This window comes from Phalangium opilio, unplaced genomic scaffold (assembly GCF_054372755.1).
Source record: "Phalangium opilio isolate 3A_F unplaced genomic scaffold, DU_Popi_V2 ptg000209l_1, whole genome shotgun sequence".
Taxonomy (NCBI): domain Eukaryota; kingdom Metazoa; phylum Arthropoda; class Arachnida; order Opiliones; family Phalangiidae; genus Phalangium; species Phalangium opilio.
The window spans coordinates 5,237,738-5,377,692 of NW_028324217.1; the positions used below are offsets into that span (position 1 = coordinate 5,237,738).

At 39.0% G+C, this 139,955-nt stretch overlaps 13 protein-coding genes and 4 long non-coding RNA genes across 23 annotated transcripts in view; 12 read left to right on the forward strand and 5 right to left on the reverse strand.

The window, feature by feature from the left end:
* The first annotated feature begins 1,628 nt into the window (after window positions 1-1,628).
* LOC149618611 (fatty acid synthase-like) lies at window positions 1,629-20,167 on the forward strand. 3 transcript variants are annotated; one of them, XM_089854879.1, is made up of 13 exons: window positions 1,629-3,177; window positions 3,245-3,397; window positions 3,531-4,028; window positions 5,244-5,474; window positions 6,252-7,650; window positions 7,717-9,759; window positions 9,837-10,201; window positions 10,262-10,717; window positions 16,158-17,369; window positions 17,491-17,936; window positions 18,007-18,276; window positions 18,462-18,716; window positions 19,376-20,167. In XM_089854879.1, the coding sequence occupies exons 1-13, from the start codon at window positions 2,952-2,954 to the stop codon at window positions 19,484-19,486; spliced, it is 7,665 nt and encodes a 2,554-aa protein (XP_089711005.1). In that variant the 5' UTR covers window positions 1,629-2,951; the 3' UTR covers window positions 19,487-20,167. The 3 variants fall into 3 exon arrangements, with proteins under 3 accessions (XP_089711005.1, XP_089711006.1, XP_089711007.1); XM_089854880.1 differs by lacking the exons at window positions 1,629-3,177; window positions 3,245-3,397; window positions 3,531-4,028 and adding an exon at window positions 4,156-4,298; XM_089854881.1 differs by lacking the exons at window positions 1,629-3,177; window positions 3,245-3,397; window positions 3,531-4,028 and adding an exon at window positions 4,601-5,147.
* Window positions 20,168-20,826: 659 nt separating this feature from the next.
* Window positions 20,827-22,016, reverse strand: LOC149618612 (uncharacterized). Its single transcript, XR_016375338.1, has 2 exons — window positions 21,688-22,016; window positions 20,827-21,234 (listed from the first exon to the last, which is right to left on the reverse strand). It is a non-coding gene; the product is annotated as an uncharacterized LOC149618612 (long non-coding RNA).
* A 1-nt stretch (window position 22,017) lies between these two features.
* Window positions 22,018-34,337, forward strand: LOC149618613 (fatty acid synthase-like). Of its 2 annotated transcripts, XM_089854877.1 has the most exons (13): window positions 22,020-22,416; window positions 22,485-22,637; window positions 22,759-23,256; window positions 23,578-23,808; window positions 25,442-26,843; window positions 26,906-28,948; window positions 29,034-29,398; window positions 29,479-29,934; window positions 30,047-31,258; window positions 31,381-31,826; window positions 32,111-32,380; window positions 33,379-33,630; window positions 33,690-34,337. In XM_089854877.1, exons 1-13 carry the CDS (start codon window positions 22,182-22,184, stop codon window positions 33,807-33,809), a joined length of 7,683 nt encoding a protein of 2,560 aa, XP_089711003.1. In that variant the 5' UTR covers window positions 22,020-22,181; the 3' UTR covers window positions 33,810-34,337. The 2 variants fall into 2 exon arrangements, with proteins under 2 accessions (XP_089711004.1, XP_089711003.1); XM_089854878.1 differs by lacking the exons at window positions 33,379-33,630; window positions 33,690-34,337 and having other exon boundaries at window positions 22,018-22,416; window positions 31,381-31,830; window positions 32,111-32,227.
* A 4,602-nt stretch (window positions 34,338-38,939) lies between these two features.
* Window positions 38,940-45,228, forward strand: LOC149618614 (fatty acid synthase-like). The gene is made up of 5 exons (XM_089854883.1): window positions 38,940-39,307; window positions 39,375-39,527; window positions 40,381-40,872; window positions 43,992-44,222; window positions 44,678-45,228. Exons 1-5 carry the CDS (start codon window positions 39,082-39,084, stop codon window positions 45,226-45,228), a joined length of 1,653 nt encoding a protein of 550 aa, XP_089711009.1. The 5' UTR covers window positions 38,940-39,081.
* Window positions 45,229-47,623: 2,395 nt separating this feature from the next.
* LOC149618615 (fatty acid synthase-like) lies at window positions 47,624-58,831 on the forward strand. The gene is made up of 9 exons (XM_089854882.1): window positions 47,624-48,595; window positions 48,662-50,704; window positions 50,787-51,151; window positions 51,220-51,675; window positions 55,339-56,550; window positions 56,642-57,087; window positions 57,440-57,709; window positions 58,005-58,256; window positions 58,394-58,831. The coding sequence occupies exons 1-9, from the start codon at window positions 47,706-47,708 to the stop codon at window positions 58,511-58,513; spliced, it is 6,054 nt and encodes a 2,017-aa protein (XP_089711008.1). The 5' UTR covers window positions 47,624-47,705; the 3' UTR covers window positions 58,514-58,831.
* LOC149618616 (uncharacterized) lies at window positions 48,462-55,581 on the reverse strand. 2 transcript variants are annotated; one of them, XR_016375337.1, is made up of 5 exons: window positions 52,863-55,581; window positions 51,579-52,326; window positions 48,879-51,517; window positions 48,705-48,813; window positions 48,462-48,624 (listed from the first exon to the last, which is right to left on the reverse strand). It is a non-coding gene; the product is annotated as an uncharacterized LOC149618616 (long non-coding RNA). The 2 variants fall into 2 exon arrangements; XR_016375336.1 differs by lacking the exons at window positions 48,462-48,624; window positions 48,705-48,813 and having other exon boundaries at window positions 49,266-49,400; window positions 49,494-51,517.
* A 3,043-nt stretch (window positions 58,832-61,874) lies between the features above and the next one.
* Window positions 61,875-75,163, forward strand: LOC149618617 (fatty acid synthase-like). The gene is made up of 13 exons (XM_089854512.1): window positions 61,875-62,389; window positions 62,454-62,606; window positions 62,778-63,275; window positions 64,127-64,357; window positions 66,558-67,959; window positions 68,026-70,068; window positions 70,148-70,512; window positions 70,581-71,036; window positions 71,150-72,361; window positions 72,466-72,911; window positions 73,376-73,645; window positions 73,943-74,194; window positions 74,722-75,163. Exons 1-13 carry the CDS (start codon window positions 62,164-62,166, stop codon window positions 74,839-74,841), a joined length of 7,674 nt encoding a protein of 2,557 aa, XP_089710638.1. The 5' UTR covers window positions 61,875-62,163; the 3' UTR covers window positions 74,842-75,163.
* Window positions 75,164-76,573: 1,410 nt separating this feature from the next.
* Window positions 76,574-80,790, forward strand: LOC149618618 (fatty acid synthase-like). Its single transcript, XM_089854513.1, has 6 exons — window positions 76,574-76,580; window positions 77,185-77,247; window positions 78,161-78,391; window positions 78,456-78,608; window positions 79,481-79,972; window positions 80,516-80,790. Exons 1-6 carry the CDS (start codon window positions 76,574-76,576, stop codon window positions 80,788-80,790), a joined length of 1,221 nt encoding a protein of 406 aa, XP_089710639.1.
* Window positions 80,791-89,768: 8,978 nt separating this feature from the next.
* On the forward strand, window positions 89,769-94,078 carry LOC149618619 (fatty acid synthase-like). Its single transcript, XM_089854514.1, has 6 exons — window positions 89,769-90,306; window positions 90,721-91,932; window positions 92,055-92,500; window positions 92,616-92,885; window positions 93,199-93,450; window positions 93,865-94,078. Exons 1-6 carry the CDS (start codon window positions 89,928-89,930, stop codon window positions 93,982-93,984), a joined length of 2,679 nt encoding a protein of 892 aa, XP_089710640.1. The 5' UTR covers window positions 89,769-89,927; the 3' UTR covers window positions 93,985-94,078.
* A 5,729-nt stretch (window positions 94,079-99,807) lies between these two features.
* On the forward strand, window positions 99,808-101,691 carry LOC149618620 (fatty acid synthase-like). Its single transcript, XM_089854086.1, has 4 exons — window positions 99,808-100,171; window positions 100,446-100,675; window positions 100,729-100,881; window positions 101,048-101,691. Exons 2-4 carry the CDS (start codon window positions 100,450-100,452, stop codon window positions 101,581-101,583), a joined length of 915 nt encoding a protein of 304 aa, XP_089710212.1. The 5' UTR covers window positions 99,808-100,171; window positions 100,446-100,449; the 3' UTR covers window positions 101,584-101,691.
* Window positions 101,692-101,844: 153 nt separating this feature from the next.
* On the forward strand, window positions 101,845-110,939 carry LOC149618621 (fatty acid synthase-like). Its single transcript, XM_089854515.1, has 10 exons — window positions 101,845-101,921; window positions 102,267-103,668; window positions 103,735-105,777; window positions 105,850-106,214; window positions 106,274-106,741; window positions 107,175-108,386; window positions 108,507-108,952; window positions 109,048-109,317; window positions 109,685-109,936; window positions 110,636-110,939. Exons 1-10 carry the CDS (start codon window positions 101,897-101,899, stop codon window positions 110,753-110,755), a joined length of 6,603 nt encoding a protein of 2,200 aa, XP_089710641.1. The 5' UTR covers window positions 101,845-101,896; the 3' UTR covers window positions 110,756-110,939.
* Window positions 110,940-112,444: 1,505 nt separating this feature from the next.
* LOC149618622 (uncharacterized) lies at window positions 112,445-112,886 on the forward strand. Its single transcript, XR_016375171.1, has 2 exons — window positions 112,445-112,505; window positions 112,580-112,886. It is a non-coding gene; the product is annotated as an uncharacterized LOC149618622 (long non-coding RNA).
* A 1,497-nt stretch (window positions 112,887-114,383) lies between these two features.
* On the reverse strand, window positions 114,384-119,081 carry LOC149618623 (phytanoyl-CoA dioxygenase domain-containing protein 1 homolog). The gene is made up of 10 exons (XM_089854218.1): window positions 118,880-119,081; window positions 118,465-118,678; window positions 118,342-118,389; window positions 117,868-117,923; window positions 117,742-117,804; window positions 117,235-117,256; window positions 116,781-116,906; window positions 116,513-116,641; window positions 114,732-114,858; window positions 114,384-114,661 (listed from the first exon to the last, which is right to left on the reverse strand). The coding sequence occupies exons 1-10, from the start codon at window positions 118,904-118,906 to the stop codon at window positions 114,607-114,609; spliced, it is 867 nt and encodes a 288-aa protein (XP_089710344.1). The 5' UTR covers window positions 118,907-119,081; the 3' UTR covers window positions 114,384-114,606.
* Window positions 119,082-119,935: 854 nt separating this feature from the next.
* Window positions 119,936-123,548, reverse strand: LOC149618624 (phytanoyl-CoA dioxygenase domain-containing protein 1-like). The gene is made up of 11 exons (XM_089854090.1): window positions 123,026-123,548; window positions 122,447-122,584; window positions 122,309-122,384; window positions 122,200-122,247; window positions 122,080-122,135; window positions 121,945-122,007; window positions 121,855-121,876; window positions 121,661-121,786; window positions 120,613-120,741; window positions 120,395-120,521; window positions 119,936-120,183 (listed from the first exon to the last, which is right to left on the reverse strand). Exons 1-11 carry the CDS (start codon window positions 123,182-123,184, stop codon window positions 120,129-120,131), a joined length of 999 nt encoding a protein of 332 aa, XP_089710216.1. The 5' UTR covers window positions 123,185-123,548; the 3' UTR covers window positions 119,936-120,128.
* A 787-nt stretch (window positions 123,549-124,335) lies between these two features.
* On the reverse strand, window positions 124,336-132,771 carry LOC149618625 (uncharacterized). The gene is made up of 4 exons (XM_089854516.1): window positions 132,747-132,771; window positions 126,572-132,319; window positions 125,834-126,181; window positions 124,336-125,344 (listed from the first exon to the last, which is right to left on the reverse strand). The coding sequence occupies exons 1-4, from the start codon at window positions 132,769-132,771 to the stop codon at window positions 124,608-124,610; spliced, it is 6,858 nt and encodes a 2,285-aa protein (XP_089710642.1). The 3' UTR covers window positions 124,336-124,607.
* A 3,849-nt stretch (window positions 132,772-136,620) lies between these two features.
* On the forward strand, window positions 136,621-138,665 carry LOC149618626 (uncharacterized). The gene is made up of 3 exons (XR_016375330.1): window positions 136,621-136,727; window positions 136,812-137,236; window positions 138,592-138,665. It is a non-coding gene; the product is annotated as an uncharacterized LOC149618626 (long non-coding RNA).
* Window positions 138,666-138,797: 132 nt separating this feature from the next.
* Window positions 138,798-139,955, forward strand: part of LOC149618627 (uncharacterized) — a 6,938-nt gene continuing 5,780 nt past the window's right edge. For all 3 annotated transcript variants that reach the window (XR_016375329.1, XM_089854859.1, XM_089854860.1), the window contains exon 1: window positions 138,798-139,062. Coding sequence is in view for 2 of the 3 variants with exons in the window: in XM_089854859.1 (XP_089710985.1) it covers window positions 138,946-139,062 (117 nt within the window). In the remaining variant the exon portion in view is untranslated. The remainder of the gene's footprint in view (window positions 139,063-139,955) is intronic.

Here is a 139,955-nt window from a genome sequence, read left to right on the forward strand (position 1 = left end):
ATTTTCAAAAATTTCGCCAATTTCCTAGTCTAAATCTTATTGGCTTTTGCTCACCCTCTGTTGGTCAATAATATAACTTTAACAAGTTGGGAAAACCAAAATATTACCTCTCCGTGTCAAGAGGTCTACTACTACAAACGTATTTACCTAGATATGGAATTATTTCACTTTTTTGAAGTAAAAATTTACGAAATATTGAAGCAGTATTCCAAACATAGCGAATGTACAGTAAAGCAGACGACATTTTACATCCAATAAGCATAAATCTTGGACACATGGAAATCAGTCAATAGGGAAAAGAACAGGAAATGAAGTCTACGCTTCAGCTGTTTACCCTTTATTCTGAAAGCTACATTCACAACTGGTTTGCAGTGTAAACACTATCGTCTCGTCTCACCTCAATAATATTCTTAGTTTGCCAACATGAATGTTAACGTTAAATAACACCAAAGCTAAATTGTAGCTAGACGCACTAATAGTCAATGCGCACCATAAAGAGAATAATAAGTCTGTAGTTACTAGCCGTTTACCATTAGCCCTTTTACTAACCTTATTATTATTATTTAAGAGTGTATTTATCTTTCGGCTCACTCTGAACCGTTGATGTCTGTTCATTTCAGACACGATAATCAAAGCCAAAAGTTTACTTCACCTCAGGCCTCAATTATTTACTCTTTGTTTCACTAAGCCTATTGCGGATAATACTTGTTTTACGCGCCTGAGTCTAGGTCTTAGTTTTCTTCATGAAATTATTAAACCAAGGATTATTCTATATACAGATGTAGTATAGCTTACGCAATATATAAACAGCCATTTCAAATAACAATATTAAAATAAATCTTTGGAATATCAAAATGAAACAGAGCTTTAAAGCTACAAAAGTACTAAATGCATCATAATTACGAAAAATACTTCCACATATTCACTTTATATTATGGAAAAAGGGAATATTAAGGTTCTGTATGATTTCTTAACACATCAACACAAGGCTAACTGCTAACGCGACGCACTAGTGTAACAATGGACGGACACACACAAACAAAAACATAGACTGCTTTTTAAATCTTTCCGTATTAATTTTGAGTTGAGAAACAAGATTATCTTTAATATTTAAATAAATATAATTATTTTTAATTATTTTAATCTTCAATTATTAACATTAATAATAGTTAAATCGTTTAAAATAAAGTTATACCTATTATCTTCTCAAACTTTTCTAATATTGACGTTTAAAGTGAAGGGTACCCCTCTTGCCCGCTTTCTTCAAATTTTGGGGTATATATACGATTCGTTTCCATTATAATAGTAAGGAAAAAGCGCAATTGCGAAAACCTTTGGTGGCCGATCCCACCTTAGGGAGGCTAGACGTTTCTCGTAACCCTAGCTGATCGCCGCGTATATCCTAAAACCAAACGATGATAATAGAGTAGAAGCCAATGATACAGATTAGTGTCTATGTGGAATAGACGGAAGACCAGTGGATGGTGGTGTTAGAAGCCAATGATACAGATTGGTGTCTATATGGAATAGACGGAAGTCCAGTGGATGGTGGTGTTAGAAGCCATTGTAAGTGCGGACTGGTGTCAATGTGGGATTGACAAAGAATAGAAGATGGTGGTGGTGGAAGCAAGAAAAGTACCAGACTGGTGTTCATATGGGATGGACGAAGACCAAACATGGTGGTGTGAGAACTCAAGTATAGAGTAGCCAACGGAGAGAAATACAATTTTCCAAATTTCTGTGAACTGTCAATGCGGTCCGGAAATTGGGAACACGTTTGCTCCGATACGCAAACTGCGAACGCGGTCACGTGGGTGTAACAACGGACAGACAGACACACACACAGACAGACAGACACACACACAGACAGACAGACAGACACGGCCGTTACAGAACCTCTCCTGGACTACGTCACACGGAGAGGTAAAAAGAGTGAGATGATCCAGAAAACGAAATTTAAGGGAACGTTTCTAGCAGCAGACTACGTGTAAAACGAGCTATCTTACTGGCGGAGTGTATGAGCCAATCATCGTTTGGACTAACACGATACGCAACATACAGAGAAGCTTCATTACAGGGGTCAATGGCGGCGCCCATATAAGTTAATTAATGGTATTTCATTGAAAAGCTGGAATCGTTATTAAAAAATAAAACCCGGATCTTTGCACTTACGCTACTTATAAATATATCAAGGAGAAAAAAAGTAGACTTGTCTATTCCTTTAACGTTTTAGATCCAATTTTTCATTTTAATTTAGCGGGAAAAAAACTCATTTGGTCTTAGGTGAAATTAATTTATCAATGCAATCTGAATTCATTTTGATTTTTAAAATTAATATGAGGTATTTCACGTTAGCAAAAGGTCTCGTAACACTGCCTTTAATACAGTAAGACAAGACACGTTTAACCGCAGGAAAGTTAAGACTTTAATGGTGTTGAAATGTTCTTGATTTAAATATTTAAATATGATCTGAACTAATATCGTATATTTTCCTTTTAATAAACTTAAATTTAAATAATATTTACTTATATAAATGTACATATATATTGAAGGTGAACATTCAGCAGGACTTAGTCGAGGGTTAGAACTGTCGTGTCTCATAGCCCTGGACTTAAAGTTTACGATAGAGTTCTTAACCATCAGATAGGAAATTTTCTTACTTCAAGTTAAATCTAACACCTCAATCTCTAAAGAGTTATTGAGAATAGTTCGACATAAGTTGGTCAAAGTTTGATTTACATCGATTATTAAAAATCAGGTAGGATGACTTAATTTATTTTATCTCTCCTGAAGCGTCTATTTATGGGCACGATATTTACCGGGAGTATTTAGACTTTTAGTGAAATTGGCTTGACGTTTGTATACAACCAATGCACTACAGACAAAGAGCCAAGGGCTTTCAGATCTCTGTTAAAATCTAATTTGTGAATTAATACTATCTTAAAGGAACCATGTGGGAGAATAGTGATTTCAAACCGGAAACTGTCCTTGAGACAGACCATGATGACAAGAACACGAGAACTAGCTCCAAGATGCCAAAGTGGGAAGTCAAAGACGACATAGTCATTTCCGGAATATCCGGACGCTTCCCGAAAAGTGACGACATGGAAGAATTTGAAAGAAACTTGTTAAACAAGGTGGACCTCGTATCTGAAGATGGCTGCCGATGGAAATCGGGTAACAAGAAGGTTCATAACCCCGATTATATGCTAACTTTTAATTTTTATTTTAACTTTATCGATAGGTATATTTGGGATTCCAACTCGACAGGGAAGACTGAAAGATATAACCAAGTTTGATGCCGATTATTTCGGTCTTGATGAAAAACTGGTCGAAAATATGGATTGCCAACAACGAATCCTTTTGGAGGTAGTTTACGAGGCCATTGTCGATGCTGGTATGGATTGTTATAATTATTAAAGATTCCAATATGTACCTTATCGAGTTATATGAATATGAGTCCCATTATGATAAGTAACATCTTTATCTGTATATTCACACTCACTAATTGGTACACCTATTGCTCCTAGGGTATAGTGCTGAATCTTTACGAGGCAAAAACATTGGAGTGTTTCTTGGCCAGTGCATCAACGAGACTGACGAAGCTTTTACTGCCGATGTTGATAAGATTTGCGGAATAATTCCTTTGAGTAGTACCCGGTCTATAGCGTCTAAAAGAATCTCATTTGAGTACGACTTCAGAGGTCCGAGTTTAGCCATAGACACAGCGTGCTCTTCCACTTTATACGCTTTCCATCAAGCCGTCCTCTCAATGCGTAGCAACCAGTGTGAAGCCGCCATTGTTTGCGGTACTACAGTCATATTGAAAGCTGCCGCGTCTCTACAATTCCACTCCCTGGGTATGTTGGCCAAAGACGGAAAATCCAAGACTTTCGACAACAGCGCAAATGGTTACGTACGGTCTGAATCCATCTCGGCGGTACTTCTACAGAAATCCAAAGATGCTCGTAGAGTCTACGCCACTGTTGTGCACACCAAAATCAACGCTGATGGCATGAAAAATGAAGGTATGTAACTGCAATCAGTTCCGTTTCAAAAAATTTAAAAATATAATGAGAGATAAATCGTAATCAGTATAACAAAAATTAAATATAGTCTGGTTTTGTTATAACAAAGTACTGCAAGATATTAACACACAGCGTTACCTCTGACCTTTCCCCGTACTATATAAGCATCGTCTGCTTATGACATTAAGTCAGTCATTCTCCACTACTAGAATGTAGTAGTATGCTCGAGCATAGGGCGTCTTGCCCTGGTATTGGACTTCATCGTTATTAGTAATTATTATTATTATTATTTCTTTAATTGTATTAATGCAAGTCGGCATTATTTATTGTTTAATTAGTTAGTTAATAAAGTATGATTGAATCTAAGGAACCAGTATAGTTTATTCTTAGTTATAGCCAAGTCTTTAATGGCCACGTGCGAATGGGGCGAGTTTATAAATCTCGCAAGCGTGGTTACAATATAGCTCTGCAAATAGAATTAGACACGAAAACTACACTAAGCCTTGGCTAGATATCAGCGGCTGAGGCCCATTTCGAGCCGCCGGCGCCCGGGCTTGCCGTAACGGCGAGAACAGAGAAATACCTCGTTTAAAATACAGATGCACGGCGTCTTAAATAGTCCAAGCAAAAGCTACCCAGATTGATAAAAACTAAATATTATAAGATTTTCTTTAAATTTCAACATAAATATAGCTCTGCGAATAGAATTAGACACGAAAACTACACTAAGCCTTGGCTAAATATCAGCGGCTGAGGCCGAGCGGCCCATTTCGAGCCGCCGGCGGCCGGGCTTGCCGTAACGGCGAGAACAGAAAAATACCTCGTTAAAAAACAGATGTACGGCGTCTTAAATAGTCCAAGCAAAAGCTACCCAGATTGATAACTTTTAACGCATTACTCCCAAATAATCTTTGGTATTGTGAAGAGTTTTATCTTAAAAATATTTTAGAAACCCTACTCTGTCTATAGTAGTTCTCGAATTTATGTACCTGGTAAATCGGTTCTTAAGGCGGAAGGATGGCAAGGATCCGAACGAGCCGCGTTACTGAACTATTTCCCTCCGCGTAAGGGGAGGTTCTTTCCTAGGAGCTTAGAGAATATCGTGTAGCTCCCCCAGGCGTATGTTACGTACTTCATGTGTAAAGCCTAATCGGCTTCTGATATTATACACATATTTAGTTTTAAATGTTTTATCTAATGCTATCCTTTTTGTAGGAATTACCTTTCCATCTTCACAAATGCAGGCACGTTTGTTACGAGCTGTATTGGGCGAAGCGAATTTGGACGGAAATGATTATTCGTACCTCGAAGCTCATGGCACTGGTACCAAAGTTGGAGACCCAACTGAAGCAGCGGCAATTTCAAATGCAATACTTCGCAACAGAAACGAACCTTTACTAGTTGGATCAATTAAATCGAACATGGGACACTCTGAAGGAGGCTCCGGTAGGCCTATGTTGTTATTTCTCATGATGAGCAATTTTTCTACGTAAATCTCATATCCATGAAATATATTGAAAAATCACTTATAAGCACCCCCTCCCCGAATCTGCTAATTTTTTTAAGGGAGATGAGAACCCATTTTTTGATTCTTGTTATTCTTTCATGCATACATTTTTCCAGACAAATAACCGACGATTATAGAATGTATTGTTAACCTATACAGTTTATTATACAGTGTGTTTCTGATAAGTATGTCATAAATTCAAGGGTGTGTTCTTTAGGTCAGACTAAGTGATAAGTGTCAAAGAACATGGGGTCTAAAACATTTAATTTCGGAAGTATAAGTCCCCAGACATTAGCCCCTAAAAGAGGTAAATTGGCAAACGTTTACACTATTTCAATAACCTCCATTTCTAAGAATGTTAATGAATCTTTATCTAGCATAAAAGTACTTTTAAAGGAAAAAATGTGTCTAATCTGGTTTAGTTAGAGTAACTAAAAGTGTAGTAGTTAAAACTAAACATTTGCTACTTAAGTGAATAGATTTTTTACACTTGCCTTTAGCAAAGAAAAGTTTGCTTCGATTTTCTAACTGCAAATGCGGTGACAGACACACACCGACACATCCAGTGTAATACCTCTCCGTGACGTCATCGTCACTTGGAGAGGTCAAAATATAGAACGAATCATTTAAGATAGCATCAACAAGCATTGCATATAGATCATTATTTATTTTATATGCTATTATCAAAAATAATAACACATATATTTCTCTCCCAGGACTTACATCCATAGCAAAAGTACTAATTGCCATGGAGACCGGACTCATTCCGCCCAATCTGCATTACAATAATCCCAATACTAATATTCCGACCTTATTGGATGGACGTTTGAAGGTGGTAAGCGAAGCAACACCTTTGAAAGCCGGTGCTGTAGTGGGAATCAACAGTTTTGGATTTGGAGGGGCGAATGCTCACGTTATCTTGAAAGGCAACCCCGAAAGAAACAATCAACGATCTTCCTCGAGAACCTTTCCACGATTGGCTTTATGCTGCGGACGAACCAAAGAAGCTGTAGAGAACGTTTTTGACGAAATTCGTAAGCAAAGATTCTCGGACGAAGCTTTGACACTACTAGAAGAGACTTCCAAAGCCCCAACCAGTGGAATGCCGTACAGAGGATTCATGCTGATTAAAAATTACGAAGAAAAACTCATTAAACATATCGATCTAGCGTCATCGACCATTCGACCCGTATGGTTTGTGTTTTCTGGACTGGATTCTGAGTGGCCGACGGCGGCTAAAGAAATGATGCAATTGAAGCCTTTTGCAAATTCAATAAGGCGATCAGCAGAAATATTACAACCATTAGACTTCGACCTGCTTGATCTCGTTAACGAAGGTCTAAAAGAGAATTGCAACCTCCTAACTTCCTTCATCTCGATGGTAGTCACTCAGATCGCCTTAGTGGATGTGTTGAGAGATCTAGATATCTTTCCAGAAGGTATAGTTGGTCACTCGGTGGGTGAATTTGCTTGCGCTTATGCGGATGACCATTTCACTGCAAAAGAAACTATTCTGGCCGCTTACTGGACTGCCAGGTGTTGCGAACGTGCACAAATACCAGTAGGAGAAATGGCTGTTGTCGGAATATCGTGGCGTGAGGCAAACTATCTTTGTCCGGAAGGCGTATTTCCAGTCTGTAATAATTCCATGGATTGCGTTACAATAGCTGGGCCTCCTCATAGCCTTAGAGAATTTCTCGGCAAAATGCGGGCTCAAGGAGTTTTTGTTAAGGAAGTTGAATGTTTTCAACTGCCGTTCCATAGTCCCTATATCAACCCACTCGGAAAAGAATTGTCAAACACTTTGAATAAAGTTATTTCTAAAGGTCAACAACGAAATAGCCGTTGGATTACTTCATCTATACTTGAAAAAGCTTGGAATAATCCGTTGGTTGAGTTCTGCTCTCCAGAATATTTCGCCAACAATATAACATCGCCAGTCTTTTTTCACGAAGCCATGAAGCATGTCCCGAAGAATGCGATTGTCGTAGAGATAGCCTGTCAAGGCATTCTGGAATCCATGGTCAAAGAAGCGCTCGGTTCGGAGTGTGAATACATTTCGTTGATGAATAAAGACTCTGAAGATTTAACATTTTTCTTATCATCAATTGGAAAGTGAGTTATATTTAATCGAGTAACTTCGCCTTCGTCAAATTTCTAATTTAACCTATTTCATATTAGGTTATACAACTTGGGTCTAAACCCAGCTGCAAAGAAGTTGTACTCTCCAATATCTTATCCAGTCCCTCGTGGAACTCCTAGACTCTCAACTCTTGTGAAATGGAACCACTCTAAATCTCATAGAGTTCCCACGATGAATAACTTTGAGGACACTAAACCGACCTTGGTAAATTCATTTTACGCAAACTCATCCAGTTCTTCCGAGGACGACTATTACATTGTGGGTCATAAAATTGATGGACGTGTATTGTACCCGGCGACTGGCTACCTCATGTTGGCTTGGAAAACCCTGGCCAAACAGGAGATGAGTAATTTCGAAATCTTACCCGTAGTTTTTGAAGATGTCATTCTTCATCGTGCAACTATCATGCCGGATACAGGTTATGTTAAATTCCAAGTAGCCCTTTACAAAAACAGAGAATTCAAAATTTGCGAAGGAAGTTCTGTGGTTGTCAGCGGTAAAATCTATGTACCAGAAGACCCGTCCTTGAATTTGGAGAAAGAAATCAAGAAGTCACCCCTGAGAAAGGACATGGTTACGGATTTCATAATAAATAAGAAAGAATTTTACAAGGAACTGCTTCTGAGAGGATACGAGTACGGACCCACTTTCCAGGGAGTTATTGAAGTAGAGTCAAACAGCTTGAATGGCAAGTTACGATGGGATGGCAATTGGGTGACATTCATGGATGCTATGCTTCAATTTCCAATCCTCGGACAGAAACACAGAGGGCTTTATCTACCGACAAAATTGCAACGGGTTAAAATAGACCCTAGGAAGCAACCGATTGCTTCTCAAGTCTCAGAATTAGAAATATTTTTTGATCCTTACATCAACGCGTGTTCTTCTGGAGCAGTAGAAATGGAGGGACTTGGCGTTAGCGCAACAGCACGTCGTCAAGGCTCTCATTGTTCCCCGATTCTTGAGGAATATCAATTCGTTCCTAACAACGACTCCAACGTATTGACAGACGATGAGAAAAAGGTTATGGTTGAATATAAAAATGTTAGTTCTACAATTTGTAGAAATATCTTGAAAGCCAGCGGCATGAATGAAGCCCAAAGACTGGAATTTTTACGTGGCTCTGAAGAAGCTTCTGACGATTTGGTCAGTTCGTACTTCGACAAAAATGCCGACGAACACAGCATGATGAAAACTTTGAAAGAGATCCTCGATGACTTGTTGTCACCTAGAGAAATCCATGACTTGAAAGGGACCATAGATAAGGTAGTTGAAAATAACAAGACATCACTCGCAAAAGACATGTTCTCCACATCCTTGTTAAATGAGAAATGTTTAAGGGCATCATTGGATTTGGTAGTAGAAAATACGCCAACCATGCTGAAACTGAATATATTGGAGTTAGCTGTTGAAACCACGATTGCACCACACTTGCTTAACTACATCAGCAAATACCACTTGATCACGCGAGCCAATTACACTATCGGTGAAGTGGTTAAAGATTCTAGCTTGGACTATTCCAGTCTTGGTGACAATGTCAACGTAATTTCCTGGGATTTGTATTCGAAGGAGGGACCTTCTGACGCCTATGATTTGGTTGTCGCTAAGGATCTCCGTGCAGCTGGCCGTCGAGAAATATGTCTTAAAACTGCAATGCAATCAATTGCTCTGGCAACTAAATGCAATGGTTTCGTGTTACTGATCGAAAGAACGAGTTTAACACCAGCGGAGATACTTCTTTCTCACGGTTATGATAAAATCTTATCGGAAGACAACATTGTTGCTGTTAGTAAGAGCGTTGGGCTGACCATGATCGCCAAGAAATCGGACAGCCTATCTTCAAGTCTTTATATAATGAGGAAACAAAAGGCTTCGTTAGATGCGATTCCGAAACAGACAGTGTTAGAGATAGATAGCCGTAACTACGATTCTTGGGTCGAGCCTTTGAAAGAAGCAGTGAAAAATCTGGATGGTTCTACTGAAGGTGAAAATTTGTGGTTATTTGCAAATAACACTGATACCGGAATTATCGGCCTGGTCAACTGTCTTCGACAAGAAACTGGTGGTGGACAGAAAATACGGTATGTTTTAGACTTGTACGACTTGTGATAAGGCTAATCAAAGTGGTACTGTACATTAAAATTGTTTCAAAATTTAGATGCGTCTTCAATGCAAACTACGATAAGCCTCTACCAAAGTTTGATATAGCTGTCCCATTTTATGCCGAAGTAGTAGAGAAGAATCTTTTGTTCAATGTGAGGGGAAATGGTCAATGGGGTACCTTTCGTCATTTTGGACTTCCTCCTCCAAACGAGAGTTCTACTGTCTTGACTCAACACGCCTACGTCGATGTTCTAACTCGTGGTGACTTGTCTACTTTAAGATGGATTATGTCTCCTCTTTGCTTTCACAACAAAAAAAACTGTCAACCTAAAACAAAACTTTGTCAAATTTATTACTCGTCATTAAACTTTCGAGACATCATGATAACCACCGGAAAACTTCCAGCAAACGCTCTTCCCGGTAAGATTAATTTAAAATTTTCTTGTAAGACAAATGACTGTATCTCCTTGTTTTCGTTAGGTAATTTATCACCCAATGAATGCATTTTGGGCTTTGAATTTTCTGGTCGAGAAGACACTCAAGAAGGTAGACGCGTAATGGGAATGGCAACTAGCAAAGCACTAGCAACAGAAGTGCTAGCAGACACTGGCCTCCTTTGGGAGGTGCCCAACCACTGGACATTAGCAGAAGCGAGTACGGTTCCAGTCGCGTACTGTACGGCGTACTATGCTTTAATTATTCGAGGTAAAATGAAGCCGGGCGAAAGTGTTCTAATTCATTCCGGAAGTGGTGGTGTTGGACAAGCGGCCATTGCAGTCTGTTTAAGTATGGGTTGTCGAGTTTACACCACCGTGGGTTCGAAGGAAAAGCGAGAGTACCTTAAGAAGCGGTTCCCACAATTGAAAGACAACCATATTAGCAACTCCCGAGACGTTTCGTTCGAGTTTGACATTAAAAATGAAACCAAAGGAAGAGGTTAGTATACATGCGTTATGTAATTTAGACGAAGGCAACCACACTTTTCAGCTTTCAAATTGTCTATCAAAACCTATGAGAACGGCAATTCCTGAAACTAAAACAGTCCACATTTTTCAATATAAGCCAAATAATTTGCTCAGCATTTTGTGTGTCCCCATTAACCAAGCTATATATATTTAAATCTTCCATCTATTAGTAAAATCAGTAGAAATTTCTCTTATTTTTCATATTATTTCATCATGCTTTTCACAAATTCTATAACTAAATCGCAGAACCACATATGTGAGTTTCTTAGTTAATAGTGTTACGTATGTGTGCACGAGTAAATAACGACTAAGGTTAGTTCTAGTAAAGCTTGTTTATTCGGCAAGGTCTAGCACTGTAATGTCTATTTTAGAGCATACTAGTTTACAGAACAACTATGTTTATTGCTAGTCACGCCGCCTAGCGGTGTGACGTCATCTTATGTAACATGTTTCTTTTTTATTTTTTTTTTTTTTTAGTTATAAATGCCTCCTGAACAAAATTCTGCTTAAATGGTAATTTACACAAAACTAGGTTAATTAAAATTCTGCCTAAACAGTAATTACATAAAACTAGGTGAATTTTAAGAATTTTGATAACGCTTCGGTGTGATTATTTGCCGCCCACTTCTAGAACTTTTGCCAGTTTCTTGTAGTTGAGCTTGAGGCATTTGAGGCCCTGGCAACTTTTCTTGAGCCGTTAGTAGTGGTCTCTCGGGTATCCTTGTTATTCCAATAGAGGTTGTTGTCCTTCTTCTCTGATTTTCTTGCTCTTTACCAATTCGCCAGGAAATTTGACATCTACTAATTTCTCCCTCTGTACGCTTCGGAATCATCGCTTTCGCCGTGATTGGCTTTGGGGTCATTGTATTTGTCATCGATGTATTGGTCATAATTTCGTGGTGTAGATTTTCATACGTTGGTCTCAGGTGTATTCTATTTCTTCTATATTGTGCTCCGTTCGGTGTCGTGATTATATAGGAATCGGGTTCATTTGCGATGCCAGTGATTGTTGCTTTTTGCCAGCTACGAGGGCCAACACTGAAGAGAATATTTTCGCCAATATTGAAAGAATTCATATGGGTATTGGGACGTGAATCATGTTTTGCCATTCGCGCTCTTCGAGCTTCTAGTGCTTGCCATGTGCGTTGTAATGGGAAGTGAGGCTTCAAGATGGCGGAAGTTGTTGTTGCTGGTGTCCGAATCACACGACCCATTAACATTTCTGACGGAGCCGGAAGGTCTTGGAGAGGTGTGGCTCGATATTCAAGTAAAATGTAGTGTGGATCTACTCCAGTCTGAGCGGCTTTGTTGAGAAGATTTTTTACCGTTTGAATGTGCCTTTCTACCATCCCGTTGGATTGTGGGAAATGAGGACTTGATGTCCGGTGTTCTACTCCCCACTGCAATAGGAAGTGCGCAAACTCGGAAGAGTTGAAAGGTGGTCCATTGTCAGTAACTATCCTTTGTGGCGTCCCGTACCGTGCAAAATGAGGTTTTAAGGCTTTAATGACTGTTTTTGCATTTGTTGACCGTAATTCGTCAACTTCGACGAATTTGGAATGATAATCCACACATAGGAGAGCGGGTTTTCCTTCCGTATGAAATAAGTCTATTCCCACTGTTTCCCATGGGAGCATTGGTATTTCATGTGGTTTTGTTATGACGTGTGTATTTGCCCTGCTTCTTCTTAAGCAAATTTCACATTTCTGGATGACTTTAGAAATTTGATCTGTCATGCCTGGCCAGTACACATGCATTCTTGCTTTTCGAAGGCAGGTGTTAATTCCTTGATGAGCACCATGAAGTTGATCAATTATCATGGGCCGTAGCGATAAAGGGACGATCAAACGGTCCCCTCTGTACAGTAAGCCTTGATCGCTATGAATTTCATTCTTGATGGGCCAATAGGAAGCTAGATTTGCGTCAACCATAGATGCGTATTTGGGCCATCCGTGCTGGACATAGTGTTGAAGCTTCTGCATGTTCATGTCTTGGCGTATGGCATGTTGAAAGTCCAGAACTTTGTCCCGTGACATGACAGTCATAGAATACAATGCTGTTGCGGGCCCTTCCAGGAAATCGGTGTTGATGCCTAAGGTCGGAGTAGGTGAACGCGAAAGTGCATCGGCTATGTACATTTGCGACCCTGGCACATATTTGAGTGTCAGGTCGTAACGGGCAAGTCGGAGAACCATCCGTTGTAGTCGGGGTGATAGTGTAGCGATGGGTTTTTTCATTATGGCAAGTAATGGGTTATGGTCAGTTTCAACCGTAACCCTATTACCAACAATATAATAGTTGAAATGTTCAACAGCGTAGACAATCGCGAGCATTTCTTTCTCTGTTTGCGCATAGCGCTGTTGTGTTTCTGTCAAAGTGGTGGAAGCGTATTCTATCGGTTGACCGTCCTGCAAAAGGACCGCTCCAATGCCAAATTGACTGGCGTCGACGGAAATAAGGTTCTCTTTGTCGGGATTATAAAAAGCTAATACGGGAGCTTTCGTGATGTCTTCTTTCAGGCGGTCGAAAAGGCGTTGTGTATTGGCGTCCCATATGAATTCAGATGTTGCTTTTAATAATGTCCTCAGGTGCATCGTCTTTTCGGAGTGGCGTTCTATAAATTTACTAAGGTAATTTATTATTCCAAGAAACCTTTGCAACTCTTTCTTGTTTCTCGGGGGAGTGAGAGACTGAACAGCAGCTATTTTCTTAGGATCTACTTGCACCCCGTACTGTGGGATTATATGACCCAGATAGGAAATTCTTGGAACCGCAAGTTGAAGTTTCTTGGCACTGAATGTTACTCCATTAGCCCGTGCCCGTGTTAAAACGGCTTTTAAGATGTCGTTGTGATGTGAGATTCCAGTACCAGCCAGCAGGAAGTCATCTGTCGATATATACACGCCTGGAATATCTCCAAAAATCTCATGCATTACCTGCTGACAGATTTCAGAAGCACTTGATATTCCAAAAAGGAGACGTAGAAAACGGAATCTACCGTACGGCGTGGCAAACGTACACAAGTACGAGCTTTCTTCAGTCAGCTTGATCTGCCAAAAAGCAGATGTTGCATCCAGCACAGTGAAGACTTTGCAACCTTGTAGATTGCTAAATATTTCTTGAGTTTGTAGTGTTGACGTTTGATGGATATATTTAGATTTCTCGGGTCCAGACAGACTCGAATTTCTGTTTCTTCGTTCCGGTTAGTAGACTGAACTGTTTGTTGTGTTGGTTGTTTTTTAGCTTTCGGGACTACTACAATTGGGTGAGCCCAGTCCGTGGGTTTCGTAACTGGCTCAATTACTCCTAGTGCGACCATCCTTTGAAGTTCTTTCTTTAAAGGCTCGCGAAAAGCATGAGGTATGCTACGCGGCGGAACAATTACTGGCTTGGCGTCGGCTCGTAAGGTAATATTATGAAATCCGGGCAGACAACCCATAGGACCAAATACGTCTTGGAATTCCGCAATGATTTCTGACGGAGCTGCGATAATATTTGGTGATTGGAGTACATTGACTTGAGTTGGTGCTAATGCTGATGTGACAATGTTCGGTATGTGAGCGTCTGTTTCGATACGCTGAATCAGACCCAATTGTGTTGATGTACTTGCGCCTAGGATGGGTAAGGTCTGCTGTGGCGTTATGTAAAAGTGGCAAGAGCGAGAGGCATTCGATGATGATGCAAAGATGTCAATACAGCCCAGCATGGGAACTTGATGTCCTGAGTAGGACATGATTCGTCGAGATGTTGGTTGTATCATGGGAGGATTTATCAGCTGGTGGTAGACATCGTAGGGCAAGACGTTCACCTGGGATCCAGTGTCGATTTTGAAGTGCACCGGGTAATTACCAAGGCATATCGTTGCCAGCCAAGTGTTGGCGTCGGTCTGGGTTGAAAGTTCATCAATAGTAAGGAGATGAACATAAAACGGGTCAGTGTCAAAAAGTGCCGCTTCCCCCAGGTATTCTGAAGGATCCGCAAATGGCGGAGGTTGATATGACTGAACCGCTGTCATGGCGTTATGGTCCTGAAAAACATCATTATCTGGTGTAGTCGGAGGGTAGATTTCATCTTGTTGGTAGTGGTTTTGGTTTGAATCTGAGGTATGGTGCCATGGATTAAGCTCAGTCAGGGCAAAGACGGAAGTACAGACTCTGGCCCAGTGATTCTGACCGCCACACTTCGCACATCTGGACCCGTTTGCTGGACAAGTGCGAGGAGCGTGTTGTAAACCACACCGAGGACAAGGTGGGTTAGTATGTGTTGCACGATAGTTAAGGCTGGCCCGTGGAAAAGCTGATGTTTGAGATCGTCTAGGACCTGGAGACAAGGATTGATGACGTAAGGCGTTGGGATATTGTTGTCGTCTATGAAAAGGTGGTCGTGAACGATGATGCAATGCATCCACCGTAACTGGCGGTGGTGAGGTTGGTACACGTAGTGTATTGTTCGTTGTTGCTTTCATGACTGATGAGAATGCAATCGCACTCTCCACTGCACGACATTCGGAGATGGCTTGTGTTAAAGTAACATTTCGAATCGTTAAAAGTTTGGTTTGCAAGTCTTTACTATGAATGCCTTCAACTATTTGTGAGCAAATAAGCGAATCGCGGACTGCATCGAGATCACAGTGGTTTATTTTAGTTTTCAATTCAGTCACAAAAGAGTCAAACGATTGCGTTAAGCCTTGGCGAGTTGAAAAGAATAGATGCCGCGAAAGAGTCACGTTTTTGTACGGCGCGAAGTAAGCCGAGAAAGCGTCATAAATTTGCCGTAATGTTCGCGGAAGGGCCGTACCGTTAATATCCGTTAAGATTGGAATGTCTAAAATTTTATATAGCTTCCTACCTTCTGTTCCAATAATATGCAGGAAGGTATTGATTTGCGTATCCGCATTTTTCTTGCTCAGTTCTGTAGCCTTGGCAAAGATATCAAACTCCTCTAGCCAATCTTCCCAGGCATCCGCCGAATTTTGACCGGGGGTAAAGGGCGCCGGCGCGTGAAACGTAGCCATGTGAATCGCGGAACCAACAAAAAAAAAACTTGCCGCAAAGGCTTACTTGTCTAATTTGTCTAATTCACGTTATCCGCGTTTAGTTCAATTGTTGGGCTCAGCGCTTGATTTCTTGTTTCTTTTCACACCCCACTTCTGACACCATGTTACGTATGTGTGCACGAGTAAATAACGACTAAGGTTAGTTCTAGTAAAGCTTGTTTATTCGGCAAGGTCTAGCACTGTAATGTCTATTTTAGAGCATACTAGTTTACAGAACAACTATGTTTATTGCTAGTCACGCCGCCTAGCGGTGTGACGTCATCTTATGTAACAAATAGCTCAGTATTGTACTTCAGGAGTCTGTCAGCATACACCGATGGAAAACTTTAAAATAATTTCATTTACTAATTCTTAGGTGTTGACTTGGTTCTGAATTCGTTATCGGAAGAAAAGCTTCAAGCCAGCGTACGTTGCTTAGCACCGTCCGGACGCTTCTTGGAGATTGGGAAGTATGACCTTTCCAAGAACAATCCACTAGGCATGTCGGCCTTCCTTAAGAACGTCACCTTTCACGGAGTTCTTTTTGATGCGTTTTTCGAGAACAACCAGAATAACGCAGCAGACAAACGCCAAATAAATGACATAGTAACTGAAGGCATTAAAAACGGCACCGTTCGACCGCTCGATAGGACCATCTTTGATTCGAACCAAGTTGAGGACGCCTTTCGTTTCATGGCCAGCGGAAAACACATTGGCAAGGTTGTCGTTAAAATTCGAGAGGAAGAGGAGTTGAAGAAAATCAGACCCGCTCCTATTCTAATTCCGGCAATCCCTACAACGCACTGCAACCCGGAGAAAACATACATCGTAACTGGTGGGCTGGGAGGATTTGGTTTAGAGCTGGCCAATTGGCTGATCGAGCAAGGCTGTCATAAATTGCTGTTAACTTCGAGAACAGGTGTTCGAACTGGTTATCAAAAATTGTGCCTCAAGAAATGGACCAATAGAGGAGTTGTTGTTAAAATCTCCACTAATGACGCCGTGACTATGGAAGGTGCCGACGCCCTAATTCGGGAGGCCCAGGAGATTGGACCAGTTGGTGGGGTCTTTAACTTAGCCATGGTTTTAAAAGACGCAGTTCTGGGAAATCAATCTGTGGAAAACTTCGTAGCAGTCACCGATCCTAAAGTAAAAGGCACGATGCACTTAGATCAAGCCACGCGAAAGAGGTGCCCAGAGCTTGATTGGTTTGTAGTCTTCTCTTCGGTCACTTCTGGTAGAGGCAACATTGGACAGACTAACTACGGTTTTGCCAACTCGACCATGGAAAGGATTTGTGAGCGAAGACAAAAAGATGGTCTTCCTGGATTGGCAATTCAATGGGGAGCCATCGGTGACGTAGGCGTTGTAATGGAAACGATGGGTGGAAACGATATTGTTATTGGTGGATCACTGCCACAGAGGATGCAATCGTGTTTATCCACTCTCGACTACTTTCTGCAATTATCACATGAAGCCTTGCTCAACAAGACGGGTATGGCTGTCGTCTCGAGTATTGTTCCGGCTGAGAAAAATAAGTCGTTGGGTTCGAAGAAGGATCTCATCGGATCGATTTGTCGCATATTAGGTGAGTCAGCAACAATCTAGTTGATTATCTATGAATAATTTAGATTGTGTTTTATTTATGCGTACATTTATGACAGTTATTTTAATTAGTTTTTTTATTAAAAAATTCATTTTTAATTTAGGCTTGAAAGACATGAACAGTTTAAACAGAGACATGACTCTCGGAGAGCTTGGCCTCGATTCTCTCATGGCTGTGGAAGTTAGACAGATTCTTGAAAGAGAATATGAGCTCAATCTGTCCATGCAAGAAATCCGAGACTTAAACATTGACACCTTGGCTAAGATTGGTTCACTGCAAAACATTTCATCCGAACCATCTTTGGCGGACAACTCTAATAAAGAATCAAAAATTCACGTTAAAACTAACTATTCACTATTTCCTTCTGAGACCCTTGTACCGCTCAATGACATTAAATCTAACAAACCCGTGTTCATTGTACACCCCATTGAAGGTAATACAGTCTCGTTGAGAACGATGAGTTCCCATTTGAAGAACTCAGCCATTGGGTTGGAAAGCACTTTGGATGCACCTTTATCAATTTCAGAACTTGCGAGATATTATGTTGATGTAAGTTTGCGGTAAGAAGGTAAATTTAGACGTAAACCTAATTACCCAATTGGCGTGCACCTTTATTTAGAAAATTCGGGAAATTCAACCAGATGGTCCCTACCACCTATGCGGCTACTCATTCGGTGGCATGGTGGCATTTGAAATGGCATTATACCTGCAAAAGCAACATGGTCATGAAAGAGGCGTCAAGACGTTAACGCTTCTGGACGGAACTCCTGATATGCTGAAACTCATGGCCAACGAGGAGTACGGTGATCTTAAAACTTTTCAAGAAAATGGAGCTTTTCAAATAATGGAAAAGATTGCGCAATTGTACATCGGCGAGGAGAAAATCTTGGTAAACATCATACTGACTCTTGACTGAAATAAGATTCTTTCCACTATAAAATGTTGTTGTTGTCTATAATTCATTAATATATAATATTATCGTTAAATATAGTTTCGACCCACATTTAAGAGAGCATGTTTGAATACTTTTGGTTTTGTTGAATAATAATTTTGAAGATTACAATTTTACTTTAGCAGAATCTGGATGCAGTGAAAACTTCGACTAAGCTTGAAGACCTAAGCAAATTCACTTGTGCTTACTTACGCAAAGCTAAAGGAATGGAAATAAATGGGAAAGATCTCGAAGAAGCTGTAAAGGCTACCTTTCAAAGACTCATCAATGTCTATAACCATGAAACCAGTGAAAAATACATTGGAGACGTTACCTTGGTGAAAGCTACAGAATGGAACCGCGCGTCGGATCTGCCAGAAGATTACGGGCTAAGCAAGGTAATGCTGATTTATTATACAGTATGACTATTTTGCTGGATTACTGAATTCTGATCCATTATGACTATTTTGCTGGATTACTGAATCCTGATCTATTATGACTTTTTCGCTCAATTACTGAATTCTGATCCATTATGACCATTTTGCTGGATTACTGAATTCTGAGCCATTTTGACTTTTTCGCTCAATTTCTGAAATCTGAACCATTTTGACTATTTTGCTGAATTACTGAATTTTGAAAGGTTCCGACTATTTTCCTGAATTACTGAAAGCTGAACCATTTTGACTATTTTGCTGTATTACTGAATTCTGAACCATTTTGACTATTTTGCTGTATTACTGAATTCTGAACCATTTTGACTTTTTTTCGGAACTGAATTCTGAACTATTTTGACTTTTTTTCTGAACTGAATTCTGAACCATTTTGACTTTTTTCTGAACTGAATTCTGAACCATTTTGACTTTTTTTCGGAACTGATTTCTGAACCATTTTGACTTTTTTCTGAACTGAATTCTGAGCCATTTTGTAGTGGAAATCGAACCATTTTCAATAGTTCAGATATTAAGCAGATTAGTCAATCTCGCATATGGGACCAGTTATTTTGTTACGTCTGTTTCGACAAAAATCTTTAACAAATTTTCTTTTACGCGGTTTACAGATCGTTGACGGCACCATTGAATTGCACAACATAACTGGAAATCACACTTCAATTTTAGAAGAAGGAAATGCTGCTAAAATAGCGGAAATAATCAACAATAAGCTATTATAATCGATATAGAAGAGCTTACTATAGTCCTACCATATATCCCCCGTTAAGTATAACAACATAAAAACTTTTATATATACTGTTTGATATTATACGGAAATAATGGCATTGTTATGTAACCTCCGTAATTTACTGTTATTCAGTTTACACTTATTTAGCAAAACAGTGGAAGTTAAGGCCGATTAATATATAGCGTTTAATCTCACCAGAAAAAAATTAGTGTATGACAAACATTCCGTAAATTAGAACTGACTTTGTAGACAAAGATTTGAGAAATTAAAAGTAACTGGACAAAATTAATTGGCTGAAGTCCAGAAATTGAAATTAAAACCATCAAGATGATTTCTTTCAAGTTAAAATCGCATGCAATTTTCAATTGTGAAAAATTTCCAAAACAGTTAACTCAATACGAAAAACGTTATGTCCAATCAAAAACCATCCTTATTCATTGAATCTTAACGATGAAAGCGATAGCTTGCGTTTAAAACTTGAGTGAATGGTAATACAATACCATAACAGCAACGATGTCCATAAAATTACGTGGATTAATGTGTTGCAATATAATATAATTAAATTATGCCACAAATCTTTCTCAACGTCAATATTTTGTGCCAGGCATTCGGCAAACAACGCGTGCGTGTTTTGTATGGTAAAGAAAATAAAACGTTTCGACACGATAACAAATTTTGTTTCTTAATGTTTTAAGTAAATATATAAATAATGAAATTAATTTCCTCCATATGAAAAAGTAAGCAATTTTATCGGTTTTTATGACGCTTTGACTGGAAATAAAAGTATCGTGATAACAATATGCAGGACACTCAGTGAAATTGTGTTCCCGAAAACATAAAAATATCATTTCTGCCAACTAGGTTCCCATTTATGAAATGTTTCGTAGAAGTGCTGCGCTAAAGTATGGTGTAATTTGGTTTTAGAGACGTAATGTACTTGACAAATCCGTTTCCACACAAAACCCATACTTAGCCTCTCTTCCAACACTATTAATGGCAGAGTGAAACCGACTTATTTCAAATTCTCCATGGCCTCTTTAAAAAATACATCGATTTTTCAAATATGTTCTTCTGTGTAACGAGAAACTTAGCTTTACTGCATTGTGTTATACTTATTGAAATAAATTACCAATGCTAGTGATTGATATCAACAGTTTTGTGTTTCTTAAGAACCTCTTGAAACTTTCAACATTGTAAATCTTTAAGCCAAGGAATTTTAAATACTCGCTTTTTAGTAGAAAACATCACGTAGGTGACGGAGAGATATTAAACTAGATGTTCTGTGCGTCTGTGCATCGACACCGCGTTAGCAGTTGGCAAATCAGAGCAAACTTGTTCACAGTAATTCGGAAAATTGTATTTCATTACATTACACCTCACTTAAGCTTCAATCATTTTCTACACTTTTTATTTTCTAGACTATTTTTCTTCTATACCACATAGACACCAGTCTGTATTCATTGGCTTCTAACAATAGCACCATTTAGTACTCTTCCGTCTTCTGTACTTATTGACTTCGAACAACACCATCATGAACCAGCCTTCCGTCTATAGCACATATGCACTAATCTGCGACATTGACTCCTACTCCATTATGGGGTACGTTGTCTCGTTTATTCGATTGTTATTGCAAAGTAATGTCAATATTTTGTCGTTGCAGTATCGCCAAAAGTTAACCTACCAGACAGTCGACAAATTCGGAGGCAAAAGTGGAAAATGTCCCAATACTAAAGTTAAAGTCTGTAAAAGAAAAGCAAATATTGTAATTCCTTAACATTTTTTAACCTAATTTTCTTCAAGAAAATCTGTAAACGGAGTAGCGACAATAGACCAAAAATTGCGTCAAAATCCTAAATCGTTTAGTTAGTATTTATATATTGCTTTACCCATTTTTATCCCCCCAAAAAAAGAGTTTGACTCCATTTTAGGCCCATTGATGCTACTCGGTTTATAGATAAACGTGTTTTTTTTTTGGTCTTAGATGCAATTTTTTTTTTAATTTATTGATACAATCAGAAGATATTTATTTTTTAAAATTAACCGGAGATATTTCCTGCATGTTTGACATTTGCGAATAATAAGACACGTTTAACCGCATTGTCCTTACTTCTAAAAGACGGAAAACAAAATATTTATTGTAGCAATATGTCTCGAATGATGGTTTTAATATTTATGACACAAATATACAATTACTATTTAATATTTGAAACAATGCTTTCCTTTGACTTAAAGGTATATAGAGCAAGGCGTTGTTTAAACGTCACATTCGGCAGGACTTTTTCGCGGTGTAGAACTGTCCTTTCTTCTACTCCAAGGCTTAATAATAGCGATACCCCTAACGAAACATCAGCTAGAAATTTAACGTAAAATTAATCTAGCCCCAAAATTTCTATAAAAGTAATAAGAACCGTTTGAATTTAACTTTCAAAGTTTAATTTAGTTCGAAAATTAAACATCAGGTAAGATTTTTTTTTGCCCACGTAGCGAAACAATTTTGCGCTCTTCTTTCTTACTTTCTTAATTTAAATCCATGACTTCGTGGTAGGAGCGGTCCTTTTACACGGATTCGTTCAGTAAATTTCATTCATATCGACTTAAGATCGGCTTAACGATAAACTCAAGAACCTCGAAAATAGATATAAGAAAGTGGGAATAACACTCAAGCTACCGGCTGATATTTGTATTAAATGGGAACCGTGTGGGAAAATAATGATTTCAAACCAGAAACTGTCCTTGAGACAAACCATGATGAAAAAAACACTAGACCAAGCTACAAGATGCCAAAGTGGGAAGTCGAAGACGACATAGTCATTTCCGGAATATCCGGACGCTTCCCGAAAAGTGACAACATGGAAGAATTTGAAAAAAACTTGTTTAACAAGTTGGACCTTGTATCTGAAGATGGCTGCCGATGGAAATCAGGTACAGAGAAGGTCTTTCACCCCGTTTTTAGACTACCTTCAAATTTTTATTTAAACTATTTTTGATAGGTTTATTTGGAATTCCAACTCGACAGGGAAGACTGAATGATATTACGAAGTTTGATGCCGATTATTTCGGTCTTGATGAAAAGTTGGTTGAAAACATGGACTGCCAACAACGAATCCTTTTGGAGGTAGTTTACGAGGCTATTGTTGATGCTGGTATGAACTTTTATAATCATTAAAGATTTATCGAGTTTTATTAATACGAGCACCCATTATGATAAGAAACATCTTTATCTGCATATTCACACTTTTTAATTGGTATACCTATTGCTCCTAGGGTATAGCGCTGAATCTTTACGAGGCAAAAACATTGGGGTATTTCTTGGTCAGTGCCTCTCCGAGACTGACGAAGCTTTTACTGGCGATGTTGATAAGATTTGCGGAATAATTCCTTTAAGTAGTACCCGATCTATTGCGTCTAAAAGAATCTCATTTGAGTACGATTTCAGAGGTCCGAGTTTAGCCATAGACACTGCGTGTTCTTCCTCTTTGTACGCTTTCCATCAAGCCGTCCTCTCAATTCGTAGCAACCAGTGTGAAGCCGCCATTGTTTGCGGTACGAACGTCATATTGAAAGCTTTCTCGTCTCTACAATTTAACTCTCTGAGCTTGTTGAGCAAAGACGGAAAATCCAAGACTTTCGACGAAAGTGCAAATGGTTACGTGCGATCTGAAGCCATTGTGGCGGTACTTTTACAGAAATCCAATGATGCTCGCAGAGTCTACGCCACTGTCGTTCACACTAAGGTCAACACTGACGGAATGAAAAACGAAGGTATGTAACTGCAATCAGATCCGTTCCCAAAGTTTAAAATTATAACTAGAGATAAACCGTTAGTTGTATAACCAAAAATAAATAGATATAGTTATATCTATCTTGTTCTGGTATAATAATGTCCAATATGCCATGCCACGCAATGATGCGACGAAACCTGCATGATGGTACAGTCTCTATATTTTCCTCTTTATATTTGTACTTGGCAAGCAGAGAGCTTTGACAGGCGTAATATAGGCATTTGCGTTTTACGTCGCAATAGATAAAAAACAACTGCTTGGTGGTAAATATATTTCTAATGCTACCCTTCCGTTTTTGTAGGAATTACCTTTCCATCTTCACAAGTGCAGGAAAGTTTGTTACGAGCTATTTTAGACGAAGCGAATTTGGACGGAAGTGAATTTTCTTACCTCGAAGCTCATGGCACTGGTACTAAGGTTGGAGACCCTACTGAAGCATCGGCAATTTCAAATGCAGTACTTCGCAACAGAAACGAACCTCTACTAATTGGATCAATTAAATCGAACATGGGACACGCTGAAGGAAGCTCCGGTATGTTACTATTTCCCCTAGTAATAAATTTTTCTCATGTTCTTGAAATAAATGTAAAATCACTATCATTTGTTTTGAGGGAGATGAGAACCCATTTCTAGATACTTGCCATTCTTTCGTGCATAAGTTTGTAAGACTAAAAACCGACGATTGTAGGATGTATTGTAAACAATCTATCCTACCAGAAGTTAATGACTTCTTATCCTGGGAAGTATTGGACACTAAGGCTTTATATAGTATCCATCCCTGCTAGTCAAAATTGCCTATGATAATCGTAAAAGAGGGTCGAAAGTTTCCTCCCCACTAGGAAAACGACCTAGTCTACTGAAAAAAATCCCATGCCGAGAGGCTGTGGCTCTCAAACTGTGGGGCGTGTTCAAAACTTCTTCAGCGCCAATCGTTGAAAAGCCGTCTGTCTAGAACTCTTAAAACCCATAAAAATCCGTGGGCCTAGGACCCTACACTAGTTTGAGCCGTTTCTGATTCGTTACCTCAAACCACAGGACACACCTTAAAGTTTCGTTACTTGCCCGCTGCTGGCGCGCAAATCAGCCTGCCAGCTCAAAATGAGAGAAGCGCCGTAGGTGGCGCGGTGATCGGACCTAATAAGAAGTTGGCTAACAGAGATGGTTCCGGATATTGTTAGAGTCCAATACTTCCCAGGATAAGAAGTCATAAACTTCTGATCCTACTTACATACACAGTGTATTAAACAGGGTGTTTCTGATAAGTATGTCATAAATTAAATGGTATGATATTTTAGGATCAGACTGTGTGAAAAGAGTCAAAGACCATGCGGTCTAAAGCTTTGTCCACATTGAGCTTGCGCTCGCGTGTTCCCGCCTTCGTCTATTGGTATTTTGCAATATATGACGAAAAACATTCGCGCTCCTGTTCAGATACACGAAAATATTTTGCTTTTCATATTCTGAGAGCCAATGAAGTTTAAGCAATCATTGCGCCATCTACGTTGTCCATATTTATTAATTGTGACTCGACGGATATGCAGGCTGCTTCTGCCACGGTGAAAAAGTGGCAAAAACAAAACTAATCGTAGCCCTCCATACCCCACCCTTCCTCTCGTCTGTGATTAGCGCTTTTTCTCTTTTTGGCCTAGTCGCAAGAAATTTGCATCATCGCGTGGTCATGATAGCATAGTAGCGAAACCCCAATGTGGACAATAGCGTGATGCTGAAGTGCAAACAATCAAAGCAAGGGTGTGAAAGACACACACAGAGACACTTCCAGGTAATACCTCTTCTTGACGTCATCGTCATTCGGAGAGGTAAAATTAATCTGCCCCAACGAAGTCGTGGGTAACAGCTAGTTCTCTATAATTCAATTAAATTTACAACAAGGCGTGAAATTGCATTGGGTTTATTAATAAAATAATGCATAATTTTGAAGAATAAAGCCTAGAAAAAATGTGGACCTAATCGATTCGCTGCAGTAGATTTTGGAAGCCAATCTCATTTTTTCAAAATATCTTTACAATTGAAAGAATATCATTAAAAAGACGCTGTTCAACATTTAAAATGATATATTGCATTGACAAGCACTTCACATAGATACCAAATTATTTTATATATTATTATCAAAAATAATACAATACATTACAATAATTCTCTCTTAGCACTTGCGTCCATAGCGAAAGTACTAATTGCCATGGAGACCGGACTCATTCCGCCCAATCTGCATTACAACACTCCAAGTGCTAATATAACGAGCTTATTGGATGGGAGTTTGAAGGTAGTAACCGAAGCAACACCTATAAAAGCCGGTGCTGTTGTGGGAATCAACAGTTTTGGATTTGGCGGAGCGAATGCTCACGTTATTTTGAAAGGCAGCCCTGAAGGGAAAAAACAACGATCTTCTTCGAGAACCATTCCACGATTGGCTTTATGCTGTGGCCGAACCAAGAAGGCCGTAGAAAACGTTTTTGACGAAATTTGTAAGCAACGATTCACCGACGAGGCTTTGACACTACTAGAAGAGACTTCCAAAGCCCCAACGAGTGGAATGCCGTACAGAGGATTCATGCTTATTAAAAATTACGAAGAAAACCTCATTAAACATATAGATCTAGCGTCATCGACCATTCGACCCGTATGGTTCGTATTTTCTGGACTGGATTCTCAGTGGCCCACAGCGACTAAAGAAATGATGCAATTGAAGCCTTTTGCAAATTCAATAAGGCGATCAGCCGAAATATTAAAACCGTTAGACTATGACCTGCTTGATCTCGTTAAAGACGGCCTCAAAGAGAATTGTAGCCTCCTAACATCCTTCGTATCGATGGTAGTCACTCAGATCGCCTTAGTAGATGTTTTGAGAGATCTAGACATCTTTCCAGAAGGTGTAGTTGGACACTCGGTGGGTGAATTTGCTTGCGCTTATGCGGATGGCAGTTTCACTGCAAAAGAAACTATTCTGGCGGCCTACTGGACTGCCAGGTGTTGCGAACGTGCACAAATACCAGTAGGAGAAATGGCTGTTGTCGGAATATCATGGCGCGAGGCTAACTATCTTTGTCCAGAAGGCGTATTTCCAGTTTGTAATAATTCCATGGATTGCGTAACGATAGTTGGACCTCCTCATAGCCTTAGAGAATTTCTCGGTGAAATGCGGGCTCAAGGAGTTTTTGTCAAGGAAGTTGAATGTTTTCAGCTGCCCTTTCATAGTCCCTATATCAACCCTCTCAGAAAAGAATTGTCAAATACTTTGAGTAAAGTTGTTTCTAATGGTCAACCACGAAAAAGCCGTTGGATTAGTTCGTCAATACTTGACAGAGCTCGGAATACACCATTGGTTGAGTCCTGCTCCCCAGAATATTTAGCCAACAACATAACATCGCCAGTCTTCTTTCACGAAGCCCTGACGCATGTCCCAAAGAATGCGATTGTCGTAGAGATAGCCGCTCATGGCATTCTGGAATCCACGGTGAAAGAAGCGCTCGGTGCGGAGTGCGAATACATTTCCTTGATGACTAAATCTGACTCTGAAGATCTAACATTTTTCTTGTCATCAATTGGAAAGTGAGTTTTTTAAACAAATAGCTTCACCTTCGTCAGATCTTATTTAACCTATTTCATATTAGGTTATACAACTTGGGTCTAAACCCAGCTGCAAAGAATTTGTACCCTGCAATAACTTATCCAGTCCCTCGTGGAACTCCAAGACTTTCAAATCTTGTGAAATGGAACCACACTAAATCCAACAGAGTTCCGACGATGAATAACTTTGTTGGCACTACACCGACCTTGGTAAATTCATTTTACGCAAACTCCTACAATACTACCGAGGACGACTATTACATTGTGGGTCATAAAATTGATGGGCGTGTTTTGTACCCGGCGACTGGCTACCTCATGTTGGCTTGGAAAACCCTGGCCAGACAGGAGATGAGTGATTTTGAAACCTTACCCGTAGTTTTTGAAGACGTCCTTCTTCATCGTGCCACTATCATGCCGGATAAAAGTCATGTTAAGTTCCAAGTAGCGCTTTACAAGAACAGAGAATTCAAAATTTGCGAAGGAAGTTCGGTGCTTGTCAGCGGTAAGATCTATGTACCAGAAGACCCGTCCTTGAATTTGGAAAACGAAATCAAGAAGTCACCCCTGAGAAAGGACATGGTTTCGGATTTCGTAATAAATAAGAAAGAATTTTACAAGGAACTGCTTCTGAGAGGATACGAGTACGGACCCACTTTCCAGGGAGTTATTGAAGTAGAGTCAAACAGTTTGAATGGCAAGCTACGATGGGATGGCAATTGGGTGACATTCATGGATGCTCTGCTTCAATTTCCAATCCTCGGTCAGAAAAACCGAGGGCTTTATCTACCGACAAAATTGCAACGGGTAAAAATAGATCCTAGGAAGCAACCGATCGCTGCACAAGTCTCAGAACTAGAAATATTTTTTGATCCTTACATCGACTCATGTTCTTCTGGAGGAGTAGAATTGGAGGGACTTGGCGTTAGCGCAACAGCACGTCGTCAAGGCTCTCATTGTTCCCCGATTCTTGAGGAATATCAATTCGTTCCTAACAATGACTCCAACGTATTGACAGACCATGAGAAAAAGGTTATGATTGAATATAAAAATGTTAGTTCTGCAGTTTGTAGAAGAATCTTGAAAGCCAGTGGCAAGAATGAAGCTCAAATACTGGAATTTTTGAATGGCTCCAAAGAAGCTTCTGACGAACTGGTCAGCTCGTACTTGGAAAAAATTTCCAACGAAAAAAGCTTGCTGAAAACTTTGAAAGAGATTCTCGATGTCTTTTTGTCTCCAGTAAACCAGTTTGACCTGAAACGGGTCATAAAAAATGTAGTTGAAAATAACAAGACATCACTCGCAAAAGACATTTTCACAACATCCTTGTTGAATGAGAAATGTTTAAGAACATCCTTGGATTTGGTAGTAGAAAACACGCCAAACATGATCAAACTGAATATATTGGAGCTAGCCGTTGAAACCACGATCGCACCATACTTGCTTAACTACATCAGCAAATACCACCTGCTCACACGAGCCAATTACACCGTCGGTGAAGTGGTTAAAGATTCCAGCTTGGACTATTCCAGTCTTGGTGACAATGTCAGCGTAATTTCCTGGGATTTGTATTCGAAGGAGGGACCTAGTGACGCATACGACTTGGTTGTCGTTAAGGACCTCCGTGCAGCTGGGCGTCGAGATATATGTCTTAAAACAGCAATGCGATCAATTGCGCAGGCGGCCAAATGCAATGGCTTTGTGTTTCTGATCGAAAGAACAAGTTTAACACCAGCGGAGATACTTCTTTCTCGCGGTTATGATAAAATCTTATCTGAAGAGGACATTGTTGCCGCTAGTAAGAGCGTTGGTCTTACCATGATCGCCAAGAAATCGGACAACCTATCTTCAAATCTTTATATAATGAGGAAACAAAAGGCTTCATTAGATACGATTCCCAAACAGACGGTATTAGAGATTGATAGCCGTAACTACGATACTTGGGTCGAGCCTTTGAAAGAAGCTGTAAAAAATCTAGATGGTTCACGCGAAGGTGAAAATTTGTGGTTGTTCGCAAATAACATTGATACCGGAATTATCGGTTTGGTCAACTGTCTTCGACACGAAACTGGTGGTGGGCAGAAAATACGGTATGCGTTAGACTTTCGTAACAGTTATGATTTTGTTTTTCAAAATAAAAGTGGTACTCAGCTTTAAAATTTCTGTCTTTTGTAGATGTGTCTTCAATGCGAACTACAAAGAGATTCTACCACAGTTTGACCCAGCAGACCCATTTTATGCCGAAGTAGTGGAGAAGAATCTTTTGTTCAATGTGAGAAGCAACGGTCATTGGGGTAGCTTTCGCCATTTTGGACTTCCTCCTCCAAGCGAGGGTTCTACTGTCTTGACTCAACACGCCTACGTCGATATTCTAACACGTGGTGACTTGTCTACCATAAGGTGGATTACTTCTCCTCTAAGCTTTCTCAGCCCCAAAGACACTCAACCTGGAAAAAAACTGTACCAATTATACTGCTCGCCATTAAATTTTCGAGACATCATGTTAGCCACTGGAAAACTTCCAGCAGATGCTCTTCCCGGTATGACTTATTTCAATTTGTTTTTTTATTGTTTTTTTATTTTTGTTAGACAAATGACTCTAACTCCTTGTTTTTATAAGGTAATTTTTCACCCAATGAATGCATTTTGGGCCTTGAATTCTCGGGTCGAGAAGACACTCTTGAAGGTAGACGCGTTATGGGAATTGTAGGTAGCAAAGCACTAGCCACGGAAGTGCTAACAGACACTGGGCTCCTTTGGGAAGTGCCCGACCATTGGACATTGGCAGAAGCGAGTACGGTTCCAGTGGCGTACAGTACGGCGTACTATGCTTTAATTATTCGAGGTAAAATGAAGCCAGGAGAAAGTGTTCTTATTCATTCCGGAAGTGGTGGTGTTGGACAAGCGGCCATTGCAATCTGTTTGAGCATGGGTTGTCAAGTTTTCACCACTGTGGGTTCCAAGGAAAAGCGAGATTACCTTAAGAAGCGGTTCCCAAAATTGAAAGACAACCATATTAGCAACTCCCGAGACGTTTCGTTCGAATTTGGCATTAAAAATGAAACCAATGGAAGAGGTTAGTTAACTTGCAAACGCGTAAAAACAAAGCCACAAACATGCATAATATTCTATTTATAAATTTTATTAAAATACAGTTCTTTAAAACAATTTTCATTATTGAATAATAGGTGTAGACTTGGTTCTAAATTCTTTATCAGAAGAAAAGCTACAAGCCAGCGTACGTTGCTTAGCGCCGTCCGGACGATTCTTGGAGATCGGCAAGTATGATCTTTCCAAGAACAATCCCCTAGGAATGTCGGCCTTCCTTAAGAACGTTACATTTCACGGAGTTCTTTTGGACGCCCATTTCGAGAAAACTAAGGCTAACGACGTAGTCAAACGAGAAATTAATGAATTACTAACTGAAGGCATTAAAAATGGCACCGTTCGACCTCTCCAAAGAACCGTCTTTGCCTCGAACGAAGTTGAAGACGCCTTTCGTTTCATGGCCAGCGGGAAGCACATTGGCAAGGTTGTCATTAAAATTCGTGAGGAAGAGAAGTTGAAGAAAATCAGACCCGCTCCTATTCTTATTCCGGCAATCCCTAAAACTAACTGTAACCCAGATAAAACATATATCATAACTGGTGGGCTGGGAGGCTTCGGTTTGGAACTGGCCAATTGGCTGATCGAGCAAGGCTGCCATAAATTGGTGTTAACGTCTAGAACAGGTGCTCGATTTGGATACCAAAAAATGTGTCTCAAGAAATGGAGCAATAGAGGAGTTGTCGTTAAAGTGTCCACGAATGACGCCTCAACTAAGGAAGGTGCCGACGCCCTCATTCAGGAGGCCCTCAAGCTTGGTCCTGTTGGCGGGGTCTTTAATTTAGCCATGGTTTTAAAAGACGCACTTCTGGGAAATCAATCTGTGGGAACCTTTATTGAAGTAACCAATCCGAAAGTAAAAGGCACGATTCACTTAGATCAAGCCACCCGAGCGATGTGTCCAGACCTGGATTGGTTTGTAGTCTTCTCTTCGGTCACTTCTGGTAGAGGCAACATTGGACAGACTAACTACGGTTTTGCCAACTCGACCATGGAAAGGATTTGTGAGCGAAGACAAAAGGATGGTCTTCATGGATTGGCAATTCAATGGGGAGCCATCGGCGACGTAGGTGTTGTTATGGAAACGATGGGTGGAAACGATATCGTGATTGGTGGATCACTACCACAGAGGATGCACTCGTGTTTATCCACTCTCGACTATTTTCTACAATTATCAAATCAAGCCTTGCTCAACAAGTCGTGTATGGCTGTCGTCTCGAGTATTGTACCGGCTGAGAAAAATAAGACCTTAGGTTCGAAGAAGGATCTTATTGGATCAATTTGTCGCATATTAGGTGAGTCAGGAACGATCGAGTTGATTAATTCTAAGTAATTCTGATTTTGTTATATTCTGGCCAACGTATATGACATATGATTTTAATTACTATTTTCTATGTAAAATTTTATCTTAATTTAGGTTTGAAGGACATGAACAGTTTAAACAGAGACACGACTCTCGGTGAGCTTGGCCTCGATTCTCTTATGGGTGTGGAAGTTAGACAGATGCTTGAAAGAGAATATGAGCTCAATCTATCCATGCAAGAAATCCGAGATTTAAACATTGACAAACTGGTTAAGATTGATTCAGTGCAAAAAATCGCATCCAAGCCTTCTTCGGCGGACAACTCCAATAAAGAACCAAAAATTCACGCTAAAACTGGCAATTCACTATTTCCTTCTGAGACCATTGTACCGCTCAATAAAATTAAATCTGACAAACCCGTGTTCATTGTACACCCCATTGAAGGTAATACAGTCTCGTTGAGAACGATGAGTTCCCATTTGAAAATATCAGCCATTGGATTGGAAAGCACTATGGATGCGCCTTTATCGATTACAGAAATTACCAGTTATTATGTTGATGTATGTATGTTGTTGTGTTGACAAGATATACTAATAACTAGGAAGAACCAATAGGGAACTAACAGTTCTGACCCTGAAACGTCACACCCTTCTATCTCTTACTGGAGTTTCATCCCCCCTAACGGTTGGAAACAGTATTCCATGCGTAAAAATGCCAACCAGAGATGGGACTGCGTGACGTCAGACTATCTCTTCCCCCTAGCCAGTTGTTAGCTCCCTATTTAGTTTTTTTTTTTTTTCAAGACAACAGTTTAATTTGCCCATTGATGTGTACTTTTATTTAGAAAATTCGGGAAGTTCAACCAGATGGTCCCTACCACCTATGCGGCTACTCATTCGGTGCCTTAGTGGCGTTTGAAATGGCATTATACATGCAAAAGCATCATGGTCCTGAAAAAGGCGTCAAGACGTTAATGCTTCTGGACGGAACTCCTGATATGCTGAAACTTATGACCAAGGAGGAGTACGGTGATATAAAAACGTTTCAAGAAAAGGGAGCTTTTCAAGTAATGGAAAAGCTTGCGCAAATATATATAGGCAACGAGGATACAGTGGTAAACGTTACATTTGGTCTTGACTGCAATGAGATTGTTTCTATTTTTAAATGTGGTAGTTGACGTAACTGTATAATTCGACGTAATCAAAAAAGGATTAATGTAGTAAGAATGTCGAATCATTGCTTTTGCTCATGGACAAAGCAATACTGTCGGGCCGATGGTCAGTGGAAGGAAATTGAAAAATACTTGTTAATTCTAGCGGCAGATAGTATCAAGCAGAATAGTGGGGAAATCAACGTTCTAAAGAGGGAATCAGCTAACGTCTTATTTTGTCTAGATGGCGCTAGCTTTTTCCGGGATTTGATTCGGTTTTTTTTTCATAACCTACCTCCATTTTGGGACTGAAAAGGGGAAAGTAAGCTTAACATTGGTTGTTTAGTTGCTTAGTATTGCTTCAGTATTGCTTTGTCCATGCTATGCTCGCGTACTTCATTGAGAAACTTCGTCTGCTTATATTTTGGCTCCACCCACAAACACCGTATATAGCGACTTCTAGTGGTCAAAAATGTAATTTTATCTCGATTTTTCCTGGTTAAATAATTGTTAGGATAAAGCAAAGCGGGCAACAGTACGATATGACTCCCGAATTTAATAGAATTAAGTTTTAAATTTAAGAATATAATTGATGTTTCTTTAAATAGCATTTCTTTAAGTATGAGTTTTTTCTTGCTTTTTACTTTAATTATTATATTAGAACAATTATTATTTGTTATTATTATTTTCTTGCTTTAAAGCCTAAAATATAAGAGAACAAGGGCGATAGATGGCGGGCCCGAATTTTGAAATTATAAGCCACTCCCATCATAACATTCAAAGTAGTTGAGGACGGGTAAGGAATTTGCGATGTTCAACGTTCTTATTACATTAATTCGTTTTTGATATAATATTATCGGCAATTATCATTTCGACCCATATTTAATGACGATAGAAATGGTTTTGTTTAATGCGAATTTTGAAAACAATCGTCATCAAGATTACGTTTTTTACTGTCGTAGAATCTGGATGCAATGAAATCTTTGACTAAGCTTGAAGACCTAAGTGAATTCACTTGCGCTTATTTACGCCAAGCTAAAGGAATGGAAATAAATGGAAAAGATCTCGAAGAAGCTGTAGAGGCTACTTTTCAAAGAATCAATATTATCTGTAATTACGAAGCCGGTGAAAAATACCGTGGAGACGTTACCTTGGTGAAAGCTACAGAATGGAACCGCGCGTCGTATCTACCTGAAGATTACGGGCTAAGCAAGGTAATTTACGTCAATTTCAACAAAAATTCTTAACAAGTATTCTTTTACACGGTTTTCAGATCGTTGACGGCACCATTGAATTGCACAACGTAACTGGAAATCACACTTCAATTTTAGAACATGGAAATGCTGCTAAAATAGCGGAAATAATCAACAATAAGCTATTATCATACAAATAGAAGAGTTTACTATAATCCTACCATATATCCCACGTTAAGTATGGCATTGTTATGTAACTACCGTAATTTACTGTTATTCAGTTTACACTTATTTAGCAAAACAGCGGAGTTAAGGCGGATTATTATAAAGTGTTTAATCTGGCCAGAAAAAAATTAGTGTATGACAAACATTCGATAAATTAAAATTGTCTTTGTAGACAAAGGCTTAGAAAAGTAAAAGGTAACGGGACCAAATGAATTGGCTGAAGTCCAGAAATTGAAATTAAAACTATCAAGATGATTTCTTGCAAGTTAAAATCACACGTAATATTCAATTGTGAAAAATTTCCAAAACAGTTAACTCAATACGAAAAATGATATATCCAAGCAAAAACCAACCCTATTAATTGAATCTCAACGCTGAAAGCGATAGACTTCTTTTAATAATTGAGTGAATGGTCATGCAATACTATAACAGTAACGATGTCCACAAATGTACGTGGATTTGTATGTTATTATATAATATAATAAAAAGAAATTATGAAATAAGTCTTTCTCAGCGTCATTATTTTGTGCCCGTCATAGGAAAGACTGCATAGATCGGCATTCGGCAAGTCACGCGTGAGCATTTTGTAAGGGAAAGAAAAAGTGTTTCGACATGAAAACAAATTTGGTTTCTCAATATTTTAAGCAAATTTTTAAATAATACAAATAACTTCCTTCATTTTAGAAATGAAACTATCTTATCGGTTTCTATGACGCGTTAACTGGCGATAAATTTAACGTGATAACAAATGCAGGACACGCACTGAAAGTGTGTTTTCGAAAAGAAATATTATTTCCTCCTACTAGCTTGCTATTTGTCAAATTTTACTTAGAAGTGACCACTGGTGAGGCAGAGGGTTATTATGGCATAGAGAAGAACTTGACCATTCCGTTTTCACACAAAACACATATCTATAAGAAATGGCAATTAGGACTTAGCTCCATACCTACCGTCACTCTGGTTTTTTAAATTTTAAACGGAATTCTAATTCCGTTAAAATTCAAGAAAGAGCCCAATCGCCTGTCCCTGCCCCTGTGTCGGAAGCGTACACGATTTGGAGAGAGCAGAGAGAATTTAGAAGGGGAGTCGAAGGGGTGGTTTGGAATGTAGCGCAACGTCGTCTGCTAAACGTTATCTAGGCAGGTCGATTTCCGGTATGATGCGTTTGTAATAGATAGATTTTAGAACACGTGACCGGAAACTCGCCTACCGCAAAAAGCTCAACGCGACATCTTGTTTGGGCGTCATCACGTTTAATAGAGTCAAAGGGGGGCCTTCAACTCCCCTTCTAAATTCTCTCTGGAGAGAGAGAAGCTCCATGGACTCAGCGATACTGGTATTGGTATACAGTATTGGTTCGTCCATGGAAGCTCCGAGAGAAACGAATGAAAGCGCGACGTAGAGAGAGAACTGCCTGCCTGGTATATAAGTGAGAGGGGTAAGAGGGAGAGGGGGCGTCCCGCCCGAGAGGAGAGAGAGGGAAGAAAGGTAGTTTAAATTTCGCGGGCTTTTTGAGTGAAGGAAACAAGATGATAATTTTCGTGCACTTTGTGCGCGTGATATATCAGATTATGCTTGATGGTTTGGTGTGATTTCGTAAAATAGAGGGGACGGTTTGCGGTCAAAGTGCTTTCTGGTTTAGGGCATCCAGGATTTTGTTTTAGATACATTATTTGATTGTATGGTTTTTAAAAATTATACTTTAGTTGGGTGCACAATTTGCTTTCATTCATATTAATTGAAATGTGACGTTATTAGAAATTATGGGGATACACGACTGTGTTTCAGAAATGTTTTTAAGTTGTACGATTTGTTTTTATAATATCTTAGGGAGATCAACTATATGGGGGGGGGGGGTCACGTGAGCCGTGTAAAATTAGAGTTAAGGCCAAGCCCTTATTGTATTTATTTATTTATTTATTTATTTGCAAGCTGTTATATTTTCTCTTCAAACACCGTTATTGACAGCGGTGCCAGAGAGCCAAGCACCCGTTTTAACATTGCGTTGACCTGTTTAAAAATACAGAGTGTCATACTTTTAGAAATTAATTACCAATTTTAATGAGAGATGTCATCAGTTTTGTGTTTCTTAAGACCTTCAATATTTCGTGAGACTTTCATCATTGCATATCGTTAAACCAAGGAATATTAATATTAATTTTATTTGAATACATCAATTATATTGCAAAGATTTATTACACTATCATCCAATTTGAAATCGTACTAAAATTCCACAATATAACCCGCGTTAAGTTTAACAACATAAAAACTATTATTCTGTATACAGAATGTTTCTAATAAGTCTGAAATAAACTAAAGGGGGTACTCTTTGGGTCAGACTGAGTTAAAAGTGTCAAAGAACATGGGGTCTAAAACATTTAGTTTCGGAGGTACGGGCCCCCAAGCATCGGCCATTAAAACCAGGAAATTGGCACAAATTAGAGAGAGACATACAAGCCTGCCCATCTTGTTTTGACAATTTCAATAGCCTCCAATCTAAGAACATCAATGAGCCTTTATCTAGCTAAGCTGGTAGAATAAAAGTAGTAAATCGGAAAAACCAACGCAAATATTATTAGTTTATTAACATTTTCGAACCAGTTAAGTCCAAAAATAACTTGTTTGGTCTTAGACGCGATTAATTTATCGATGCAATCTGATACCGTTTTGATTTTTGAAATCAATAAGAGATAGGCCTAATTGCTGGGCGTTTCATAATGGTGAAAGGTCTCATAACCCTTCCTTTAATATAAGCAAATAATTAGACACGTTTAACCGCAGGAAAGTTAAGAATTTAATGGTGTTGAAATTTGTGTTCTTGATTTAAATATTTAAACATGATTTGATCTAATATCGTATGTTTTCCTTTTAATTAGCTTAAATTTAAATAATATTTACCAATACAAATGTACATATATATAGAGGGTGAACGTTCAGAAGGACTTGCTCGAGTTTTAGAACTGTCGTGTCTCCAAGTCCAGGGCTTAAGATTTACGATAGATTTCTTAAACAACAGATTGGAAATTTTCTTGGTTCAAAGTTCTTTCTAGCACCATAACCTCTATAATAGTTTAAGTTAATCGAAGTTTGATTTACACCGAATATTAATCATCAGGTAGGATGACTTAATTTTATTTTTTCTCCTGCAGCGACTAAGTATGGGCGTGTTAATTAATGGTAGTATTTAGACTGATAATTAAATTGGCTTGATGTGTTTGCATTGGGCCGGCAAAGACCTTCGGGCTTTCAAAATGCCATATTCATTTTATCATAAGTCTATTATGTAAGGTCCCCATAAGTATGAGTCCCCAATTAGGTCCTATACTACCGGCATTGTACTCGTATTAACATTTTGAAAATTTGGCGGGTACGATAAAAGCGCCATCTATAATTCCTAGGCTGTTTGGCTATACCGGAAGTTAGGATAGGACTTTCAACTTTTTCACGGCGGCGGGTACCGTTTGCATTGCTGTTATTTGGTAAAATCATGTCACATACTTTAAATATAATGGCGGAGACAAATAAAAGCGGTCATTGTCATCTTTAAGTGGAGGATTAAGTTAAGTTACAAGATGAAAAAAAGCTACACTTTCAGTTAACTGACTGAAGTAATGGATCTGGCTTAACTTCAGATTGAACATCTTTAACGGTGTTAAGAAGATAATCTAATAGTAACACTAAATACTTTTCGTGTAAATTGTTTTCTACTAACCTTGAATACATTCTACCTCTTTATGTGTTAATTAAATGCACTTCTTCATTTAAATACTACTTGAGTTTAGGCTAATACCTCCCAGCTCCATTCCTGGCCGCCGCCATTTTTAAACCTGCCTACGATTCAATCTTTAAGACTAAGACATGCGCAATACGAAATTCGATTACGTCAGCTCCGCTTTGTGGTACCTCCAGAGTCCGACAGGGGGCGATGAAATTTCCTTACCTGCTTCCTTCATTAGGGGCATTTGCTCTTGACTTAAATTGACTTTGTTTCTCACTTATGGGGACCTTACATAATAGACTTATGATTTTATTTATACAAACAACTATTGACGAAGACCTACTCGCTTTCAGAATAGGAACATAGAGGAGTTGGACTTTTTTGGGGGGGTTGTTTATTTTCAGCCCTTCCCAGGTATTTTTTGAAACTTATTTTTCTATTCTCTAAGTTTTAATTTTTATATTATACTGCTGAAATTTTTAACGGAAATGTTAAACTTTGAAGGGTGTAACTCTTCAATGAGTTAAGAAACGGCTGTTTATTTTTACTCCGTGTGGTTATGTAATAACCAACGAAGTTATAGGCTGATAACGAGTTATTTAGTTAGTGTGAAGGTACAAAGGCAGCGCACGCGATTTAATGTATAATTCAATCGTAAAGGGGACTGGTAAAAGTGACAGCTTTGATAGTTCAAAAATCGTGGCGCTAGGATTGTTTTGAAGTTCAGTATAAAAGGAATTGTGAAACGTATCTTATAAGAGTTTGTAGCATAATAGTTATTTTTAAGCTTATAATGAATGGAAATTATGAATTTCGCAATTTAAGGAAAGAGAAAAAATGTATGCTAAATTAGAAATGGCACCTTATAGTGCAGGGTAACTGTATCCCGCAAGTATTGAATTGGGTAGGCATTTCTAAAGTTTTTGTGTCACTCTTCGTAAGTGTATGCGAGACATTGTGCAGCCTTAGATCGTTGCTGTACAACCTTAGCAGGTTTTTCTTTAAATATTAAATCAAGAAGTTATATCTAGTTTATTAGGGAGAACGTATAAATTCCCCACATTTCTAGCGTCATCTCCAGTCCAAACGTAGGTCCCCACCTCTAAACTACAACCAGCATGATCTCATTGGTTCTTGAAAACTCTCGTTAGCGCGACGTGAATGACGAAAATTATGTATTTTCCAATTGAGGAGAGGCGAAATAGCCCGGCCTCCTTTTACGTCCCCCCTTGTATTTTGATAGGGGGACTGGGACTAGGGCGCGCGAATACTTAGGCATCTTGTAACTTCTCCCTAATAAACTAAATATCACTTCTTGATTAAATCAAATCTGTGAATTCGCATTTCTTGCTTACGGATTCGTACTTTAAATTTTCGTGTCTATAACTCAAAATCGGCTTAATTTGCGCGACACTTAAAAACCTTGAAAATAGTTATGAGAAAGTGGGAATTCCACTCAAGTCACTTGATTTGATCTGTATTAAAGTGTTTAATTTTAATTTGTGAATTAATACAATTTAAAAGGAACCATGTGCGAAAATAGTGATTTCAAACCAGAAACTGTACTTGAGATAGACCGTAATGACAAGAACGCAAGACTTACCTACAAGATGCCAAAGTGGGAAGTCGAAGACGACATAGTCATTTCCGGAATATCCGGTCGCTTCCCGGAAAGTGAAAACATGGAAGAATTTGAAAGAAACTTGTTTAACAAGGTGGACCTCGTATCTGAAGATGGCGTCCGATGGAAATCAGGTAGCAATAAGGTTTTTAACCCTATTTTTACGCTATCATTTGATTTCATTTTCACTATTTTTGATAGGTTTATTCGGAATTCCATCTCGACAGGGAAGACTGAAGGATATTACCAAGTTTGATGCCGATTACTTCGGTCTTGATGAAAAACTGGTCGAGAATATGGATTGCCAACAACGAATCCTTTTGGAGGTAGTTTACGAGGCCATTGTCGATGCTGGTAAGATTTTTTCAACACACTGAAAACTCCAAATTGGTTTTTCCCAGAGTGTAGGCCTAATTGCTAAAGATTCTCAAATGCATTTTATCGCGTTTTAGGAAAGTGAGTACCGATTTGGATTAATTTTGTGGTTTTTAGGGAAATGTTGGGCGGCCTTTAAAATTTTGTTTGTTTATCTTAAAATTTACCAAATGATTTTCGTGACTTGTTAGGAAGACTAATTTATCAGAAACACTACTGGGAATTATTGTTGTATAACGATGGTACCTGGAGATGTGGCAGAGACTTTTACCGGGGAGCAGTTATGAGGGAACAGCGGACGACGGTATTACGGGGGTCTTCAATTAGCGATCTGAAGATAGAGAAAGATAAATGTATCCAAAGGCAAATGCTACCACGCAACGTTATAACTCTTAAAAGGATACGCCGGGCTATTGTCTTTCATAATATTGAATGCGTCAATTGGAACCATGTTTCTAACTGCAATACTATAGACACAAGAAACGAGATTTCCATAATGGCGAGTAATGGACACTACGCGTTAGATTTTGCGCGGAAACACTGGGAGTATCCCTACTGAACGAATCCGTCCAATAGGGTTACTTAACAGTGTTTCGTAGGAAAGAATAATGCATTTTGTTCAATACGCGCCAATATGGAAACTTAATTGCTCATATTAATATTATTAATGTAGATAGAAACGTGGTTTCAATTTATATACGCTCTTATATCGGAGTACCCCTTTAAAGATTACTAAACGTATTTCATCGAGATTAATGAATATGAGCACCGATTTTGCATGGTAACATCTATTTCCACATATTCACACTTATTGATGTGACTTTTTCTCAAGGTTATAGTGCTCAATCTTTACGAGGCAAAAACATTGGAGTGTTTGTTGGTCATTGCCTCTCCGAGACGGAAGAAGCGTTCGATGATGAAAAAACTTGCGAATTTAATCCTTTGTGTAGAAACCGATCTATAGCGTCTAAAAGAATCTCATTCACGTACGACTTTAGAGGCCCAAGCATCAGCATGGACACCGCGTGCTCTTCTACTTTATACGCTTTCCATCAAGCCATCCTCTCAATGCGTACCAACCAGTGTGAAGCCGCCATTGTTTGCGGTGCGACCGTCATAATGAAAGCTGCTTCGGCTCTACAGTTTCACTTGCTAGGTTTGATGGCCAAAGACGGAAAATCCAAGGCTTTCGACGAAAGTGCAAATGGTTACGTCCGGTCTGAAGCCATCTCGGCGGTACTTTTACAGAAATCCAAAGATGCTCGTAGAGTCTATGCCACTGTTGTGCACACTAAGATCAACGATGACGGAATGAAAAATGAAGGTATATGTTTTGTCATAAGCATATCATACCACCCGTAAGCGTGAATTCACAATACGACCACGGGTAATCACCATTGTAAAACAGCGCCAGAGAGAGATTTGAGGTCCTACGCCACCTCGAGGGGAATCGAAGCAATTCTCTCCTTCCCAGTATCCCCCTACTATCTTTTAACTCGGCAATCTAAGCAGTCGTCTGCTTCTGAAATAACTGGTGGCGGTGATCGGAGTAAAGTTGTTGTTTCAAGTTTATTAAGCGTAAATTATCTTGAATTTTTGTTCAAAATAGAAAAAATAACAGAGATAAGTTTACACAGTACATATGGTTTCGGATGAATAGGATAAAAGAGTAGATTGCCGGATGCCTCAATTACGCTCTAAGCCTTTGGAAGAAGTTTTATATTGGGCACTTAAACTGTTATAAAAATTCGGTGTACTCTCCCAGCCGAATAAATAGATGAATAAATAAAATTTAAATAAACATTAACTTTGCACGCCTCCCCCCTCCCCGATCATTAGCGAAGAAGCGAACATCAAAATCCACGGTTTAAATTGTTTGTTATGATTACAAGTATTAATGTAGGTAGAGCATATAATAGGTAAGTCTATGATATATATTAATCCTTGTATTTGTGTCCAAGCTTCAGGTAGCATCCCTTGCGCGATTTGAAAAACGTATCCCTTTTTTGCCACCAGGAAGACCAGTGTCGCCAGTTTTACCCAGACAATGCCCGTGGCTAAATTCCCTCCGATCACGCTTACGGGTGGTATGATATGCTTATGGTTTTATTGCAATCTGGTCCATAGAACAAAATTTAAAAACATAAGGTGATAAAACATAATTAGTATATCCAAAAGTAAATATAGTAATATCGAAACTGTTTTTGTATAACAATGTCAGATATACAATGCAAGCAACAGGGGCGCCGATCAGTATTTTTCCCGGGGGGGGGCTGGGGCCCTAGGCAAAGCTCTATGCTTGCCAGGTAGAAATAACAAGATGGCCCAAGGGCTGGGCCTTAATATAAGGCAACACTTTATAGGAAAATATGAATTATAGGATTTTACAGTAGAAAAAGGATTTTTTAAAAAGGAAATTTAGTACTAAAATCTTCATATGTAATCACAAAAAAAAAGAAAATTAATCAGATTTTACTTGGAAAAAAACAAAAACAACCTAATGAAAATAGTATGTGTAAAACGTCTAGGGCGAGCGAAGCGAGCTTCCCAATTTCGCTGTCTTTAAATTTCATCTCTGTGAAAGAGCTAAATTTTGATAAATTTGGCATTTAACTATACGAGTCAAGAGTTTAGGATATAATAGGACCTTTCATGAAATTATAAGATAATATGGGACAGGTTCAAATATATAGCATTTCATAGAAATTATAGGACCGCTGGGGTACCTGCAATATCCAAAGAGTCCGTTTGGTATTGCCGGCCCCAAGACTCCTGGATAATTCGGTCTCTCCGAGCCTCCTATTTGCAGTCACTGATTGGCGTTTTTAAGCGATGCCAAGTGGAGGGTATTAAAAAATCCAGCCTGAAAACATTGAGCACCTCCGTTCTAAATATAATCTTGCTACTTCCATAAACAGTAGAAAATGTTTATAAGAATTTAAGATATACATGCTATATCGAAGTAAATACAGATCTAATCGTAAATAGTGAAATAGATTAATATAACTCGATTATTTCAACAAGAAAAGGCCAATGATATTTTCCTTATAGTGTCGAAAGAGTGAGCGTGGGGGACCAATTTCGGGTGACTTACAGTGGCAACCATATTAAACGCGGGGGCTCAAGCCAATGGCATGCAATGATGCAACGAAATCCACATCATCGCAGACTATATTCTCCCCTTTTTAATTTTACACGGAATTTTAATTCCGGTAAAATTTAAGAATGGTCTCAAGCGCCTGTCCCTGTGCCGGACGCATACACGATTCGGAGAGAGAAGCTCGGGGAGAAACGAAGGGGAAAGCGCGACGTGGAGATAGAACTGCCTGCCTGCAGTGCCTGGTATATAAGTGAGAGGGGCAAGAGGGAGAGGGGGCGTCCCGCCCGAGAGGAGAGAGAGGAAAGAAAGGTAGTTTAAATTTAGCGGGCTTTTTGAGTGAAGGAAACAAGATGATAAAATTTCGTGCACTTTGTGCGCGTGATACATCAGATTATACCGGATGGTTAGGTTCAGTTTCGTAAATTAGAGGGGACGGTTTGTAGTCATAGTGCTTTCTGGTTTAGGGGATACAGAATTTTTTTTTTAGATACATTATTTGATTCGTATGGTTTTTAAAAATCATACTTTAGTGGGGAGCACAATTTAGTTTCATTAATATTATTTGAAATGTGACGTTATTAGAAATTATGGGGATACACGATCAGGCTGGGAAATAAGCATAATTTTTAAACTAGTCCTTGGGACCAGTGACCCCCTAGTTTCCGAAATAATAAACTGGTCTCCAGACTGGTCCCCACCCTTGTTCTCCTATAGATTTGCAATTAATAAACTAGTCATTGGGACCAGTGACCCTCACGTTTTGAATAAAAAAAGTGGTCCAAGCTATTAATAAACTGGTTTTTGACCTGTAAACCTGTCTTATTTCCTAGCCTGTACACGATTGTGTTTCAGAAATGTTTTTTAGTTGTACGATTTATTTTTATAATAACTTAGGGATATCAACTATATGGGAGGCCACGTGAGCCGTGTTAAATGGCCCTTGGGCCATCTTGTTATTTCTACCTGGCAAGCATAGAGCTTTCCCAGGCTTAAATATTGGCATTTGTATTTTACGTATGTAGCAATAGATTAAAACAATTACTCAGGCCGTAAATTCCCTTCTTCATGAAGACCTAGACCTATGCTAATGAAATCGAGTCAGATGTAACTAAATTATTTTAGTAAATTATTTCAACTTTATAAAAATAAATCTTCAGTCCCTTAAATTCTCAGACGAATTTAGATTTTGAATTTTGCAAACTATTTATTTTCAAGATAACACAATGGATTTTGTTGTATGTTAAACCATGCAGCATCATTATAGCAATGGTTTGGGTTCAACGGTCTATCACCAAGATTACACGCGTGTTTTAAATGTTTTTTAATGCTATCCTTTTTCGCAGGAATTACCTTTCCATCTTCACAAATGCAGGCACGTTTGTTACGAGCCGTTTTAGACGAAGCGAATTTGGACGGAAATGATTATTCGTACCTCGAAGCTCATGGCACTGGTACCAAAGTTGGAGACCCCACGGAAGCAGCGGCAATTTTAAATGTAATACTTAGCAACAGAAACGAACCTCTACTAATTGGATCAATTAAATCGAACATGGGACACGCTGAAGGAAGCTCCGGTATGTTGTGATTTCTTATTAAACATTTTTCTACATAATAATAAATAAATCTCAAGCTCTCGAAATAAATGGAAAATCTCACCTAAGCATCCCACAATCTGATTTTTTAAGGGCGATATGACTAATCACTTTTAAATACTTGTCAATATTTTGCATAAATTTACAAGACACAATAAACGATTCTGCCGTAAATTGTAAAAAGATATTAGCAATACGAAGATTTCCTTTACTTGTTATCTGGAACGGGCCATTTTCGTTGCCTTTCTGCTTGAAATAAAGGGGAGGAGGTTCAGAAACCGTCACTCCTGACGCCATGCTTACAATATTTTAAAACGAAACGCCTTTATGCGAAAAACCAAATTGTGAAAAGAGCTTTCTATAACGATTGAGTAGCCCCTAATTTATTTCAGATGTTATTTTAAAAATTAATTAAATTGGAAATATTTCTCTCCAAGGACTTGCGTCCATAGCGAAAGTACTAATTGCCATGGAGACCGGACTCATTCCGCCCAATCTGCATTACAATACTCCAAATACTAATATAACGAGCTTATTGGATGGTCGTTTGAAGGTAGTAACCGAAGCAACACCTTTGGAAGCCGGTGCTGTAGTGGGAATCAACAGCTTTGGATTTGGCGGAGCGAATGCCCACGTTATTTTGAAAGGAAGCCCTGAAGCGAAAATTCATCGATCTTCTTTGAGAACCATTCCACGATTGGCTTTATGCTGCGGTAGAACCAAAAATGCCGTAGAGAACGTTTTTGACGAGGTTCGTAAGCAAAGATTCACGGACGAAGCTTTGACGCTACTAGAAGAGACTTCTAAAGCCCCAACGAGTGGAATGCCGTACAGAGGATTCATGCTAATTAAAAACAAGTTGGGAAAACCAAAATATTACCTCTCCGAGTCTAGAAGAGGACTACTTACAAACTTATTTACCCAGATATGGAAATGTTTCTTTTTTTTTTATGAGCAAATAGTGAAGTTAAAATTTATGAAATATTAAAGCAGTATACAAAGCATAGCAAATATACTGTAAATCAGACGATATTTTACATCCAATAAGGATATACTTGTACACATTAAAATCATCCGATGGGGGAAAAACGGGAAATGAAGAGATAAAACTTTGGGGTGATATTACCTTTACGTGTTTGTAAGGGCCCAATTTTCTACTCCTCAACTGTATACCCTCTATGTTCAAAGCCATATTCACAACAGGGTTGCCATGTAAACACTATCCTCTCGTTTCACCTCAACGATTTTCTTAGTTTGTCAACATGACTGTTAACGTTACATAACACCAAAGCTAATTTGTGGCCACACACACTGAAGGTAAATGGGCACCATAAAAAGCATGAAAACACGAAGCTATAATCCGATTGCGATCAGACCTTTCTCTGATCTGGGCTGCGTTCAGCAGAGCTCACCAAAAAAGACAGCGGATTTGGAAAACGTTTACCTGTGAGCTCTGTCGTCATAGCTTTTCTCCGGTCATCGGTGTTTTAAAAATGACGCTAGCGCAATAAAGCGTGCAAGGTACCAAGGCTTAACAAAAATTGTATGATAACATATTTTAAGAGATAGATAACAACAACTTTTATAATTAAAATTAGAAACTAACATGTCTCTTAAACTTCTCGCGTGATCAACTTGTTTCACGCTAATTAAATAGCTCTAGTCCCATCATAATCAGCAAGAGCTATTTGTATTAATTCCTCCATGCTTTTTTCGCCAAGCTGAGAACTACGCGTTTTACGTCACGTTATCCAAAAACCCGACTATTTTCCTTGAAGACCGTGCTGGCTCAGCGCTGAGCACCGTGACGTCAAAATTCAATAACAAAATCCCGTTCTGTAGGACACTGCTAACAGCGCTGAGCTCTTCTGAACGCGGCCCAGATTTCCACCATGGTTATAAAGTCTAAGCCTAATTATTTAAAAGTGTATTTAACTTTCGGCTCACTCTGAACCGTTAATGTCTCTGTATTACAGAAACGAAAACCAAACCCAAGCGTTTACTTTTTGGTTCGATAGGCCTATTGACAAATAAAAGTTCATTTGACCAATATAGATGCGTTCGTCTTGAAATCACTTTAGAAAAAATTATGCTATAAACAGATGTAGTATAGCTTAAGTAATATATAAACATCGATTTCAAATAATAATAATAAAAAATATTCTTGGCATATCAAAATGAAACAGAGCTTTATAGCTACAAAACCACTAAAGGCATCGAAATTACGAAAAATATTTCCATATATTAATTATACATTATGAGAAAACCAAATATTAAGGTTTTGTAGGATTTTTTTCCACAAAACAAAGCGAACTGCTAACGCGGTGCACTAACGGACGGACACACACAGACTAAAACATAGGCTAATTTTTAACTCTTTCCGTTTTAATTTTGAGTTGAGAAACTAGATTATCTTAAATATTAAAATAAATATAATTAATATTAAATATTTTCTTCGTTAGTTGTTCGCCTTATTGAGCGTTACATCGCGTTGATAAAGAACAATTAGACATTCTTGAGAGACTTGACTAATATTGGCGTTTGAAATGAAGCATACTCCGGTTGCTTTGCCTTACTCAAATAGGTAGTATATAAGGGTGTCGATCTACAGCTAAAAGCAAGAACAACCGCAATTGCGAAAACCTTTGGTGGTGATCCCACCCTAGGGAGGCTAGACGTTTCTCGTAACCCTAGCTGATCGCCGCGAATGTCTTAAACCCAACGATGACGATGGAGTAGAAGCCAGGTGTACAGACTGGTGTCCAAGTGGAATGGACGAAGACCAGAAGATGGTGGTGATTAGAAGCCAGGTGTACAGACTGGTGTCCAAGTGGAATGGACGAAGAGAAGAAGATGGTGGTTATTAGAAGCCAGGTGTACAGACTGGTGTCCAAGTGGAATGGACGAAGACCAGAAGATGGTGGTGATTAGAAGCCAGTATGTACAGACTGGTGTCCAAGTGGAATGGACGAAGACCAGAAGATGGTGGTGATTAGAAGCCAGTATGTACAGACTGGTGTCCAAGTGGAATGGACGAAGACCAGGAGATGGTGGTGATTAGAAGCCAGTATGTACAGACTGGTGTCCAAGTGGAATGGACGAAGACCAGAAGATGGTGGTGATTAGAAGCCAGTATGTACAGACTGGTGTCCGTGTGGGATGGACAAAGATCAGAAGATGGTGGTGTGAGAACTCAAGTAGAGGAGCCATTTCCGAGACTTTTGAAAGCAGTTCGGAAATGGCGAACACGTTTGCTCCGATTTGGAAACCGCGAACGCGGTCACGTGGGGTGTAAGTCAATAACAACAGCCACACACACACACACGTCGAAATTAGAACCTCTCCGTGACATACGTCACTCGGAGAGGTAATTACGAGGAAAACATCATTAAACATATCGAACAAGCGTCATCGACCATTCGACCCGTATGGTTCGTATTTTCTGGACTGGATTCTCAGTGGCCGATGGCGACTAAAGAAATGATGCAATTGAAGCCTTTTGCAAAATCAATAAGGCGATCAGCCGAAATATTAAAGCCGTTAGACTATGACCTGCTTGATCTTGTTAACGAAGATCTAAGTGAAAATTGCAGCCTCCTAACATCCTTCGTATCGATGATAGTCACTCAGATCGCCTTAGTGGATGTGTTGCGAGATCTACATATCTTTCCAGAAGGTATAGTTGGACACTCGGTGGGTGAATTTGCTAGCGCTTATGCGGATGGTAGTTTCACTGCAAAAGAAACTATTCTGGCCGCTTACTGGACTGCCAGGTGTTGCGAACGTGCACAGATACCAGTAGGAGAAATGGCTGTTGTCGGAATATCATGGCGCGAGGCTAACTATCTTTGTCCGGAAGGCGTATTTCCAGTCTGTAATAATTCCACGGATTGCGTTACAATAGCTGGACCTCCTCATAGCCTTAAGGAATTTCTCGGTGAAATGCGGTCTCAAGGAGTTTTTGTTAAAGAAGTTCAATGTTTTCAGCTGCCCTTCCATAGTCCCTATGTCAACCCACTCGGAAAGGAATTGTCAAAAACTTTAAATAACCTTATTTTTAATGGTCAACCCCGAAAAAGCCGTTGGATTAGTTCGTCTATACTTGATGAAGCTTGGAATACTCCATTGGTTGAGTTCTGCTCTCCAGAATATTTCGCCAACAATATCACATCGCCAGTTTTTTTTCACGAAGCCATGAAGCAGGTCCCAAAGAATGCACTTATCATAGAGTTAGCTGGTCAAGGCATTCTGGAATCCATGGTCAAGGAAGCGCTCGGTGCAGATTGTGAATACATTTCGTTGATGTCTAAATCTGAATCTGAAGATCTAACATTTTTCTTGTCATCAATAGGAAAGTGAGTCATATTTAGTAGAATTGCTCCACCTACGTAAAATTTATTATTTAATCTATTTCGTGTTAGGTTATACAACTTGGGCCTAAACCCAGCAGCGAAAAATTTATACCACCCAATATCTTATCCAGTTCCTCGTGGAACTCCAAGACTCTCAACTCTTGTGAAATGGAACCACACTAAATCCCACAGGGTTCCAACGATGAATGACTTTGAGGACACTAGACCGACATTGGTGAAAGTGTTTTACGCAAATTCATCAAGTACATCCGAGTCAGACTATTACATTGTGGGTCATAAAATTGATGGGCGTGTATTGTACCCGGCGACTGGCTATCTCATGTTGGCTTGGAAAACTCTGGCCAATCAGGAGAAGAATGATTTCGAAACCTTACCCGTAGTTTTTGAAGACGTCCTTCTTCATCGTGCCACTATCATGCCGGATAAAGGTCATGTTAAATTCGAAGTAGCCCTTTACAAAAACAGAGAATTTAAAATTTGCGAAGGAAGTTCGGTGGTTGTCAGCGGAAAAATCTATGTACCAGCAGACCCGTCCTTGAATTTGGAAAACGAAATCAAGAAGTCACCCCTGAGAAGGGACATGGTTACGGATTTCATAATAAATAAGAAAGAATTTTACAAGGAACTGCTTCTGAGAGGGTACGAGTACGGACCCACTTTCCAGGGAGTTATTGAAGTAGAGTCAAACAGTTTTAATGGCAAGTTACGATGGGATGGCAATTGGGTGACATTCATGGATGCTATGCTTCAATTTCCAATCCTTGGTCAGAAAAACCGAGGGCTTTACCTACCGACAAAATTGCAACGGGTTAAAATAGATCCCAGGAAGCAACCGAACGCTGCTCAAGTCACAGAAATAGAAATATTTTTTGATCCTTACATCAACTCGTGTTCTTCTGGAGCAGTGGAATTGGAGGGACTTGGCGTTAGCGCAACAACACGTCGTCAAGGCGCTCAGAGTCCCCCGATTCTTGAGGAACATAAGTTCGTCCCTAACAACGACGATAACATTTTGTCTGATCACCAGAAAAATAGTATACTTGAATATAAAAATGTTAGTTCTGCAGTTTGTAGAAGAATCTTGAAGGCCAGTGGGATGAATGAAGCTCAAATACTGGAATTTTTACGTGGCTCTAAAGAAGCGTCTGACGATCTGGTCAGTTCGTTCTTGGATAAAATTTCCGACGAGCACAGCATTCTGAAAACTTTGAAAGACATTCTCGATGTCTTATTGTCTCCCGGAAACTATTATGATTTGAATGGAGCCATAGATAAAGTAATTGAAAATAACAAGACATCATTCGCGAAAGATATCTTTTCAACATCCTTGTTGGATGAGAAATGTTTAAGGGCATCCTTGGATTTGGTAGTAGAAAACACGCCAAACATGCTGAAACTGAATATATTGGAGTTAGCCGTTGAAACCACGATTGCACCTCACTTGCTTGACTACGTCAGCAAATACCACTTGATCACGCGAGCCAATTACACTGTCGGAGAAGTGGTTAAAGATTCTAGCTTGGACTATTCCGGTCTTGGTGACAATGTCAACGTAATTTCCTTGGATTTGCATTCGAAGGAGACACCTTCGGACTCTTACGACTTGGTTGTCGCTAAGGATCTCCGAGCTGCTGCCAGTCGAGATATATGTCTTAAAACTGCAATGCGATCAATTGCGCAGGCAACTAAGTGCAATGGTTTCGTGTTTCTGATCGAAAGAACGAGTTTAACACCAGCGGAGATACTTCTTTCTCATGGTTATGATAAAATCTTATCGGAAGAGGACATTGTTGCTGCTAGTAAGAGCGTTGGGCTTACGATGATTGCCAAGAAATCTGACAGTCTATCTTCAAATCTTTATATAATGAGGAAACAAAAGACTTCATGGGATGCAATTCCCAAACAGACGGTATTGAGGATAGATAACCATAACTACGATACTTGGGTTGAGCCTTTGAAAGAAGCAGTGAAAAATCTAGATGGTTCTTCTGAAGGTGAAAATTTGTGGTTGTTCGCAAATAACACTGATACCGGAATTATCGGCTTGGTCAACTGTCTTCGACAAGAAACTGGTGGTGGGGAGAAAATACGGTATGCGTTAAATTTTTGATGTCAGTTATTTTTTTTTCAAAAAAAATTTGGTAGAATGCATTAAAATTGCTTTTTATTGTAGATGTGTCTTCAATGCGAACTACGAAGAGACTCTACCACAGTTTGACCCATTAGACCCATTTTATGCCGAAGTAGTAGAGAAGAATCTTTTGGTGAATGTGAGAAGCAAGGGTCAATGGGGTACCTTTCGTCATTTTGGACTTCCTCCTCCAAGCGAGAGTTCTACTGTCTTGACTCAACACGCCTACGTCGATATTCTAACACGTGGTGACTTGTCTGCGATAAGGTGGATTACTTCTCCTCTAAGCTCTCTCAGCCCCAAGGACAGTCAATCTGAAACAAAACGGTATCAATTATACTGCTCATCATTGAATTTTCGAGACATCATGTTAGCCACTGGAAAACTTCCAGCAGATGCTCTTCCCGGTAAGACATTTCCATTTATTATTTTTATTTTTCTAAGATAAATGACTGTAACTCCTTGTTTTCGTAAGGTAATCTGTCACCCAATGAATGCCTTTTGGGCCTTGAATTCTCTGGTCGAGAAGATACTCAAGAAGGTAGACGGGTTATGGGAATGGTAAGTAGCAAAGGACTCGCCACGGAAGTGCTAGCAGACACTGGCCTCCTTTGGGAGGTGCCCGACCAATGGACATTGGCAGAAGCGAGTACGGTTCCAGTGGCGTACAGTACGGCGTACTATGCTTTAATTATTCGAGGTAAAATGAAGCCAGGCGAGAGTGTTCTAATTCATTCCGGAAGTGGTGGAGTTGGGCAGGCGGCCATTGCAATCTGTTTAAGCATGGGTTGTCAAGTTTTCACCACTGTAGGTTCGAAAGAAAAGCGAGAGTACCTTAAGATGCGGTTCCCACAATTGAAAGACAACCATATTAGCAACTCCCGAGACGTTTCCTTCGAGTTTGATATTAAAAATGAAACCAACGGAAGAGGTTAGTCTGAAAAGCGTTAAAACAAAGAGTAACACATGCATAATATTGTTCCTTACGTGTAGGGGTGTGCGAATACCACTTTTTGGGTATCGAACCGGTTATCGAATACTAGAAAATTTTCCTTATCAAATACCGAATCGAATATATTATTCCAAATCGAATACCGTATAGTTAGACCTTGGTAAACTTTTTACTAACCGATTAATCGCGAATAGTTAAGCCTAGTATTCGTGAATAAGTTAACCGTAACACTCGCGAATACTAGGCTTAACTATTCGCGATTAATCGGGTGGTAACCCTAATATTTGCTAAAAGTTAGTAAAAAAGCAAGGAGAAAAACATATAGAAGCTCCTAAATCTCAAAATACGTCTCCTCATTGGTGGCAAGTGTTTTTTAAAATTTTCCTTGGCACTTGCTGGTAGTTTTTGATGGAGGACAAATAAAATCGGGATGATATTTTTTAAATTAAGGTGGGTCTCTCTAGTGCCAAGGACCTAAATTAAGGTAGTCGAACTTTAACCAAATAGTGAGTTCGGTATTCGATATTCGTATCGAATAGTGAAAATGGGCTTATCGAATACCGGATCGAATAATTCGGTTCGGTATTCGATCGAATTATTCGATTGAAACGGTTAACCGCACACCTCTACCTTGGATGAAGAATAGTTACACTTGGATATATCACTCGTAGTATAACGTGTGCTTCTGGCCCAGGTCGCGGATGCGCATTAGAGGGGTTCGAAATTTGGTAACGCGACAAGCTGTTTTTACCGGAAATGATTGTTTTTTTGGTTTCCGTTTGTTACGTCTTCTGCTCTGATTCCGTTTGAATTTGAAAAATAAACGGCGGTTATGGTTAAGATCGTTTTCAGTGGCTTTTGTTTATGCGGCGATTTATGATTATGGAAGTTTTAAAGATGAACTATTATTCTTCTAATTATTATAGTAGGTGACTTTATACTTTAAATATAATTACTTTCTATAATAAAAGAAACCAGTAAAGTTGATGTTTAAATAGCCCTAGGCCTTGGCTAAACTAAAGTTTACTAAACACGTGTTTCTTGTTTGTTACGGGAGTTTCAAAATTTTCACACTACGCGGCGCGAAGGTCGCGTAAGCCATTTGTGGTCCAAAAATTTGTCGACTGATATATCCAAGTGTAACTATTCTTCATCCCAGCCTCTACTTACGTGCTTATTGTTAGCTAGAATTGGGATATTTTCAAAATAATTATACAAAACGTCATTCTTGGCCTGCTAGCAAAAGACAGCATTAATATATATAAATAATAACAACAAGTTATGGATTCCCAACTTGTCCCAAAAGCTGGCCACAATACGAACGGTATACCAGTTGTTGTGAAGTGGCTCTAAAGTGAGTCGAAAGTAGTTAGGGCACGAGAGGATAAATAACGAAAGATGATGGGGCGGTAAAATTGTGTGAGAGAAATCGTTCCAGTAATTGTGGAACGGCTCAGCACGGTGAAACGCTAGAAGAAGGGGGAGGAATACTCGGAGAAATTATGGGTGATCTTCGTGATTTGTCTAACGTAGACCGCCCGCCATTTTCCCGAGTATTTCTACCCCATTTTCTTGCGTCCCCCCAGATCTGAGTCGTTCCACAGTTAGCATGACGATTTCTCCTCAGAACACGCATCCTAGCCCCATATTGCTTGCGGTAAAATCCCGAGTTTTTGGTTTTAAATTCTGCTCATGAGCAAAGGGAAAAAGAAATGCTGTCTCAATCTTAAGGCTTTTCTGTTATGAGTAAGAGATTGGAATCTTTAAGAAGACCCATACTAACGTCGGATTGAAGATAATTCGAAGGACTAATCTTTGTTAAACCGCCCGCTCCTCCTTCCTCGCGTTTCATTGGTTATACCATAAGCATATCAAACCACCCGTAAGCGTGAATTCATAATAAGACCACGTGTAATCACCATTGTACAAGGGCGCCAGAGAGAAATTTGAGAGGGAAAACGAAGCAATTCTCTCCTTCCCGATTCCCCCTACCACCTTATAACCCGGAAATCTAAGCAGTCGTCTGCTTCTGCAATAAATTGCAGCTGTAATCGGTTTAGTACGGGCTTTTAAGACTTAAGTTGTTTGTTTAAGATTAGGAACAGCAAATTATCTCGAATTTTTAAAGAAAATGGGAAAAACTCTTAGTGATAAGTGTACACAGTACAACTGGTTTCTTATGAATAGGATAAGTACAAAAGATAAAAGTGTAGGTTGCCGCATGCCTTTATTACGCGAACTTCAAAATCCACGCTTTAGCCCCACTAGCAGACGACAATGTTTGTTATGATTACAAGTATTAATGTAGGTAGAGAATATAATAGGTAAGTCTATGATATATATTAATCCTTGTATTTGAGTCCAAGCTTCCGGTAGCATCCCTTGCGCGATTTGAATAAAGTTTCCCTTTTGTGCCACCAGGAAGACTTGTGTCGCGAGTTTTACCTAGACAATGCCAGTGGCTAATTTCCCGCCGATTCACGCTTACGGGTGGTTTGATATGCTTATGGTTATACACGTATATATGGCAACTCGTTCAAACGACGTAACGAAAATTAGTTTATATTTTGGTTCGGCTCGGATTAGTCGATTGCTACGTCTATGTCACTTGGCTTCTATATTCAAATAAATCATGTATGACGTCAGGATAGATGGTTTCTTCATCTCCTCTCTTTAAGTTCATGCAGAAAAGCCCACTAAATGGCATGTTAAAGATTCCAAGTTGAAGAAGTACTAGGGCTGTGCAAGCCTTGAATCTTTGGTTTCGAGTCGAGTCTCGAGTATTGAAGCTTTCCCTTATCGAGTATCGAGTAGTTGGAAAATTTGTTTCGAGTATTTATCGAGTAATTGGGAATTGGTTTTCCAGTATTTCCACATTTTCTGTTCATTTATCGCTCCCATAATAGACATTTAGTATAATTTTGACCATCGACAACTACTTCAAACAATTACCAGACGATATTAGTCTTCTTCACTTTGAATTTAACAAACTTATTCCACATGAATATCTTCTTTGGAATCCTCTTCCTCACCGAAGTCACGTCTAGCCGTTGTTATATTTCGCGCAAAGTTCCAAACGAAACTTACTAAGCTGAACTTCAAAAATAAATAAATAAATAAAATAAAAAAGTTAACGCGCCTTTAACTGTATTTTGTTACTTTTGCTTCCTCTATTTTACCAGCTAGAAGCTACTACCCTACTACATTACGCTGGCATTATGATCTAAACTACCCAATGAGCACTAACTTGCGTCTGTTAACCAATAAGAGGGACTTTCTAGTAGCTACTTTTATAGCTACTACATCCCATTTTCAGAGTTAGAGGCCTTCCAAAAGCAGGTTCGAGTATTTATCGAGCCTTGCTTTGATACTCGAAACTCTTTCAATTCTCAGAAAACCTCTTATCGAGTACTCGGCTCGATACTCGATCGAGTACTCGCACAGCAATAACTGAAGCACTCATTCGTGGCTGTAATAATGCAATTCAAGAGAATAAAAACTCAATACTAAGGATTCAAAATTATTCCATTAATCCCCTCAGTGAATGTATTCTAACTTTCGGCAATCTATGTTTGCCTCTTCTAATGAATAAGTTTTATTAAAATTCAGTTCTTCATAACAATTTTCATTATTGAAAAATAGGTGTTGACTTGGTTCTAAATTCTTTATCGGAAGAAAAGCTGCAAGCCAGCGTTCGTTGCTTAGCGCCGTCCGGACGCTTCTTGGAGATCGGCAAGTATGATCTTTCCAAGAACAATCCCCTAGGCACGTCGGCCTTCCTTAAGAACATTACATTTCACGGTGTTCTTTTGGACGCCCATTTCGAGAAAAACAAGGCTAACACCGTAGTCAAACGACAAATTAATGAATTACTAACTGAAGGCATTAAGAATGGCACCGTTCGACCTCTCCAAAGTACCGTCTTTGCCTCGAACCAAGTTGAGGACGCCTTTCGCTTCATGGCCAGCGGGAAGCACATTGGCAAGGTTGTCATTAAAATTCGTGAGGAAGAGAAGGTGATGAAAGTCAGGCCCGCTCCTGTTCTAATTCCGGCAATCCCTAAAACGCACTGCAACCGGGATAAAACTTATATCATAACTGGTGGGCTGGGAGGATTCGGTTTGGAGCTGGCCAATTGGCTAATAGAGCAAGGCTGCCATAAATTGGTGTTAACTTCAAGAACAGGTGTTCGAACTGGTTATCAAAAAATGTGCATCAAGAAATGGAGTAGTAAAGAAGTTGTGGTTAAAGTCTCCACGAATGACGCCTCCACTAAGGAAGGTGCCGACGCCCTCATACGGGAGGCCCAAGAGATAGGACCAGTTGGCGCAGTCTTTAACTTGGCCATGGTTTTGAAAGACGCTGTTCTGGGAAATCAATCAGTGGAAAATTTTATCGCAGTCACCGACCCCAAAGTAAAAGGCACGATTCACTTAGATCAAGCCACCCGAGCGATGTGCCCGGAGCTGGATTGGTTTGTAGTCTTCTCTTCGGTCACTTCTGGTAGAGGCAACATGGGACAGACTAACTACGGTTTTGCCAACTCGACCATGGAAAGGATTTGTGAGCGAAGACAAAAGGATGGTCTTCCTGGATTGGCAATTCAATGGGGAGCCATCGGTGACGTAGGCGTTGTAATGGAAACGATGGGTGGAAACGATATTGTGATTGGTGGATCATTACCCCAGAGGATGCACTCGTGTTTATCCACTCTCGACTATTTTCTGCAAGTATCACATCAAGCCTTGCTCAACAAGACGGGTATGGCTGTCGTCTCCAGTATTGTACCGGCTGAGAAAAATAAGTCTTTAGGTTCGAAGAAGGACATCATTGGATCAATTTCTCGCATATTAGGTGAGTAAAGCAATTTTGTTGTATTCAGGCGAACTTTTATGTCAGTTATTTTAATTGATGTCTTTTATTAAGAAATTAATTTTTAATTTAGGCTTGAAAGACATGAACAGTTTAAACAGAGACACGACTCTCGGTGAGCTTGGCCTCGATTCTCTCATGGCTGTGGAAGTTAAACAGATGCTTGAAAGAGAATTTGAGCTCAATCTGTCCATGCAAGAAATTCGAGACTTAAACATCGATGCCTTGGTTAAGATTGGTTCAGAGCAAAACATTTTATCCGAAGCGTCTTCGGCGGGCAACTCTAATAAAGAATCAGAAATTCACGCTAAAACTCACAATTCACTATTTCCTTCTGAGACCATTGTACCACTCAATAACATTAAATCTGACAAACCCGTGTTCATTGTACACCCCATTGAAGGAAATACAGTCTCGTTGAAAACGATGAGTTCCCATTTGAAAATCTCAGCCATTGGATTGGAAAGCACTTTGGATGCGCCTTTGACAATTACAGAACTTGCGATATATTATGTTGATGTATGTATGTTGTGTTGAAAATATATACAAACAATTACGAAGAACAAATTTAGGTGGTTCTTCTCTCCAGACGACAGTCGATAGTGGCCTTTGTTATAGGTGTTTATTTTGTATTGTTGAACTGATTCGAGCTTTTATTCCAACACTAAATTGGTACTTCAAAGTTGTTTGTATGTCGTTTATAATACAAATGGTCTACCTATTCTCGCTGATTACCTTGGTATCGAAAGATCCACCTACCATTTGTCAACTAAATTGTCACCCGTTAAAGTCGGTGGTTCATAGGAGTTTTCGAGCAAACCAAGTCACTCAGAGCTATACTTTTTATAAAGTGATCTGTTCCTGTATTTAGAAAATTCGAGAAATTCAACCAGATGGTCCCTACCACCTATGCGGCTACTCATTCGGTGCCTTGGTGGCGTTTGAAATGGCATTATACCTGCAAAAGCAACATGGTCAAGAAAAAGGCGTCAAGACGTTAACGCTTCTCGATGGAACGCCTGATTTGCTGAAACTTATGGCCATGGAGGAGCACGGAGATCTTAAAACATTTGAAGAAAAGGGAGCTTCTCAAGTAATGGAAAAGCTTGTGAAACTATACATCGGCAACGAGGATACTGTGGTAAACGTTACTCTTGACTATTGACTGAAATAACACAATACAGAAGTATGGGTCTGAAGTCATCATTGTGAGGCAAAATTAAAAAGACTGCTGAGCCCTCATCCTTTAAAAGGATAGAGGCATGGATGCATTCACAGACGGCGATTGTTTCTGAAGACTGCGCCATGAGACGCCTTTTTTTACCCAGTCGTATTTTAGAAGATTCTAGTAGCAAATATCATTTCGACTCATATTTATGTGGCTCTGTTTAATACTGATCTTGAAAGTGTTTATACTTAAACTTTTACTTTCGCAGAATCTGGACGCCACCAAAGGTTTGAGTAGCTTAAAAGACAAATGCGAATTGATTTGCGCGTATTTACGCCAAGCTAAAGGAATGGAGATTAATGCAAAAGATCTAGAAGAAGTTGTAGAGTCCTCCATTCAAAGAATCATCACTGTCTATAATTACGAAGCTGTCGAAAAATACATTGGAGACGTTACCTTGGTGAAAGCTACAGAATGCAACTTCGCGTCCGATCTTCTCGAGGATTACGGTTTGAGCAAGGTAATGCCATAAGTCTCGTTTTCACATCATGGGAAAAGACTTACCTTCAAATTTTGAAATGAGAGGAGTGGCATAGTTGTAACTTTTATATCACAGACCACTTCAATTTAGTGATTTCTTTTGCCTCATTTTTTCAGCTCGTTGACGGCAGCATTGAATTACATAGTGTATCTGGAAATCACACTTCAATTTTGGAAGAAGAAAGTGCTGTTAAAATAGCGGAGATAATCAACAATAAGCTATTATCATCCATATAGAGAAGCGTACTATATTCCTACAATATAATCCACGTTAAGAAATAACAACAAAAGAACTTTATATACTTCTTTACGATGCTTATTTTTTATATTATACTATCCTGCTCTTGCTATGTAATCGAGGATTTGTATGTTGGTATACAATATAATTGAAGAAATTATGAAATAAATCTTATTCAGCGTCATTATTTTGTGCCCATCATAGGAAAGACTGCGTAGATCGTCATTCGCCAAATCACGCATGCGCGTTTTGTAAGGGAAAGAAAATAAAGCATTTCGACACGATAACAAATTTTGTTTCTCAATATTTTAAGCAAACCTTTAAATAATACAAATAACTTCCTTCATTTGAAAAAGGAAACCATCTTATCGGTTTCTATGACGCGTTAACTGGCGATAAATTTAACGGGATAACAATATGCAGGACACGCACTGAAAGTGTGTTTTCGAAAGGAAACGTTATTTCCTCCAACTAGCTTGCCATTTGTCAAATTTTACTTAGAAGTGACTACTGGTGAGGCAGAGACATAATATGGTATAGAGAAGAACTTGACCATTCCGTTTTCATACAAAACACATATCTATAAGAACATGGCAATTAAGACTTAGCTCCATCCCTGCCGCCACTTATTATAATTATAATTATAATTTTATTTTAACTTATTCATTTATTTTTTCTTTGCAGCATGGAAGCTGTTATATCTTCTCTTCCAACACCATAACTGTTAGCGGTGCCAGAGCGCGAACCACCAGTTTTAACATGGCATCGGCATGTTTAAAAAATACATAATGTCATACAAAGAAGTGATATCTAGTTTATTGGGTTAGACGGTATAAGATGCCTAAGTATTCGCGCCCCATAGTCCCAGTCCCCCTTTCAAAATACAAGGGGGGACGTAAAAGGAGGCCAGGCTATTTCGCCTCTCCTTAGTCGGAAAATACGTAATTTTCGTCATTCACGTCACGCTGACGTGAGTTTTCAAGAACCATTGAGATGCTGGTTGTAATTTAGAGGCGGCGGGGATTAACTCCGGACCTACTATACGTTTGGACTGGAGATAAAGCTAGAAATGTGGCAAATTTATACCTTCTCCCTAATAAACTAGATATCACTTCTTGGTCATACTTATTGAAATTAAATTTCCTAAGCTAGTGTGAAATATTATCCGTTTTTTTTTTACTAATAAGGCCTTCAAAATTTCTTGAGACTTCCCATATTGCACATCTATAAATTGAGGAATATTAATTATTCGCTTTTATTTGAAAACATCACGTGTATCACTATTATCATCCATATTGGAAAGTATACTATATTTCCAGCATATCACTCGCGGTAAGTTTAACAACATAAAAAGGATTATAGAGAATAACGGGTGTTTCTGATAGCCTGTAAAAAATTTAAGTTTTTGTTCTTTTAGTCAGACCAGGGTTAGGTTTAATTTTAAAAGCAGGAATGGAGAACAGAGTAAACTGGGCGCACGTCAAAGTCCCGGACCCCCTTCCCCGGGACGGAGGGGTATGAAAGAAGAGGCGGATCATAGCGACTGAGGTAAAAAGGAATTCATTATTTTTCGCCGTCCCCGTCAGCAACGTCATCAAAACGTAGTTTAAGTGAGCTACCCAATAAGATAATTTAAAACTTTAGTTGCGTGTTGAAGGGAGGGACTCTATACTGGACTATGAGTCGGACTGAAGTTAGTACTAACCGTTCTCCATTCTTGCTTCTGAAATTACATATATCCCTGGTCAGACTGAGTGGAAAGTTTCAAAAAGCATGGGGTCTAAAACATTTAGTTTCGGAGGTACGAGCCCCCAAGCATCGGCCATAAAAACAAGGAAATTGGCACATATTAGAAAGCCTGCTCATCTTGTTTAGACAATTTCAATAGCCTCCAATCTAAGAACATCAATGATCCTTCATCCAGCAGAAGTGTGCCTAAGCTGGTAATACGAAAGTAGTAAAACGGTAAAACCAACGCAAATAATATTAGTTTATTAACGTTTTCGAACCAATTCAGCGCAAAATAACTTGTTTGGTCTTAGGTACAATTAATTTATCGATGCTATTTGATAGCGTCCTTATTTTTAAAATCAATAAGAGATCGGCCTATTTTCTGGGAGTTTCACAATGGCGAAAAGTCTCATAACCCTTCCTTTAATATAAGAAATACAGTGTAATAAGACGCGTTTAACCGCAGGGAAACTATGATAATAATGGTGTTGAAATGATGTTTCTTGATATGAATATTTAAATACAGTCTCAACCAATATCGTATCTTTTCCTTTTATTTAACTTAAAATATAAATGTATATATATAGAGCGTCACATTCAGAAGGACTTACTCGAGGTTGAGAACTGTCGTGTCTCTAAGTCCAGGACTTAAAAATTACGATAGATTTCTTAAACAATTTTCTTAGATATCTAACAACCGAATAACTAATATAGCTTATGAGAATCGTTCGACTCAAGTTTATCGAAGTTTGATTGTTATTAAACATCGGGTACGTAGGATGACTTGATTTTAATTTTTTCTCTAAAGTGGCATTATTTATGTCACTTGTTAAGGGCATGTTATTACATGGGAATTTTTCTGTGGTGTGCGAGTACTCGATAACAACATATTGAAATACTCGAGAAAAATTCGAGTAGCATTTTAACTTCTTAACTAATCGACCTATACTCAAATCCAAGGCATTAGAGCTGATTAGTGTTTAATTCATAGCCGCTTTGTTTAACCGTTATTTCGCCCATGAATGTTTAAAATTTCTAGTTTTTTACTGACGTGTCGGAAATATAATTATTATTTTGTTCACTAACAATATTTTAACATTGTAGATAACTGAACATCTTCGTTATTTTCTAGAAATTTACTCGATTTATACTCGACAAGAAAATATTTGAGACTCAACCAATACTAAAAAAAAATTGACCTAATCACGAAAACATTTTTGATACTCGATATGAAACTTATTTTGATACTCGGACTCGGTTCAAAACCGAAAAAACGGGACTCGCACACCACAGGAGTTTTTTGACTGTTGATTAAATTGGTTTAACGTTTGCATCGGGCCGGCAAAGAGCTAAGGGCTTTCTGAATACCTCGGGATCACAAATGCCCATGATTTTCAACCGTATTCATTTTGTATAAACAAACATGTACTACTCACGAAGAGCTACGGGCTCTCAGAATTCCCAGGAACATTGAGTGGACTTTCAGGGCTTCAAAGTTTTTTTTATTATCATTATTTTATTCTTTAAAGCTTATTTTCTACTCTATAAGATATTTTTATATTATTTTATATAGATAGTTTACACACACGGGGGATTCATATCATTTCCGCCAGGCTGCCTGGTGTAAATGGTATGAATCCTCAAATTAAAGTTTTGAACTTTGACGAGTGCAACTCCTCATTGGGTTAAGAAACGGCTTGTATTTGTTGATCTTGGAATATTAATTCAAATATATGGATTCGCAGTTCTTGAATACGGTTTCGTACTTTAAATTTCGTGCATAACTCAAGATCAGTTTCATTTTCAAGACACTTAAGATCCTGGAAAATAGTTATAAGAAAAAGGGCATTCCACTCAAGTCGCTTGATAAGATAAGTGTTTAATCCTAATTTGTGAATTAATACAATTTAGAAGGACCATGTGCGAAAATAGTCATTTCAAACCAGAAACTGTACTTGAGACAGACCTTGATGATAAGAACACGAGACCTAGCTACAAGACGCCAAAGTGGGAACTCGAGGACGACATAGTCATTTCCGGAATATCCGGACGCTTCCCGAAAAGTGACGACATGGAAGAATTTGAAAGAAACTTGATAAACAAGGTGGACCTCGTATCTGAAGATGGCTGCCGATGGAAATCGGGTAACAAGAAGGTTTTTTATCCTGGTTTTATGGAATTTGTAATTATTTTAATTACCTGTACTAGGTATATTCGGAATTCCGACTCGACAGGGAAGCCTGAAGGATATTACCAAGTTTGATGCCGATTATTTCGGTCTTGATGAAAAACTGGTCGAAAATATGGATTGCCAACAACGAATCCTTTTGGAGGTAGTTTACGAGGCCATTGTGGATGCTGGTAAGAATTTTTCAACGCTCCGAAAACTCCAAACTGATTTTCCCAGAGTATAATTGCTAAAGATTCTCAAATATATTTTATCGATATTTTTGAAAATGAGCACCGATTTTGCTAAGTAACAACTATATCTGCATATTCACACTTAGTAATTGGTATACCAATTGCTTCTAGGATATAGCGCTGAATCTTTACGAGGCAAAAACATTGGAGTGTTTCTTGGTCAGTGCATCTCCGAGACTGAAGAAGCTTTTTCTTCCGATGTTGATAAGATTTGCGGAATGATTCCTTTGAGTAGTACCCGGTCTATAGCGTCTAAAAGAATCTCATTCGCGTACGACTTCAGAGGTCCGAGTTTGGCCATAGACACAGCGTGCTCTTCCACTTTATACGCTTTCCATCAAGCCGTCATCTCAATGCGTAACAACCAGTGTGAAGCCGCCATTGTTTGCGGTGCGAACGTCATATTGAAAGCTGCCTCGTCTCTACAATTTCACTCCCTGGGTTTGTTGGCCAAAGACGGAAAATCCAAGACTTTCGACGAAAGTGCAAATGGATACGTACGGTCTGAAGCCATTGCAGCGGTACTTTTACAGAAATCCAAAGATGCTCGAAGAATCTACGCCACTGTTGTGCACACCAAAGTCAACGCTGATGGCATGAAAAACGAAGGTATGTAACTGAAATCAGTTCCTTTCCCCAAAGTTTGAAAATGTAAAGAGAGATAAATCGTAATTAGTATAATTAAATATAGTTATAAATATCTGGATTTGGTATAGCAATGTTAGATGTAATGCAAGCAATAATACAACGAGAACTGCATCATCGTACAGTCTCTACATTGTCCCCTTTTTATTTCTACTTGTCAAGCAGAAAGCTTTTATAGGCGTAAATAATGGCATTTGTATTTTACCATGATTTTACGTAGTAATAGATAAAAACAATTACTCTAGCTTAAAATTCCCTTTTCCCTATGTTATTGAAATCCCGCAGGAAATAGACCCAACCAAGAAATAAGCAAGTTGGCTTGGTCTCGTCTCCATCTAAGGGATAGGATCACGTGACAAACAAAGTTGACTCTAGTACCATCAATCGTTGAGCGTCGAAAATAAATCTCTTATTTTTCTGATTGGATTAGAGTCTGACTCTTGGGGTAAAACCGGTTCTGCGCATGGCAAAATCAAGCCAATCAGGTTATCCCTATCTCGCCTCAAAACCCGAGAACGAAATCTGAGCCGTTATAAAAATTCAAAAGATTTGTTGGTTGGGTCTATTGAGTCAGATGCTACTAAATTATTTTCTTAAATCATTTCAACTTTATAAAAAGAAATCAACAGTTATTTAAACCCCCAATCTTTGTTCTCTGTAGATAATTATAAGATTATGAATTTTGTAAGCTAGCACAGTAGTTTATGCCATGCTTTGTCACTACAGCAAGGGCTAGGGTTCGTTAGTCGGTCTATCCCCAAGATTATACACTTATTTGGTTTTAAATGTTTTATCTAATGCTATCCTTTTTGTAGGAATTACCTTTCCATCTTCACAAATGCAGACAAGTTTGTTAAGAGCTGTATTGGGCGAAGCGAATTTGGACGGAAATGATTATTCGTACCTTGAAGCTCACGGCACTGGTACCAAAGTTGGAGACCCTACTGAAGCAGAGGCAATTTTAAATACAATACTTCGCAACAGAATCGAACCTTTGCTAATTGGATCCATTAAATCGAACATGGGACACTCTGAAGGAAGTTCCGGTATGTTGCTAATTCTATTAATATGCAACTGTTCTACATAAATCTCACCCCCGAAATCTGCTCATTGTTTCGAGGGAGAATGAAAACCCATATTGATACTTTTCATATATTTTACAAATTTTCCCAGGAATCATTTCACCATTTTTAGAACATTCTTTATCTTTACTTTATCATTTCTACATTTTTCCTTCATTAACTTTATGCGCTATTGCATCGAACAAGCCTAGCTCATTTATTACCGCTCAGAGTGACGATTACGTGTGTGTCTGTCTGGCCGTTTGTTCCACACAAACACCAATCTGTCTCATTGGCTTCTACAGCATTATCATCGTTGCAATAAATATATACGCGTCGATTGGCTATAGTTTGAAGAAGCGTCTAGAACTCCAATGGTTGGGCTACCTATAAAGGTTCACGCTTAGACGCTTTTACATAAGGCTTATTGGGAATCGACCATCCTAAACTCACCAATTTTCAGAAAATCGCCGAAGAGGCATATGCTTGGTAACAAACGTTAAAAATATTTCCTACGATATTAGAAGTAAAGTTTCTTAAAATGATACAGGTAGGATTAATTTCAATAACACGCATTGAAAATAGTTGATATGAATTATATTTTTGCATAAAAAACCTCTGTTACAAGAAACTTCTTTAGTCAAGGTTAATATTTGGACGAGTAACGAGAAGTAGATATAGTACATACAATTCAACGTTAATATAGAGCGAGTAATTAAGACACCCCATTGTATTGCACACCATGCAAACTCTGTCCAAAGTTATTAGGACAAGTTGGCTTGAAACTTTTATAAAAACAAAGTTGGGTTGTCGATTTACGATAAATTACGAGCGAGGTGACTCTCTATTTCAGCAGAGAAGGTTGCTCTTCATAATATAAACAAGACGGCCCAAGGGCTCGTAATAGTAGCCACATCATACGAGTGAATAGCCCCTCTATACCCTACCCTAATGAGAGGATAACCCCTCTATACCCTACCCTAATGAGAGGATAACCCCTCTATACCCTACCCTAATGAGAGGATAACCCCTCTATACCATACCATAATGAGTGAATAGCGCTATCTTTTACAATGCTTAAATGATTTAGATTTACCGTACATAAAAATCAGAGTTAATAGCCCCTCGATGCCCTACCCTAAACAGTGATAACCGTAATACTGGTAAAGGCAGAGCGGAGCCTCAGCCAGTCAAGGCCGGCGCCCGCGGGAAGGGGAAATATAACACGCTATACCTTTCTTTCCATTTAGCTTTAACAAATTTAGATTATTAATGGTTATTTTAAGAATTAAAGTCGCCACTTCCACTTTAATGAAGTCTGGTGGAGTATACGACCCCAAAGATACAAGTTCAGAAGTATCCGACCCCAAAGATACAAATTCAGAAGTATCCTACCCCAAAGATACCAATTCAGAAGTATCCGACCCCAAAGATACCAATTCAGAAGTATCCGACCCCAAAGATACCAATTCAGAAGTATCCGACCCGAAAGATACAAATTCGGAAGTATCCGACACGAAAGATACAAATTCGAAAGTATCCGACCCGAAAGATACCAATGCAGAAACCCCAAAGATACAAATTCAGAAAATATAAAGAAAAGAAATATAAAGACCAAAAGACACAAATTCAGAAGTGTCCGACCCCAAAAATACATAAGTATCCGACCCCAGAAATAAACAGGGCCCTCCCTCATTTCCGACCCTTTAGAGATAAATTAAAGGAAGAAAACTCGCTCGTATTGTCAAGTCCTCGTGGTATAGTGGTCGAGTGTCTTACTGCTGCGTGAACGACCCGGGTTCGAAACCCGGCTGCGACAAAAAAAATTTTAATGAAAATAAAATCTCTAACCAAGCTCAGTTACCCCTATGGGTGGTATGAGGTACTATCGAATTCCTTTTAAGCTAAAATCTAACGATAACGAAGTGACAACCCCGGCCACTACTACTACTACTACTACTACTACTACCACTACTACGGCTCGGGTCAAACCAAGAGCCTCATCGTATACTACGATGTGGCTAAAAATCAACATTGAAAGCTGCAGTGCGACACACTTAAATTTTATTTAAGGAGCCGTTGATACAAGCGACAACATATCATATTTGATAATAATTGTACAAAAACTCTGAATTATATGTTAATTTTATAAATAATTCATTATATGGCAAATTTTTCCTTTCAGGACTTGCGTCCATAGCCAAAGTACTTATTGCCATGGAGACCGGACTCATTCCGCCCAATCTGCATTATAATACTCCAAATACAAATATTACGAGCTTACTGGAAGGGAGATTGAAGGTAGTAAGCGAAGCAACACCTTTAAAAGCCGGTGCTTTAGTGGGCATCAACAGTTTTGGATTTGGCGGAGCGAATGCTCACGTTATCTTGAAAGGCAGCCCTGAAGAGAAAAAACAACGATCTTCTCCGAGAACCATTCCACGATTGGCTTTATGCTGTGGTCGAACCAAAGAAGCCGTAGAGAACGTTTTTGACGAAATACGTAAGCAGCGCTTCACCGACGAAGCTTTGACACTAATAGAAGAGACTTCCAAAGCCCCAACGAGTGGAATGCCGTACAGAGGATTCACGCTTATTGAAAATTACGAGGAAAACCTCATTAAACATATCGAACTAGCGTCATCAACCATTCGACCCGTATGGTTTGTGTTTTCTGGACTGGATTCTCAGTGGCCGAAGGCGACTAAAGAACTGATGCAGTTACAGCCTTTTGCAAATTCCATAAGGCGATCAGCAGAAATATTAAAACCATTAGACTTCGACCTGCTTCATCTTGTTAACGAAGGTCTTAAAGAGAATTGCAACCTCCTAAATTCCTTTGTATCGATGGTAGTCACTCAGATTGCCTTAGTGGATGTGTTAAGAGATCTAGACATATTTCCAGAAGGTATAGTTGGACACTCGGTGGGTGAATTTGCTTGCGCTTATGCGGATGGTAGTTTCACTGCAAAAGAAACTATTCTGGCCGCTTACTGGACTGCCAGGTGTTGCGAACGTGCACAAATACCAGTAGGAGAAATGGCTGTTGTCGGAATATCATGGCGAGAGGCTAACTATCTTTGTCCGGAAGGTGTATTTCCAGTCTGTAATAATTCCACGGATTGCGTTACATTAGCTGGACCTCCACATAGCCTTAGAGAATTTCTTGGTGAAATGCGAGATCAAGGAGTTTTTGTTAAAGAAGTTCAATGTTTTCAGCTGCCCTTCCATAGTCCTTACATCAACCCACTCGGAAAAGAGTTGTCAAACACTTTGAATAAAGTTATTTCTAAAGGTCAACAACGAAAAAGCCGTTGGATTACTTCATCTCTACTAGAAGTGGCTTGGAATAATCCGTTGGTTGAGTTCTGTTCTCCAGAATATTTTGCTAACAATATAACATCGCCAGTCTTCTTTCACGAAGCCATGAGGCATGTCCCAAAGAATGCACTTGTCATAGAGATAGCTGCTCATGGCATTCTGGAATCCATGGTCAAAGAAGGGCTTGGTGAGGAGTGTAAATACATTTCTATGATGACTAACTCAGACTCTGAAGATCTAACCATTTTCTTGTCCTCAATTGGAAAGTGAGTCATATTTAATCGAATTGCTTCACCTACGTAAAATTTATTATTTAACCTCTTTCATATTAGGTTGTACAACTTGGGCCTAAACCCAGCAGCAAAGAATTTGTACCCTCCAATATCATATCCAGTTCCTCGTGGAACTCCCAGACTCTCAACTCTTGTGAAATGGAACCACACTAAATCCCACAGGGTTGCAACAATGAGTAACTTTGTGGACACTTCAACGACCTTAATAAATTCATTTTACGCAAACTCATCAAGTCCTTCCGAGAACGACTATTACATTGTGGGCCATAAAATTGATGGACGTGTATTGTACCCGGCGACTGGCTACCTCATGTTGGCTTGGAAAACACTGGCCAAACGGGAGTTTAGTGATTTTGAAACCTTACCCGTAGTTTTCGAAGACGTCATTCTTCATCGTGCAACTATCATGCCGGATAAAGGTTATGTTAAATTCCAAGTAGGCCTTTACAAAAACAGAGAATTTAAAATTTGCGAAGGAAGTTCGGTTGTTGTAAGTGGTAGGATTTATGTACCAGAAGACCCGTCCTTGAATTTAGAAAACGAAATCAAGAAGTCACCCCTGAGAAAGGACATGGTAACTGATTTCTTAATTAATAAGAAAGACTTTTACAAAGAACTGCTTCTGAGAGGATACGAGTACGGACCCACATTCCAGGGAGTTATTGAAGTAGAGTCAAACAGTTTGAATGGCAAGTTACGATGGGATGGCAATTGGGTGACATTCATGGATGCTATGCTTCAATTTCCAATCCTCGGTCAGAAAAACCGAGGGCTATATCTACCGACAAAATTGCAACGGGTTAAAATCGATCCTAGGAAGCAACCAAGAGCTACTCAAGTCTCAGAACTTGAAATATTTTTTGATCCTTACATCAACTCGTGTTCTTCTGGAGGAGTAGAATTGGAGGGACTTGTCGTAAGCGCAGCAGCACGTCGTCAAGGCTCTCATTGTTCCCCGATTCTTGAGGAATATAAATTCGTTCCTAACAACGACTATAACATTTTGACAGACGATGAGAAAAATTTTATGGTTGAATACAAAAATGTTAGTTCTACAGTTTGTAAAAGAATCTTGAAAGCCAGTGGCAAGAATGAAGCCCAAATAATGGAATTTTTACGTGGCTCTAAAGAAGCTTCAGACGATCTGGTCAGTTCCTACTTCGACAAAAATTCCGACGAACACAGCATGCTGAAAACTTTGAAAGAGATCCTCGATAACTTGTTGTCACCAAAAGAAACCCATGACTTGAAAGGGACCATAGATAAGGCAGTTGAAAATAACAAGACATCACTCGCAAAAGACATTTTTTCAACATCCCTGTTAAACGAGAAATGTTTAAGGGCGTCCTTGGATTTGGTAGTAGAAAACACGCCAAACATGCTGAAACTGAATATATTGGACTTGGCCTTTGAAACCATAATTGCACCACACTTGCTTAACTACATCAGCAAATACCACCTGGTCACGCGAGCCAATTACACCGTCGGAGAAGTCTTTAACGATTCTGGTTTAGACTATTCCAGTCTTGGTGACAATGTCAACGTAATTTCCTGGGATTTGTATTCGAAGGAGGCACCTTCGGACGTTTACGACTTGGTTGTCGCTAAGGACCTCCGTGCAGTAGGGCGTCGCGATATATGTCTTAAAACTGCGATGCGATCAATTGCACAGGCAACTAAATGCAATGGTTTCGTGTTTCTGATCGAAAGAACGAGTTTAACACCAGCGGAGATACTTCTTTCTCGCGGTTATGATAAAATCTTATCGGAACAAGATGTTGTTGCCACTAGTAAGAGCGTTGGACTGACCATGATCGCCAAGAAATCGGACAGCCTGTCTTCGAATCTTTATATAATGAGGAAACAAAAGGCTTCATTAGATGCGATTCCTAAACAGACAATATTAGAGATAGATAACAGTAACTACGATTCTTGGGTCGAGCCTTTGAAAAAAGCAGTGAAAAATCTGGATGGTTCTACTGAAGGTGAAAATTTGTGGTTGTTTGCAAATAACACTGAAACCGGAATTATCGGCTTGGTCAACTGTCTTCGACAAGAAACTGGTGGTGGGAACAAAATACGGTATGCTTTAAATTTTTGTTGTCAGTTATGTTTTTTCAAAAAAATTGGTACTATGCTTTAAAACTGCTTCCTATTGTAGATGTGTCTTTAATGCGAACTACGAAGAGACTCTTCCACAGTTTGATCCCTCAGACCCATTTTATGCCGAAGTAGTAGAGAAGAATCTTTTGGTGAATGTTAGAAGCAATGGCCAATGGGGTACCTTTCGTCATTTTGGACTTCCTCCTCCAAGCGAGAGTTTTACTGTCTTGACTCAACACGCGTACGCCGATATTCTAACACGTGGTGACTTGTCTACCATAAGGTGGATTACTTCTCCTCTAAACTCTCTCAGCCCCAAGGACAGTCAACCTGGAACAGAACTTTATCAGTTATACTACTCGTCATTAAATTTTCGAGATATCATGTTAGCCACAGGCAAACTTGCAGCAGATGCTCTTCCCGGTAATACTTATTTCAAATTGTTTTTTATTTTTGAAAAACAAATGACTGTAACTCCTTGTTTTTGTAAGGTAATTTGTCACCCAATGAATGCATTTTGGGCCTTGAATTCTCTGGTCGAGAAGACACTCAAGAAGGTAGACGCGTTATGGGAATAGTAAGTAGCAAAGCACTAGCCACAGAAGTGTTAGCAGACACTGGCCTCCTTTGGGAGGTGCCCGACCACTGGACATTGGCAGAAGCGAGTACGGTTCCAGTGGCGTACAGTACGGCGTACTATGCTTTAATTATTCGAGGTAAAATGAAGCCCGGTGAGAGTGTTCTAATTCATTCCGGAAGTGGTGGCGTTGGACAGGCGGCCATTGCAATCTGTTTAAGCATGGGTTGTCAAGTTTTCACCACTGTGGGTTCGATAGAAAAGCGAGAGTACCTTAAGAAGCGGTTCCCACAATTAAAAGACAACCATATAAGCAACTCCCGTGACGTTTCGTTCGAGTTTAACATTAAAAATGAAACCAAAGGAAGAGGTTAGTTAACTTGCAAAAGCGTTAAAAAAAAAAGAAACACATGCATAATATTATATTGAAAAAATTATGTTAAAATCCAGTTCCTTATATCAATTTTCATTATTGAATAATAGGTGTAGACTTGGTTCTAAATTCTTTATCGGAAGAAAAGCTACAAGCCAGCGTACGTTGCTTAGCGCCGTCCGGACGATTCTTGGAGATCGGCAAGTATGATCTTTCCAAGAACAATCCCCTAGGCATGTCGGCCTTCTTTAAGAACGTTATATTTCACGGTGTTCTTTTGGACGCCCATTTTGAGAAAAATACGGCTAACGCCGTAGTCAAACGACAAATTAATGAATTACTTACTGAGGGCATTAAAAATGGCACCGTTCAACCTCTCCAAAGTACCGTCTTTGCCTCGAACCAAGTTGAGGACGCTTTTCGTTTCATGGCCAGCGGGAAGCACATCGGCAAGGTTGTCATTAAAATTCGTGAGGAAGAGAAGTTGAAGAAAATCAGACCCGCTCCTATTATAATTCCGGCAATCCCTAAAACGCACTGCAACCCTAAAAAATCTTATATCATAACTGGTGGGCTAGGAGGATTCGGTTTGGAGCTGGCCAATTGGCTGTTGGAGCAAGGCTGCCACAAATTGGTGTTAACATCTAGAACAGGTGCTCGATCTGGATACCAAAAAATGTGTCTCAAGAAATGGAGTTGTAAAAACGTGGTAGTTAAAGTCTCCACGAATGACGCCACGACTAGGGAAGGTGCTGACGCCCTCATTCGGGAAGCCCAGGAGATTGGATCAGTGGGCGGGGTCTTTAACTTAGCCATGGTTTTAAAAGACGCAGTTCTGGGAAATCAATCTGTGGAAAATTTTATCGCTGTCACCGATCCCAAAGTAAGAGGCACGGTTCACTTAGATCAAGCCACCCGAGCGATGTGTCCAGACCTGGACTGGTTTGTTGTCTTCTCTTCGGTCACTTCTGGTAGAGGCAACATTGGACAGACTAACTACGGTTTCGCCAACTCGACCATGGAAAGGATTTGTGAGCGAAGACAAAAGGATGGTCTTCCTGGATTGGCAATTCAATGGGGAGCCATCGGTGACGTAGGCGTTGTAATTGAAACGATGGGTGGAAACGATATTGTGATTAGTGGATCATTACCTCAGAGAATGCACTCGTGTTTATCCACTCTCGACTATTTTCTGCAAGTATCACATCAAGCCTTGCTCAACAAGACATGTATGGCTGTCGTCTCGAGTATTGTACCGGCTGAGAAAAATGAGTCTTTAGGTTCGAAGAAGGATCTCATCGGATCGATTTGTCGCATATTAGGTGAGTGCTCAACGTTCTAGTTGATTATCTCTGAATATTTTTTATTTTGTTATATTCAAGTGAACGTTTTTTAACAGTTATTTTAATTGTTATTTATAATTTAGGTTTGAAAGACATGAACAGTTTAAACAGAAGCACGACTCTTGGAGAGCTTGGGCTCGATTCCCTCATGGCTGTGGAAGTTAGGCAGATGCTTGAAAGAGAATTTGAGCTCAATCTTTCCATGCAAGAAATCCGAGACTTAAACATCGATGCCTTGGCTAAGATTGGTTCAGAGCAAAACACTTCATCCGAACCATCTTCAGCGGACAACTCTAATAAAGAATCTAAAATTCACGCAAAAACTCAAAATTCACTGTTTCCTTCTGAGACCACTGTACCGCTCAATAATATAAAATCTAACAAACCGGTTTTCGTTGTTCACCCCATTGAAGGTAATACAGTCTCGTTAAGAACGATGAGTTCCCATTTGAAAATCTCAGCCATTGGAATGGAAAGCACTTTGGATGCCCCTTTGTCAATTTCAGAACTTGCGAGATATTATGTTGAAGTACGTATGTTGTTGTGTTGAAAATGTTTACAAACAGCTACGAAGAACAAATTTAGGTGGTTCTTGACTCCAGACGACAGCCGAAGTGTCCAAAATTTGGCTAAACAACTTTGGTGTTATTGGTATTGTTGAATATAAACGGGCTTTCATTCCAACACTAAATTGGACCTCAAAGTTGTAGCCATGGTCATGAAAGATCCACCTACCATTTGTCACCTAAATTGTAACCCATTAAAGTCGGTGGTTCACAATAGGAGTTTTCGAGCAAACCAAGTCACTCGGAACTATACTTTCTTTAAAGTGAAATGAACAGTCTAGGCTGCTTTAAACACTAAGTGAATGCCATATCAGTTGCAAACAATAAGTCTCTTATTAACTAAATTAATCCATTGTTAAATACCATCATAATGGGGGAAAGATAATTATTTTATTTCATTTACCAATTGATCTGTTCCTGTATTTAGAAAATTCGAGAAATTCAGCCAGATGGTCCCTACCACCTGTGTGGCTACTCATTTGGTGGAATAGTGGCGTTTGAAATGGCTTTATACCTTCAAAAGCATCATGGATCTGAAAAAGGCGTCAAGACGTTAACTCTCCTGGACGGAACGCCTGATTTGCTTAAACTTATGGCCAACCAGGAGCACGGGGATCTGAAAACGTTTCAAGAAAAGGGAGCTTCTCGAGTAATGGAAAATATTGTGAAACTATACTTCGGCAACGAGGATACTGTGGTAAATGTTATAATGACTATTGACTGAAATAACACAATACATAAATATGGGTCCGGAATAGAATCTTACATTATCATCATTGTCATTGTGAGACAAAATTAAAGAGACTGCTGTGCCCTCGTCGTTTTATAGGATTGTGTGCATTCACAGACGGCGATTGTTTCTATAGATTGCGACTTTTTTACCCAGTCGTATTTTAGAAGATGCTAGTAGAAAATATCTTTTCGACCCATATTTATGTGGAGCGTGATTTCTCTGAATCTTATAAGTGTCACACTCACACTTTAACTTTCGCAGAATCTAGACGCCACCAAAAGTTTGAGTAGCTTAAAAGACAAATGCGAATTGACTTGTTCTTATTTACGGCAAGCTAAAGGAATGGAGATTAACGGAAATGATCTAGAAGAAGTTGTAGAGGCTACCTTTCAAAGAATCAACATTATCTATAATTACGAATCTGTTGAAAAATACCGTGGAGACGTTACCTTGGTGAAAGCTACAGAATGCAACTTCGCGTCCGATCTTCCCGAGGATTACGGTCTGAGCAAGGTAATGCCGTAAGCCTCGTTTTCATACAAAACCGATATATTTAACATGAGGAAAAAATTTAACTTCACAAATTTAGCAATGAGAAGCTTCGCATAGTTATCATTTTTATGTACAGATTCCATGCGTATAGTGAGAATTTAGCAGGGAGGGAGTAATAAAGTGAATAGGCGGGTTCGTTCGCATCGTGGCTAAACTCGTTTCTCTCCGGCGCTGGCACTGCCACTCGTCGCGGTGTCCGCGCGCATGCGTCAAATTTAAAAACCGGCTTTCAACTGCAAGGGGAAGGTTGTTTTTGAATATCCGTCATGGTGAACTATAAGAAGTGTTGTTGGCGGTAGTAAACGACGTCACTCGCGTCTGCGTGTTAGCTAAAATCGTGGAACGGAGATAGAAATTCGTACCCTCAATTTTTTCCCCCTTACCATTTGTATGACGGTTTTTTAGCATTAGATCAACACTCCCTCTCAAGTCTCTCCTCCCTGAGTTTAGAGCAAAGCTTTCAACAAATTTTCTTTTACTTTTTTCAGCTCGTGGACGGCAGAATTGAATTACACAGTGTTACTGGAAATCACACTTCAATTTTGGAAAAAGAAAGTGCTGTTAAAATAGCGGAGATAATCAACAATAAGCTATTATCATCCATATAGAAGAGCTTCCTATATTCCTACCATATAATCCACTTTATGTATAACAACATCAAATCTTTTATAAATTCTTTTTGATAATGATTATTTTTTATATTATACGATCTTACTGGCAATGCTATGCAACTTTCGTAATCGAGGATTAATATGTTGATATATAATATAATTAAAGAAATGATGCCATAAATCTTTCTCAACGTCATTATTTTGTGTCCGTCGTAGCAAAGACGCTGCGTAAATCGGCATTCGGCAATTCACGCATGCGCGTTTTGTAAGCGAAAGAAAATGAAGCATTTCGACACGATTTCGGTTTTCATTGTTTTAGGTAAATATTTAAATTAATTTCCTTCATGTGAAAAAGTAAACAGTCTATCGGTTTCTATGACGTGTTGACTGGCGATAAAAGTAACGTGATAACAATAAGTATGACACCCAATGTTTCGGGAAAAAAAATAATTTCCGCCAACCAGCTTGCCATTTGTCAAATGTTTCATAGAATTTACCTTTGGTGAGGCAGAGACGTATACAGTCACCAAGGCTTTATTTTGTTTTAGGGATCTTAAGAACTTGACCATTCCGTTATCACAAAAAACCCATATTTATATGGACTTAATAATTCGCACCTAACTTCACCCCTGCCGCCAAATTGGTGGTCTCTTTTTATTGCAGCATGGAAGCTGTTTTTGCATCTCATCCAACAACAGAGTAGAGCGCAAACAACCAGTGTAAAAATACAAAGATTTTCTACCCTACAACTAAAAACTTAGCTTTACTGCATTGTGTAATACAAAGTTTCGCCGTAAAGCTCAGCGGATTTATACACCGCTTAACTCCCAAAGAAATAGTTACCCCAATTTTTAGCGAACACGCGCATTATCTTACACACTTCCGGTTTAGCACTATTTTTATCTTGTGATTTTGGGAGCGAAAATGGCTCACGTCTGCTTCTGTCGAAACGGTGTAAATTAAGCCTTGGTTAAGAAGTTGGCTTTTAGTCGGGGTTTCTAGTTTTCTACAAAACATTTAAACGATCGTCGTTAATGTTTTGTTGTGGTATGTGTGAGTGAGAATTCCGTGGTTAAATTAAAACGATATGGACAAATTTATTCCCAGTATCTTTAATATAAGAATTCCATCGTGTTTCTACGTCCATCAAAGTCGTCATTTTTCTTAACGACGGAGATCCCAGCCAACGGAAGTTTTGGAACGAAAACCAAGGAGCATAGATACCACTACAATCTACTGTAAAGTTGTATGTCCATCAACAGGCTAGTCCTTTCTATGCGCAACGACAAAATCTTGTTGTTTCCGATTTTTACCATTCGCTCTATGGTCAGTTTCTTACTTCTCCCCCCCGAAGGGCGGTTATTATGAACTCCTGGTAATACTTATGGAAATTAATTACCTATGCTAGTGAGATATGTCATCAGTTTTGTGTTTCTTAAGACCTTCAATATTTCTATGAGACTTCCTACATTGCATATCATTAAATCAAGGAATATTAATTACTCGTTTTTAATGTGTGTATCGCAGAGATTTATTACACCATTGTCAACTATATTTGAAAGCTTACTATTGTTCCATCATATAAACCGCGTTAAGTTAAACAACGTAAAAACAATTATACTGTAGTGTGTGTTCTTTGGGTCAGACTGAGTTAAAAGTGTCAAAGAACACGGGGTCTAAAACATTTAGTTACCAAACCGTATCCTTTAAAACAAGGAAATTGGCAAACATGAAGAGTAAGACATATCGGGCTGCCCTTCTTTTTTCGACAATTTCAATAGCCTCCTATGTAAGAACGTTAATGAGGGCTTTATCTAGCAGATGTGTACTTTTAACGGGTAGAAGTGGGCCCACTCTGGTAGTGTAAAAGTAGTAAATGAGCAAGACCAACACAAATATTATGAGTTTATTAACGTTGTTCGACCAATTCGGCCGAAAAATAAGATGTTTGGTCTAAAGTGCAATTAATTTATCTATGCAATCTGACAGCGTTTTGATTATTAAAATCAACTAGAGGTATTTGCAGGGCGTTTCACAATGGCGAAAGGTCTCAAAACCCTTCCTTTAATATAAGTAATACCAGAAGTAAATAGCTATTTACTTCTATCAATACAGAATAATGAGACACGTTTAACCGCAGGGAAATAATGAATGTAATGTTGTTGAAATGAGGTTTCTCGACATGAATATTTAAATATTATCTGAACCAATATCGTTTGTTTTCCTCTTAATTAGCATAAAACAAAATAGTATATATGAAGGATCACATTCAACAGGACTTTGTCGTGCTTGAGAACTGTCGTGTCTCATAGTTCAGGACTAAAGAATTTTCTTGTATAGTTTATAAGAATCGTTCGGCTCAAGTTTATCGAAGTTTGCATTACATCGTAAATCAAACATCAGGTACGTAGGATAACTTGATTTTTATTTTTTTCTCTAAAGTGACTTGTCACATGGGAATTTTTTGAATGTTAAATTAAATGTCAGTTAATGTAATATTATACCTTAAAAGAACGGCCTTTTTCTAAACATGAAAGGAAAAATATTATAAAAACTTAGGATCTCTTATTACAAAATAATTTGCAGTCTTAAAAACGATTAGTACTGTGCCGCCATTGTTTTTAGTGGCGTCTGTTAAACCTAGCCTCTTACCCCTAAGGGATAGGTTGAATTCTCACAGACTGAGAGGGGTAAGGATAATGTAGCTTCGGTTTAGCAGACGCCACTAAAACAATTGCAGCGCAGTAGTCCTGGTTTTTAAGATCAGTTAAATGCAATTATTTTTAATAAGAGATTTATTTTTAATATTTTTCTTTTTATATTTAGAAAAAAGCAGTTTTTTTTAAGGTATAATGTTACGTTAACTGTACTTTTCCTTTAAATAAATTGGCTTGTCGTTTGAAACTGGCTGGCAAAGAGCCACGGGCTTTTAGAATTCCCCTGGAACATATAGGAGTGATGTTTTCATGCCTTCCTAGTTATATTTTAAATCTTATTTTCCACTCTTTAAATTATTTTTTCATTATTATTATTTTATATTTGTGAGATAATAAACGTAAATTTTAAACTTTGAAAAATGCAACTCCTAAATGAGTTAAGAAACCTTTTTATATATTACTTGAAATCTATGATTTCGAGGTAGGGTTGGTCCTCGTACTTCAAATTTCATGCCTACTGACTCAAAATCGCCTTAACATGCGAGACACTTAAGAATCTTGAAAATAATTATGAGAAAGTGGGCATTTCCTCAAGTTGCTTGTTGAGATTTGTATTAAAGCGTTAAACCTATAATCTGTGAATTAACGCAATTTAAAAGGAACCATGTGGGAAAATAGTGATTTCAAACCGGAAACTGTCCTTGAGACAGACCGTGATGACAAGAACACGAGACCAAGCTACAAGAGGCCAAAGTGGGAACTCGAAGACGACATAGTCATTTCCGGAATATCCGGACGCTTCCCGGAAAGTGACGACATGGAAGAATTTGAAAGAAACTTGTTTAACAAGGTGGACCTCGTATCTGAGGATGGAGGACGATGGAAATCAGGTAACAAGGTTTTTGACCACGTTTTAACATTAACTTATAATTTTTATTTTAACCATTTTTATAGGTTTATTTGGAATTCCAACTCGACAGGGAAGACTCAAGGATATTTCCAAGTTTGATGCCGATTATTTCGGTCTTGATGAAAAGTTGGTTGAAAATATGGATTGCCAACAACGAATCCTTTTGGAGGTAGTTTACGAGGCCATTGTCGATGCTGGTAAGATTTTGTCAACACTCTGAAAATTAAAAAGTGGTTTTTCCCAGAGTGTAATTATTAAAGATTCCTATATGTATTTTGTCGAGTTTTAGGAATACGAGTACCGATTTAGATAAGTAACGTCAAATTCCCCTTAAAGTTTTTTCAGAAGTGAGATGAGACCAGAAGTACTGAGCTAACCAAATTCTTAACTTGGCGAAAGTGAATATTCTTGATTACACACCAACGGTTGGCCCTCTGGTAGCGGTTTCTGAATCCTCCCTCCAAAACGTGAGACGCTCGCGGTGGTAGACGGCCGAACTAGATTCGAGCACCCGCGTCCGTGTTCCGCCGCATTAGGTTGAGGGGAAGGGGATAGGAAATGTTTTTGGAACTCGACCAATTTTTTTCTCAGTAGTGTAGGCGCGTGGGAAGTGGCATAAAATCCTCACATTTGTTCACTAGTGCCAGGATCTACTATCAATGCTAGAGCCCTTCACTTCTAGTCTCATCTCACTTCTGGTTTTTTGTACGTGTAATCAGAAGCGGATTACATAGGGTTGTTGTAACGGAGAATGTAGGGAGATCTCGGACGGCCTTTAAAAGTTTGTTTGTGGATCGTAGAATTTATAAAATGTTTTTGTGTCTTGTTAGGGAGACTATTAGAAACCCTAAGGGGGAAATTATTGTTATATCGGTATGGTACCTGGTACTGTGGAAGAAGCATTTATAAGGGAAGACGTTATGTGGGAAGCAGCGTCCGATGGTAATACGGCGTCTCCAATTAGCAATCTGAAGATAGAGAAAGAGAGTTCTACCCGAGGAAAACTAGTGACTTCTAGGCCCTATATCGGTATATTCGCACTTAGTAATTGATATATCTTTTTCTTAAGGTTATAGTGCTCAATCTTTACGAGGAAAAAACATTGGCGTGTTTCATGGGCAGTGCTTCTCCGAGACGGAAGAAACGATCCATGTTGAAAGATCTTGCGAGTTTAATCCTTTGAGTCGAACCCGATCTATATCGTCTAAAAGAATCTCATTCGCGTACGACTTTAGAGGCCCGAGTATCACCATGGACACCGCGTGCTCTTCCAGTTTATACGCTTTCCATCTAGCCGTCCTCTCAATGCGTAGCAACCAGTGTGAAGCCGCCATTGTTTGCGGTGCGAACGCCATATTGAAAGCTGCATTGTCTCTACAATTTCACTCGCTGGGTTTGTTGGCCAAAGACGGAAAATCCAAGGCTTTCGATGAAAGTGCAAATGGTTACGTCCGGTCTGAAGCCATTGCAGCGGTACTTTTACAGAAATCCAAAGATGCTCGCAGAGTCTACGCCACTGTTGTTCACACCAAAGTCAACACTGACGGGATGAAAAACGAAGGTATACAATTGCAATCAGTTCCATTCCACAAAGTTTAAAAATGTGTCGAGAAATAAATACTATTTAGAATAACCAAAATTAAATTTAGTTATATTTTGAAACCTGCACCATAGTATTGTCTCCATATTCTCCTTTTTAGGCCTATATTTCTACATGGCAAGCAGAAAGCTTTTAAAGGCGTAAATAATTGTATTTGTATGTTGAGTAGCATTAGATAAAAACAAATAATTGGGTTGCAAATTACCTTCTTCCTGAGGACTACGACATATGTTATAGAAATTATTTTCGTAAATCATTTCAACTTTACAAAACGAAATATTCAGTGATTTAAACTCCTTAGTCTCTGTTCTCAGTAGACTTAATTACGATTATGAATTTTGTAAACTGTTGATTTTGAAAAAAAAACACGGTAGTTTTTGCTGTGTTTCAGGCTATGCTGTGTCACTATAGCAATAGCTAAGTATCGTTACACTGTCTCTCACCAAGATTATTCCAACGTTTGATGTTCATAGTTTTTCTTATTCTATCCGTCGGCTTTTGTAGGAATAACCTTTCCATCTTCTCAAATGCAAGAACGTTTGTTACGAGATATATTAGGCGAAGCAAACTTGGACGGAAATGATTATTCGTATCTTGAAGCTCATGGCACTGGTACCAAAGTAGGAGACCCTGCTGAAGCATCGGCAATTTTAAATGCAATACTACGCAATAGAAGCGAGCCTCTACTAATTGGATCAATTAAATCAGTCATGGGACATGCTGAAGGAAGCTCCGGTATGTTGCAATTTCTCTTAACTATTTTTCTGCATAAATTTTAAGTTCTTGAAATATCACGTACGATCCTACACGTTCAGATTACTGTTTGGAGGGGGCATGCAAACACCTTTTTAGATACTTGCTATTTTTTTCATGCATTCAATTTGCATTCATTTCAAATTCCCAGGACTTGCATCCATAGCGAAAGTACTTATTGCCATGGAGACCGGACTCATTCCACCCAATCTGCATTATAAAACTCCAAATACTAATATTACGAGCTTATTGGATGGACGATTGAAGGTAGTTACCAAAGCAACACCTTTGAAAGCAGGTGCTGTAGTAGGAGTCAACAGTTTTGGATTTGGCGGAGCGAATGCTCACGTTATTTTGAAAGGAAGCCCTGAAGCGAAAATTCATCGATCTTCTTTGAGAACCATTCCACGATTGGCTTTATGCTGCGGTCGAACCAAAAATGCCGTAGAGAACGTTTTTGACGAGATTCGTAAGCAAAGATTCACGGACGAAGCTTTGACACTACTAGAAGAGACTTCCAAAGCCCCTACGAATGTGATGTGTTCACGTAGAGGTTAAAGGATTAAAGTTTGTATACTCTAACAATTAACTTTTATTATTACTTTACAAGTTCTAGAAGTAGTACTTCGCGTTTACATTAAATGTCATATTGTATACAGTTAAAAGAAATATAGCCATTACATATCTGCAGGATTACCGGAACGAGAGTGCGTGTAGTTTACTATTGACATCTATTTATATTCAGTTATTCTATGCTAAAGAACATGTTTTTTTATCTACGCGTTAGTTTATAGGTATAGAATAGGTTAATTATTTTATCGCCATAAAGTTAGTTTTTTATGTCATAGCAAAATATATCATCTCCCCTTTTCTAATTAAGAAGAAATGAACTTGGTATCTCAAGGTTGGTAACGTTTTGGTGCTCGTTTGGTCCGAGTGGATTTTGTTCGTGTTGCAGCTGTTGCGGTTGTGGCGTCTACTTCGAGTGGATCTGTTGCGTCGGAATTTGGCATCTGGTCTGGAGCCGCAGCATTGGGTGGTTCTTCATTTTGTGTGATTGGGTTGTTGTCTGGTGATACATTTTCGGATTCTCGAAGTTGCAAATTCATGGTCTCCAAGATATTCGTCGAGCTGATGGTTCGCTGAACGTGGTCGTCGAGGTTAGGGGTTGCATCTTCTGTACTGCGTTTTCTGGTTTGTGATACGTGTCGCCTGATAATCCCAGAGGTCGTTTGGATTTCCATCATAGTCTTTCCAAGAAGTTTTGTGACCGTGCCTTCTATCCATTTCTCTCCTCTTGCGTAGTTTCTTGTCCATACGGTGTTTCCAATGGTGTATTTGTGGTTGAGTGCAGAGTTGGGCAAGACGTGCTGACTGTCCCTTTTTGGCGAAGGTTTAAGTAAATCGAGTCGGCTTCGCAATTCCCGGTTTATGAAAAGTGACGCTGGGGAATGTCCTAGTTCATTTGGTGTGAGTCGATGGGTGAAAAGAGCTCTTGCGAGTCGGGATTGGATGGTTCCGTCTGATATTTTTGCGATGGCTGTTTTCACTGTCTGGACGGCTCTCTCTGCTGGACCATTTGATGATGGATGGTATGGCGCAATGGTTATGTGCTTGAAGCCGTTGCGCTTGACGAAGCGTGAAAATTCGTCACTCGTGAATGCTGTAGCATTATCGGAAACAAGGCATTCTGGTAGACCATATCTCGAAAATATGTCTCTGAGCAAGGAGATGGTCGTCTCTGAGTTCGCCGATTTGACGGGAATGGCTTCAATCCAATTTGAGTATGTGTCCGTGAATACGAAGATCATGTGGCTGTTGATGGGACCGGCATAATCGATATGAACTCTTTGCATTGGTCTTTCGGTTGTGGGCCATTTTGAGGTGACCTGCTTCGGCAAGGTTGCATGTTGTTGGCAAGATCTGCAAGTTGAGACTGTGTTTTCGATGTCACGGTCGATTTTAGGCCACCAAACCTTTGATCTTGCCCTAATCTTCATCTTCGTCATCCCAAAATGTCCTTCATGGAGTTCCGTGAGTATGTCTTTCCGGTACTTTCTTGGTACGACGATTCGGGCATTCCATGTGATGACGCCTTGGATTGTGGAAAGTTCATTTCGGCGTGTGTAGTAGTCCTGAACTTCGAATGTTGGGGATTCAGGCCATCCTGTTTTGATGCATTTGAGTACAGCAGATGTTTCGACATCTATGGCAGTTGCGGCACGAATCATGTCCGAAGTGACTGGTTCTGACGCAAAGGATTCTAGTAGAAGGACGTATTCTGTCGGCTGGAGGGTATTCTTTACTGTTACTGGTAACGGGAGGCGGCTCATCGCATCGGCGTTTCCATTTTTGCCTCCGGGCCGAAACTTTATGTCGTATGAATATGCAGCGAGGGTGATTGCCCATCTTTGGATACGTGCAGCAGTTGTTAACGGTATCTGCTTTTCCGGAGATAACAAAACGGTTAATGGGCTATGGTCGGTGATTAGGAGAAAATGTCTTCCTAGCAGGTATTGACGAAAGTGGGTGACTCCAAAGACTATGGCGAGTGCTTCGCGCTCGATCTGACTATAATTTCGTTCTGCCGAGCTTAAGGTTCTTGAAGCGAATGCCACCGGTCTGTCTGTGCCATCAGGTTCTGTATGTGAAAGTACCGCTCCGACTCCGCTAGGTGAGGCGTCGCATGCCAATATCAGCTTTCTTCCAGGGTCGTAGTGGACTAGAACGGCTGGTGATGCGAGGATGCTCTTGGAGGCTTTGAAGGCTTGAGCAGCTTCTGGACTCCAAATCCATTTCTGTTCTTTGCGGGTCAGTGCGTAGAGTGGAGCTAGTAATGTTGACATGTTTGGTATGAATCGGGCATAGTAGGTGACTAAGCCAAGATAGGATCGCAATTCGCCAAGGTCCTTAGGTTCAGGTGCTTCTAGGATGGGTTCAACCAGCTTCTTGGATGGGTGAAGTCCATTTGAGTCGATTACGTGTCCGCAATATTCGACTGAGTTTGCCATGAAGATGCATTTTTCTTTCCTCAATTTTGCTCCAGCGTCTTCTAAGCGGGTGAGAACTTTGTCTAACGTGGCCAGGTGTTGCTCGTCGCTTGAACCCGTAATTAGCACGTCGTCTTGAAAAACTGCTATGCCTCTGATTCCGGAGAGGAGAAGTTCCATGACCCTTTGAAATGCTGCCGATGCTGATGAAACTCCAAAGGGCAAACGCTTGTAACGGAAAAGACCCTTTTCTGTATTGATTACTACTAAGCGCTGGGAGTCCTCATCTAGCTCAAGCTGATTATATGCATCCTTCATATCGAGCTTTGTGAATTTCTTGCCATCATTAAGGTTAGCGAACAATTCACTGATCTTCGGTAGTGGATACTGCTCGGTGTCGGTGGCTTTATTGACAGTGAGCTTGAAGTCACCACAAATTCTTATAGTGCTGTTCGGTTTTAGGACAGGAACTATGGGGGCTGCCCATTCTGACGTTGCTACTGGCTCTATGATGCCTTCTGCTTGAAGTCGGTCAAGTTCTGTGTTCACCTTGGCCCGCAGTGCAAATGGTACGGGTCGAGCTTTAAGAAATTTTGGTATGACGCCATCTTTCTGGAACAGGTGCACCTTCGTGTTTTTAATGTGACCAAGGCCCTGCGTGAAGAGACTTTCGTGGGAGTGAAGAATGGATGCTAGGGTGTATTCGGCGTCTGTTTCGTTGGTAGTGCTGTGAACGTTGGTCGCTGAAATGTGGATCATGTTGAATGGGCGGATCCAATTGCGTCCGCATAAGGTTGCTCTGTCTTGCGTGGTGATTACAAGCGGCAAGTTCTTGGTAGATCCTTTGTAGGAGACATGGACGTTAATGAAGCCAGTAAGTTCCACGAGACCTCCATTGTAGTCGCGCAAGGTTAGTTCAGTAGGAGTAATGGCAGAGAGCCTGCAAGGTTCCATTTGCTGTTGATAAGTCTTGAAAGACATTAAGGAGTAGGCAGCGCCGCAGTCAACTTCCATGCGAATAGGTTGGTCGTTGATGATGAATTCATGGTAGAATGGCTCTGGTGGCGCTGGTAAGGCAGTGACTTGAAAGAGGTGGTACTCTTGATGACAATCGGTCGTTGGCTCGGTAGATTTGTTGGAGTCTTCAACTGTGTGAATCTTTCGGTAGGCTGGCGGTTGTTTGTGATTGTCAGAGGAAGTGGACTTCCGGTCTCTGGCAGCTGTCAGGCATATTGCAGCTAAGTGGCCTATTTTGTGGCAATAACTGCATTTCGCTGAGTGGAATTTGCAGGAATCCGCACGATGGGACGTTTTGCCGCATCTGTAGCAGGAAGGTTTAGTGATAGATGTCCCTTCATAATTACGTGAAGCGTTGTGATTCGATCGTGACGGCGGATCATTGTGGATGGGTTTGTAAGGCTTCTTGTGATGCTTGTACACTTTGTGGACATCAGTAGAGGGTGTTTGTGTTGATCCCGCCAGTTCCCGTAGGTTATTTGTAGCTGATTCGACAGCCAAGGCAACGTCTTGGGCCTTCTGTAAGGTTAGCGGCTGGGGTTCGGCTAAGAGACGGACCTGGATGGCATTATTTTGAATTCCAGCGATGAAACGGTCTCGTAAGGCAAGGTCCAAATTGTCATCGAAATTACAAAACTCTGCCAATTTTCGTAGGTGAGCTAAATAGGTTGCCACTGATTCGTCTGGTAGTCGATTACGTTGTTGAAAGCGTAGTCTCTCCATAATTTCTGAAGGAGGTGGATTGTAATGGTCAATTAGGGTCTTCACCAGTTCTTTGTAAGTCTTGTCTGTGAGAGCAGCCGGTTTAATTAGACCTCGGAGAGTGACGTAGGTTTTGGAGCCAATTAAGGTTAGGAAAGCAGCCCTTTTTCTGGTATCGTCTTGGATTTGATTTGCAATGAAGTAGAGGTCTACTCTCTCAGCGTAAATCGAGAAAGGTTGGTCGCAGTCGTCAAAGGTAGGCAAGATTCCCGTGGCAGACATGATGGTTTGTAGTCTCGGTAAGAGATGAGCAGTAGTCTCGTTGTTAAGCGTAACCGCGATGATGGTAGGTAGTGGCACTTGGCTTGTAGTAGAACAGGTAAGCAGTAAGTTGAGAATTATCTCGCCTCCGTCGCCATTGATGTGTTCACGTAGAGGTTAAAGGATTAAAGTTTGTATACTCTAACAATTAACTTTTATTATTACTTTACAAGTTCTAGAAGTAGTACTTCGCGTTTACATTAAATGTCATATTGTATACAGTTAAAAGAAATATAGCCATTACATATCTGCAGGATTACCGGAACGAGAGTGCGTGTAGTTTACTATTGACATCTATTTATATTCAGTTATTCTATGCTAAAGAACATGTTTTTTTATCTACGCGTTAGTTTATAGGTATAGAATAGGTTAATTATTTTATCGCCATAAAGTTAGTTTTTTATGTCATAGCAAAATATATCAGAATGGAATGCCGTACAGAGGATTCATGCTGATTAAAAATTACAAGGAAAACCTCATTAAACATATCGAACTAGCGTCATCGACCATTCGACCCGTATGGTTTGTGTTTTCTGGACTGGATTCTCAGTGGCCGAAGGCAACTAAAGAACTGATGCAGTTACAGCCTTTTGCAAATTCCATAAGGCGATCAGCCAAAATATTAAAACCATTGGACTACGACCTACTTGTTCTTGTAAACGAAGGTCTAAATGAAAATTGCTGCGTTCTAACATCGTTCGTCTCGATGGTAGTCACTCAGATCGCCTTAGTGGATGTGTTGCAAGATCTACATATCTTTCCAGAAGGTATAGTTGGACACTCGGTGGGTGAATTTGCTTGCGCTTATGCGAATGGTAGTTTCACTGCAAAAGAAACTATTTTGGCCGCTTACTGGACTGCCAGGTGTTGCGAACGTGCACAAATACCAGTAGGAGAAATGGCTGTTGTCGGAATATCATGGCACGAGGCGAAGATTCTTTGTCCAGAAGGCGTATTTCCAGTCTGTAATAACTCTATGGATTGCGTTACAATAGCTGGGCCTCCTCATAGGCTTAAAGAATTTCTCGGCGAAATGCAGTCTCAAGGAGTTTTTGTCAAGGAAGTTGAATGTTTTCAGCTGCCCTTCCATAGTCCCTATGTCAACCCACTCGGAAAGGAATTGTCAAACACCTTGAATAACCTTATTTCTAATGGTCAACCCCGAAAAAGCCGTTGGATTAGTTCATCTATACTTGATGAAGCTTGGAGTACTCCATTGGTTGAGTCCTGCTCTCCAGAATATTTTGCTAATAATATAACATCGCCAGTATTTTTTCACGAAGCCATGAAGCATGTCCCAAAGAAGGCACTTGTAATAGAGATAGGTCAAGGCATTCTGGAATCCATGATCAAAGAGGCACTCGGTGTGAAGTGTAAATACATTTCTTTGATGACTAAATCAGACTCTGATGATATAACATTTTTCTTGTCATCAATTGGAAAGTAAGTCATATTTAACCGAGTTACTTCACCTTCGTCAAATTTCTTACTTAGCCTACTTCTTTTTAGGTTATACAACTTGGGCCTTAACCCAGCAGCTAAGAATTTGTACCCTCCAATATCTTATCCAGTCCCTCGTGGAACTCCTAGACTATCAACTCTTGTGAAATGGAACCACTCTAAGTCCCATAGAGTTCCAACCATGAATGACTTCGTGGACACTAGACCGACCTTGGTATATTCATTTCATGCAAACTCATCCAGTTTTTCCGAGGAGGACTATTACATTGTGGGTCATAAAATTGATGGACGTGTATTGTACCCGGCGACTGGCTACCTCATGTTGGCTTGGAAAACCCTGGCCAAACAGGAAATGAGTGATTTCGAAACCTTACCCGTAGTTTTTGAAGACGTCCTTCTTCATCGTGCCACTATCATGCCGGATAAAGGCCATGTTAAATTCCAAGTAGCCCTTTACAAAAACAGACGATTTAAAATTTGCGAAGGAAGTTCGGTGGTTGTCAGCGGAAAGATCTATGTACCAGAAGACCCATCCTTGAATTTAGAAAACGAAATCAAGAAGTCACCCCTGAGAAAGGACATGGTTACGGATTTCATAATAGATAAGAAGGAATTTTACAAGGAACTGCTTTTGAGAGGATACGAGTACGGACCCACTTTCCAGGGAGTTATTGAAGTAGAGTCAAACAGTTTGAATGGCAAATTACGATGGGATGGCAATTGGGTGACATTCATGGATGCTATGCTTCAATTTCCAATCCTTGGTCAGAAAAACCGGGGGCTTTACCTACCGACAAAATTGCAACGGGTTAAAATAGATCCTAGGAAGCAACCGAGCGCTGCTCAAGTCTCGGAGTTAGAAATATTTTTCGATCCTTACATCAACTCGTGTTCTTCCGGAGGAATAGAATTGGAGGGTCTTGGCGTTAGCGCAACAACACGTCGTCAAGGTGCTCAAAGTCCCCCGATTCTTGAGGAATATAAATTCGTCCCTAACAACGACTACAACATTTTGACAGACCATGAGAAAAAGGTTATGGTTGAATATAAAAATGTTTGTTCTACATTTTGTAGAAGAATCTTGAAAGCCAGTGCCAAGAATGAAGCCCAAATACTGGAATTTTTACGTGGCTCTAAAGAAGCATCTGATGATCTGGTCAGTTTTTACTTGAATAAAAATCCAGCCGAACACAGCATGCTCAAATCTTTGAAAGAGATTCTCGATGTCTTATTGTCTCCCGGAAACTGTTATGACTTGAATGGGGCCATAGATAAAGTAGTTGAAAATAACAAGACATCAGTCGCAAAAGACATCTTTTCAACATCCTTGTTGAATGAGAAATGTTTAAGGGCATCCTTGGATTTGGTAGTAGAAAACACGCCAAACATGCTGAAACTGAATATTTTGGAGTTAGCCATTGAGACCACGATCGCACCACACTTGCTTAACTACATCAACAAGTACCACTTGATCACGCGAGCCAATTACACTGTCGGTGAAGTTGTTAAAGATTCTGGTTTAGACTATTCCAGTCTTGGTGACAATGTGAACATAATTTCCTGGGATTTGTACTCGAAGGAGGGACCTAGTGACGCATACGACTTGGTTGTTGCTAAGGACCTCCGTGCAGCTGGGCGTCGAGATATATGTTTTAAAACAGCAATGCGATCAATTGCACAGGCAACTAAATGCAATGTTTTCGTGTTTGTGATAGAAAGAACGAGTTTAACACCAGCGGAGATACTTCTTTCTCGCGGTTATGATAAAATGTTATCGGAAGAAGACATTGTTGCCGCTAGTAAGAGCGTTGGGCTTACTATGATTGCCAAGTAATCGGACAGCCTATCTTCAAATCTTTATGTAATGAGGAAACAAAAGGGTAAATTTAATGTGATTCCCAAACATACCGTATTGAGGATAGATAACCATAACTACGAGTCTTGGGTTGAGCCTTTGAAAGAAGCAGTGAAAAATCTAGATGGTTCTTCCGAAGGTGAAAATTTGTGGTTGTTTGCAAATAACATTGATACCGGAATTATCGGCTTGGTCAACTGTCTTCGACACGAAACTGGTGGTGGGAAGAAAATACGGTATGCTTTAAACTTGAATGACTTGTGGTATAACTAATCTAAGTGGTACAGTACATTGAAATCGCTTCATATTGTAGATGTGTTTTCAATACCAATGAAGAAGAGGCTCTACCTCTGTTCAACCCAGCAGACCCATTTTATGCCGAAGTGGTAGAGAAGAATCTTTCAGTGAATGTGAGAAGTAAGGGTCAATGGGGTACCTTTCGCCATTTTGGACTTCCTCCTCTAAGCGAGAGTTCTACTGATGTCTTGACTCATCACGCCTACGTCGATGTTCTAACTCGTGGTGACTTGTCTACCTTAAGATGGGTTATGTCTTCTCTTAGTTTTCACAACCCAAAAAACAGTCAACCTGATACAAAACTGTGTCAAATTTATTATTCGTCTTTAAACTTTCGAGACATCATGATAGCCACCGGAAAACTACCACCAAACGCTCTTCCCGGTAAGATTTATTTAAAATTTTCTTGTAAGACAATGACTGTATCTCCTTGTTTTCGTAAGGTAATTTATCACCCAATGAATGCATTTTGGGCCTTGAATTCTCTGGACGAGAAGACACTCAACAAGGGAGACGCGTAATGGGAATGGTAGCTAGCAAAGCACTAGCAACAGAAGTGCTAGCAGACACTACCTTCCTTTGGGAGGTGCCCGAGCACTGGACATTGGCAGAAGCGAGTACGGTTCCAGTGGCGTACAGTACAGCGTACTATGCTTTAGTTATTCGAGGGAAAATGAAGCCGGGCGAGAGTGTTCTAATTCATTCCGGAAGTGGTGGCGTTGGACAGGCGGCCATTGCAATCTCTTTAAGCATGGGTTGTCAAGTTTACACCACTGTGGGTTCGAAAGAAAAGCGAGAGTATCTTAAGAAGCGGTTCCCACAATTGAAAGACAACCATATTAGCAACTCCCGAGACGTTTCGTTCGAGTTTGACATTAAAAATGAAACAAACGGAAGAGGTTAGTTAACTTGCAAAAGCGTTATCGCTAAGAGAAACACATACATAATGTGAACCAGACGAAATAGAAATAAGGAAACCACTTTTCCCTCTTCAAATTGCCCACCAAAAGGACATTTCCTGAGTCTAAACCGTCCAAATTTTTTAATTTTGAAGGGAAAGTTTTTGTTTAGTATTTTAGTCCCCTCTCACCGAGAATTTATATTTTCGTTCTAATTTCGTATTCCTTAAATATTTCTTGTATGGTTTTATATTATTTCATCATCCTCTTGACAAAATCTACGGGCTTTAGATAAACTGAATTCCAATAGAAATATGCTAGTTTTTGTAGTTAATAGTTCAGTTTTGTACTTTAGGAGCCAGACAGCGTACGCCTGTAGTAGACTTTAAAACAATTTTATTTACTAATTTATAGGTGTTGACTTGGTTCTGAATTCTTTATCGGAAGAAAAGCTACAAGCCAGCGTACGTTGCTTAGCGCCATCCGGACGCTTCTTGGAGATCGGCAAGTATGATCTTTCCAAGAACAATCCCCTAGGCATATCGGCCTTCCTTAAGAACGTTACATTTCACGGTGTTCTTTTGGACGCCCATTTCGAGAAAAACAAGGCTAACGCCGTAGTCAAACGACAAATTGATGAATTACTAACTGAAGGCATTAAAAATGGCACCGTTCGACCTCTCCAAAGAACCGTCTTTGCCTCGAACGAAGTTGAAGACGCCTTTCGTTTCATGGCCAGCGGGAAGCACATTGGCAAGGTTGTCATTAAAATTCGTGAGGAAGAAGAGTTGGACAAAATCAGGGCAGCTCCCATCCTAGTTCGGGCAATCCCTAAAATGCACTGTAACCCGGATAAAACCTATATCATAACTGGTGGGCTGGGAGGATTCGGTTTGGAGCTGGCCAATTGGCTTATCGAGCAAGGCTCCCATAAATTGGTGTTAACTTCAAGAACAGGTGTTCGAACTGGTTATCAAAAAATGTGCCTCAAGAAATGGAGTAGTAAAGAAGTTGTGGTTAAAGTCTCCACGAATGACGCCACGACTAAAGAAGGTGCCGACGCCCTCATACGGGAGGCCCAGGAGATTGGACCAGTTGGCGCAGTCTTTAACTTGGCCATGGTTTTGAAAGACGCAGTTCTGGGAAATCAATATGTGGAAAATTTTATCGCAGTCACCGACCCCAAAGTAAAAGGCACGATGCACTTAGATCAAGCCACCCGAGCGATGTGCCCGGAGCTGGATTGGTTTGTAGTCTTCTCTTCCGTCACTTCTGGTAGAGGCAACATTGGACAGATTAACTACGGTTTCGCCAACTCGACCATGGAAAGGATTTGCGAGCGAAGACAAAAAGATTGTCTTCCTGGATTGGCAATTCAATGGGGAGCCATCGGTGACGTAGGCGTTGTAATGGAAACGATGGGTGGAAACGATATCGTGATTGGAGGATCACTACCACAGAGGATGCACTCCTGTTTATCCACTCTCGACTATTTTCTGCAATTATCAAATCAAGCCTTGCTCAACAAGACGTGTATGGCTGTTGTCTCGAGTATTGTACCGGCTGAAAAAAATAAGTCCTTAGGTTCGAAGAAGGATCTTATTGGATCAATTTGTCGCATATTAGGTGAGTCAGGAACGATCGAGTTGATTAATTCTAAGTATTTCTGATTTTGTTATATTCTGGCGAATGTATATGACATATTATTTTAATTACTATTTATTATGTAAAATTTTATCTTAATTTAGGTTTGAAAGACATGAACAGTTTAAACAGAGACACGACTCTCGGTGAGCTTGGCCTCGATTCTCTTATGGCTGTGGAAGTTAGGCAGATGCTTGAAAGAGAATATGAGCTCAATCTGTCCATGCAAGAAATCCGAGATTTGAGCATCGATACCTTGGCTAAAATTGGTTCAGAGCTAGTAATCGCAACCGAGCCATATTCGGCGGACAACTCCAAAAAAAGATCAAAAATCAACGCAAAAGCTCACAATTCACTGATTCCTTCTGAGACCATTGTACCACTCAATGACATTAAATCTAATAAACCCGTGTTCATTGTTCACCCCATTGAAGGTAATACAGTCTCGTTGAGAACGATGAGTTCCCATTTGAAAATCTCAGCCATTGGATTGGAAAGCACTTTGGATGCGCCTTTATCAATTTCAGAACTTACGAGATATTATGTTGATGTATGTATGTCGTTATGTTGACCAGAATTACAAATACCTGGGAAGAACAAATATATGTTGTTTTCTCTAGACGTCATTCTAATTAAACAATTCGCATGCACCTATATTTATTCAGAAAATTCGGGAAATTCAACCAGATGGTCCCTACCACCTATGCGGCTACTCATTCGGTGGCCTAGTGGCATTTGAAATGGCGTTATACCTGCAAAAGCAACATGGTCCTGAAAAAGGCGTCAAGACGTTAACGCTTCTGGACGGAACTCCAGATATGCTGAAACTCATGGTCAGGGAGGAGTTCGGTGATCTTAACATGTTTCAAGACAAGGGAGCTTATCTAGTAATGCTAAAGCTTGCGCAAATATACATAGGCAGCGAGGACACAGTGGTAAATGTTATAATGAGTCTTGACTAAAATAACATAATACATAAGTTTGGGTCTGACGTGGAATCTTTATCTTCATTGTCAGTGCAAGACAAAATTAAAGAGACTACTGTGCCATCATCGTTTAAAAAGATAAGAGGCATTGCCTACTGATTGCCTATTTATTGCGTAATAACACTCCATTTTATCCTACCAAAGTTTAGAAGAGGCTAATAGCAAATATCCTTAAGACCCATATTTATGTAGAGTGTGATGGCCATGTTTAACATGATTGTTGAGAACGGTCATCCTCTAGATTACATTTTTACATTCGCAGAATCTGGACTCCATGAAAACTTTGACTAACCTTGAAGACCTAAGTAAATTCGTTTGTGCTTATTTCCGCAATGCTAGAAGAATGGAAATAAATGGAAAAGATTTCGAAGAAGTTCTAGAGGCTACCTTGCAAAGAATCAATATTATGAATAATTACGAAGCTGCTGAAAAATATATTGGAGACGTTACCTTGGTGAAAGCTACAGAATGGAACGGCGCGTCGGATCTACCTGAAGATTACGGGCTAAGCAAGGTAATGCTTATCTAGTAGTAAGGCGGATGTGTATAAGGGGAAACTGGTTCTGGAAAGGGGGAGGTAAAAAAAAACGGGGAAGATACCGCATGCAATGGCACGCAACTTCGATGCGCATGCCGTTTGTAAGGGCGCGCGTCACGGGATCGTTTTTAGAAACGAGGGATATTCAAAATTAAAAACAAGCTCATGAGGCTAGAGCAACGAGGCTTGAACGCATGCGCCAGAACGTACGCTCTCTTGCCGTGAGGGGGTAGCGGTAATCAAGGTAAAAGGGGAACGGCACTGCATTTTGTCCAACTTCGAACCTCCCCACTTATACATCCTCCTTGCATGTAGGAAACTTAACCTCAAGAGTTCTGTTTTTTCACGAACATTATGTTGTATAAAAAATTTCTTTTACTTGGTTTTCAGATCGTAGATGGTACCATTGAATTACACAACGTAGCCGGAAAACACAAGACATTTATAGAAGGTGAAAGCGCTGCTAAAGTTGCGGATATAATCAACAAGAAGTTATTATCAACTTTGTAAGGAAAAAGCTTACTATATTATGAATCAGCCATTTAAGAAGCGTGGTTTAAATAATCCTGGGTATATTTAAGTTTTATATACTTATAATACTTACTCTTATCCTCTGTCATCATTGTTAAGTGATACATAATTCTATTATTGAAAATATACAGCTCTTTTAAATGTACTTTCAAAAATTAATAAATATACTTGACAGTAAATCTCTCATAATTTCGAATTATGCAACTGTGCGTCCGATCTACCCGAGGATTACGGTCTGAGCAAGGTAATGCCATAAGCCTCGTTTTCACACTAAACAGATATATTTAGCATTGGGAAAAAACTTACCTGCAGAAATTTTGAAATGAGAAGAGTCGCATAGTTTTAACTTTTATATCACAGACTATACGCGTCAATTTAGAGATATCTATTACCTCATTTTTTCAGATCGTTGACGGCAGCATTGAATTACACAGTGTAACTGGAAATCACACTTCAATTTTAGAAGAAGAAAGTGCTGTTAAAATAGCGGAGATTATCAACAATAAGCAATTATCATCCGTATAGAAGAGCTTCCCATATTCCTACCATATAATCCACGTTAACTTTATATACTCTTTATGACGCTTATTTTTAGCCACATCGTACATCGTAGATATACGATGAGGCTATTAGTTTGTCCCGCGAGCCTGTGGTGGGGGGGGTGGTGGTTATGGTGGGGGTGGTGGTGGTTTTGGTGGTGGTGGTGGTAGTAGTTTTTCGCGATTCGGAATGTGGTCACTGGTCAGAGTTACCCAAAGAAATGGTTATGTCCTTAGCCACATCGTACATCGTAGATATACGATGAGGCTATTAGTTTGTCCCGCGAGCCTCTGGTGAAGGTGGTGGTGGGTGTGGTGGTGGTGGTAGTAGTTTTTCGCGATTTGGAATGTGGTCAGAGTTACCCAAAGAAATGGTTGTGTACTTAGCCACATCGTACATCGTAGATATACGATGAGGCTATTAGTTTGTCCCGCGAGCCTGTGGTGAAGGTGGTGGTGGTGGTAGTAGTTTTTCGCGATTTGGAATGTGGTCAGAGTTACCCAAAGAAAAGGTTATTTTATGCCTTTAGCAGTGTAAAATTTTTCGTTCGTCATTGAAGGGAGAGTGAATGTGAGGTTATATTTTTCATTCGTGTATTTTAAAAGGATGGGGATTATAATAGTAAGTTTAAGCATTGCATTTAATTGTGCAGGTAAGGCTAAGATTTGTGAATTGTGGTTTACGTTTGATCGATATATTTAAAGCTAGAGAGAGAGGATTTTAGTATTGCCTTAATTTAAATGGAAGGTTTAATACTCCCTTTATAATTCCGGTCACCCGTGGGCAATAAAGGTTTCACGCTTTCAATCTCGCTCCCCTATCGAGGGTTATTTTTAAAAAGCAAAAGTAAGTATTTATCGACGTTATATTTTGAATGGTGCTTATTATTAGAATTTACGTGTATTTCTCCTCAAATCGAGAAGAATTTTGAAAAAGTACTAGCTTGTGGCCCCGGATATTACAATTATAACATAAGTAAATTTATAGAAGTAAGGATTAGGGGGTTATAATTTTTTTTAAGGCATTGAGGGGCTATTCTCTGTGATTATCTGTACTTCTTTTAATGGGAATTTCGTTTTGCCACTGTTAAAGGATGCGCATCCTGGGGGTACTCACTCACGTTTTCCGTTCGTGTCACACTATAATTATAACTGAAGTAAAAAAAATTCAGTAATAATTTTAACACAGTATCGCATCGAGGGGCTATTCACTCAAATTTTTTGTACTCCAGTATGGTACGATGTGGCTGCTAATACGAGCCCTTGGGTCGTCTTGTTTATATTATACGATCGAACTGGCATTGCTATGTAATTTTCGTAATCGGGGATTAATATGTTGATATATAGTATCACAAGTAGAATAATCTTACACCAAGTTCCTATGTAAGATTTTTTTGCCGTAGCCTCTGTGTCTGAAAGTTCTGACGTTAAGCTTTTTAAAGTTCCCAACGGAGCTCGCGTGAATGGAGAGATAAAATTTCTAAAATATCGGCCACGACCGAGAACGAGCTTTTGAAGCAGCGCTCCACAGCGGTGGGGAGTGAAGTTAAACAGGCGGGGTTAATTTTTTTATCCGAGCAAGTTCAAGCATGGAGGGTTCATCCAAGTGCACGGTGTTTGCGTTTTTTATAGTATCGTGTGGAGTGCAAACGTTTTTAAAGAGGGTGATTAATTCGACATAATTAGAAGCCGACGGAATTATATTTTTCTGGCACGGAAATACTCTGAGTTCGTTTTGAGAGCCCTTTATCCATTTCTAAATTAATACATATAAACCTAACTTGCTCCGACATAACGTAAACTCCGATCGCCTAAGATCTACGCCAGCGGATCTACGTCTCTATTGGCCGAAAAGCTCAACACAAGTTTCGTAAAAATTCGTACCTTTTTTAAGGGGGGTGGAATTTTTTTAGTTAGACCCAGCTTTCCGCGGCTGATATTAGTTGGCGCCGAGAAAAAATGTTAGTAGAGAAAAACTTTGGGTGTTCAACTACCATTTACTCTACAGTAAATACATTCGGCCTAGCCTTGGGATATCAGGTTTTAGGAACATTCGAGATGAGACGTTCGTTAGAGATAACCTGACACACATTACCCTCATTCCTAGGCTGGAAAGCTATGTCCTTTTAGATCATCTCCTTTTGATAGTATAATTAAAGAAATTATGCCATAAATCTTTCTCCACCTCATTATTTTGTGTCCGTCGTAGGTCGGCATTCGGCTAGTAGGTAACTCGTGCCCGTTTTGAAATGTAAGAGAAAATGAAGCATTTCGTCACGATACAAAATTTTTTTTTTCGGTGTTTTGAGTAAATATTTATATCTTGAAATTAATTTCCTCCTCATAAAAAAGATAGAAATCTTATCGGTTTATATGTTGCGTTCACGGGCGATAAAAGTCACCTGATAACAGTAAGTTTAACCAAAAGGAGATGATCTAAAAGGACATAGCTTTCCAGCCTAGGAATGAGGGTAATGTGTGTCAGGTTATCTCTAACGAACGTCTCATCTCGAATGTTCCTAAAACCTGATATCCCAAGGCTAGGCCGAATGTATTTACTGTAGAGTAAATGGTAGTTGAACACCCAAAGTTTTTCTCTACTAAAATTTTTTCTCGGCGCCAACTAATATCAGCCGCGGAAAGCTGGGTCTAACTAAAAAAATTCCACCCCCCTTAAAAAAGGTACGAATTTTTACGAAACTTGTGTTGAGCTTTTCGGCCAATAGAGACGTAGATCCGCTGGCGTAGATCTTAGGCGATCGGAGTTTACGTTATGTCGGAGCAAGTTAGGTTTATATGTATTAATTTAGAAATGGATAAAGGGCTCTCAAAACGAACTCAGAGTATTTCCGTGCCAGAAAAATATAATTCCGTCGGCTACTGATTATGTCGAATTAATCACCCTCTTTAAAAACGTTTGCACTCCACACGATACTATAAAAAACGCAAACACCGTGCACTTGGATGAACCCTCCATGCTTGAACTTGCTCGGATAAAAAAGTTAACCCCGCCTGTTTAACTTCACTCCCCACCGCTGTGGAGCGCTGCTTCAAAAGCTCGTTCTCGGTCGTGGCCGATATTTTAGAAATTTTATCTCTCCATTCACGCGAGCTCCGTTGGGAACTTTAAAAAGCTTAACGTCAGAACTTTCAGACACAGAGGCTACGGCAAAAAATCTTACATAGGAACTTGGTGTAAGATTATTCTACTTGTGGTTTAACACACAATGAAAGTATATTTCTGAAAATATATATTTCCCCCAACTTGCTTGTCATTTGTCAAATTTTTCGTAGAAGTGACCACTGGTGAGGCAGAGACGTATTGTCACCAAGTCGGGGTTTTTTTTTTATTTTAGAGATGTACAGAAGTTGACCATTCCGATTCACAAAATGACCATATCTAAATGGACTTGGTAATCCGGACTTAGCTCCACTACTTCCGCCATTTTCCGTCCTTTTTTTATTGTTCGAAGTTTGACAGCTGTTTTAGCTACTATTACTGCATGGTGAGTGCAAATGACTCGTTTTAAAATTGCGTCGACCTGTTTAAAAATTGGTTTGTCAAAGATTTTCTTCCCTATAACAAGAAACTTAGCTTTAAGGCATGGTGTCGTACATATTGAATTTATATTACCTGTGCTAGTGAGAGATATCATTTGTTTTTAAGACATGTTCTATTAGTATGAAACAACCTATACTTCGTAATACTTGAGACTCGCACTGAGAGCTAGTTCGAGAACGACGCGTCAATTGACTACAATCGGTTTTGCAGTCCATCTTCTCCTATTTAGTCTGTACTAAGCCTTTGACAGTGCTTCACCAGGCGTCGTTTCACCAGAATCTATGATGTTCCACCTATGTCACTTCATAAGAAGCTCTCAGTAACGGGTGACATATCTTATGAACTCGTGGTCAGACTGAGTGAAAAGTGTCAAATAACATGGGAACCGTCCATAAACTACGTCACGCAAAAAAAAGCAGTTTCTACCCCCCGTTCGTTACGTTTTCTCATATCCCTCCCCTAAAAAACCACGCCACATTTCCTTAACCCCGCCCCCTCCCAACACACTGATTTGTCTTAATTTACAAATATAATTTGATTACTTTGAAATAGGTCCTTGTTTCTTGAGAAATATTTTGGTCGTCTTGAAATACCTGCCTCTTATACCGTCATTGTAACAAAATTAATGTTAAATGTGACGTCACGCATGGAAGAACCCCTCCCCTCCCCCTTGTCACTGACCGTCACAAATTTAGAGCCCCCTAAAAGTGTACGTTCAAAGGTAGAAGTGTGCCCAATCTGGCAATGAAAAAGTAGTAAATCGGTAGAACGACACCCATTATTATTTGTTAATTAACGTTGTTAAACCAATTCTGCCAAAAAATAATTTGTTTTCGTCTTAGGTGCAATTTATTTATCGATGTAATCTGTTTCGATTTTTAAAATCAAAAAGAGATAGTTGCTGGGCGTTTCACAATGGCGAAAGGTCTCCCGTCCATTAATATAAGCATAAGCAAGACAGAATAATAAGACGCGTTTAACCGCAGGGAAACTATGAAAATAATGGTGTTGAAATGAGCTTTCTAGACATGAATATTTAATTACGATCTAAACCAATATTGTATCTTTTCCTTTTATTTAACTTAAATTATAAATTTATATATATATATATAAAATTGTCACATTCAGCGGGATTTAGTCGAGGTTTAGAACTGCTGTGTCTCATAGTCCACTCCAGGACTTAACATTTACAAAAGTAATTTTCATAGATCAAGTTATATCTAACACCTTGAATCACTAATATAGTTTATAAGAATCGTTCAATTCAAGTTTATCGAAGTTTGATTTACAGCACAAATTAAACAACGGGTACGTTGGATGACTTGATTTTTATTTTCTCTCAAAAATGACTAATTATGGGCATGTTATTACGTGGGTGTTTTTTAACTGTTAAACAAATTGGCTTGACCAGAAGTCCATCAAATTAGCCTAGGAAGTAATCAAAAACGAGGTTTGGGACTTTCCTCTCTTGTGTAGCAATACTGAAGAAGGGCGACACATTCGCCACCTCGTGATAATTTTTCTCAGATCTCCGGTTTAGGTGCGACTCTTACGCCAAAATTTACTCTACCAATAGAGAAAAAACTATTGGCTGAAAATGAACACTGTATCTCTAATGGGATCGGAAAACGCCCAATTCCACTGTAAAACTGAGCCCTCCTTAGCATAGAATCAAGAGAAAGGATGTGGGATGTGAATTTTGGAACAGTCAAGGTCATTCCGTTTTTCATGACTCTTCCTAAACCTATTGAAAAAAAACGACCTTGGCCGTTCCCTTTTTTATAAAGCAAACAATCTACCCTTTAGAGATCCAGCGTTCATGAGCTGAAGAAGTCACGCCCGATCACGTGAAGAAAGACTTCCTCGAGATTTCTAACAGTTATAGGAGAGGGGGAAAAATTTAACCCCCTATCCATGGAGTTAGAAGGAGTTCTTACCCCAGCAGAGACGTATACGCTATACCAGCATTTGAAATTGTTTACTTCCTTGGCTAATTTAATGGACTTCTGGCTTGACGTTTATTCTTGAAGCTTTTTTTCCACTCTTTATTGGTGAAAATTTTAACGTAAATGTTGAACTTTGACGAGTGTAAATCCTCAATGAGTTAAAAAACGAATTTTAACTGTTTTTCTTTAAATATTGATTCAAATCTATGAATTTGCAGTTCTTGCTTATGTTTCGTACATAAAATTTCGTGCCTTTAACTCTAGATCGGCTTAATTTGCAATATATTTAAAAACAAAAATAGTTATGGGAAAGTGGGAATTTCACTCAAGTCGCTTGATTAGATCTGAATTAAAATGTTTAATTCTAATTTGTGAATTAATACAATTTAAAAGGACCATGTGGGAAAATAATGATTTCAAACCGGAAACTCTCCTTGAGGCAAACCATGATGACAAGAACGCAAGACCAAGCTACAAGATGCCAAAGTGGGAACTCGAAGACGACATTGTCATTTCCGGAATATCCGGACGCTTCCCAAAAAGTGACAACATGGAAGAATTTGAAAGTAACTTGTTTAACAAGGTGGACCTCGTATCGGAGGATGGCGTCCGTTGGAAATCAGGTAACCCCTTTTAAACATTAACGTATAATTGTTATTTAAACTATTTTTGGTAGGTTTATTCGGAATTCCATCTCGACAGGGAAGACTGAACGATATCACCAAGTTTGATGCCGATTATTTTGGTCTTGATGAAAAACTGGTCGAAAATATGGATTGCCAACAACGAATTCTGTTGGAGGTAGTCTACGAGGCCATTGTAGATGCTGGTAAGAATTTTACAACACATTGAAAACTCCGTAGTGCTTTTTCCCAGAGTATAATTGCTTAAGATTCTAATAATAATCTACCGAGTGGCTACTACACATCATTATAATTCTTAGAGATTACCAAATTTATTTTCTTGAGTTTAATTGGTATACCTATTGCTCCTAGGGTATAGTGCTCAATCTCTACGAGGCAAAAACATTGGAGTGTTTCTTGGTCAGTGCCTCTCCGAGACTGAAGAAGCTTTCTCTCTCGATGTTGATAAGATTTGCGGAATAATTCCTTTGAGTAGTACCCGATCTATTGCGTCTAAAAGAATCTCATTCGCGTACGACTTCAGAGGTCCGAGTTTAGCTATTGACACCGCGTGCTCTTCCTCTTTGTACGCTTTCCATCAAGCCGTTCTCTCAATGCGTAGCAACCAGTGTGAAGCCGCCATTGTTTGCGGTACGACAGTCATATTGAAAGCTGCCGCAGCTCTACAGTTTCACTCCCTGGGTTTGTTGAGCAAAGACGGTAAATCCAAGGCTTTCGACAACAGCGCAAATGGTTACGTTCGATCTGAAACCATTGCAGCGGTACTTTTACAGAAATCCAAAGATGCCCGCAGAGTCTACGCAACTGTCGTTCATACCAAAATCAACGCTGACGGCATGAAAAATGAAGGTATGTTAGTGCAATCAGTTCTTTTCCCCAAAATTTAAAATTTATCAAGAGATAAATCGTAATCAGTATTATGCCATGCTGTGTCAGCATAGCAATAGCTAGGGTTCGTTAGATGATCAATCACCAAGATTATACAAATATTTGGTTTTAAATGTTTTCCTAATGCAAATTGTTTTGCAGGAATTACTTTTCCATCTTCTCAAATGCAAGAAAGTTTGTTAAGAGCTGTATTGGGCGAAGCAAATTTGAACGGAAATGATTATTCTTACCTCGAAGCTCACGGCACTGGTACCAAATTCAATACTCCGCAACAGAAAAGAGCCTCTACTAATTGGTTCAATTAAATCAAACATGGGACACGCTGAAGGAAGCTCCGGTATGTTGTTACTTTATGCAATTATGGTGAAAAAAAACGAAAAAAAAATACATACATTATAAAAAATACTTTATAACCATGCCTTTTAAACTGAAGATTTGAATATATGTAACATCATTTGAGGTTCTTAGGGGCCAACCAGTCCTCTAAAATTGTCGCACGATTTGCTTAAATCTCATAAGATATTTTTACAATAGAAAGGAAGTAACTAGTAAGACGCTGTACAACATTTAAATAATACAAAACATCTTAATTAATACAGCATCTTCAAGTATTTCATATAGCCCATAATTACTGTTATTTGAAAAAAAATAATTCGTCAAACTGAAAATATTTCTCTTCCAGGACTTGTGTCCATAGCGAAAGTGCTAATTGCCATGGAGACCGGACTTATTCCGCCCAATCTGCATTACAATACTCCTAATACTAATATTGCGACCTTATTGGATGGGCGTTTGAAGGTAGTTACCGAAGCAACACCTTTAAAAGCCGGTGCTGTAGTGGGTATCAACAGTTTTGGATTTGGCGGAGCGAATGCTCACATTATATTGAAAGGCAGCCCAGAAGGAAACAATAAACGATCTTCCTCGAGAACCATTCCACGATTGGCTTTATGCTGCGGACGAACGAAAGAAGCCGTAGAGAACGTTTTTGACCAGATTCGTAAGCAAAGATTCACGGACGAAGCTTTGACACTACTAGAAGAGACTTCCAAAGCCCCAACGAGTGGAATGCCGTACAGAGGATTCATGCTGATTAAAAATATCATGGAAAATCTCACAAATCATATTGAGCTAGCGTCATCGACTATTCGACCCGTATGGTTTGTATTTTCTGGACTGGATTCTCAGTGGCCGACGGCGACTAAAGAAATGATGCAATTGAAGCCTTTTGCAAATTCAATAAGACGATCAGCCGAGATATTAAAACCATTGGACTATGACCTGCTTGATATAATTAACAAAGGTCTAAATGAAAATTGCAGCCTCCTAACATCCTTCGTCTCGATGGTAGTCACTCAGATCGCCTTAGTGGATGTGTTGAGAGATCTACATATCTTTCCAGAAGGTATAGTTGGACACTCTGTCGGTGAATTTGCTTGCGCTTATGCGGATGGTAGTTTTACTGCAAAAGAAACTATTCTGGCCGCTTACTGGACTGCCAGGTGTTGCGAACGTGCACAAATACCAGTAGGAGAAATGGCTGTTGTCGGAATATCGTGGCGCGAGGCTAACTATCTTTGTCCGGAAGGCGTATTTCCAGTCTGTAATAATTCCACGGATTGCGTTACAATAGCTGGACCTCCTCATAGCCTTAGAGAATTTCTTGGCGAAATGCGGTCCCAAGGAGTTTTTGTTAAAGAAGTTGAATGTTTTCAGCTGCCCTTCCATAGTCCCTATATCAGCCCACTCGGAAAAGAATTGTCAAATACACTGAATATAGTTATTTCTAATGGTCAGCCACGAAAAAGCCGTTGGATTAGTTCATCAATACTTGACGGAGCGTTGAAAACTCCATTGGTTGAATTATGCTCTCCAGAATATTTTGCCAACACCGTAACATCGCCAGTCTTTTTTGACGAAGCCATGAAGCATGTCCCAAAGAATGCACTTGTCATAGAGATAGCCTGTCAAGGCATTCTGGAATCCATTGTCAAAGAAGCGCTCGGGGCGGAGTGTGAATACATTTCGTTGATGACTAAATCAGACACGGAAGATCTAACATTTTTCTTGTCATCAATTGGAAAGTGAGTTATATTTAATCGAGTAACTTCGTCTTCGTCAAGTTTCTAATTTAACCTACTTCTTGTTAGGTTATACAACTTGGGTCTAAACCCAGCAGCGAGGAATTTGTATTCCCCAATATCTTATCCAGTCCCTCGTGGAACTCCTAGACTCTCAACTCTTGTGAAATGGAACCACTCTAAATCCCACAAAGTTCCAATGATGAATAACTTTTTGGACACTAAACCGACCTTGGTAAATCCATTTTACGCAAACTCGTCCAGTAGTTTCGAGGAGGACTATTACATTGTGGGCCATAAAATTGATGGACGTGTATTGTACCCAGCGACTGGCTATCTCTTGTTGGCTTGGAAAACCCTGGCCAAACACGAGATGAGTGATTTCGATACCTTACCCGTCGTTTTTGAAGACGTCTTTTTTCATCGTGCAACTATCATGCCGGATACAGGCTACGTAACATTCAAAGTAGCCCTGTACCAAAATAGACAATTCAAAATTTGCGAAGGAAGTTCTGTGGTTGTCAGCGGTAAGATCTATGTACCAGAAGACCCGTCCTTGAATTTGGAAAATGAAATCAAGAAATCACCCCTGAGAAAGGACATGGTTAGGGATTTCATATTAAATAAGAAAGAATTTTACAAGGAACTGCTTCTGAGAGGATACGAGTACGGACCCACTTTCCAGGGAGTTATTGAAGTAGAGTCAAACAGTTTGAATGGCAAGTTACGATGGGATGGCAATTGGGTGACATTCATGGATGCTATGCTTCAATTTCCAATCCTCGGTCAGAAAAACCGAGGGCTTTATCTACCAACAAATTTACAACGGGTTAAAATTGATCCTAGGAAGCAACCGATCGCTGCTCAAGTCTCAGAACTAGAAATATTTTTTGATCCTTACATAAACTCGTGTTCTTCTGGAGGAGTAGAATTGGAGGGACTTGGCGTTAGCGCAACAGCACGTCGTCAAGGCGCTCAGAGTCCCCCGATTCTTGAAGAATGTAAATTCGTTCCTAACAACGACTTCAACATTTTGACAAACCATGAGAAAAAGGTTCTGGTTGAATATAAAAATGTTACTTCTGCAGTTTGTAGAAAGATCTTGAAAGCCAGTGGCAAGAATGAAGCGCAAATACTGGAATTTTTACGTGGCTCTAAAGAAGCGTCTGACGATCTGGTCAGTTCGTACTTGAACAAAACGTCCGATGAGCACAGCATTCTGAAAACTTTGAAAGAGATTCTTCATTTCCTTTTGTCTCCCAGAAAAACCCATGACCTGGAAGGGACCATAGATAAGGTAGTTGAAAATAACAAGACGTTACTCGCAAAGGACATCCTCACAACATCCTTGTTGAATGAGAAATGTTTAAGGGCATCCTTGGATTTGGTAGTAGAAAACACGCCAAACATGCTTAAACTGAATATATTGGAGTTAGCTGTTGAAACCACGATTGCACCATACTTGCTTGACTACGTCAGCAAATACCACCTGGTCACGCGAGCCAATTACACCGTCGGAGAAGCCGTAAAAGATTGTAGCTTGGATTATTCCAGTCTTGGTGACAATGCCAACGTAATTTCCTGGGATTTGTATTCGAAGGAGGGACCTTCGGACGCCTACGACCTGGTTGTTGCTAAGGACCTCCGTGCAGCTGCCCGTCGAGATATATGTCTTAAAACAGCCATGCGATCAATTGCACAGGCAACTAAATGCAATGGTTTCGTGTTTCTGATCGAAAGAACGAGTTTAACACCAGCGGAGATACTTCTTTCTCGCGGTTATGATAAAATCTTATCAGAAGACGACATTGTTGCCGCAAGTAAAAGCGTCGGGCTAAATATGATTGCCAAGAAATCGGATAGCCTATCTTCAAATCTTTATATATTGAGGAAACAAAGGGCTTTATTAGATGCGATTCCCAAACAGACGGTATTGAGGATAGATAACCATAATTACGATACTTGGGTTGAGCCTTTGAAAGAAGCAGTGAAAAATCTAGATGGTTCTTCTGAAGGTGAAAATTTGTGGTTGTTCGCAAATAACACTGATACCGGAATTATAGGCTTGGTCAACTGTCTTCGACAAGAAACTGGTGGTGGGCAGAAAATACGGTACGCGTTAGACTTGTCCGACGTGTGATATGACTAATATATGTTGTTCTGAAAAATTGCTACATTTTTTAGATGCGTCTTCAATGGAAACTACGAAGAGCCTCTTCCACAATTTGACCCATCCGTCCCATTTTATGCCGAAGTAGTTAAGAAGAATCTTTTGGTCAATGTGAGAAGAAGTGGCCAATGGGGTACCTTTCGTCATTTTGGTCTTCCTCCTCCAAACGAGAGTTCTACTGTCTTGACTCAACATGCCCTCGTCAATGTTCTAACTCGTGGTGACTTGTCGACCTTAAGATGGATTATGTCTCCTCTTAGTTTTCACAACGACAAGATCAGTCAACCTGATACAAAACTGTGTGAAATTTATTACTCTTCATTAAACTTTCGAGACATCATGATAGCCACAGGAAAACTTCCAGCAAACGCTCTTCCCGGTAAGACTTATTTCAGTATTTGTTTAAGACATGGAACTGTAACTCCTTGTTTTCGTAAGGTAATTTGTCACCCAATGAATGCATTTTGGGCTTCGAATTCTCTGGTCGAGAAGACACTCAAGAAGGTAGGCGCGTTATGGGAATAGTAAGTAGCAAAGCAATAGCCACAAAAGTGCTAGCAGACAATAGCTTCCTCTGGGAGGTGCCCGACCACTGGACATTGGAAGAAGCGAGTACCGTTCCATTGGCGTACAGTACGGCGTACAGTACGGCGTACTATGCTTTAATTATTCGAGGGAAAATAAAACCTGGCGAAAGTGTTCTAATTCATTCCGGAAGTGGTGGAGTTGGACAGGCGGCCATTGCAGTCTGTTTAAGCATGGGCTGTCAAGTTTTCACCACTGTGGGTTCGAAGGAAAAGCGAGAGTACCTTAAGAAGCGTTTCCCACAATTAAAAGACAACCATTTTAGCAACTCACGAGATGTTTCGTTCGAGTTTGACATTAAAAATGAAACCAACGGAAAAGGTAAGTGTTCTTGCAAAAGCATTGAAACAAAGTGAAACACATGAATAATGTAAACTACAATAATGTAAATAACAATAAGAAAACCACACTTTCCCACCTTCAAATTGCCCATCAAAACCTATCAGAAGAACAATTCCTGAGTTTAAGCCGTCCAACTCATTATCTTTGCAAGAAAAAATTTGTTAGCATTTTATGTGTCCTTACTCACAGAGCTATAGATTTAAATATACGTATATATATATTGCAATTTCAGTAAATATTTCTTGAATCGTTTCAAATTATGTCATTTTACAATTTCTACTCGCTTTGTACAATTGAAACAGCAGTCCACATATGCAAGTTTTGAAGTTATTAGTATATTATTGTACTTGAAAAGGCCAGACAGTGAACATCTATGAAAGATGTTTTTACATTTTTATTGACTAAATTGTAGGAGTTGACTTGGTTCTGAATTCTTTATCGGAAGAAAAGCTTCTAGCAAGCGTACGTTGTTTAGCACCGTTAGGACGTTTTTTGGAGATTGGCAAGTATGATCTTTCCAAGAACACCCCACTAGGCATGTCAGCCTTCCTTAAGAATATAACCTTTCATGGAGTTCTTTTGGACGCATACTTCGAGAAAAACGTGGCTAACGCTGTAGCCAAACGACAAATTGGTGAATTAGTAAAAGAAGGCATTAAAAATGGCACCGTTCGACCGCTCGAAAGGACCGTCTTTGCCTCGAATCAAGTTGAGGACGCCTTTCGTTTCATGGCCAGCGGAAAACACATTGGCAAGGTTGTCATTAAAATTCGTGAGGAAGAGAAGTTGAAGAAAATCAGACCCACTCCCATTTTAATACCGGCAATCCCTAAAACGCACTGTAACCCGGAAAAAACATATATCATAACTGGTGGGCTGGGAGGATTCGGTTTGGAGCTGGCCAATTGGCTGATCGAACAAGGCTGCCATAAATTGTTACTTACGTCGAGAACAGGTGTTCGAACTGGTTACCAAAGAGTTAGCCTCAAGAAATGGAGCAATAATGGAGTTGTTGTTAAAGTCTCCACGAATGACGCCACGACTAAGGAAGGTGCCGACGCCCTCATTCGGGAGGCCCAGGAGATTGGTCCTGTTGGTGGGGTCTTTAACTTAGCCATGGTTTTAAAAGACGCAGTTCTGGGAAATCAATCTGTGGAAAACTTTGTCGCAGTCACCGATCCGAAAGTAAAAGGCACGATTCACTTAGATCAAGTCACCCGAACGATGTGCCCAGATCTGGATTGGTTTGTAGTCTTCTCTTCGGTCACTTCTGGTAGAGGCAACATTGGACAGACTAACTACGGTTTCGCCAACTCGACCATGGAAAGGATTTGCGAGCGAAGACAAAAGGATGGTCTTCCTGGATTGGCAATTCAATGGGGAGCCATCGGTGACGTAGGCGTTGTAATGGAAACGATGGGTGGAAACGATATCGTGATTGGTGGATCACTACCACAGAGGATGCACTCGTGTTTATCCACTCTCGACTATTTTCTGCAAGTATCAAATCAAGCCTTGCTCAACAAGAAGGGTATGGCTGTCGTCTCCAGTATTGTACCGGCTGAGAAAAATAAGTCTTTAGGTTCGAAGAAGGACATCATTGGATCAATTTCTCGCATATTAGGTGAGTCATGAACAATATATTTGATTAATTCTTTACAATTTGGAATTTGTAATATTCTGGCGAACGTATATGACCGTTATTTTAATTGCTTTTTTTAATGTAAAATTTATTTTAATTTAGGTTTGAATGACATGAACAGTTTAAACAGAGACACGACTCTCGGTGAGCTTGGCCTCGATTCTCTCATGGCTGTGGAAGTTAGACAGATGCTTGAAAGAGAATATGAGCTCAATCTGTCCATGCAAGAAATTCGAGACTTGAGCATCGATACCTTGGTTAAGATTGGTTCAGAGCAAGTAATCGCAACCGAGCCTTGTTCGGCGGACAACTCCAAAAAAGGATCAAAAATCAACGCAACAGCTCACAATTCACTGTTTCCTTCTGAGACCATTGTATCACTCAATGACATTAAATCTAATAAACCCGTGTTCATTGTACACCCCATTGAAGGTTATATAGTTCAACTGCAAACAATGAGTTCCCATTTGAATTACTCAGCCATTGGATTGGAAAGCACTTTGGATGCGCCTTTGTCAATTTCAGAACTTGCGAGATATTATGTTGATGTATGTATTTTGTAATTTTGACAAGAATTACAACTAACTAGAAAGAAGAAATTTAGGAGGATCTAATTAGCCAATTGACGTGTACCTTTATTTAGAAAATTCGGGATATTCAATCAGATGGACCCTACCACCTGTGCGGCTACTCATTTGGTGCCTTAGTAGCGTTTGAAATGGCTTTATATCTACAAAAGCAATATGGTCACGAAAAAGGCGTCAAGACGTTAACGCTTCTGGACGGAACTCCTGATATGCTGAAACTCATGACCAAGGAGGACTTCGGTGATCTGAAAACCTTTCAAGAAAAGGGAGCTTTTCTAGTAATGGAAAAGCTTGCGAAAATATACATAGGCAACGAGGATACTGTGGTAAATGTTATAATGACTCTTGACTGAAATAACACAGTACATAAGTGTGGGTCTGGCGTAATAGAGGCATGGCTTATTGGATGTCTATTTATCGTGTAATGAGACGCCAATTTACCGGACCGCATTTTAGAAGATGATAGTAGCAAATGTCCTTACGACCCATATTTGTGTAGAGCGTGATGGCTCTGTTTAATACGAGTTTTAAAAGTGATCATACTTACATGAATATGGGTCTGCTTTTACAATAATGTTATCGTCAAATATTTTTTCGGCCCATATTTAAGGAGAGCGTCATAGAAGTCTTACGGTTTTTTTAATACAATTTTTGAAAATGTTCATCATCACGACTACAATTTTACTTTCGCAGAATGTGGATGCCATGAAAACTTTGACTAAGTTTGAAGACCTAAGTGAATTCACTTGCGCTTACTTACGCCAAGTTAAAGGAATGGAAATAAATGGAAAAGATCTCGAAGAAGCTGTAGAGGCCACCTTTCAAAGAATCAACATGATCTATAATTACGAAACTGCTGAAAAATACTTTGGAGACGTTACCTTGGTGAAAGCTACAGAATGGAACAGCGCGTCGGATCTACCTGAAGATTACGGGCTAAGCAAGGTAATGCTTATCTAGTAGCATAAGTTTATAAGATATGTTCCATAAGTATGTCACTACCCATACTTCGTAATGTTAGAGGCTTAATGAGAGCTAGTCCAAGAACGACGTGAGAATTGACCACACTCGGTTTTGCAGTCCATCCTCCTCTTTAGTCTGTACTAAGCCTTTGACAAGGCCTCACTACGCGTCGCTTTACAAGAATCTATGACGTTTCACCTACGTCACTTCATGACAAGCTCTCATTAACGAGTGACACCCTTATGGAACATATCTTATAAACTTATGCTAGTAGTAAGGCGGATGTGTATGAGGGGAAACTGGTTCTGGAAAGGTGGATTTAATAAAACGGGGAAAATGCCGCATGCAGTGGCACGCAACTTCGACGCGCACGCCGTTTGTAAGGGCGCGCGTCACGTGATCGTTTTTAGAAACGAGAGATATTGAAAATTAAAAACTATCTCATGAGGCTAGAACAACGAGGCTTGAACGCATGCGCCAGAACGTACGCTCTCTTGCCGTGAGGGGGTAGCGGTAATCATGGTAACCGGTTAACGGCACTGTACTGTTTTATGAACTGGGGACTTCATGCATTTTGTCTAACTCCGAACCTCCCCTCGTATACAACCTCCATGGATGTAGGAAACTTAACCTCAAGAGTTCCGTTATTTCACGAACTTCTTTCTTTTACATGGTTTTCAGATCGTAGATGGCTCCATTGAATTACACAATGTAACTGGAAAACACAAGACATTTATAGAAGGTGAAAGCGCTGTTAAAGTTGCGGATATAATCAACAAGAAGTTATTATCAGCCTTGTAGGAAAAAGCTTACCATATGAACCAGCCATTTAAGTAGCGTGGTTTAAATAATCCTGGGGATAGTTAAGTTTTATATATATATAATATTACTCTTATCCTCTGTCATAATTGTTAAATGAGACAGAACTGCATTATAGAAATTTCAAATGTAATTTCAAAAATTAATAAATATACTTGACGGTAAATCTCTCTTAATCTCTGAATAATTTGAGTTTCGTTTCAGATTTTACCACTATTGTAAGAATATCAAGATCACGTGTCTTTCTCTCCATGGATATGTATAAATACTAATGTATTATGGCTTCCCAACTAGGCCCAAAAGCCGGTCACCAAATACGCGTTACACCCGCCGATGTGAGACAGATGTAAATCGAGACGAAAGTAGCTAGGTCAGGTGGTGAAAATGAGAATCGCCAATGCGGGTTTGAAAAATCGCCATGCGCAGAGGGAAATAAAATACGACTTTCTCTCTCACTCACAAGGCTTGGTGGGGGAGGTCATATTTATTTGGTTCTAAACGGGCACCTAAGCGAAATGCCACGTAGAAGTCCAGAGATGGGAATCCATAATATGATAGTATTTATACATATCCATGGTCTTTCCACATCAACTCTGCTAGCAACGTTAAGTTTAATACCGTTTTCCATTAGCTGCTCACACTCTAACTTCATGGAGCAAAAGTATTGAGACACTGATGCTGTTAATCCATTCTCTATCCAATAAAACTACTCCATGGGAAATACCAATTAAAAAACTGCTTAAGCTTTGACTGTGTCACCTTACCTGCTTTAAAATAGGCCATTTTGGCTTGAATCTTAAAAAATGATAGGATGTAGGAAAACTTGGTAGGCCTAACAGCTCAGTCGATACAAAAAATATTCCGCGGTATGCACGAGCGAGAGTAGATTGGAATTCTAGTATGTCATTGGCCATTCTAATTTTCAAGGCACTGTAGGAAAACGGCTGGGATTATTGTAACATACATAGAATCAGAAGTAAATAGGGGGAAGTACGTTTCTCCAGCTTTAGCTAGTGTAAGGCGTCCCTTTATTGTAAAATCACGCTTTGCGGCCCAAAATTTGAATTCGTCCAATGAGAGTGAGGCAACCTATCCAGGGAAATTTTCATTCATGCGCCACCACTCGGTCATAAAGTTCACTATTCAGGCTAGTTGTGTTGTTAAGCTTAGGCAGAGGCTTAAGTTTTTTTTTTTTTTTTTGTTCCTTTAATAAAAGTCGAGCTAGGGCTGAGGCAGCCATACAGCTCCCTACATACAAAACAGGTTTATATCACATTATCGCATATCACATTGTCATATCACAGTAAAAAATAGGTAGTTAATTTTTTTTTTTTTTTTTTAAATAGGTAGTGAACTCTTAAAGTTGCAAGTGAGCCCTTAGTCGGGTTTTAAATAGAGCAATGGACCGGACTGATATCACATCCTCGGGGAGGGCGTTCCAAAGGGGAATTGTGCGACGGAAGAATGAATGTTTTAATACATCGGTCTTGAAAGGTTTCAGAAACAATTTGCGGGAGTGACCTCTAGTGTTAATGGAACGGGGTGCTTGAATAAAATGAGATTGGGAGGGGTCAATTAAAATTTTGAATAGACTAATAAGGTCCAGGTAAGAACGTCGAAGAGTAAGGGAGGGCCAACCGAGGGCTGACACGCGTTGTGCCCTTGGGCGGGATTTTAAAATTTTACGCATCTGATCATTCTGATTCTAATCACATCTAAATTAATATAACCAGTAATATTTAGTTTTATTATTCTATTTTTTTATTTAGAAAACATTCAGTTATTATTAAAAATGTACTAAAACAGGATATCAGGCCGAATAAAATTTTACGCTGTTACCAGCGCCAGGCAGTCGACTCCGTACTCCGTAGTCCCGGTCCCGGTCCGTAGCTTGCCGGGCCGACGGCGACTACAGAGCGAAGGTACGGAGGCTAACAGGAGCCGTCGAGCCGACGAAAAGAAAATAGTTTCGGGGAAATGTATTGATGTATTCATCCGCGAGTTCCCGCCAAAAACGCGGTTGCGGTAAGGCGCGAAAAATACCATAACTCGACGCCTCTCGAAACCCCCTTTGATACGTACTTCCCCCTATTTACTTCTGATAGAATTAAAATTAAGTCATCCTAACTCATTTTTTGACCAAATTTGATTTTGCTCTACTGTGTTCTGCGCATGGTGAGTTGAACGATTTTTTTTTTCGTTGAAATATTTTACGTCTTAGTAGTGTATCGTCTGTTGCACGGAACGGTTGGTAATTTCCGTTTTAAATTTAAAATTCTATAGATAAGGCGCAGACGAATTGTAATCTCTAATCAATAATAATGGAGTTATTGACGAATAAGTTCCCAAAAGACTGACGAAACAACGAAAATCGTAAGGTAATATTTAGTGTTGATATATTTGAACCTTGGCCATTTCAAAGCTATTGTTGCTAGGGTAAGCCTCGATAGCCAAGGCTTAGAACTTCAGTTGTAACGAAATTCAGTTTCAAGTTTTCAACCATTACATAGGCACTTCTCTGGCTTTTCCCTAATGTTAAAGCAGGGATAGATAGACTTTTTTAAGACGGAATAAACAATGTTTGGCCTTTACTTCAGTCCGACTCATAGACGAGTATGTAGTCCCTTCCTTCAACACGTAACCAAAAAATTAAATTTTCTTATTGGCTCACAAAAACTACGTATTGGTGACGTTGCTGACGGGGAGGGCCAAAAATTCGTAATTCCTGTTTACCTCTGTCGCTATGACTACGACCCCTCTTGCGTTGTACCATAGCCCACTCGATCACGCGCGTCACGACGCAAGCTGCTCGCGTTATAGCGGGAGCGCGGATCGAGTGGGCTATGGTTGTACAGATAAGCGTCTTCACAGGGGTTCAAAATGGAGCCGTCTAAATGCGAGGGTTCGGTAATTATTCGGGAATTGTTTTTAATAGCAATTAAGAAGGTAGTTAGTGAATTTGGTGCCGGTGTTTTGGATTTGGAGTACATCTGTAAAGGTGAAAAGTGTTCGCTAATTCTTTCTTAAGCCAATCATTTCTACTATCCTCATGATTTTGTAAACGAATTTGATGAAGTTACCCAAGGCTTAGTGAATGGTCAGGAGTTTTGTGAGCTTAGTGTTTGGTTAAAACCTGTTCGTGCTGTAATATCTATGAAGACCTTTACTCAATTCTAACTCACTTTTAATTTTCTTGGGTCTTCCCCGTTTTTTTTTTCGGTTGCAAGCCCTATGTCTTGTGTAACTTCCATTTTTAAACAATGTTATTTCAAAAATTACAATCCGAGCCCATTCCAACTTGGCAGACGAAGGGGCAGACGACGTTTATTTGACCCGGATATACATACAACGCCATAACAAAAATTAGACCCGCCTCTTCTTTCATACCCCTCCGTCACGGCTAAGGGGGTCGTGGACTAGGACGCGCACCCGAATAACCCTGTTACCCATTCCGTCTTAAAAAAGTCTATCTATCCCTGGTTAAAGTAATGTACTTGGTTCATATAGAAACTTTTCTTTATTAATTTTACCACTCAAAAGTTTCTTAATAAGAACTTGCTAACTGATTTCTCCCTAGAGATGTGGGAAAAAAAAATTCTAAAAACTTGAATTACCCATTTAAATTTTTGTTAAAATTTTAATTTTCAATTCAATTCAAGCAGGGATTTTGTGAGTAAGTTCTAAAAATACTACAATTACTGCTAATTTATTGGTAAAAATGTGTAAGTTGCCATGGTAGAATATAAATCGGAAATTTACAACGAAATTTTCAAATTCCCAGCTCATATCTCTTGTGTCCACACATGCGTGTAATTATAGGTACTCTCGGTAATTTAGGCTTCAACTTCGAACATATTTGGGTAAGGGTTATTCTTTGTGGGTTGCGTCCTGGAAATGAAGATATTATTTACAAAATGTAAATAAATGAACAAATATAAATAATACAATACAAAATTACCAGTTATCCTTGCTCCACTCGGCTTCACCTCTGTCGTAGAGGTGGAATGTATAAGCTGGTCTTGGATAGGGCGAGGTGTTTTTAGAGCTCTTATGAATGACCAATCCATCAATTAGAACGCAAGATCCTAAAGTTAATTAGTGAAATATATTTTTAGTTAAGAAGGCGCGTGTATTTGTACTGAATACATCGTTACACGTGAACCCATGGAGGCAAAGCTTCCTGATGAGCCTTTCTCGTGGCTGTTCATAGTGACCATGAAAGCTTGGATTAATAATAGTTACTATTATCAGAAGTAATATAAGAAACCTCCCTACGGGAGGGAAGTATACAAGGCGCCATAGGCATAACGTTAAAACACGCGAGACATCCTCGAACCGCCAAATACCATATTCAGACACTATTGCTCATGGACAAGGTACGGTAGATCAAAGAGGGTAGAAAGAGGGGGAGTTGAAGCTAGCGGCTTTGGCAAGGCATTTTGGGTGTTCTCGCTTTACTTTTTTATTTATTTGTAATATTTTGCTCCTAATATCCGGTTCACCGTATTTCAACCAATAAGACGTCAGAAAAAGATGCGCGCGCACACCGGAAGCTTAGAGGTAAACTTTCAAAGCGAGAACACTCCAGCCAAGCCTTCTACTCCCCCTCTTTCTACCCTCTTTGGGTAGATCTTAGTCCTTTGATATGGTCGTTGGAAAGGGAAAGAGCAAAAAGCGCTTGAAACTAGTGTAGTCTGCTTAGCCGTCTGTCGTAAAGAAATAGAAGACTCCTGATTTTGCTAATAAATATTCACATACGGTTATTTCGGAACGAAAATCTAGTTTGTTGTGAAGCCAAGAAGAAGATGAAAATTATGAATACAGGAACAAAATTTCGAGATACATAATAACACCATTTTAAAATCTATCTATGTATAGTGTTAGACATATACCTTGACAAGGTAAGGGTTTAATTCAAATTTTATGCAAAGACCTATGAAAATCCTATAATCGAGTCACTGCCTGTTTATTAATGATTGATTATCATCAAAATCTAAAAATGCTGCATGAATTATTTTATTGGAAAAGTTTAAAATTACAATGAGTCTGTGAAATTGACTTAACTTAAGCAGCCGACGCAATCGCGAGATCAGAGAATGTATTCCTACGCTCTACGCGGCGCGGCCCTATTTTTTAAACTTTGTTTACGGCCGTATAAGTGCGCGGCGACATTCGCGGTACGAGGATGTATCGAGAAAAATTCGCCTTTGTATACTTTCCTCCCGAAGGGAGGTTTCTTATATTACTTTTGCTATTATTAATCCAAGATGAAGGCATCGGCGAGTGGGTACAAACTATTTGAAATACGTCCCATGCACCACGTGATGCCAGGGATGCGATGGGAGGGAGTGTTGCTCTAATGTTAAAGAAGCAGTAAAATAAATAGGTGAAAAAAGTTGGGTAGGAATTTTTATCTCTATCTCTCAATTCTTGATAACGCGCACGCGCGAGTGACCGTCAGCGCCCACTTCCAAATCAAAGCCTGTTTTTCAATTTGACGCATGCGCCCGGACACCGCGGCGAGTGACTGAGCCAGCGCAAGAGAGAGACTAGTTTAACCACGAAGCGAACCAACGCGCCTATTCACATTATTACTCCCTCTCGCCTCTCTCCTGGATCGAAGGACTCTGTTTGGAGTAGGACTGGATACCGTGTCCTTATTTTTGGCAAGGTTGCTGCGCCCAAATAATGTTTACCCACTCGCTGATGCCTTCTTTACAGTAACTTTAATTCAAATACCTTTGGGAGCGTTCCCTGGGACATACTTTGATTCGTCACCATAAACCTCCGCTTTCTTTTCGTCATCAATGAACTTCATAGAAGGACCGTTTTCGTCATTAGTTCTAACCCACCTCGAGTACAATTTTCCTATTAATTATCAAAACCTTTATTATGAGCTCGGTTTTAAACTAACGCGGGAAATCTATACTTAATGTTCTAGACTATTAATGTTAAATGATTATAAGGCGAATAATGTTTCATTAATGTTTTCAAAAAACATGATTACCTTTATGGGATCCTGGTTGAAAAAAAAGGCAGCCGTTCTCTTGCGTGGCGTCTTGCATTGGAAACCAAAGACCCACAACCCTAACAGGATCAGTGTTTAAATACGTAGCGTCCTGATGTGGGGCAACTGGTAAAGTTTAATGTTGTGAGAAATATATTGAAGGTAAATAGAAATAACAGAAGGTGAGGTGAAAAATAAAAGGAAGCGTACGCTTCCAAACCGAATTACAGTTACCGCATCAGGTTTTCACTACGAATTAAAGTTATGATAATACTCCAGTATCAAAAATATTGTAACGCATTCGCTATTTTAGAGCGCTAATTGGTCGACTAAAGAGAGACTATGGCGTCGAAAATATCAGTGCCTCGCTTTCAGCTATTTCTAATTGACTTCCGTAATATATGAGAAATTCTGTCGTTCATAATTTTTAATGTCATGTTAAAAATGGTATTACCTTCGCCTCCTCTACCGGCTTGCTGTGAAATTAGAGAAAATTTCAAGACCATGTCAATTTCATTAAAGAGACTGTAAAGCAGGCATCGTGACGGGGATGGTAAATATTATTTGAAAGGCGTCATAGGCACGTGATTGAGGAAATACGTGGTTCAAAGAAGTTTAGTTCGTTTTATTTCAAAAACTACCACTTAGTGGAATAGGCGCTACAATCTCGCAAACAAGGTGATAGTGGATATTGCCTTAATTGATTTCTATCCAAGCTTGTTTTTCGTGTACCCCAGGGTGCTACAAACACACACATGCAGACAAACATCATCACAAAGCTAGGTCTGGTTACATAACCATACCCAGCAAAAAATAGGACAAGGTGTCCATGCAGTTTCACTTCACGTGTAGTCATTTTATCTTGGAGTCATGTGGTGCCTGTGACGCATTTCAAATAATTTTTACCCACAACCCGATGCCAACTTATCAATACCTTTAAGTTCACTACGTAAGCACATACCTTGAAAATGTACATTCCTTGGATAACTGCGGGATCCTTGTATCCAAGTTCTTTCACTAAAGTCTTACATGGTAAATGAAATAATAAGCAAAGGTTTTTCAAATTAAATTACGTTTTGTATGTCACCTTCACTTTGTCGCTGAATGTAACCTTCTTGAAAACCTCATCCCTCCAGTGAAGTGCTAGCGTTTAAAGTCATTATGCTTTAAATTGTATATCTTTACATAAGCTTATAATATTTTCCATAAGTATTGGTACGCCATTGAGGCCTATATTATCATTGCATGTACGAGGAAAATATTGAAGGGGACTGGTGCGCCATCTTGGTTAAATGATTTCTCCTTCCGAAACAGAATAGATTCATATCCTACTGTGATTTTAAGCCCTTTTTCGCGTCAAGTTAAGGGTAGAGAGATAGATCTTAGTAGGCTATCACGGTTTCTGTCTCCTGTAAATCCACCACCAGGAGGCGCTACAAAGGAGCGTGTTTTTACTTTTCAGCAAACATAACTTTACCCATACTTATGGAGTATATTATTGGCTTACTTTGTGATGTTTATGATTTAACACCTTTTTAAATGAAAAATTAATTTCACTTACCGTGGCCCATTTGGTTTACTGATATTTGCTTATCCAAGTTTAGTTTTCCTGCGAAATGTTTTTACAAAGATATAGTAAGTGGTATAATTGGTAGCCTTTTTGAATTGTGAATTGGATTTGTACCATTTTTATCGAGAACGCCTTCTTCCAAGAAAAAGTTCACTTCTTCGGAAGAGTCCATGAAATACTTGTCCGCAACAGATTTTGATTTGAGAAAAATGCACTTGTTGCTTTGTGGGTCATACGCGTCCACTAGTTTGCGTATCTCTTCCTTCATGTTATTCATGTCCTCCTCTGACAGAAAGTTCTCAATGACCGCAAAGCCATTCTTCTCCAGCTGTAAGTTATGCAATATTAGGCCTAGAGCAACACTACAAATTTTGCGTTTAGTGTTTTAGCAATAAATGCCGGTAAAATTTAATAAAGTAATTCCTATATTTGGTTACACTAGTGCTGGGCACTTGGCACATATTAAGGGTATTAAAGTATTTACCCAACTTAGAAACGAAAATACATTGAAAAACGATGTAAAACTTACATCTTGAACAGCTTTTTCGAAAACCATTTTGACGAGATGAGCTCTTGAGTTTCCTTGAACTACAAATTCGAAATTCGCATTTATCAAAGCGACTGAATCCGTTTTATACGAGTTTAAAAGACCAATCTCAATGTCACCGTGAAGTGATAACTAAGTGTTTACTTAAAGTCGGATTAGGAGATTTGTTTTCTGAATGCGTAGTGAAGATTTCGTTTATTATATCTAGTAACTGAATAAGTTTAACAGACTTTTTTTGAAGCTAAATGATAACGAATTTCTTTAGTGTCCTTGAAAATGCATAAGAGGCTCTCCTATCATTTTAAGTACAGTTCTTAGACATGAACAATTTTTTAGGAGAAATTTGTTTATGACTACTTCGAATTACAGTGCGCATGGAAGGTTGTTGAAACATGGTTTTATTCGAAAATAATTTCAAACACTTTGACAAAACTCAGCAAAACCTTTGATTTTAAGGACCCTTTTCTACTAAAGTCTGTCCCATTGCCAAACTTTTAAACAGTCTAAGAAGGGACCGCATAAACCCTTATATCGTCTTCTCGTGGTAGTTTTGCCAAGGCCTAAGCGAAATCATGTGTCTATTTTTGAAACTTTCATGCTAGCATACAACTTATTTTAATCATATAGCATCAACAATTAAGTTGTTGCGTTACTTCTAAGTTCATGTTGAACTTATAGGGGGTTATTATTCACTTATGTCTGTATAACTTGAGAAATAAGACGTTTTATGTTTGTAACCGAACTGTGTTATCTTCTAATCTCTTCTTTCTGTAAACAGTAGGGTTATTTTCCTTCAATATTAATTTAATCACATTTCGCTGATCTTTCAAGGTTATTTTAGTTTATGTAATCAAACTCTCCAACAGTAAAGAGGTGTTGATTTTCTATTTTCTATCAGCTAAATGTACTAGCTACGAGGGGTCAGTCATAAGCTCAATTGTTTAGTTAAGACATTTTTGATTATAAGATTATTTACTTGTGGTCAATTGATCCTGGAAAATGGCGATGTTTATTTTCAGCTTGAAATTAAGTTCAATGTTCGAAAGGGTTAATGATACTTTATTTATATATTTTATTTTTCGATTTTCATCATTTACAAAAACAAATGTTTTAAGAACATATTTATATATTCATTACTCGCAAATATAGATTATTTTAGAATATAATAAGAACTTAATTTCTATTTAATCAAAAGTGACTATTAAAGGTTTGAAAAACTCAATAAGCAGAATTAAGCTTCAACTTCGTACAGATTTGGAAAAGGATTTTTCGTAGTTGGAAGTGTCCTATAGTAATAAACAAAACACAATACTGAGGTCAAATATATGCTACCAGAATAAACTAGAAGCGACACGGAGAATTATATTGGTGCGGCGATGCCATGTGGGAGGAGCTTGTGCCGGTCCAAGCAGTACAGTACCCGCCCACATCGCAGAGTATCATCCCTGAGAGCGAAATTCATGGTGTCGCTTCTGATGATACCATATACAAAATTACCAATTGTCTTTGCTCCACTCAGCTTCACCTCTGTCGTAGAGATGGAAGGTATAAGCGGGTCTCGGATAAGGGGAGGTGTTGCTTGAACTTTTATGAATCACTAATCCATCAATTAAGACGCAAGATCCTTTGGGTAAGATTCAAAGGGTTAGGTTATTGTATTTTGCCACGATAAAAATTGTAGAAGCCTAGTAATAACTTGGGACAAATAGGGCTACCTTTTCGGGCGGTTCCAGGGACATATTTCGATTCCTCACCATAAACATCTTGTTTATTTTCGCTGTCGACGAATTTCATCGTAGGTCCATTGTCGGTTTTAGTTCTAATCCACCGCGAGTACAATTTTCCTAATAATTTTCAAATCTTAATTTTAGAAATTGGTTACACAAGGACATTTATTCCAATAGCATTAGCTCAACAAGGGCTAAATAAGTTTTTGTTAAAACACGTTTTTTTGACAAAACGTGTTTGGTCAAAATACGTTTTGTCAAAACATGTTTTATCATAGTACTTTTGTCAAAATACGTTTTGTCAAAGCACGTTATGTTAAAACACGTTATGTCAAAAAGATTTATGTCATGAAACGTTATGTTAAAACACGTTATGTCAAAAAGATTTATGTCATGAAACGTTATGTTAAAACACGTTATGTCAAAAAGATTTATGTCATGAAACGTTATGTTAAAACACGTTATGTCAAAAAGATTTATGTCATGAAACGTTATGTTAAAACACGTTATGTCAAAAAGATTTATGTCATGAAACGTTATGTTAAAACACGTTATGTCAAAAAGGTTTATGTCATGAAACGTTATGTTAAAACACGTTATGTCAAAAATATTTATGTCATGAAACGTTATGTTAAAACACGTTATGTAAAAAAGATTTATGTCATGAAACGTTATGTTAAAACACGTTATGTCAAAAAGATTTATGTCATAAAACGTTATGTTAAAACACGTTATGTCATAAAACGTTATGTTAAAACACGTTATGTCATAAAACGTTATGTTAAAACACGTTATGTCATAAAACGTTATGTTAAAACACGTTATGTCATAAAACGTTATGTTAAAACACGTTATGTCATAAAACTTTATGTTAAAACACGTTATGTCATAAAAAGTTATGTTAAAACACGTTATGTTAAAACACGTTATGTCATAAAACGTTATGTTAAAACACGTTATGTCAAAAAGATTTATGTCATAAAACGTTATGTTAAAACCCTTTTTGTCAGAACAAGTCTTGTTAAAACATGATTGCCTTTATGCGATCCTGGTTTGAAGTAAAGACAGCCGTTCTCTTGAGTGGCGTCTTGCATTGGAAACCAAAGTCCTAGAACCCTTATTGGCTCTGTGTACAAATACGTGGCGTCTTGATGTGGGGCAACTAAAATTTAACGACATGCTGATCAAAACAAAGAAACCCTTCATTTTAAATAAATGAAGAAAACTTACTTTCGCCTCCTCTATTGGCTTGCTGTAAAATTAGGACCAATTTTGATTCATTTTCAACAACAATTTTATATACTCCCCAATTAAACATACCTTGAAAATGTAAATTCCTTGTATGACAGCGGGATCCTTGAAACCAATTTCTTTCACTAAAGTCTTTCAGTGTAAATCAAAAGCTAAGTAAGGTTTTCTTAAGAAAACGAGATCACATTTTCTGTATTGAATTACCTTAATCTTGTCACTGAATGTTATTTTCTTGAAAACATCATTCCTCCAATGAAGGGCTTATTTACGAAAACATAAAACTTCTTTCATGGTTTTCAAATTGGTTAGTTGACGTTCACTTACCATGGCCTATTCTGTTAACAGCAATTTGTTTATCCATGTTTATTTTTCCTGCATAAATATATTATATTTTTAGGCATTGTTTGTGCGTTTTGTAGCTCAGTACCATTACCATTTTCTTCAAGAACACCTTCCTCTAAGAAAAACTTCATTTCTTCACCAGAATCCATGTAGTACTTGTCAGTAACCTGTTTCACACCGATTCGTTAAATGACTCGCGTTATTATCTCTACATGTCAGGGAAACTTACCGCTTTCGAATTGGAAAAAGTGCATAACTCAGGTTCTGGTTCGTATTCATCCACTAACCTGTGAACTTCTGTCTTCATGATGTTTAGGTCCTCCTCAGAGAGGAAATCCTCAATGACAGCGAAACCATTCTTTTCTAGCTGTAGATGTCAAATTTGCAATATGCAATAGTTTCAAGGCATGCCTGCCTAATCTACTTTTATTATAATTTTCTAGCAAGATACCCAACGTTGCGAGGCATTTATGAGGGCTTGGAAACCCTGAATGATTAGACACTAAACACTAAATAATCTTTAGGTCCACCTGCATGTTGTTAGTTATTTTTACAACTTTAAGTTTCAATTAAACGATACTTCAATATCAGTTATGAAGCTAAAGCGTTAGCGTCTAGAGTAGAAGGTTATTGAGGATTTCAAGCAAACCCTGTCTTAAACCATCACCTAGTGTTACTCTAATATCAACTCTGCAAGCCTTATCAATTTCAGTAACGAATTAGGACAAATATTCAAACAAACATACAATATTCTCAAATACATATTAGATATTTTTGCATTATAAATAGTATTTTCTTCAATACTTACATCTTGAAGAGCTTTTTCGAAAACCATTTTGGGCTCTTTGGGAATTGATCTTGCTCTGTTAACTTTTTTCAAGTTCAGTGTCGAATTCGAATCGACTTGACAGTTATATACGTTTAATGAAAAAAAAACATCACTATCTCCGTCGTCTAGTGATAACATAGTGTTTATTCTATAAATCAGGTTATGTGAGGGGCCATTCACTCGGTGTATACACTGTAAGGTACTTAATTTGTAAAAGTACTACCCTGGGCAGTTCTGAAATGATGACGCGTAACCCATAATTAGTATAAACGGATTGTGAGGGCATATGCTATAATATTTAAATTAGTTAATTTTGACGTTCGTAATATTTGTTATTAATTGCTATAAACGTGTTATAATAGGCGCCTCGTGCCGATACTCGTGTTCCCCTCTATCAAGAGATTAGGTTCTAATCCAGTTGCAAGTCGTGCAAAGCAGTTTTAGGCGAACTGAAGATAAACAAAAGATAAACAATAGAGCATCTCTTATACAGAATGTTCCGAAAAGGGTATTTATATGGCCGAAGTGTAGTGGGTTTTATGTTTGGTTTTGAGTCTAAAATGTTCAAGTGTCTTCTGCTCTAAGGGCCGCCGTTTACAAGTTATGATTTGAGTAATTCACTGATAACCGGTTAACTAAATTATCTTTGCCTTTCAGTTTATTATGTTAATTTTAATGGGCCATCAATACAACACAGCAATCACAACTTGTGAACTGTGTTCCTTGTGACTCAACATCACCCATGGAAACCGCTGTACCACCATTTTTGGAACACCCTTTACGGGAATATTATGTCTCCATACATAAATTTATCTATATTTTTCTCAACTGTAGATATATGATAGTGTACTCCTAATCTGTCAAGGTTAGTTTACGTGTGAATAGCCTTGTAGGTTCGTAGACTAAGACTACAGAACTATCGGTCCATTAGACCTTTTCGACGTAAAAAAGGGTAGGCATTCCACTCTCATGATAAGAAAAGACTACAGCGCAGGCGTCAAAAAGTAAGGTGGAAGGCAAAGTTTTACCCCCGTGTCTTTCCCTCTTAGTTACATCGAAATGGTCTATTTAACCGAAACCTATTTGACTTCTAATGTAGCTTTTACTATGTCAGCCTAACCTAACAAACATACTGTGCTATTTTTGTACATTTAGATTATGTCACACCAAAGAAACTAGTATTGGACTTGAAGGTTCTGCCTATGATCGTGAATTGCAGGCCTCTAACATAATGTTTGAAAGCCCGTAACATAATGTTTGAAAGCCCATTCGTTTGTGATTGGTTTTGCTTTTGTTATTGTTTATGTTGTGACATCTTAACGAGGAAACGGAGGGAAAGCAACCATAGATACTTTCTTTCATTGCAGTACTAGTCTCTTTTACTCCAACCCTACCCCATTGTAAGGCGTAAAATTAAATCCATTATATACTTCTAATATTTTTCCACCAACTACAGACGCTAACGCTATACTCTATGGAGACAGGTGTGGTTATTGGAAAGAATTATACATTATTAGAAAAAACTTCTCTAAAGAAGCTTAACTTTATTCAGGTTTTAGAATTATTTTCTCTCAAATTTCAACAAAATATCCACAATTTTAGCCCGCTGAAATGTTTCTGCCGTATCTATGGGATTTTCATTATAATTGTTACTTAAATCAGGGTTAGCTCCAGAGTTTAACAACAATGTAGCTATGTCGTCTCTGCCTTCCATAGCTGCAAGATGCAAAGGCGTCTCTCCTATATTATCTTGAGCATTTACTAGTGCTCCATTGGCTAAGAACGATTTCACCATTTCAATCGTACCCCATTTGGCTGCTATAAATAACGGCGTTTGACCATTTATGTCTCTAGCGTTAATATCTGCACCTCTACTCAAAAGCGTAGGAACTACGTTAACATTCCATTCGTTGAGTGCCGCAAAATGCAATGCCGTTTTCCCGTCCGAACCTGCGTAGTTCACATTGGCGCCTCTTTCTAGAAGAGCCAATAGTAACGACTCTGGAGTGTCTTGTGATGCAGCCATATTTAGAGGCGTGCGTTCGATATCGTTAAGTTCGTTAACGTTGGCTCCAGCTTTAATTAACAAGAGTGCAATTTCGGTGTAGCCCTGATCTAAAGCAATGTGTAATGCTCCTGATTTGTCTATTTGTTTATCTCTGTATTGCCAGCTTAATAATAATTTGCAAAATTCCAAAAATTGATGTTCCACTGCTAGAGAGACCACGCAATGCCTGTCAATTTTGGCGTTTATGTTGGCACCGTTGTCCAATAGAAGCTTGACCATTTCAATGTTACCTGTTTGTTGGAAATGTTAAAAGTTAAAGAAAGGAACAGTTCAGGTAACGTAACATTTTTTAAAAGAACGGCCTATTTCTAAATATAAAAGGAAAAATATGAAAAAAATTATCTTTAATTACAAAATAATTTGAATTTAATTGGTCTTTAAAACGAGGACTACTGTGCCATTCGCCATTGGTTCAGTGGCGTCTGCTAAACCGAACCTCTTACGCCTACGGTTTTGGTTAAATTCTCACAGGCTGAGAGGTAAGGTCTCTAGAGGTAAGAGGTTCAGTTTAGCAGACGCCACTAAACCAATGGCGGTTGGCACAGTAGTCCTCTTTTTTAAGACTAATTAAATGCTAATAATTTTGTAATAAGAGGTCATTTAAAAATATTTAATTCTTTTTATATTTAGAAAAAGTCCGTTCTTTTAAGCTATAATGTGTTATGTTATTAGAACTTTTCATTTGATAGCAATTTAAGGTTGCATGTTTCGGAGCTTACCTAGTTTAATAGCGTTGAACAAAGGTGGTATAATGCAATCGGATTGTTCCAAAATATCTATTCCATGCTTTTGTGGAACTACTGGCGTGTTGATGGGTGCTTCGTTTTGAATCAGAAACTGAACTGTCTCGTGATGTCCGTTCTTAATAGCAAGGTTCAAAGCTCTGTAATAGCCTCGATATGAAAATAGTTCTTTATCGAAATCCGTTGTTCGTCGTGTAGCTTCAAATAATGCATTGCGAGTCTCCTGGTCCATTGCCTCGCTTAACATTATCCTCAAGACATCTACACTTCCTGTTTCGGCCGCTTCCAAGAATTTCAACCCCAGAATTCGTTTTTGAAGTAAATCTGATAATGAAAATGATAAATTTGTCCATTAGAGAATATGATATTCATTTATCTAAGCAGGAATAGCATAAACCCATACCAAACTAATACACTACAATGGGTCTCAAGTATGAATCTCAACTATCGGAATTTTCCATATGAGACACATAAAAAACCCAACCGGGCAAATATAGGGTCATTGCCTATTGTGATTTCCTTTCATTGTAGAATCAGGTAGAGATCACAGTAGGCGCCACCAGGAGGCACCTCTCTTTTGGAAATATCCCGCCATGCAACTGGTAGTAGCTCTGAGCAAGCGTGAATCCATATAAAGATTCACACTTGCTCAAAGCAACTATCCTTTCAACCCTTACTTATTTAGAGTAGCTTATGATTTAACAGATATTTTACTTTTAAAAATGTTTTTCAGTGAAGGGTAGTTTTCAATCAAGAACAGCAAGTACTCCAGACTTTGTACCGTCATATCACCAGTGTGTGATATAATCTTCATTCCAAAATTCTCAGGGCAAATACTCAAAAATTTGAAGAATATGTCTAACAACTGTTCGTTTTCATTTTCAACAGCCTTGAATACAACTTCAATCATTTCTTCATATATAGCAGCGATGCAAGGAACCACGAATTCCTCCATGCATTCTTCAGTCAAAATACGCAGAATTAATCCTAGAATATTCTCTCGTTCGTACAAGTCCGACGTTTTCCATATCCTCAATTTGGTTCGTTGAAAAACGGGTTGAGGGGTTCGAAACCAGTAGCCGCAAAGCAGTTCAATAATCTTCTTCAAAATTTGGTCTTTGTTTTCATGGCGTTCCAACAATGCTAGAAAGATAGTTCGCATTTCTTTGCAACTTTCTTTAATGAAAAAGTTGATGAAATGTTCCGTGGTATTTGAATTGGATAAAATATTTGAAAGTTGGTCAAGGAAGTATTCCGCTGTGAAATAATCAACGTAAATTTCATGCGTGAACAACATTACTCCCATATCGTTGTGGTAAAATATTAGCTCTTTCTTGGCTGTTAATTCTTGCAAAACTTGATCCTCTGGTATTGGCTGATCATTAAGTTTGAGATTGAAATAACTCAACTCATTTTTAGTTAATTTTTGAGGCAGGGCATCTTTCCACAACCATTTTCTGGCGTTCAAACTCAACGATGTGATGAACGGTTGGAATGGCAGCAAAGCAGCAATTTCGTCAGTATTTTCAACAGAAATTGCAATATCAAGCGGAGTTTTATTTTTGAAATTTTTGCTGAGCAGTTCTCCACCGTGTTTGATTAAAATTGAAATAATTCCTCTATTACACTTTTTAATCATTTCATTCAGTGCGGCTTGGTGCAGTGGAGTGTTTCCGATGTTGTCCTTGGCATTTACATTGGCTCCGTACTTAAGTAATCTCAGCGTGACACCGGTGTTGCGGTTATAAACGGCAAAGTGTAATAGAGTGCGATTTCGCGAATCACTTGCGTTAACGGATATTCCATCGAAGCTCAACAACGTTTCCGTTATTTCTGTAGTTCCATCCAATCCCCAGGCACGCAAGAAAGTATCTTTATTAGCGCCAGAATTAATACTGGTACTGAAACCTTGTTCCAAAAGAAGGGATAACATATCGACTCTTTTCATAGTAATGGCTCTAATTACGGGTGTGCTCTCCGTTAACATGTACTCATTTTTAAATTTCTCGATGACGAATTTCACAACTTCTAATTTGCAGGATTCAACGGCGCTAAGTAAGACACTGTTATATGATTTGCTTAACAATATCGGAATTGCGCTTGGAACTTGATTAATTATAAAATTGGCCGCTTCTAAATGACCGTTTCTCAAGGAGAGGTTTAACACCGATGAGCAGTCTTCTCCGCAACTTAGAGTTAAGTAATGGCGCGTGTCAGTGTCCGTTTCTTGTAAAGTTTGTTTTAAATCCTCAAGATCGCCCTTTTCTGCAGCATGGCGAAATTTATCAATAAGGTGGACCTTGCTTCGTATTTCGCTTGCAGTGTCCCCAAGTTTGGTGTCGTTCATTAAAATGTCTAGAATGGATTCGTTGCAGTTTTTAGTAAAAATATTTGCGAGAAGGTATTTGCGTTGTAGATTGCTTGAAAAATTCCTAATTTTGCGTAGAAAATACTCGAAATGTTGAGTATCAAATTTTCCAGAAGCGTTCTCTCTAGTTCGCAGCGGTGTCTTTGTCATACATAGTGATGAAAAAAACGACACTAGTTTCTGCGCAGTGTTTTCGTCTTTTAAGCTGCAATCCACGAAATATTTGAACAATTCATCGTGGTTTCTTTCAGCCGCGGCGTGGAACGCGGTACAGCCGTTGTAACCCTTCCAAGAATACGCGTAATTGTCCCACGATTTGGACAAATAGGATCCAAAACCTTCAACAGCTTGGTCGTAGTACGGCCAATTAACTAATCGGTCGTTGATGAAATGGGTTACCATTATAAAGTCAAAATCGAAAACCTTCATTTTATTCATAAAGGCGTTGGCGACTTTTCCCGATATTGGCGATTTTGCGAAGGTTGTTGTGAAGTAATCCGCTACGAAATATTCCGCGAAAGTACGGTGAACAAATACTGGAACGTCTCCGGTTTTCGATACTAAACCGACCTTTAGCGACTTCTTAGAAAGAATATCTTTAATATTTGGGTAGAAAGATTGCTCCTCCAATAAACTGCAATCTTCCAAGTTAAGTAACTTCAATGCCAAATGGTGATGGTATTCGCGTATCAATGTCCGTGCCAAATCCTCGCTGTCTAACGCGTTGATGTTACCCTTAAAATCCAGGCATTTATCAGTTTCGTAAACCTTCAATTTCTTATTCACGAAAGCTTCGTACAAATCAACTAAAGATATTTTCTCTGGTAAGTTCTCAATCGTGTAAAGTTCGTATACTTCGGCCAGCATTCTGCATTGCAAAGGGATACCGCTGAATTCCTTTTGTCCATCCTTAATGTTGATAGAAAACGCTTTAATTAGTGATTTCGCCTTGATTGATAAACTTTCCTCGTGGATTGAGTTAGTACTTTTCCAAAAGTCTATCAGAAATCTCTCTTTATCTTGACGATAAAATGGTCGCAATTTGAACGAAGGTGTGTCAAAAATACATTCAATTTGGTCTTGGGTTTGTGGTCGAGTTGTAATGAAGATATTTTGAACCTTTGTTGATTTCAATTCTGTTATAATTTCCACGAATATTTGGTCGTAGTTTGGACAAATTTCGTCAAATCCATCGAACATCAAGACAACTCCGTCGTCTTTATCCAAACACTCCTTGAAAAGCGTTTTTTCAAATTGCGTCGCAAATTTCGTAATTGGGTTCGATTCCATCATTTGGTTCAGTAAGAATTGAACTCCATCGAAATTATCTTTCTTTGCGTTAGTATTTTGTCGTTTAACTAACTCATCCCTTAAGACTTCGGTGCAATCGTTGAGGTTAATTCGAACGACCCATAACAACGGCCACTTCAGTTTAATTTCATGGGCCAAGTGGGTTAGTGTCGTTGACTTGCCCATTCCCGCTGTGTCTGATATTAGATATTCTCGAACCTGCTTTATTTTGCTTGCTATATGAACTTCATTTAATTGACTTGTGGTTCCATTTTCATTCTTGCATAACGTTGGCAATAGTTTCAGATGTTTTTCATCGGTGCTTAGATACTTCTCGATCAATTTGAAATCCCCTATTGTTTGCTTCCAGTACAATTCGTGGCCTCTAATTTCTATCCAATGAACGGTACGGCGAAGATTTTCGCTGGAAATTTGTTGAATTAATTTGGAGAAATTTGTCTCGGCGTTGGAGTTGTTTAGAATTGTGACACGTTGAATAGTTTCGTCACGTTCGTCGAATACTTTAATGTCTTCGCCACCCAGTCCGTAATTGTCTCTCAAATAAAATTCATCTACTCCAGTTACGGCGAAAAGATCCTGTGTCGAAAGATGGTGTAGAATGGCAGCGTTCAATTTAAAATCCAGTTGCAGAACTCGTGGTACGTAGTAATCCTCAACATTTCCCAAATCCGCAATTTCGTTTCCAAGATTTATGACTCTGTTTTTGATTAGACTAATTATGGTTTCGCTGTCCAGAATTTTTTGTAGGTATTTGGAATCTCGGTATGGTAATATAGTATCTAGATTCACGAGGTCTTTGGTACCTTGGAAAGTAACTAAAGGCTTTGTCAATAATTGTTTTCTTTCTTCTATATCTAAGTCACTCCATTTAATGCCATCATAATTAATCAATTGCTTGGGATTATCGTAATATTTCAATTTGGATTGAATGTACTTGTTGCATGCTGTACCATCTTTGTTAATTATGATCAGTTTTATGGCAGTGTTTGTTTTCAGCAATTTCATTAGTTTCGTGAACAAAATTTGGGTTTCTTCTTCAATTTCGCTGAAACTCATATCGATCATCAAGATTTTCAATGAAACATCCGATGTTAATACCTTCTTGAAATTAATTGATTTGTTAATTGCCAGTATGTTTTTCCATCGTAAAATTAACTTGTTGGTAAATCCTTCTGAAGCTTTAACGCTGTTAAGTATTTGAGCGGCCACAATGTCAGTGTCGTTGCCGGTTACAACTTGACATATTTTGCGATCTTTATCGGCCAAAAATCCCTCCATGGTTTTACTCAACGCAGTTCGTGATTGGAAAACCTTCGTGATTTTAGCTAATCTCTTACAATATTCCGTTGATTCATTTCCATACGCGTATTTACGAATTTCAGTTGAGGTTAAAGCCGAGGAAGTTTTCTCAAGAATGTCCGGGAAAATTTTCAGGAGTCTCTTGACAAATGGTATCATGGACAGTATGTTTGATTCTGGTGTACATCTTACGGATTTCTTTTTAACTTCGATTTTATTTAATTGATTTAGAATATAAGTGCAATTTTCGTCATCATTAAACAATTTCTCTGGTTTGAAATACTCTGGAACACCATTCAACCATTGAAAATACTGCAGAAATTGGATTTCCGGTTCTGTGAAAACGCTGATGTTCAGTTTATACACGTTGTATCTTTTAATTTGGTATCGTATTGGGTAATATCCTTCACACTGCTCTTTTACAAGCAAAAAAATCCTGTCTTTAGTATCGGGTTGATGGTTTTCGATCCATTTCAGCTTCGGGTGAAAAAGTGTTTGTATTTCATCGACGTCCGACCACGTCTCGTTGACTGGCCAGTCAACCACTTCGTAAAGACTAGTAAATGGGTTTAAAACGTATTCCAAAATTAGTTTTAGACTATCGAACGGATTGTTGACTTGTTGCATCAATGTGGTGTCCGTTTTCGTAGGACATATTAAGAAATTTGTGCCAGTTTGTTTTTCGCAACAGTTAATCATATTGGGTATTAGCATATAATTGTTGATGTTCAGTTGTCTGAATTCGGTCGAGTTGTCTTCGTAACGAACGTCAAATTCGTCTGCAAGTTTTTCTAGTAGTCCCGAGCATCCTGGGCTGTCGAACGTTACAGTGTGCGAATGGAAGCCTTCATCGTCCGTATAGGGACGTTTCATGAATAATAATGTTGGTCCTTTGACACGAGTTAGGTACTTGACGCTAAAGGTAGTGATTTGCGCTAAGCCACCTCCCGTGTCGTGTCCCGTGAAGAACAGTTGCAAGCCTAGGGTTTTATGTTTTTCCAACACTGCGTGTATCTCGTGGGCAAATGTGCAAGCCGGTTCAATTTGATCGATGTAGTTTTCGAAAATGAAGTTCAGTTCCTTTTTGGTGTTCTCCCCTGTTGTACCTCGATGGGCTATTAAAACTTGACGGCATTCTGGGTTCCAATAAGCTGAACCGAAATAACCCTTTGCCGACGTGGCTGTGGTTAACAATTTCCAATTGCCTGGAAGCTCCAAACGTTTTTCGTAATCCTTAAGCGATTCATTCGGATTGGGATCTATGTTAGTTTTTGAGACGAAAAGAGCTGTTTCGTGAAGAGTAGGAAATGTTAGGTTTTCCAACAGCAGAAGATGAGAATGGCTTTTTCCTTTCTGTTTCTCAAGATCCGATGATATTTCTTTTTCGAAGTTTGCATTACTTAACTTCAAGGGCCCGTAGTATTTTAAAAACTGCGAGTACGGTGGTTCAGTTTTTTCTTCTCCCAGTTCATCACATGATTCGTCTGAACGAAAAGAAAAAAGATGGTCAAGACCGATATTAACGCCACATCGTTCGTATACTTCAGCTCTTATTAGGCGTACTATTTTGATAAAAACAAGCGTTAAATCAAACGATATTTTATTTTTAGTGAAAATATCGTTACTATTATAATCCCCTTACTTTTAAAATGCACGAACGAACAAACGTCACCTCACCATAACCCCTGTCCCATTCACTCTCCCTTCAATGACGAACGAAAAATTTTATACTGCTAAAAGTGGTACTGTGGCACGACGCTAACGACGACGACAACAACAGGGCAGGTCAAAGTAACAGCCTCATCTAACGATGCGGCTAAAAACCAGATTGAGGGAAATAACCTAAGAGGGCGTGTGTTGGTTTCCCTGCAAGTAATTAATCGAACGGTCTACAATATAAAATTTAATTACCATTCAATGTTTCATTGGTCATCATTGTGAAAATTAAGAAGACAATTTTCCGTATTGTATTGTATTGTATTCAAAGAGTTTCCATATGGGAGCGTTAACATCGAGGACTAATAAATCCTGCGAAACACAGGTATAAAAAAGGTTTGGTTAAAAATTAGATAAGGTATAATTCTCCGGATGGGAGTGGTTACTGCGCCGTCTGTTTTCTATCTACAAGCTTTTGTTATCGGCAAATTCGCAGAAATAACAAGTTGAGGGTTTATATTATTTTATAAAAAGACAAGCAGCAAAGACGTTTCTATTACTTTTCGACCCGCCATTTTAAAAGATGGTGGCAAATTGAAGCCCAAAGCAATAAAGCCCGTCTATAGGATATAGGGAACCAGTGTACTGAATATTGATGAAATTGGTTGAAACATGCGGACATTATTTCATAAAGAAAGTTTTTTCTATTTCTGGCCGTTATTTTTCAAGATGGCGGCGGATTGTAAAAATCTTTCTTAGTGTTTAGAGTAACGTTCCTGCAATTTTGCAGCCTTCAAGCTAAAGCGCTTTGGACCGGTAGTTAATTATCAGTTAGTTATGGGTCTGCCAAAACTGAGGCGCCATCTTCACTTAGTTTTCTCCTTTAAGCTAAGTCGGGTAGAGATGAATATCACAGAAGGTGATGGTGTCTACTTCTGACAAATTCGCCACCAGGTGGCGCCCCTTCAAGAGAAATACGCCGTCAGGAACGCCCTTCAACCTTTTTATAAACTATGCATGCTTGTAGACTCATACTTAAGAAGAATATTGTAGGGTTATGCTAGAAGCGCTTCCCCGGTTGTAAATCAAACACAACAGCCAGCAATATAATAGCCATGCTTAGTTGCTAGGCGAACCTTAAATATTTCATTTTACTGCTTCACATTTGGCACGCTTACAAATTAAATTATACTTACAGTGAACCTAAAAACGAAGCCATAATAAAGAAATATGAAACTAAAAAATTTCTAACTGCCCGGCAAAATCAAACGAAGGCCATATTATCGGGATATTATATTGTTTACCAAGAAAACGTTAAAACTCATAATATATCTGCTAATTTAAATTGATAATTTGATATACGTTAAATTACAAGCGTGAACGTTGAATTAAAAATGCAATTTAGCTAGCAACGCGCCAAGCCAAAACGAATCTAAAACTTAGTTGAGGAGTGAAAGACCTTGAGTCCTTGATGAGAAGTATACGCGTTCTACTACTACTACTACATCTCATTCGGTTTTAGGCCATCCACAAATATGTCTTTTCTGCAAAATGTATGTTGTTTATAAGGTGTGTTTCATAAGTATGTCACCCTAAACTTCGTATTGCTAGAGACTTACAGCTCGAGCTAGTTCAAGACCGACAAGCGAGAATTGACTACACTCGTTTTTGAAGTCCATCTTCCTATTTAGTCTGTATTAAGCCATTGATAGCGCCTCACCAGGTGTCACTTTACCTAGAATCTATGACGTTTCATCTACGTCACTTCACGACAAGCTCTCATTAAACAGTGACACACTTATGGAACATATCTTATAAACTTATGTAATAGGAAAGGCTTCCTTAATTTAGGAATCTATAAATTAAAACTAGGCCGACGATTTAAAATCGAATTTCAATGTCGGTTGACAATGGCGAGATTTCAATATAAATAAATATAAGTTATTTATTCTCTAATTCAAACGCAGTTGTATCAATAAAATGACAATTTCGTTGTTATAATGATATCCCTTTCACACGTGGAAATTTGCCACCAGGTGGCTGTACTATAATAATAAAAGGAAACAATCGCTTCCTTTCAGTTTTAAAATAGCAGGTAGACGCCCCCAGGGTTAATAATAGGCGTAAGAGGGAAATTTTATTTAATGCAGCTAAATTCGATTGAAATTTAAAGTTTAAACAGCTACGGATATACTAAGTTTCTTTTATTGGATTTCGTATAATCAATATTAAATTATTCTACCATTATAATTGAATATTGTGGGGGGGCTAGTATTCTAGTCTAAACCCCCACAGTGGGAGAAAGGGTGTCGAAGGAGGGGGGTTATATTGGTTCCCTCTTGTCACGTGATATATTTTACACCCTCTCCAACACAAAATGAACTCTCGTACCGGCGATTGCGCAACTACAAACAATAGAAAGCTTTCAATTGAAGGAGGAGCTGAGTCTCGTCACATAATTTACGAGTGGGTTTAATGCAGGAATGAAGCTGAGACCACCCAATATGGCTACTAGCACAGAGGTAGGACTTGGGAGGGTGTGACGTACTACTATCCCATCTGAAAGCTCTCTATGGGCGCTTTTATCAAGATTATCGCAAGAGGGCAGGCAATTCGTAGTGCTAGTTTGCGGGAACTTTGACGTCACGTGCTAAGCGATAACCAAGTTTTCCCCTTTCTACCGTTGTGTCGTTGTGGGAGATAAGATTTATGATTTTCAGTCAAAAACGCCAGAATTGAAGTCCTACACTCGGTTAATTTTGCAGGACTTCCATCTTCCTATTTAGTCTGTACTAAACCTTTGATAGCGTCTCACCAGGCGTCGCTTTACCCTGAATCTATGAAATACATAAATTACTTCCTGACAAGCTCTCATTAACCAGTGACAAACTTATGGAACATATCTTATGAAATTATGAATTATTTACACAAGGAGACCAGGCTACTAAAGTGCAGCACCAAGTAGCAAGGCCTCCTGGTGGTGTAAATGGTGTTAATCCACATTTTAATAATTTTATGTGCGTATCGGGTTTTCTTACGACATACACGATAATAATATGTAAAATATGAAAATGTAGTTGTATTTTGTTCGGATAAACAGTATCTTGTCTTGTTCAAAATTTCCATCATAATCATTGGTAGCCAAGGTCAGATATAATTCGAGGGTTGATGCATTCTTTCCTAAAATTTACAGTATCCGTGTAATTTATTCTTTGACTTCGCTTCTCTCAATTAAATAATTAAATTGGGTTCAAAGAATTTTGCCATGTGGATTTAACAATTAAATTGGAAAGATTATAAATTGTGGTCTGTCGTAGTAGTGGTAGTAGTAACATTTCCAACATATAGATAGTGTGCACTAAAGGGCTAGAGAAATTTCCTTAGCCATTGCCTATCTTTAACCTTGCTTCAGTGTTGCCAGTAATTGGTTATTAGAGAATCTCATGCAGGTTTGGATCTGAATGATTACTGACTCGAACAGAACTAAACGCTTTTAAGTCTGTTGTAGATAGTGGCTGAATATTTCACACACAAATAACTGGCAACACTTATCTGCACACAGCGTTGCTGTATAAGGGTCTGGAAACTGAGAAGAGTGTACTATCTTCGTAGACACTAAAACCATTTCTTTTAAATATTTATGTGTTTAGTTATTTATTAATTTATTTAATTAATTAGAAAAAAACCTTTTTACAACTTTAAATTCAATACAACTGTGGTTAATTAGGGGTTGTTCATAAAGCTAAATACCTATGGTTATGACTAGATTTGGCCGTTATTAGCAGACATAATGACTAGGGGTTCTCGGGCCCAACCTTGAAGAACTCGTACTCATGAAACTATTTCAATAACCTTCTCCTAGCGTTACTGATATCAAGCACTCAGTTTGGTTAATCAAATCTGGAAATTAACAAATTGTGATTGTGCATAAAACAAACAAACATTCAGAAATATATCTACATACGTGATAGTACATCTTGTTTAGAAAATGATTCTAAAAAGGGTGCCAATTAAAAATAATTTATAATTGGTCCCGTTAGAATTTGCTCGAAAAATTAACACTTTTTCATTTTTAATTTAGTTCGTTATTCAAATAAGTCATGCAAAACATAATAGGATATAAATTTTAACTCGGAAATCCTGTCGAGTTTTAAATATATCCATTGTAGGAAGTTTTTGTTTTTAAATGGGATGTTCTTTATTACTCGAAATTCATTTTCTATTTGGAAATTAAAGGTACACTATCACCTCAAATCTATCTAATAAGATAACTGTAATTTGGGAATCTGTTTAACTCAATATATATCTATGTAATTAAAGGTTCTGTCTGACTGACTGATAATCAGCGCCCAGGAAAAGCCGCCCGCTTGACCTACGAAACTGAAATTTTAAAGTGACGTTACTAAACCCCTACTGACGTCATAATTACGTAAGAGTGGCGTAAAGTCTTGCACTTTAATATTTAGTATACTGGTTAATATATATATGACTGGCAAGGCAGAAACCTTAAAGGAGTGAGGGAAGGAGTGGTAACCCAACCTACGGAACGGCACAAAAGTCCTCCCAGCATCCTCAGCGTTTGGGTATGATCGTTCAGTACGGAATCGTAAAGGACGCCCTCTCTGTCTTAGTAATAGAAGCTAGTTCTTATACAAATATAATGGCGCTACACGGCAGCACTTACAATCGCCTACCGAAGGGTAGGGGCGTGCGCGAGGTACACTGGGAGAGTTCCACTGCCGCAGGTCAGCCATCTTCATTTAAACTCCATCTTAATTCACTTCTCCCTGCACTAGCCGAACAACGGGTCCTTTGCTAATGGGCTTTAAGATAAAAACAACCTTTTCATCTTGGTAGTATTCCTTTAAGGTTTATTTTTGGATGTGATATGGGTCACTGACTCCACCCGTGTTGTGAAACTCGTTTTAAAAAAAAAATTAACCAGCAAATTAGCTACTATACGTGTACCGTAAGTTTAAATATTGCGAAATAACACGTAATCCTTTACCCAAGGTGTTTTTTTAAAGTTTAAACACCCAATTCAATATTGAAAGTAACAGTCCAATGACGTGTGTTTCACAATATATTTTATTTATTTTTATCAGATTTTAAAAATATACTTTGGGCAGTTTGTTTTATTGAGCGTTGTTCTCAAACTAGCTCGAGTTGTAAGTCTCTACCATGACGATATTTATGGAACATACCTTATAAACTTAAAGTAAAGTATACCAATAAGATTCAACAGGCGAGTTTTAAATTTATACTATTTCTTCGCATTTTTGTTGGCGGTTTCAAGATTATTTTAAAGAAGTTGAGTGGTTTTTAGATACTAGTATCTGAACCAAAAGATTAAGAAACTCTTGCTTCGTTGTTTATTGGCAAACTAAATTGATAAGCTTTACAAACTTTAACAGCATTTTTTGTCAATTCGGAATAACGTTCAATGTTTTTTAAAAATTTCACTGTTTAGAAAAACACTTCAGTATGTACACTTACGAATATATTTCAAATAATGTTGAAATGGGGGATTTTGTTATTATTTCCGTTGGTATATTTTCTAATTTCCTGACATTTTGTAAGGTGATAGCATAAGTTTATAAGATATGTTCCATAACTATGACACTACCTGGTTCTAGACTTACAGCTCGAGCTAGTTCGAGAACGACGAAAGTGAGAATTGAAGCCCTACACTCGGTCCTAATTTTACAGTCCATCTAGGTCCTATTTAGTCTTTACTAAGCTTTTGACAGCGCCTCACCAGGCGTCGCTTTACCCTGAATCTATGACCTACGTTACTTACTGACAAGCTCGAGTTTGTAACCAGTGACAAACTTATGGTGAACATATCTTATGAACTTGTGGTGATTAATGTTTAATTTCCATTTCTAGAGTTTTTAAAACACGTACTCTAATAATAACTTGCAAATATTGGCCCTTAATTGTGGAAAAATGCCATAGAAGTTACATTTTCAACTCAAAATTTAATTCCCAAAGAACCTACTGTACTACCACCCTTTCTTTTTGAAACACCCTACATAAGCCTCGAATAATAACCCTAAACCAACGTTTATAAATAAAATATACTTCCTTCCACTTTTAGAGAATGAGTAAACCAATTATCACCGTCATGGCCTGTTGAAACTACAGAAAGGGGGAAAAATAAAATGACGAAACCATTTAACAACGTCACCGGGAAAGAGGGGCCTCTTTTATTGGCTGATGGCTATTTTACCACGAATCTCGTTCAAGTTCAAAAGGCACATTTTGAGAGACTGATATAAAAAAATCTTCTCGAGAGCCGTTTGGCCCCGATTTCCTTCATAAATATCGTTGCCTCTCATCGACTCACATCGTAACTCAACGAGGGTTTAACAAACCATTTAAGATTCATCGTCCTTTACTTTCGCTTGACGTGAAGTTGCGTTCGAACACAATAACAATAACAACATAAGACATGGCTGCTGGTAAAATAAGCAAAGTATTTTTGGTCGGTTTGTTGGTCTTGTGTTTGACCGCTGTCCTAACATCCGCTGAGGAATCAGAAAGCTGGTGGTCCAAGTTTAAGTCTCAGGTAAGATTATGATTGGTGTTTTATTTATTTTTAATTTTTGGTTTTTTTGTGTGTGAATGTGTTGGGGTACCGAGAGGGTAGTCACTCAGGGTGATTGAGGTATTGATTAAGTTACATCTTAACAGTCATATCCTGGACTGTGCTGAAATGATTTCACGTTATGCGTAATTGCATGGTGTACAGGGTATCTAATAGTGATAAGCCCCTCGTGTTGTACACACCTTGTTAGTGTAATGTGATTGCTTGAATATTGGTATTGGTCTTAGGGGCCAGTTACTTAGAGTTATCGGTGTACAAGCTGTACCTTTGATTGTACTAAAGAAATTAGTGTAATCTTGGAATTTCTAAATTATTACACGACTGTAATCAATGTATATATATGAAATCAGAGAGTGGTTAGCCCCTCAGATTTTTTGTGCAATCATTACATAATGAAAAAAATCAAGAAATCGTTTCCAAAAACTTGTTTAACCCTTTTTTAACAAAAATATGTCTAGAAAGATTTGCAAATTCGTCCTTCCTAGTTTTTGAAATATTTATTAATATAAATATTAGTGTAAATTAAGGTGAATCGCTTCTTTCACATTTTACATTAATTAAACTATCTTTAAAATTTACACCCTTCTAAATAACCCGAAATACATCATCAATAAGTCACGGGTAAGGGGGTCGTGGACTAGGACGCGCACCCGAATAACCCTGTTACCCATTCCGTCTTAAAAAAGTCTATCTATCCCTGATCAAACAAAATAAAATCCAAAATATAAATAAATTATCTATTTTAAAAGTGGAACGATTGAATTTGAAAGAAAAAAGTTCAATAGCGGAAGCTGTACAGGAACCCACAAATTGAATCAATTTTTTTTTTACGAAGTGTTTTTCATATATTCTTG

Excerpts from the sequence above, each read along its gene's own strand:
- LOC149618621 (XM_089854515.1), top strand. The coding sequence starts at position 101,897 with ATGGGACACGCTGAAGGAAGCTCCG. Across the intron at positions 106,742-107,174 it reads AAATGAAACCAACGGAAAAG|GAGTTGACTTGGTTCTGAAT; the intron begins GTAAGTGTTCTT and ends ACTAAATTGTAG. Across the intron at positions 108,953-109,047 it reads TTGCGAGATATTATGTTGAT|AAAATTCGGGATATTCAATC; the intron begins GTATGTATTTTG and ends ACCTTTATTTAG.
- LOC149618625 (XM_089854516.1), bottom strand. The coding sequence starts at position 132,771 with ATGATGACCAATGAAACATTGAATG. Across the intron at positions 126,182-126,571 it reads ACTGAAAAACATTTTTAAAA|ATTTACTTCAAAAACGAATT; the intron begins GTAAAATATCTG and ends TTTCATTATCAG. Across the intron at positions 125,345-125,833 it reads GTTCAACGCTATTAAACTAG|GTAACATTGAAATGGTCAAG; the intron begins GTAAGCTCCGAA and ends TCCAACAAACAG.
- LOC149618611 (XM_089854879.1), top strand. The coding sequence starts at position 2,952 with ATGTGGGAGAATAGTGATTTCAAACCGGAAACTGTCCTTGAGACAGAC. Across the intron at positions 17,370-17,490 it reads ATCGATTTGTCGCATATTAG|GCTTGAAAGACATGAACAGT; the intron begins GTGAGTCAGCAA and ends TTTTTAATTTAG. Across the intron at positions 18,277-18,461 it reads TCGGCGAGGAGAAAATCTTG|CAGAATCTGGATGCAGTGAA; the intron begins GTAAACATCATA and ends ATTTTACTTTAG.
- LOC149618617 (XM_089854512.1), top strand. The coding sequence starts at position 62,164 with ATGTGCGAAAATAGTCATTTCAAACCAGAAACTGTACTTGAGACAGAC. Across the intron at positions 70,069-70,147 it reads GGTGGTGGGAACAAAATACG|ATGTGTCTTTAATGCGAACT; the intron begins GTATGCTTTAAA and ends TTCCTATTGTAG. Across the intron at positions 74,195-74,721 it reads AGGATTACGGTCTGAGCAAG|CTCGTGGACGGCAGAATTGA; the intron begins GTAATGCCGTAA and ends TACTTTTTTCAG.
- LOC149618620 (XM_089854086.1), top strand. The coding sequence starts at position 100,450 with ATGTGGGAAAATAATGATTTCAAACCGGAAACTCTCCTTGAGGCAAAC. Across the intron at positions 100,676-100,728 it reads TGGCGTCCGTTGGAAATCAG|GTTTATTCGGAATTCCATCT; the intron begins GTAACCCCTTTT and ends TATTTTTGGTAG. Across the intron at positions 100,882-101,047 it reads CGAGGCCATTGTAGATGCTG|GGTATAGTGCTCAATCTCTA; the intron begins GTAAGAATTTTA and ends TATTGCTCCTAG.
- LOC149618618 (XM_089854513.1), top strand. Across the intron at positions 77,248-78,160 it reads CATCGTAAATCAAACATCAG|GAACCATGTGGGAAAATAGT; the intron begins GTACGTAGGATA and ends GCAATTTAAAAG. Across the intron at positions 78,392-78,455 it reads TGGAGGACGATGGAAATCAG|GTTTATTTGGAATTCCAACT; the intron begins GTAACAAGGTTT and ends CCATTTTTATAG.
- LOC149618623 (XM_089854218.1), bottom strand. The coding sequence starts at position 118,906 with ATGGTTTTCGAAAAAGCTGTTCAAGAT. Across the intron at positions 118,390-118,464 it reads AGGCGTTCTCGATAAAAATG|GAAAACTAAACTTGGATAAG; the intron begins GTACAAATCCAA and ends AACATTTCGCAG. Across the intron at positions 114,662-114,731 it reads GAGTGGAGCAAGGATAACTG|GACGCAACCCACAAAGAATA; the intron begins GTAATTTTGTAT and ends CTTCATTTCCAG.
- LOC149618624 (XM_089854090.1), bottom strand. The coding sequence starts at position 123,184 with ATGTTATCACTAGACGACGGAGATAGTGATGTTTTTTTTTCATTAAAC. Across the intron at positions 121,877-121,944 it reads AAGGAATTTACATTTTCAAG|CAAGCCAATAGAGGAGGCGA; the intron begins GTATGTTTAATT and ends CTAATTTTACAG. Across the intron at positions 120,184-120,394 it reads GAGTGGAGCAAAGACAATTG|GACACTTCCAACTACGAAAA; the intron begins GTAATTTTGTAT and ends TTATTACTATAG.
- LOC149618619 (XM_089854514.1), top strand. The coding sequence starts at position 89,928 with ATGGGAATGGTAGCTAGCAAAGCACTAGCAACAGAAGTGCTAGCAGAC. Across the intron at positions 91,933-92,054 it reads ATCAATTTGTCGCATATTAG|GTTTGAAAGACATGAACAGT; the intron begins GTGAGTCAGGAA and ends ATCTTAATTTAG. Across the intron at positions 92,886-93,198 it reads TAGGCAGCGAGGACACAGTG|AATCTGGACTCCATGAAAAC; the intron begins GTAAATGTTATA and ends TTACATTCGCAG.
- LOC149618615 (XM_089854882.1), top strand. The coding sequence starts at position 47,706 with ATGGCGACTAAAGAAATGATGCAATTGAAGCCTTTTGCAAAATCAATA. Across the intron at positions 48,596-48,661 it reads TTCTTGTCATCAATAGGAAA|GTTATACAACTTGGGCCTAA; the intron begins GTGAGTCATATT and ends ATTTCGTGTTAG. Across the intron at positions 56,551-56,641 it reads ATCAATTTCTCGCATATTAG|GCTTGAAAGACATGAACAGT; the intron begins GTGAGTAAAGCA and ends TTTTTAATTTAG.
- LOC149618613 (XM_089854877.1), top strand. The coding sequence starts at position 22,182 with ATGGGAACCGTGTGGGAAAATAATGATTTCAAACCAGAAACTGTCCTT. Across the intron at positions 22,638-22,758 it reads CGAGGCTATTGTTGATGCTG|GGTATAGCGCTGAATCTTTA; the intron begins GTATGAACTTTT and ends TATTGCTCCTAG. Across the intron at positions 32,381-33,378 it reads TAGGCAACGAGGATACAGTG|AATCTGGATGCAATGAAATC; the intron begins GTAAACGTTACA and ends TTACTGTCGTAG.
- LOC149618614 (XM_089854883.1), top strand. The coding sequence starts at position 39,082 with ATGTGCGAAAATAGTGATTTCAAACCAGAAACTGTACTTGAGATAGAC. Across the intron at positions 40,873-43,991 it reads TGACGGAATGAAAAATGAAG|GAATTACCTTTCCATCTTCA; the intron begins GTATATGTTTTG and ends CCTTTTTCGCAG. Across the intron at positions 44,223-44,677 it reads ACACGCTGAAGGAAGCTCCG|GACTTGCGTCCATAGCGAAA; the intron begins GTATGTTGTGAT and ends TTTCTCTCCAAG.